At 40.6% G+C, this 138,828-nt stretch overlaps 3 protein-coding genes across 4 annotated transcripts; 2 read left to right on the plus strand and 1 right to left on the minus strand.

Annotated features, from left to right (window-relative positions):
* Nucleotides 1–24,259: 24,259 nt before the first annotated feature.
* On the minus strand, nucleotides 24,260–33,177 carry SPCS3 (signal peptidase complex subunit 3). The gene is made up of 5 exons (XM_061177182.1): nucleotides 32,882–33,177; nucleotides 31,399–31,474; nucleotides 29,307–29,381; nucleotides 26,014–26,129; nucleotides 24,260–25,040 (listed from the first exon to the last, which is right to left on the minus strand). Exons 1-5 carry the CDS (start codon nucleotides 33,022–33,024, stop codon nucleotides 24,908–24,910), a joined length of 543 nt encoding a protein of 180 aa, XP_061033165.1. The 5' UTR covers nucleotides 33,025–33,177; the 3' UTR covers nucleotides 24,260–24,907.
* Nucleotides 32,724–120,882, plus strand: ASB5 (ankyrin repeat and SOCS box containing 5). Of its 2 annotated transcripts, none has more exons than XM_061177181.1 (8): nucleotides 32,724–32,956; nucleotides 70,554–70,840; nucleotides 112,241–112,320; nucleotides 114,948–115,055; nucleotides 115,759–115,909; nucleotides 116,081–116,215; nucleotides 118,222–118,413; nucleotides 119,218–120,882. In XM_061177181.1, exons 2-8 carry the CDS (start codon nucleotides 70,645–70,647, stop codon nucleotides 119,343–119,345), a joined length of 990 nt encoding a protein of 329 aa, XP_061033164.1. In that variant the 5' UTR covers nucleotides 32,724–32,956; nucleotides 70,554–70,644; the 3' UTR covers nucleotides 119,346–120,882. The 2 variants fall into 2 exon arrangements, with proteins under 2 accessions (XP_061033164.1, XP_061033163.1); XM_061177180.1 differs by lacking the exon at nucleotides 32,724–32,956 and adding an exon at nucleotides 35,455–35,758.
* Nucleotides 120,883–130,394: 9,512 nt separating this feature from the next.
* SPATA4 (spermatogenesis associated 4) lies at nucleotides 130,395–135,622 on the plus strand. The gene is made up of 6 exons (XM_061177453.1): nucleotides 130,395–130,606; nucleotides 131,325–131,454; nucleotides 131,841–131,959; nucleotides 132,060–132,280; nucleotides 134,014–134,130; nucleotides 135,334–135,622. The coding sequence occupies exons 1-6, from the start codon at nucleotides 130,395–130,397 to the stop codon at nucleotides 135,447–135,449; spliced, it is 915 nt and encodes a 304-aa protein (XP_061033436.1). The 3' UTR covers nucleotides 135,450–135,622.
* Nucleotides 135,623–138,828: the final 3,206 nt, after the last annotated feature.

The raw sequence follows: 138,828 nt of genomic DNA on the forward strand, positions 1-138,828 counted from the left end.
ATGGCACCAATGGCTGGATATAATGATTATTTGTTATTGCAACAGGAATGATTAAAAAGCACATTATTTCACACATCTCCACAAATATACACCATAAACCGCATGGCATCTTTTTATTCAAAACTATAGAGTGAAATCACAACCTTACATCGGCATCAATGCGAGATTTGTCCTTTCTCATGAAACTACAAATTATTTTACCACAAATGCAAATTTAAATTCCCTGCATGTCTTCTCTGTTTTCTCATTTATTTCCCAGTTACACATTTTGGAAACTGAGATGGAGACTTTTTTTTATAATTAAATGAGAAAATAAAAATTCATCATTGCTTGAGTACAGTGAATCCTCGAGTCCCCGATAGGCTAATGGGGAGAATGATTATTGCTACAGTTCAACAAACATATCACTTTGACATACTAACTAAAGGTGATTTCTCTTCAGCTGGTCCCAGGCAGGTGAGAATAAACATGGACTAACTGAAGAGAATGAGTGACATCTGCTGGACGATAAGAGAAATGAAAAGAAAAAAGTTCAAGTATGTAAATGCTCACATTTCACCGTCCTAGAACCCACTGAGGTCTGCAATCTGTAACAACATAACAAAGTTGGTATAAATCCTCGGGAACAAAAGGGTAATGGGGTGTGATGTGAGGAATACAACGTGTAGGTTGTAGTATTGTGGGTCCAATCGAGGGAGCTTCAGCCCCAGAGCAGCCATACGACCTCTATAAATACTGTGTTTCTGTTGCCTGTGATTTTCTACATCTTATTGTTGATTTCTGTAATCTGTGGCTTTCCATCAGCTTGACTCTGGCTGGGTCTGTGCAAGCAATCACATGAGCTTTGCAAATCTAGGACCAAGAAATTCACCCAAACCAATCATTAGAAGGATCAAAACAAAACTCAGCCCCCAAATGGACAGACACATGGCATCAGACATTGCTCATTCATCCCTTAAGTTGGGCTTTCTTTTTTCAATTTTAAAAGCTATTTCTTAATGAGGTAAGAGGATAACTCTTAATTGAGAGCCTATCCTGTTATTTCATTTAGGCTCTGCTGCACCTCCATGATGTAGCTATTCTTAACTCCTTTTATAGAGAAGCTGAGTGTCAGAGGTTACACAGGCTGGAAGGGAAGGACCTGCCACTCACTCTTCAGTTCTACCTGACCCCTGGTCTGTGCTTTTCACTCTACAAGCTGATTCTGGGGACATGGTATTTTCGTATCTTCCAGTGCCAATGCCATTTCATGCCACTTTTTAACTGCACAGCCTTTATTAAAGACAACAGATAATTGTCCATACACACTGACCGAAGACCTTGATTCTTTACTCATAACTTGGTCCTGCTTTTGGACATTGTCTGTAAGCAGTTGCTTTGTAAAGACCTGCAGGCCAGTTAGGTTGCACTCAGCATCTTCCCTTTCTTTCTCAAGAGCATTTTTAAATATGGTCTGGATCCTCAGTTTCTTTATTTTTATAGTGATGGACATGGATTAGGTAATTCCTAAGAGCTCCTCCAGCTGTGTATACCCAGAAAATAAACCCAGACCGAGTGGCTGGCCTCCTCCTTGTTCTGTAATCAGCCACTCTCAGAGTCAGTACATAGACATCGCACTCCTCATTCCGTCCTTGAAAGAAGTGCTTTTTACCTTTTAGAATTTTTATTTTTGTTTACAGTATCTCATGACAACTCAGGTGAAACTGCGTACTCAAAGGTAGTCTATTTTTACTCACAAACAAGGCCGCTCAAGATATTTTCTTGGGCTTCCCTGGTGGCACAGTGGTTGAGAATCTGCCTGCCAATGCAGGGGACACGGGTTCGAGCCCTGGTCTGGGAGGATCCCACATGCCGCGGAGAGACTAGGCCTGTGAGCCACAACTACTGAGCCTGCGCGTCTGGAGCCTGTGCTCCGCAACAAGAGAGGCCGCGATAGTGAGAGACCCGCGCACCGCGATGAAGAGCGGCCCCCACTTGCCACAACTAGAGAAAGCCCTCGCACAGAAACGAAGACCCAACACAGCCATAAATAAATAAATAAAATTTTTTTTAAAAAAAGATATTTTCTTGCCCGATTAAAAAATTGAAAAAGTGTAGCCCCTACTCTTTCAGTCATCTGAAAATGAAAACTTTATTTCGCCCAAAAAGGAAAATAGCTATGATCAAAATTCACGACACATGTACAAATGACCCCAAAACTATATTTTTTAATAAAAAGATCCTTTCTGTGAATTACAGGAAAAACATCAGAGAATAGCATACCAGCTCCTTAAGTAGTTGACAGGGTTTTCAAATTTCCTGAGGTTACAACTGTTATTATTTTACTTCCAAAATGAATAAAAGTGATCTTAATATTGTTTTAAATATTAATGTAGAAGGGGAAAGTAACACAATATAAATGTCTTCTACAATTAGTCAAATTCTTGCGTTAAGATACAGCGGGTCGAATCTTGAACTCGATAGCACCATCTAGTGGAGATAAACCAGAAATGCTTGTTTTCTTTGGCTGTTCGTCCCAGTGCCCAGAAACAGCTAATCCAGCCTCGCCTTCAGGGTGGTGGGAGCCTCCCTGCAATAGGTACTTCTTAGCAACAAAAATGTTATTTGCTTGAGAATAACTTAAAGTCCCATTTATGAAATATACCAAACAATTTACCTTACTATTATAAAAACGTAAGTATCTAATTATGAGCTTATTCTTAACAACCTATCTCACATCATAAAAGATGCGGATAAATGATCTTATAAGGAGTTGAATGCTATGTGTGTGTGTGTGTGTGTGTGTCTAAATTACTCATTCACTCATTTATTAACAGTCATACTTAATTTGTAGTTTCTTTTATTTTCTACTTCTGCAATCTTGCATAACTCCCGTGCTCTGTTTACACTTCTGTGACAGACGTGAAACTGAACCCCATGTTACACCAACTTCCTCTTTCTTGCTCTTGTTACTACTGTTGCTTCCTGAATTACCCAGGCTACCTGGCTGACGCTGCAGTCACTTTGCACTGTTATCTGTGTATTGATTACAAGTAATTCTCCTACTCAGAGATCGTCTGAAAGACCGGCATTGCATGATTCACTATGTTCCTTTCTCCCCCTCTTATTTTCCAGCTCAGATATCCTAGAAGCCTGTGCTGACATTGAGACTCTAGCAGCCTAGGTCACAAAATCTGATTACAAAACCTAGAGCCCCTGCTACCTCCTTGGACCCTGTTGGATCACGAGCAAAAAATAAATATGCATTGTTATTAAGCCACTGAAATTCTGGGATTGTCTGTGCTTGCAGCATAACCCAGCCAATCTTGAGGGAAACAAATGATTAGCTCAATGTAAAACAGATAAGGCAGCTCATAAATCCACTCACCTGGATGAACAAAGATACATCTTTATAGGCTGAAAGCAAGTACAGAAGGTCTTGCCCATCTCTCTGTGTTGTGGAATTCCCACTTTCCCTGGGACACTGTAGATGTCGTATGTGACATGAGACTTGCTGGCACATCCATGGAACAAAGGCCTCCGAGTCAATGCATATTTACCTCTCTGACCTCAGATTCCTCCCTTGCTTCATCACATTTCTGCTTGACAATTAAGACAAATAATCTCTGTCAAAAGAGTAAACTTCCTCTTAGCTTGTGTGTCTAATGGCAGAGACTCTCAAACGAGTCAGGCTGCTGTTTCAACTTTCAGTTCAGTGGAGCCATTTTTGTTTCTCCTGGAAAGCAAGGTCTTTAGAGCAGCATAGGCCAAGTCACGAGAACAGAGGTGACAAGGACAAAAAGTGCCGGTTAGCCATAAGGTGTTAAAAAAATGCCACCTCTGGAGGGAGGGGCAAGATGGCGGAAGAGTAAGACGCGGAGATCACCTTCCTCCCCACAGGTACATGAGAAATACATCTACACGTGGAACTGCTCCTACAGAACACCCACTGAACGCTGGCAGAAGACGTCAGACCTCCCAAAAGGCAAGAAAATCCCCACGTACGTGGCCGTGTGGATGAAAGGCTCTTGGTGCTCCAGCCAGGCATCAGGGCTGTGCCTCTGAGGTGGGAGAGCCAACTTCAGGACACTGGTCCACAAGAGACCTCCCAGCTCCACGTAATACCAAACGGCGAAAATCTCTCACAGATCTCCATCTCAACATCAAGACCCAGCTTCACTCAACGACCAGCAAGCTACAGTGCTGGACACCCTATGCCAAACAACTAGCAAGACAGGAACACAGCCCCATCCATTAACAGAGAGGCTGCCTAAAATCATAATAAGGCCACAGACACCCCAAAACACACCACCAGACGTGGACGAACCCACCAGAAAGACAACATCCAGCCTCATCCACCAGAACACAGGCACTAGTTCCCTCCACCAGGAAACCTACACAACCCACTGAACCAACCTTAGCCACTGGGGACAGATACCAAAAACAACGGGAACTACGAACCTGCAGCCTGTGAAAAGGAGACCCCAAACACAGTAAGATAAGCAAAATGAGAAGACAGAAAAACACACAGCAGATGAAGGAGCAGGGTCAAAACACACCAGACCTAACAAATGAAGAGGAAATAGGTAGTCTACCTGAAAAAGAATTCAGAATAATGATAGTAAGGATGATCCAAAGTCTTGGAAATAGAATAGACAAAATGCAAGAAACATTGAACAAGGACGTAGAAGAACTAAAGAGGAACCAAGAAACGATGACAAGCACAATAAATGAAATTAAAAATACTCTAGATGGGATCAATAGCAGAATAACTGAGGCAGAAGAACGGATAAGTGACCTGGAAGATAAAATGGTGGAAATAACTACTGCAGACCAGAATAAAGAAAAAAGAATGAAAAGAACTGAGGACAGTCTCAGAGACCTCTGGGACAATATTAAACGCACCAACATTCGAATTATAGGGGTCCCAGAAGAAGAAGAGAAAAAGAAAGGGACTGAGAAAATATTTGAAGAGATTATAGTTGAAAACTTCCCTAATATGGGAAAGGAAATAGTTAATCAAGTCCTGGAAGCACAGAGAGTCCCATACAGGATAAATCCAAGGAGAAACACACCAAGACACATATTAATCAAACTATCAAAAATTAAATATAAAGAAAACATATTAAAAGCAGCAAGGGAAAAACAACAGATAACACACAAGGGCATCCCCATAAGGTTAACAGCTGATCTTTCAGCAGAAACGCTGCAAGCCAGAAGGGAGTGGCAGGATATACTTAAAGTGATGAAGGAGAAAAACCTACAACCAAGATTACTCTACCCAGCAAGGATCTCATTCAGATTTGATGGAGAAATTAAAACCTTTACAGACAAGCAAAAGCTGAGAGAGTTCAGCACCACCAAACCAGCTTTACAACAAATGCTAAAGGAACTTCTCTAGGCAAGAAACACAAGAGAAGGAAAACACCTACAACAACAAACCCAAAACATTTAAGAAAATGGGAATAGGAACATACATATCGATAATTACCTTAAATGTAAATGGATTAAATGCTCCCACCAAAAGACACAGACTGGCTGAATGGATACAAAAACAAGACCCATATATATGCTGTCTACAAGAGACCCACTTCAGACCTAGAGACACATACAGACTGAAAGTGAGGGGATGGAAAAAGATATTCCATGCAAATGGAAATCAAAAGAAAGCTGGAGTAGCAATTCTCATATCAGACAAAATAGACTTTAAAATAAAGACAATTACAAGAGACAAAGACGGACACTATATAATGATCAAGGGATCGATCCAAGAGGAAGGTATAACAATTGTAAATATTTATGCACCCAACATAGGAGCACCTCAATACATAAGGCAAATACTAACAGCCATAAAAGGGGAAATCGACAGTAACACAATCATAGTAGGGGACTTTAACACCCCACTTTCACCAATGGACAGATCATCCAAAATGAAAATAAATAAGGAAACACAAGCTTTAAATGATACATTAAACAAGATGGACTTAATTGATATTTATAGGACATTCCACCCAAAAACAACAGAATACACATTTTTCTCAAGTGCTCATGGAACATTCTCCAGGATAGATCATATCTTGGGTCACAAATCAAGCCTTGGTAAATTTAAAAAAATTGAAATCGTATCAAGTATCTTTTCCGACCACAACGCTATGAGACTAGATATCAATTACAGGAAAAGATCTGTAAAAAATACAAACACATGGAGGCTACACAATACACTACTTAATAACGAAGTGATCACTGAAGAAATCAAAGGGGAAATCAAAAAATACCTAGAAACAAATGACAATGGAGACACGACGATCCAAAACCTATGGGATGCAGCAAAAGCAGTTCTAAGAGGGAAGTTTATAGCAATACAAGCCTACATCAAGAAACAGGAAACATCTCGAATAAACAACCTAACCTTGCACCTAAAGCAATTAGAGAAAGAAGAACAAAAAAACCCCAAAGCTAGCAGAAGGAAAGAAATCATAAAGATCAGATCAGAAATAAATGAAAAAGAAATGAAGGAAACAATAGCAAAAATCAATGAAACTAAAAGCTGGTTCTTTGAGAAGATAAACAAAATTGATAAACCATTAGCCAGACTCATCAAGAGAAAAAAGGAGAAGACTCAAATTAATAGAATTAGAAATGAAAAAGGAGAAGTAACCACTGACACTGCAGAAATACAAACGATCATAAGAGATTACTACAAGCAACTCTATGCTAATAAAATGGACAACCTGGAAGAAATGGACAGATTCTTAGAAATGCACAACCTGCCGAGACTGAACCAGGAAGAAATAGAAAATATGAACAGACCAATCACAAGCACTGAAATTGAAACTGTGATTAAAAATCTTCCAACACACAAAAGCCCAGGACCAGATGGCTTCACAGGCGAATTCTATCAAACATTTAGAGAAGAGCTAACACCTATCCTTCTCAAACTCTTCCAAAATATTGCAGAGGGAGGAACACTCCCCAACTCATTCTACGAGGCCACCATCACCCTGATACCAAAACCAGGCAAAGATGTCACAAAGAAAGAAAACTACAGGCCAATATCACTGATGAACATAGATGCAAAAATCCTCAACAAAATACTAGCAAACAGAATCCAACAGCACATTAGAAGGATCATACACCATGATCAAGTGGGGTTTATTCCAGGAATGCAAGGATTCTTCAATATACGCAAATCAATCAACGTGATACATCATATTAACAAATTGAAGGAGAAAAACCATATGATCATCTCAATAGATGCAGAGAAAGCTTTCGACAAAATTCAACACCCATTTATGATAAAAGTCCTGCAGAAAGTAGGCATAGAGGGAACTTTCCTCAACATAATAAAGGCCGTATATGACAAACCCACAGCCAACATTGTCCTCAATGGTGAAAAACTGAAACCATTTCCACTAAGAGCAGGAACAAGACAAGGTTGCCCACTCTCACCACTATTATTCAACATAGTTTTGGAAGTGTTAGCCACAGCAATCAGAGACGAAAAAGAAATAAAAGGAATCCAAATCGGAAAAGAAGAAGTAAAGCTGTCACTGTTTGCAGATGACATGATACTATACATAGAGAATCCAAAAGATGCTACCAGAAAACTACTAGAGCTAATCAATGAATTTGGTAAAGTAGCAGGATACAAAATTAATGCACAGAAATCTCTTGCATTCCTGTATACTAATGATGAAAAATCTGAAAGTGAAATTAAGAAAACACTCCCGTTTACCATTGCAACAAAAAGAATAAAATACCTAGGAATAAACCTACCTAAGGAGACAAAAGACCTGTATGCAGAAAATTATAGGACACTGATGAAAGAAATTAAAGATGATACAAACAGATGGAGAGATATACCATGTTCTTGGATTGGAAGAATCAACATTGTGAAAATGACTCTGCTACCCAAAGCAATCTACAGATTCAATGCAATCCCTATCAAACTACCACTGGCATTTTTCACAGAACTAGAACAAAAAATTTCACAATTTGTATGGAAACACAAAAGACCCCGAATAGCCAAAGCAATCTTGAGAACGAAAAATGGAGCTGGAGGAATCAGGCTCCCTGACTTCAGACTATATTACAAAGCTACAGTAATCAAGACAGTTTGGTACTGGCACAAAAACAGAAATATAGATCAATGGAACAGGATAGAAAGCCCAGAGATAAGCCCACGCACATATGGTCACCTTATCTTTGATAAAGGAGGCAAGCATATACAGTGGAGAAAAGACAGCCTCTTCAATAAGTGGTGCTGGGAAAATTGGACAGGTACATGTAAAAGTATGAAATTAGAACACTCCCTAACACCATACACAAAAATAAACTCAAAATGGATTAAAGACCTAAGTGTAAGGCCAGACACTATCAAACTCTTAGAGGAAAACATAGGCAGAACACTGTATGACATAAGTCACAGCAAGATCCTTTTTGACCCAGGTCCTAGAGAAATGGAAATAAAAACACAAATAAACAAATGGGACCTAATGAAACTTAAAAGCTTTTGCACAGCAAAGGAAACCATAAACAAGACCAAAAGACAACCCTCAGAATGGGAGAAAATATTTGCAAATGAAGCAACGGACAAAGGATTAATCTCCAAGATTTACAAGCAGCTCATGCAGCTCAATAACAAAAAAACAAACAACCCAATCCAAAAATGGGCAGAAGACCTAAATAGACATTTCTCCAAAGAAGAGATACAGATTGCCAACAGACACATGAAAGAATGCTCAACATCATTAATCATTAGAGAAATGCAAATCAAAACTACAATGAGGTATCATCTCACACCGGTCAGAATGGCCATCATCAAAAACTCTAGAAACAATAAATGCTGGAGAGGGTGTGGAGAAAAGGGAACACTCTTGCACTGTTGGTGGGAATGTAAATTGATACAGCCACTATGGAGAACAGTATGGAGGTTCCTTAAAAAACTAAAAATAGAACTACCATATGACCCAGCAATCCCACTACTGGGCATATACCCTGAGAAAACCATAATTCAGAAAGAGTCATGTACCAAAATATTCATTGCAGCTCTGTTTACAATAGCCAGGACATGGAAGCAATCTAGGTGTCCATCATCGGATGAATGGATAAAGAAGATGTGGCACATATATACAATGGAATATTACTCAGCCATAAAAAGAAATGAAATGGAGGTGTTTGTAATGAGGTGGATGGAGTTAGAGTCTGTCATACAGAGTGAAGTAAGTCAGAAAGAGAAAAACAAATACAGTATGCTAACACATATATATGGAATCTAAGGGAAAAAAAAAAAAAAAAAGGTCATGAAGAACCTAGTGGCAAGATGGGAATAAAGACACAGACCTACTAGAGAATGGACTTGAGGATATGGGGAGGGGGAGGGGTGAGATGTGACAGGGTGAGAGAGTGTCATGGACATATATACACTACCAAATGTAAAATAGATAACTAGTGGGAAGCAGCCGCATAGCACAGGGAGATCAGCTCGGTGCTTTGTGACCACCTAGAGGGGTGGGATAGGGAGGGTGGGAGGGAGGGAGATGCAAGAGGGAAGAGATATGGCAACATATGTATATGTGTAACTGATTCACTTTGTTGTAAAGCAGAAGCTAGCACACCATTGTAAAGCAATTATACTTCAATAAAGATGTTTAAAAAAACAAACAAACAAACAGAAAAAACAAACAAACAAAAAAAAATGCCACCTCTGATTTGGCCAGTGGGGTGATCTTCACGGTTGAGCCCACGGAGAACTGCCATCCCTGCTAACACGGTCACTCTGTCCTGAACTCAGTGAACAAGAACGAGAGGAGGTAAAGACAGACGCTAACGTCTACAGGACAAGACATCTTCTCCACTTGGTTGTTAAGAGCTGCCTCTTCAGGGAGAGCCCTCTGGTGAGAACTTCCGTGAGTCCCTAATGTTCTCACATCCTGGGCCCATTCCTAGATATCCTGTCCTGTACTCTTCCCCAAGCTTACTTGTCTCCCAAGTTACTTCTTCCAAGTGCTGACCAATCACCCAAACTACAAGCAATTCCCAAGAACTGGTGTTGCTCCACACTTCTTGCAATCTCTCTTTCCAGGAAAAGTGAATCCTAAGACATACTACTTAGACACCCGGTCACTGAGATTTCCTTCTCCAGTATCCTGAAGGTCACCTCCAAGTACTATAGTTCTACAGTTCATCATCCCTGCCTAATGCAGGATGTCACGGGGAGCCATCTATAAGCCAAACTCAGTTTTTTTCTTCTTCACATAACTCCATGTCAGGCCGCAGATGTGGATTGAGAAACGGACAGATGGCAATGAGTTTACCAGTTCATTCAGGGCTTGTCTGATCCCATATAATCCCTTCAATTAAATGTTGGAGAGTTGTAATGACTTGAGGCTTAGAGGATCAGACAGAACTTATTTTTGATGTGCCTCTCAAGTTTCACGATTACTGGCATCTCAAAGCCCGAGAGTGAACCAAGAATTATTCTCAAAGCAATATTTACTTTCTGAAGAGAGCATGGCTTTGTTCCAAAACCCTAAGGGTATTTGCTCTGATTCACCCATCAGAGCGCATCACAGGCTCCACACAGCAGCCCCGTCAGGTGCAGACTCTGGAAGCACCACTGGACCCACCAGGACATTGTCAGAACTGCTTGCATAGCAAACGGGGCGAACAGAATGATCTTCTTTTATTCTGGGCCCCATTCAGGCTATCAGCCTTTGATTTACCAGGTTATTCAGCATCGGGTTTGGAGCAGACACCACACTGGGTTCATGCTGCCTCCTAAACCCAAGATGACAACATATGATATGTTTAAAAATAAAAGATGCACCTTAATAAATGAACGAGGACCAAGAGACTTAAAAAGGGGTCATGGAAATTATAAAAGAACAAAGTAGAACTTTTACAGTGGTAGGGGGCATGGGGGTCGCCATTTGCCTTTTACTTTAAAAGTGATATTCTATCCCAACCCAAATTTCTGATCCCCTAGGCACTTCACAGTAGTGGAAGATCCCTGAAATTTGTGGGACAGAGCTCCCACCCTCTGACGCACATGTATATTAATAGGTATCCTTCCCCAAAGTTCTAAATCAGTACTATATCTTGTGGGATGGGGATAGACTTAGGCTCCCTGCTCATTAAATTATAGCAGAAAACAAAATATTGATGCCCTGAGGCAAGATGGTAAAATCTACCTGAGTGTAAAAGCAAACTTCTGGCATTCTCTGCTTATTAGGAAAAAGAGAGACCAAAAAAATGTGTTTACCAAATCAGTAGCTCCATATTAAGCTGTGAAGGGCTGTTTTTTCTCGACCAAAGAGATGCCTGTGCTTCCGTGTTTGGCATCGTTTTGGACGTGCTGCTCTAAGATGCCTCCTGCCACAATACAACCAGCTCCCGGATGAAGGGAACACACGCAAGTTTCATGCACTCCTAGCTCTTAAGAACATATACAAAAGCTCCAAGGGAAGAGGGGGGAAAGATCAGTGAGTTAAAACCTAAATGTGAGCAGTAACCAAAACCAAAATTCAGAATTTTCTGGAAGGCAGAGGTCCATACAAAGTTAGAATCACGAGATTGAGCCCTGGGCCCACAGAAGGGGGATGGGGGCCCCCAGGTTAAGCCACAGCCCTTGAAAACACCTAAGAAGGTCACCGGTCAGAACAGTAAAGCTGGCCCTCCAGGCAGAAGCAAATGCAAATCCGGCTGGAGGTAAGTTGTTTCACCAATTTAGGTGCTCAGACTTTCTACAGATGTGGGCTCACAGTTTAAAAAGTAAATAAATAAAACAAAAACCAAAAACAACTAACCACCAAGACACAAGGAATAAACTGCCATGAGTAAGAGTCCGCAGAAAAAAAATTTTTTTAAAGGTCTTCAGATATTAGAATTTTCAGACTCAAAAATTTTTTAAATGACAATATATGAAATGTAAAAATAAAAGATGAACTTTAATAAATGAGCAGGAACCAAGAGACTTAAAAAGGGGTCGTGGAGTTTATTTTTGTGTACGGTGTGAGGGAGTGTTCTAATTTCATTCTTTTACATGTAGCTGTCCAGTTTTCCCAGCACCACTTATTGAAGAGGATGTCTTTTCTCCATTGTATATCCTTGCCTCCTTTGTCATAGATTAGTTGACCATAGGTGCATGGGTTTATCTCTGGGCTTTCTATCCTGTACCATTGACCTATATTTCTGTTTTTGTGCCAGTACCATACTGTCTTGATTACTGTAGCTTTGTAGTGTAGCTTTGTTGTATAGCTTGAAGTCAGGGAGCCTGCTTCCTCCGACTCTGTTTTTCTTTCTCAAGATTGCTTTGCCTATTCGGGGTCTTTTGTGTTTCCACATGAATTGTAAGATTTTTTGTTCTAATTCTGTGAAGAATGCCATTGGTAGTTTGATAGGGATTGCACTGAATCTGTCGATTGCTTTGGGTAGTATAGTCATTTTCACAATGTTGATTCTTCCAGTCCAAGAACATGGTACTTAAATGTAAGACCAGACACTATAAAACTTTTAGAGGAAAACATAGGAAAAACACCCTTTGACATAAATCACAGCAAGATCTTTTTTGACCCACGTCCTAGAGTAACAGAAATAAAAACAAAAATAAACAAATGGGACTTAGTTAAACTTAAAAGCTTTTGCACAGCAAAGGAAACCATAAACAAGACAAAAAGACAACCCTCAGAATGGGAGAAAATATGTGCAAATGAAACAACAGACAAAGGATTAATCTCCAAAATATACAAACAGCTCATGGAGCTCAATATCAAAAAAACGAACAATCCAGTTAAAAAATGGGCGGAAGACCTAAATAGACATTTTACCAAGGAAGACATACAGATGGCCAAGAGGCACATGAAACAATGCTCAACATCACTAATTATTAGAGAAATGCAAACCAAAACTACAACGAGGTACCACCTCACGCCGGTCAGAATGGCCATTATCAGAAAAGCTAGAAACAATAAATGCTGGAAAGGGTTTGGTGAAAAGGGAACCCTCCTACACTGTTGGTGGGAATGTAAACTGATACAACCACTATGGAAAACAGTATGGAGGTTCCTTAAAAAACTACAAATAGAACTACCATATGACCCAGCAATCCCACTACTGGGTATATATCCTGAGAAAACCATAATTAATTCAAAAAGAAACATGCGCCACAATGTTCATTGCAGCACTATTTACAATAGCCAGGACATGGAACCAACCTAAATGTCCATCAACAGATGAATGGATAAAGAAGATGTGGCACATATGTACAATGGAATATTACTCAGCCATAAAAAGAAACGAAATTGAGTTATTTGTAGTGAGGTGGATAGACCTAGAGACTGTCATACAGAGTGAAGTAAGTCAGAAAGAGAAAAACAAATACCATATGCTAACACATATATATGGAATCTAAAAAAAAAAAAAATGGTACTGATGAACCTAGTTGCAGGGCAGGAATAAAGAGGTAGGCATAGAGAATGGACTTGAGGACATGGGGTGGGAGGGTGAAGCTGGGGTGAAGCGAGAGTAGCATTGACATATATACACTACCGAATTTAAAATAGCTAGCGGGAATCAGCAGCATAGCACAGGGAGATCAGCTCGGTGCTTTGCGATGACCTAGACGGGTGGGATAGGGAGGGTGGGAGGGAGACGCAAGAGGGAGAGGATATGGGGACATGTGTATGCATATGGCTGATTCGCTTTGTTGTGCAACAGAAACTAACACAGTACTGTGAAGCAATTGTACTCCAATAAAGATCTATTTTTAAAAGGGGGGTGGTCATGGAAATTATAAAAGAACAAAGTAGAACTTTAAGAAATAAAAAAATAATAATGCTATAAATGGGTTAAATATCAGATTAGACACATCTTAAAAAAGAATTAGTGGCCTGGAAAATAGATCTGAAGAAAATATCCAGAATAATCTAAGAGGGAACAAAGAGAACAAAATTTGAAAGAAAAGTTAAAGAGCCTTGAAAGACAGAGTGAAGTATAACACACAGACTCCCACACAGAGAGAGAAGGGCAATATTTGAAGAATTACTGAGTTTTCCATTTCTATAAAAGAAATAAATCCACAGACACAGAAAATACAACTCCTATCAAACAGGAAAGAAAAGAATTTATCAGCAGCCAACAGAGAAAATACAGAATAAGATAAAATGATTAGACTGATACATATTCTCAGAAGATAGAGGAATAATATGCCTTAGTCCATTCAGGCAGCTACGACAAACTATCACAGACTGGGTAGCTAATAAAGATCAAAATTTTAACTTCTCTGAGTTCTGGAGGCTGGAAGTCTGAGATGCGGGTGCCAGCGTGGTCGGGTAGGGCCATCTTCCAGGTAGCAGACCTCTTCTTGTGCCCATACCCCTGCACAGGGGTGAGGGAGCTTTCACCGGGGCCTCGTTTATACGGGCATGGATCTCGTTCGCAGGACTCTGCTCTCAGGACCTGATCTCAGGACCAAAGGCCCTACCTCGTAAGGTAACCCCATCACACTGGGCACTCAGGTTTCATCATATGAATTGGGGGCTGGGGGCAGGAGTGCTGAAACATTCAGCCTATAGCAAATATCTTCAAAGAGTTGAGAGAAAATAACGGTCCATCCGGAATTAATCACTCGGCAAAACGTTTCAACCACATGGACAAAGCAACATGTTTTTTGATAAACAAAACCTAAGAGCATTACCACCATCATTTTTTCATCAAAGGAACATCTAAGAGATGGACTTCTGAAAGATGGGCAAGGCAGGAAGCAGTGGCAAGTCAGGAAGATGGTACACATATGAGTAAACCTAAACATAGACGTTTATAGTGATGATGATGAGGGTGGTGTCAGATTTGTCCTATTTAATTTGAAAAAAGCTAAAATAATGGACCACAGTAGCATGTAGGTCATGAGCAGGTGAATATGGCCCAGGTGTGCCGCCTGGAACTCTTCTAGATGCTGGGAATACAGCCCAGCTGTAGGCAAAGACAAAAAATCCCAGCTCTCATGAAACTTGCATTCTTAAGAATTAATTTAAGAATCATTAACTTAAAAATGTGTTACACGTGTATGGCAATATTTCAAGGTTTACATAAATTTTTAAGAAAAAATATCAGTGAATTAAAAATGAAATAAAAACAAACAAGGCTCAATCAATTCAAAATAAAACAAGAAAAGAAATGAGCATAGAAACAGAAGATTGTATATAAAGTACAAAAAGGAGAGAATAATTCCAAATAAATTGATATTCATGATAACCACCAATTAAAAGATAGAGATTATCAGATTGGCTTTTTTTTTTCTTTTTAACATCTTTATTGGAGTATAATTGCTTTACAATGGTGTGTTAGTTTCTGCTGTACAACAAAGTGAATCAGCTATACATATACATATATCCCCATATCTCCTCCCTCTTGCGTCTCCCTCCCACCCTCCTTATCCCACCCCTCTAGGTGGTCACAAAGCACCGAGCTGATCTCCCTGTGCTATGCAGCTGCTTCCCACTAGCTATCTATTTACATTTGGTAGTGTATATATGTCCATGCCACTCTCTCACTTCGTCCCACCTTACCCTTCCCCTCCCCGTGTCCTCAGGTCCATTCTCTATGTCTGTGTCTTTATTCCTGTCCTGCCCCTAGGTTCTTCAGAAACATTTTTTTTTAGATTCCATATATATGTGTTGGCATACGGTATTTGTTTTTCTGACTTCACTCTGTGTGACAGTCTCTAGGTCCATCCACCTCACTACAAATAACTCAGTTTCGTTCCTTTTTATGGCTGAGTAATATTCCAATGTATATATGTGTCACATCTTCTTTATCCATTCATCTGCCAGTGGACACTTAGGTTACTTCCATGTCTTGGCTATTGTAAATAGAGCTGCAATGGACTTTGTGGTACATGCCTCTTTCTGAATGATAGTTTTCTCAGGGTATATGCCCAGTAGTGGGATTTCTGGGTCGTATGGTAGTTCTATTTTTAGCTTTTTAAGGAACCTCCCTACTGTTCTCCATAGTGGCTGCATCAATTTACATTCCCACCAACAGTGCAAGAGGGTTCCCTTTTCTCCACACCCTCTCCAGTATTTATTGTCTGTAGATTTTGTGATGATGGCCATTCTGACTGGTGTGAGGTGGTACCCCATTGCAGTTTTGATTTGCATTTCTCTAATGATTAGTGATGTTGAGCATCAGATTGGATTTTTTAAATCCAGCTTTATGCTATTTAAAAGAGACATCCCTAAACACAAGGACATAATAAGGATGAAAGCAAAATAACTGGAAACTGTCTACTGTGGAGCCACACCATCTACTGTTGCCAAGCGGTTTGTAGTTCAGATTGCCCAGAAAATACCTTTTTTCCATCCTGTTAGTGGGTTTGTTTTTAATCTGGTTTTCCATAACTTTTAAAAATGTACTTGTCTTGTTTCAGCAGGAGTGGATTTATCGGCAGTATGCACACATTTGCGATAAGACTGATTTATTTCCCTTAGTCCCACTCTTAAGAGAGATTTTTTTCCACGCCACTGGTTTCGAGCCTCGTCTGTTCATGAGATTAGATATTGCTTTCTCTTACCTTAACCCTCTCACAGCTTTTGGCAAGTTCTATGTGACGCAAGACTAAAGGAACCCACAAGTGCACATTCCTGTGGGTAATTTTTCTTTATGCGTTTCCGTGTTGTAAATCGTACCCATCAGGCCGCAACACGAGGTAGCATGGAATGCGGGAGACCTAGTACTTGTTTTTCTCGGCTCTATCACCAGGGGGCACCAAAGCCCCAGTAATCAGCAAAAGAGGCTCATTTGAGAAAAACCAGGCACCAAGGTGTAGACTTTGCACAGAGCACAGTGCCCAGCTGAAGGCTGTCTGTGAAATGACTGGACACGAAAACTTCTTACTGTAAAAAATAAACTTTAAAACCAAGAAATTGGGAAAATTGTACCGATGAAAATTACCTCCCTCTCTAGTGATTTTATAGGTTACACTGAACTTAAACTATTTCATGTAGAAGATAAATAAATATATAGGAAATTATATGAATGAGTTATATTAAGTTCTTATATGAAAATATATGAATATATATAGAAAATATATAGAAAATTATTCTCTTATGCCATCTCACGAAATAATTAAAACAGTGATGCACTGGAGATATATTTGCTTCTTTCCCCTATTAATCTTCGTAAAGCTTGTTGGGCCTGAGTGTCTTCTATTAATAAGCTCCTTATTATGTGATTTCTAGCCAGGGGTACCTGACTCCTGTAGTTCACCAGAAAATGTGAGGCAACCATCACATCGTTAAAGCTTGAGTATGAGGATGGATGACACGTAGTCGATGCGCAGTAACTAGTGTTATATATGTCCTGGTGACGGACATTGTAATGGACTTTGGAGCCAGCTAGACCTGTGTTCGAAACCCCTCCTAGTCTGACCTTGAGCTAAGTTTCCTGAACCTGTTTTTCCACATCTGTATCCCACATCAGTCCTGTTCCTTGGATGAGCCAAGAAGTCTTGTCTCGGAGTCTGGCCCTTGCTACTCCCAGGGTCAGGATTTCACCTCTATTTGATACCCTGAAGTCCATTCTCTCGTCTCCTTCAGGTATCAGCTTGCACCCAAACACGCCTTATCCCCCTTCCCCAATTCTTCTTCTCCATAGTACTTGTTATGACACAAAATACATCTTACTTCCTCATGTGTTTGCTAGAGATTCTCCCCACTAGACGGTGAGCTCCAGGAGAGCGGAAATCATTTTTTCTGCTTTGATCACTGCTCCGTCTCTAGCGACTAGAACAGTGCCTGGCAAACAGGAGCACAGTAAACGTCTGTTGAATAATGAATGATTCCCAGGAATGTTATGGCTGATGATAATGTTTATAAATCACCTAGCATATTATAGTAGGTAAATTGTAGCTGTTATTATGAAATTCTGTTATATTGTAGACTCAATTTCTTGATTCCTATTACAATTTGAACTTTTTTTAAACAAGGAGTCTTGAAATTGATTAACTAGGTCACGACCATCTTTTTTTTCTTTTAATGACATGGAAGAAGGGTAAATGAGCATATGCCTATAGCCCAAAGTATTATTTTGTGAAATCTCACTTGCAATTTTGTGTGTGTGGCAGGAGCGTGTCATAAAAGCACAGGTACTAATATAGACCCACTGCCTTTCATAGGTTGCCCTGGAGATCTTTTCTCACAGAATGTGCCTTCCTGGAAGGGGACTGACCAACAGGAAGCCTTAGATTTGGAAGGCTTGGTCCCTCTGGCCTCCTGGAGTCATCCCAGCCAGATAATACAGCTCACGTTTTATCCCGGAAGCCCTTCAGCATCACCAGATCTAGCACTTAATGCGGGCTCCAAGACTATGTCACAGAAACAGGTAAGATCACCTGCTGGGTAAGACCATCTGTTTTTCCAGCAATTCTGTGGATGACTTTACGTTTTCCCTTGGAGTCCGAGCATCTCTCCGGTGGACGGGTCCCACCAGGGTCGGCCGCTGCACTGCAGCCAGCTGCGCTGAGCCTGGACACGGTTCCACAGGTGTCCACTCAGGGCAAGGAGTCTCAGCACCCAGCTTAGCCTTCCCGGCCCACGGCACCATCAGGAGGAGCATCTTGGCTGCGTGATTCAACGGGACGTGTGCAGTGGGCCCCCCCACGCCCCTCCCCCGCCTCCCACTTTAGTGTGTTTATTCTGTCATGAGTAATCACTGCGATTACCATATTTTACTTCCTGACTCTATAACCGGAAAAATCTTAAAGGCAGGGCTGAGAACTCCCGGCTTTACTCTAAAAACAAAAACAAACTTCCCAAGAACATTTAAAGTGTTGGAGGTGCTGTCTGTATTACCACCTCACTCCACCCCAGGGTGTAAGCAAGCACAGTGTCTGGCCCATTACAGATGCTGCCTAATGCACACAAATCAGTAAAGTAAAACTGGTGAAATCTGAATAAGGTCTATGGATTGTGCCAGTTCCCCAGGTTTTGATACTGAACTATAGTTATGTAAGATGTTACCACAAGGAGAAGCTGAGATTAAGGGTACATAGGACTTGTCTGTGCTATTTTTGAAACTTCCAGTGAACCGTAATAATTTTTTGAAGGATTAATAAAGGCCTTTAAACAATATATTTAGCCTCCTTCCTAACCAACAGCCTTTGCAAAACTGGAATTACTGTTAGGTTACTTGTCAGAAATGTATTTCTAATGAGCAGGGATGGGCAGGCACAGGACAGCTTCTGGAAGCTGCCAGCTGTCTGTACAATGAGAGGAGCATCTCATTACCAGAAGGGCCATCAGGGATCGTTACGTAGACAAACGACCAATGGAGACAAATAAGAATATATAATGCACTGATTTTAAATAAAAATAATACTTAGAACTTGGTAGAAAAGATGCTGAGTAAATACATGTTTAATTTCTTGATGGCTACGGTATGATCGAGTGTAAAGAGCTGGTGGGCAGTGAACTGCCAGCCTTTAAGTTGAAAGTTACAAATACTGGGAGACAGAACTGATTCAGGCTCCTCATCTCTTTGGGGCGCTTCCTCTCCTGACGAGGCCTCTGACACGTTACCTTGACTCCTGTAACTCCCTGGATACCGACCCACGGTGATGCTGTTCCACTACAGGATTCTGCAGTTTTCTTAGCTCTCCCAAAACCACTGAGCACGCGGAATCCTTCCTGCGCCCTGTGCCCCCAGAAGGAAGCAGTGGTTAAGGAACCCCCGACCCTGGACTTTCTGAGAGCAGAGCCATGCCCGCATCGTCTGAGAAAGAATGGCATCCACCCCACCTCCGCAGGACTCTCTTGTTTACCTGCCTCTAAGAAACCCAAGCCTCCTTCCTCGTCTGAGAACTCCTTCTGCAGAAATGGACGTTCTCCCCATTGCAAAGGCCAGAATAAAACCGCCTCCCCTTCATCGTCGGTGCATTTCGTCTCACACACCAACTCGCAGTCAGCTTTATTCCTTGTTTTTTCCCTGGCCTTTCTTATTCCAGATGGTTAAAATGAGGGTAAATTTTTCTATACTTTTCACAATCATTAATAAACTAATCTTCATGATCAAGCTAAGTGATTTTTTCCATTCTTAGGTGAAAAACATTGGCGCAAGACGCAGTGTTTTGCATCAAATGAAATAACTACCTAAGTTGTTCTACCATTATAGGTAAAAGAAAAAAACCCTGCATGTTTGCTAAGAGACTTTAAAGTCTGTGAACCATTCGGCCCTGTTCCCTCAACTCCCCTACATGCCCTACATTTCGTAGAAGTAATAAAAACCTGCTGTGTGCCAAGAATCCCAGGAGGTCCTTTTCCCACACGTATTTACTCCTCCCAGCACTTCTGGAAGAAAGTTATGATCATCCCCATGTTTCTGGCGAAACAGCACAGCCTGTACGGAGGGGCATTCAGCTCTGGTGCAGACGCCAGGGTCTAAATATGGGTTTTACCACTAACTACCTTTCAACTCCCAGATCCCTATTCCCAAGTGTACTCAACAGATACACCAGTGGGATATGCATCAACCACACATACTCCAAAAAGGAAATGCCTCTCTGCTCCACTCCAGTGGGAAAGAAAGGCCCGGCTGAAAGCTACTTGAGGTCTATTCAGATAGACTGAGGCTCACCTACTGACGGCCAATTTCCTTCTACGGGGATAACTCACTCATCAGGCAACAGGCTGCAGAATCCAGAATTCTCGCTTTAACAAATCAAGCCAAGAGAAAATGTCTAAGGACTAAAGTTCTCATATAGCATTGCCCAGGTTCAGAGAAAACAAAAACAAAACCCAGCTGACCTCTTGTATCATCCCAGATAAAATACACTTAGGTTAAAAATAACTAAGTTGCCCTCTAAATTCAACTTTGTTCTTTTGAGGGAGTATTTCTATCGTTTCAGTTATCTGAGTTCACTGGGAAACATTCTTTTGAGAAACAGAAAGAAAAAGCAGGGTCCCCACTACTCAGTGGGCTCACAGGGTCGTCCCAGGGGTCAGGAGTGCAAGGGCAGTGACCCAAACTGCCGACACACCTGGGAGGCTGGGAGGCCGGGAGGCCGGGAGGCCGGGAGGCCAGGAGGCTGGGCCCGCCACACTTGCAAATGGAGCCAGCTGTCTATTTTGACCCGGTTCTTCATGAGCTCCACAGGCATCTTGAGTTTTTAAACTCAGGTCTGTGTGGTGACTTTCAAGTGTTCCTCTGTCCATCTTCTCAACCAGTCACGACCCCTTGGCTCTCACCAGAAGCCTGGCACTGGGAGAACCCAGGTCTTGGCAACCAGAGCAGCACTAGCCCGGCCCAGGTTGTCCAAGGAGTGAACAGAAGGAAGAAGAATCAGACCTAACGTCACCAGGAGCTCAAGAATGACAAAGGCAGCCCTTACAGAGAGCATTCACTGCAAGGCAGCCCCCACAGTCTGGCCACATTACAGAGACAATGACTTCGTTCACCATCAGCGTTTATTGGGCGCCTATTATGTGCAAAGCACTCTGCTAGGCACTGGGCAAGATACAAAGATAAACCCACAAGACTGCCCTCAGAGAGCTTACAGTCTAGTATAGGAGCGCAGTCTCTGGAGAAGATCTTTTAGGTGTGATTGACCTCCCCTGACCCACCCACCAAAAAAAAAAAAGGGGGTTGGGAGGGGGGAAAAAAGAAAGGAAAAAAGAAAAAAACCTCAAGTTTACTAGACTTGGTTTCAGCCATTTTCTCTTAGTGCAGCAGCTTCACATAAAAAAAAGCATCAATCTGAAAGTCTTTTAAAATGCATACTTGTACTCATAAACAAAATTCACTTTCATTAGAAAAATGCTGAATATTTATTGCAATTAAGAAAATCCTCAAACATATCTTCAGTATTTTCATGAATTTTTTTCTTACGAATCTGTATTTGTAAAGTAAACATTTTCCCAAATTGCATCAAAACATGCAACCACTTTTTGAAACAGATCTCTTTAAACCACTGGCAGTCACATAAAAGATACACAGGCTGTCTGCTAAAAGCAAGGGAAGCGTCTGAAATGGACAGATGTTTACTACCAAAATTCACAGCTTATGGTTTTTTGCCCCCCATAAACTCATTTCAGGTCAATTCAAAGCATTATAAAATAACACCTCCATTAACCTATACCCCCAAAGACCCAAAGCTTTAGATCATTAAGCTTTTAGATAGAATAGTGAACAAACGTTCCTTGTGGCCTTCAAGCCTATCTCTTAGTTGCCAGACCCACCAAAGAGCTGTAAAATAATTCCAAAAACAGAAGCTCAAAATAACCCCCTTTTCCTATTACACCATAAGGAATTTCTGAAGTTTTCTGTTACCTTCCTTTAAGCATAAAGGAACCAAATGTAATCAACTGGGGGAACAGAATCACTGATACAGCTGCTTGTCTAGGCTAAACTGCTAGAGAAAAGGAGCATGTAAGCACAACATCTTAAAATTAACTCATTTCTAAACATAATTACTTTAGATGAGTGTCTTGCAATTATTCTCTTCCCAGGATCATCCCTGGGCTCAGAGGTTTCTAATTAAAAGTGTGAAGCCTTGGGTCTTTGCGGAGACTTTCTAAGACTTCTTGAAAACACTGACGCTGAGGTCGATGATATGCGTATCAACTGAACACAGGTCCATCTTCTTCGTGCAGAATTACAGTGAACTTACAAAGCTGTGCAGACCCAAAAGTGAGTTCCTGAGAGGGAGGTTTCTTATGCCCGTGTCGGAGCAGTCTCGTCCTGGGCAGCTTCCCTTAGCTAGTGAGTAAAAGCAAACGCATCCACTGTGCTAGGCGGCCTTTCTACTCCTCTTTCTCACTGAACTCCAAAAAGTGGGTGGGCTTGGACTGAACATTAACTGGACTAAATTTCCACATTCATCTCCAGCAAACACAGATCCACGCGTGCAGAGGCCCATGAACACCTAAACCAGCCCCGGGTCTGGCTAAGGCTGCAGGCTTCTTACGTGCACCCGCCTCAAGGAGAACACACCCAACTTTTAAGCTTTGATGCCGACAGATTTTAAGTTTGTACAAACTATACAAGAAGTTAAATCTTCTGGGTGTAAAATCTAACAGAAATAAAGTCAGATCAATATGAATTATGTGCTGACTTGTCTTTCAATCATCTTGCTGCCGTCACATTACTGAGGTGCTTTTCTGTTCAATCTCTCTGCCAAACGGATACAACAAATTTTACAGACGTGTGTGGTATAAAAGAACTACTATTTAAGTTAACTAGTCCAACTCTGTCATTTTACAGATAAAGAAACGGAGACCCTGAAAAGTTTAGTGAATAAGCTGGGAGCCAAACCCAGTCTAGCATTCCTGATACTGTACTTCTGACCTTCAACTGACCTTCACAGAACACACACCCTTACAGGCAAGAGCTGTTCCAACCAATGCAATTAAACGGAGATGTATTTCATACGAAATAAGTATAACAAATGTTAAGCCACTAATGTAAGCTGTTCTTAGAAAATATTAGCCCTTTTTGGTTACTGCTGATAGTATACCTACAGTGTTTGGTCTTGCTTTTAAGGGTGACTGATTTGTAGCTGCTTCCTTTGAGGATGCTTATTTGCCCACTGTAGAAAAAAATCATGTTAAATATGATCATATAATCAATCTCTAAATAATTTTTACATACATTTGGATTCTTATACTTTTAACATGAGTATAATTAATTTATGCAGAGAATGAGTGAGATATTACCTCTATATAAATTGTTGGCAACTTGAAAATTAGTCATTTCCATACAGGATAGGAAATCTCTTCTAGGTAATAGAAAGGGCATCCAGGGTAACAAAAAATATAATAAAAATTATATAAGTGAATTTTGACTAGTCTGTAATCGGAGGTATAGAAGAAAGGATATGCTTAAAGAATCAGATCTGAGTTCAAGGGTTAACACCCTTCCTTGCTAGCTATGTAATAACCTTGAAGCAATTCCACAAACTTCTGAGTCTGTTTCTTTATCTGCAAAGAGCTAACATTTGCACTACTTACCTCATTAGATTATTGAGGGTCACATACAGTAAAATATAGGAGAGTGCTTGTAAATGGAAACGCACACCAACAAATATTGATTATTATTACCCCAATAATTATTCAAATGTGGACCTAGAAAAAAACTTAAATAATTACCACTCAGTGGCACTAGGCATGCTCACTAGATAAACCATGCAAACATTTTCAACGTTCAATGGCAATGTTAAAAAAAAAAAAAAAAATCACACAAAGATATAGTACCAAGGAACTTTTTTAGAGAAAGCACTGAAAGACACACATTTGGTTGACTTAAGAGACTTTAAAATGATTTAGAATGATTTACAGCATATAAAGAGGTATTTAGTCTTTAGTGGAGAAAGTTGCTAGTCACCTGTCAGAAAAACAAGCATTGTGGGCATTCCTAAGACAAATGGAATAAAATTCATCACTTTTCGCTATTTTGTAAACCAGGCTTCTCACCAACAACTGTATTAATTTTTCCAGTATTCAGACATACCCTAAAAGAGATAATAGAGAATGTCTGCTTCTAAATCACATCCAATGTAAACTTGCATAAATGCAAGGCATAAATAGAGTTCTCATAACTCCACAGGCACCTGAAAGTTTTAACTACCCTTCATGCTCACTTCATATTCCATAAAGAATAATGGAAATACAGGGAATACTTCAAATATAAATATTTCACAAATCCTTCTCATGTGGCTGTCTTATTCTTATAATACTCCACTCTGATGGCCTTTGTTTGTTTTTGTTTGGAAAATTAGTAGTACATTACCCTTTCCCTTCAAATATGCCTTTTGATGTTCATTCTTAAACCAAAAAAAAAAAAAAGTTAACAACCCAAAACAAATAAAGATGCAAGGGAAAAGATAAACAAGATACAATTAATTAGGTATAAAAATATGCTGTTTCAAATTCAGAATAATTTAATAACTCTTCGTTATTTCATATGTATCTGGAAATGGGACAGATACATGTCCTGATCCTGTCACAAGAGGTAGAATTCCAGCATTTGGTACAACGTTCCAAGATAGGGTTAAAGTGACATTCCTGTTTCCCCTATAAAAAGATATAATAAACAGATGTCAGCAGAAACATTTGTAGTTCAATAAAAACGTTTTAATTCAAGCACTGAGGTATCAAATACTTTATTTTTAACCAGCTATTCCTAATTGGAATTCTAATCTACACACAAGTTTTTCCCAAGTCGTCTGAAATCCAAGACGATGCTGGAAGACACCAGCATTCTCACTGCAGGTCTCCCACAATGACCTACCTAAAGGCACTTACACTCGCAGTTATTCGAGCCATCAACCAAAATGCTTAAGTGAGTAAAACACAGAAAACAGAGAGATCTGAGCTAGAAATCAGGAGACAATGATTTGAAACCTAATTCTATCATTATCCAGATGGGCAAACCTGAATCAGTCAAACTCTCCCAGGGCTGGAAACTTTTCATCTGCAAAACCAGGTTTGGTTAAAATAGCTCTCCCCTAAAATCCTTTCCAAAGTTGACCCACAGAACTTAAGAGCTAAGACTGACCCAAAAGATCAATCGTTCTAATTCCTTCATTTTGTATAAAAGGAAACTGAGGTTCAGAGAGGTTAAGTGAACCAAAACTAGAAACTTCAGTATCAAGTCCTAGACCCACACGCGGCTTCCTCGTTCAGGTTGCCAGGCAGCCTCCTACTGACATCCCCGAAGGAGCCCTTTGAGGACAGTCCCACTACCGCGTCAGCAGCCCAGGCTCCCTGTGCCCTTAAGGGCAGACGCCCCAGGCCCTCCTCGTCTGACCATCACAGTTGCCATAACGCGAGAGAACTGGGCATGTTTTTAGACCTGGGTATGTTTTTAGACCTGGGTTTGCACGGTACTATTTCTACCCCATCTTCCAGTTCACATCTGTATAAATACTTTTCTTCTCTCTCAACTTTTCTTTTTAGCTGTTTTTCTTTAAAATAAAAACACATCACGTCTTTCTCTCCCCTTCATGTAACATCACACGTAAAAAATGACAAAAGAATTGCTCACTTGAGACCATTTCCATCGTCAAAGAAAAAATACTTTGTTTTCATATCTTTCAACAGCAGCTTTGGATTATCCCCTCTCAGAACAATCTTGTCCCACAGAACAACCTGGTTCAGAGCCTATGTTAAAATAAAAATTAATTAGATAATTCAACAGATACAGCATCTCTGTCGCTTCAAAAGTATGTTAAGCGAAGAGTTTAATTTATATGAATGAACCCAACTTTGAGGGAACTGCTAAAATCTTAAAGCAGACAAAATGGTAACAAGTGGATAGCTACAGGAGTGAAACTTCTCCTGGACAAAAGAAAGATACTTCCCTAAAGGAAATCACCCCTTTTGCCAAGGCAACTGTATTATTTAGAGCCCTCAAAGTTTAATGCAAGGTTTTAGACTTCTGTGCTCTCCAGAGTGAGGCCCTAGGAGAAACAGAAGGCACTAGAATCCCTAGAAGGGAAGCATTCTTTTAAATCACTTTTCCCTGGAAAATTTCTGAGACCCTCCAACTCTGTGGACGCTGCATGGTGCCAGGGAAACAGAGAGAACTAATCCCTGTAGATCACACTGCTAATACAGGTCACTGCTGCTAGATTATCTCATGAAAATTTATGTATCTCCAAGGTTTTTAAATTATCAAGGAATCACTAAAGAAATGAAGCCTTTTTAGGTTTTTTTTTTTTCCTTTAAATTAAGAAAACATAGGCACATTATTGTTTTACTATGGCAAAATCCTAGAAGTCAGACAATTCTTTTAAGCCACTGCTTTGACATATCATAAACAAGTTTCGTTTGGAAAATTAGAGTTACGAAATGGAGAAAAAGCACACTTGTAACCACTTCTAAACGCCAAGAAACGTGTTCTTATGAAGCGATCATCCATTAGCTTGTGAGGCCAACTGCTCTGCATTAACTAAGAAGAAACGTGGAGCAGTTAATTTCTAAAAAGGGGTGCAAATCTTCACCTTAAACCCTCCAACATTAAACAGAAACATCAAGACTAAAGAACACAGAATCAAAGATATGCCAAAGTAAAATGACTTTTTATGTAAATTTATTCATTCACCAAAGCAGTGATCTGTCCAATTCCAAACTGTATTAACTTACTCGCCATGCTGGAGTAAATCAGAGTTATGAATCTGACTCAGGTATATCCATCACCAAGAAGGTGACATATTTATTTGGATCATGTGCTGAGACTTGCAGAATACTTGTGCTTACAGCTGTCACTCTTATCTTCAGAGCAGCTTTTTCTGTTTAACGCTTTGTTGATTCTCAAGGGATTCTTTAGGGATCAAAACTTATTCAACCCAATATTCTTACTGCCCAACAAAGTATCCTCCATAAAAGATATGCTCAAAATAAATATACAAAGAATTGAAGGGCTAATGATTCCAGTCAACTAATCAAACCAATCAACAAATAAAGCTGATTAATTTGTCATCCCTGGAAAATGAATATACAGTTCAAATACAATACAGAAGTAGACTCACCTCTTAACTACGAATTACCTCAGGCTATGCTGATAACAAAACATAAGGGTAACTCAGCTAAAAACAACACAGAAGCACATTTTGATTCCACAGGTTTCACCTTTTGGAGTTAATGCACATATCAGAATCATTCACCTTACACTTTTAGGACCTAAGAAGATTTCTGTTTTATCAATATGCCATATAAATATTTTAACCCTTACTCCTATCTGCAACAAAAGCTCTAAATCAGACTGGACTAATAAATTTCAGTCACAAGCTAATAGTTTTAATAATGTTATAATAGATTTTAATCTAAGAGTTTAATAGCTTTTAATTATAAAACTTCTAATCAACTCTAATTTATGATTAAAAAGACTACTTTAAGTGTTCAAACTGATGAGTCCTGTACAACTCAAAACAAAGTATTTCTCAATATAAATTAATTGTAGATATATGGCTTAATAAAAGACTATCAAAACAGCTCACATCATGTATTAAAAGAGGAAAAATAGAAATATTTAGATGGATTTTAAAATAATCTAAGAGACGATTCACAAATTAGTTATCTTTACAGCTTTTCATTACATATCTGGGTAATAGAGTTGTAAGCACAAGTTACAAATTTCACTGATTCAAGTATCTTGCCGTCTATCTCTAATGGTAGCTGTGAAGAGAGAATATCTTAGCTTAAAGAGGACTTAGCTGAGGAGTAATTCGACCTCCTCATTTCCTCATATACCCATAGTTCAGCAACATCCTTTTGGAGCTTATCACTGGAAATAGTCTCCAAAGATTTTTGATAACGAATTATTTTGAAAACCAACCCCAAACTATGCATCTTTATTTACAAATTACGTACATGATACACATTAGTATTATCATTAGATATATTATTATTGATAGTGAATGTAAATGTGCATTTCAAATAGTCTTCTTGACTAATGCTAAATTGTTCTCAACCAACTATTTATTGGATCTCTTTGATTTTTTTTTTTAATCCTTTAACGTGGCTGAGCAGCTCAAGAAGAGCAGACATGTCAGCTCGGCCGTCTTCCGGACGCTCACACGTGTCTGACCGTTAGCATTCTCTTCAATCTGTGATTTCTTTGAAAGAATTTTTTTTAACCATTTTTCCATTTGTGAGGATTAGTTTATTTAAAACTAGACGATATAATCTACTCAACTGGGTACACATTGCACAACTTTGCAAAGTGCTGAAAGTGAATGAATAAATGTATGTAGCAGGTTGACCTCTTGCCCTACACAATTCCCCCCCTTCCTCCAGAGAAGGTGCATGTTTTAGGAGGCGTGTGACCATGTGACTTAAGGACCGAGTATGAGTATCCGTGTCAGTCCACAGAGTGAGTATCAGTAAAATTTCACATCGTTTCCCTCTTATTTTAAATTGAGAAATACGTAAATGGACTTCTGGTTTCCAGTATGGCACATGAGGAGCTTGGAAGTTGCCACTCCAGCCTAACACCAAGTAAAAAGCTGAATAAACTGAAAATCTGGCAACTCTTCTTAGATGCATAAGAAAAGAAATAGTAGCTCTTAATTGTTTTCTTATATATCTAGGCATTACCTTGCTTGCACCCCACTCTTGCGAACCACAATGCAGGGGGGCTGTAGAAGCAGACAGAAAAACAAAAAAGACAGAAGCTACCAAAGGAGATAAAGTTTTCTTAGTAGAGTCACCTTTCCATGGGCTTGTGATTTTTACTAAATTACTCAGGTCAGATATTTCGAATATATAAAATTTATATTCTTTTCTAAAGAATGAGGTTTTAAATATCTACGAAAATACTTCTATACATATACTTACATTATTTTTTGTTGAATATTCGGCTGATAAATAAAGAAACAACTGCTTAACATTCCAATCAAATATATTTTCTAGATGTATATAAATTAAGGAATGTATAAATCATAAAGCAGCATACAACTTTAAAACAGATTTTAGTTATTCTTAAATTAATTATTCATAGCAATACTGATACTAAAATTAAAAAAAAAAAAAAAAAAAAGGAGAGGTGGCCCAGAAACATACTGGGCCTCTAATTTAATAAAAATATATAGAAGATGATATATTGTAAAATCCAGCTCATTCCAAAGTCAAAAAATATCAGTGAGATTATCAGTATCCTGCCCTGTTCCTCTAAGCACTACTACCTGAGATACTTCGATTAATACAAACTTAACCGAGAAATACAAAATTTAGTTTTCTGTAAAATCAACCCACTAAGTCTAAGAGAAAGAGGACTTAGTATTTCAAGCACATATGATTCCACTGGAGTTCTGAGTATAACCAATCACCACAATATAACTTAATGTTAAGCAAAAGTGAACTAGGCTCAAGTAATTAAACCAAGTACGGTAAACTGTACAGATCATTTTTGCACATAGGCCAGGAGAGATCAAAATGTCTCAACCCATGAAGTGCTTTAGTAAGAGTACGCAGCTGAATACCAATTTGGTTTCATTAGTTTGTACCCGAGTGAAAAAAACTCACCAGGATTAATTACAAGACTGGTGTCACTGAGAAATGAACTGAGTTAATGTTTGGATTTTATTAAGCATCATATGTAAATGGTTAAGTCATTTTATTATACCCGTTTATATACTAACAGCTACATGTTCATGATGTTCCACTCTTAGATATGTGTATCCACTAAGAATCACTATTTTAGAATTCAGAAGTCTTAAATATCTCTTTATAAAAACAGGTACAATTTCAAGTTTTAGCAGCCATAATAAGAAAATCTAAACTACAAATGATGAAATTGAGAATACATAAATATAATAGTTGAGATATCAGGAAATTTCACTATAATTGCCCACATACACAAAGTTCCAACTTTCACACTAGCTCCAAACTCTCTCTCACTAGCTTAGATTTTTTTTTTTTTTTTTAACGACATGAAGACTTAAAAGCAAAAGTTTAACACGGGACTTTTCTGATGGTGTACTCTATTTCCTAGAAGAGTGCCTAGAGAACTAATTCCTAGTCTACTTCTAAACCTAGTAATTTATTTCTTAAAAAATCAAGTTAAAAGTAATTCCAGGCTAGTAAAGAGACATGTCAGGTAAACTCCCCACGTAGATAATCTGCTTCCACTGTTCAGATAGTTGCTTTACACAAGTTCAGACAGTTCAATCTCCATAACCAATTTTAATCCTGGGGTCTTAAAAAGGCAGATGACATCCCAGAAGTGGCAGGTAACAATGCTGCCAAGATAGTAATCTAAGACCCTAACAGAAGATTAAACTGGCCCAGTGATCAGAGGTGTCAAAAGGCGGAAATTCAAAATAAAGAGAAAATATTTAAATCACCTCCATTTTAAGTAACTCTTTTAATTGTTACGATTTCTCTGACTCTTATTATAAAAGTACTTATAAAAAGAGCGATAATGGCAAAATGCCAATATGGTTTACCAATAATCATTTGACAATGACCTTCTGAATCACAGCAGATGCAATTCACTTTTTCAACATATGTTTCCCTCTGCTATCACAAAACATGGACATATTCTTTGGGATTGTACATGAAACGTTACATCTAGCTAGGTAGGCTGAGTAGTGCTTACATTCTTCCCTCTTTAATCTAAATGATCTAATTTTATTTTCTTTCCTAAATACAGATTCAAACTCTCTTGTAGCTTTAGATCTATTTAATGTTTCTGTGAAGAATTTAAACTGTGTTCACACAATAATAACTCATCAATCTATAAATACAAGTTTTCTCAAGGTTGAACGAGGAGGTATTAACACGACTATACTGATGAAAACATAGGCATAGAAATTTCCAAGGTTTGACTGATTCAATGGATAAACATACTTATTGTCCCGCAAATCACTAAATATGTATATCATTGTAATACTAGAGAAAGAGCAATGAAATATTTTCTAAAAAGGATATCAGCAGTTATATCAAATGTAATGAATCCCAGATCACTTCTTTCTCTAGGTCCAGTGAAGTCTTCTACATTTTTTCTAGAAATAAAGATAATAGTTTCACCATCTTTCAAACATAACAGCATACAAAACTCACAAAATTCCTTACATAAGTGAAAGACAGGGTCTAGCTGTATCCCACAAAGAAACAAGTAAAAATCAGAGAAACTTGTAAGTGTGACAATAGAAACATTCTAATCCAGTATAAAAGTAGGTCTTCAGCTATTTTCATTTACCTTCAAAGAACCCCTAACAAAACCCAGGGGGAGAAAAAAAGTGCTCCAAGAATGTGGAAATACTCGATGTCAAGTGATTTGGTAGACTGGGTAGAAGAAAATTACATTTGACTGCAAGGTGGTATGGAAACCAAGATTAAATGAACAACTACTATTCACTGAGCACGTACTATGTATGTATGTGTCTGGGTCAGGGCCACTATGTGTTTTTGACAATTATCTCAATCCTCACAACACGCCTACGAGTTGGGTATTACTTCCACTTCAGAAAAAAGGAAATGAAGCCCCAGGAAGGTAGGACGCTTGCTCAAGATTCACAGCAGCTAACAGCTGTTCAGTGTGTACCATGAGCCAGCCTCTCCTAAGCCCTCCCAGGGCAGACAGCGCTCGTGATGTCCAGCCTGAGTCTATCGGAATCTAAAAAACAGCACCTAACAAACATCAACGCAGGGAGGAAAAGAAAAAAAAAAGTGGGGACTAGCCATTAGATGACCGGCTTGTTGGCGTTTGTGACTCAGAAATAAAACTAAGGTTGAAGACGAGGGAGCATCTGTTGGAAGATGGCACAGATAAGAAGGACACGAGAACCAGGGGGGGGAAAAAAAGCTACGAATCGAAGAAAGTGCCAGAGAATAAAAATTAGCATAAAAAAAAATAGGCATTAGCGAAAGGACAATGTCATTTCAAAATTCTACTTCGGGCATTTTCGCAGATTTATTCAAGCGGCTGGCCCTTCACAAATAAAATTAAAAGCACGCCGCCTGGGAGCGCCGAACCTCTCCTGCCAACTTCGCAGGCGCCGCGGGTACCTTCGGCGGCGGGACGAGGGGGACGGACCCTGCGGAGGGGCTGTCGGGGGGCGAGCCGGGCCGGGAGCGCCCGGGACCCCGAGCCCCGCGCCGGCGGGGGTGCGGCCGGGCGGGCCCGCTGGGCTGGTGTGGTGCTCCCTCATTGGCCGGGCGCGGGCGAGGGAAGTGAGGCACAGGAAGCAAGCGGAGGCAGCGACCCGAGCAACGCTCGAAACGAACATTTAAGAGCAAGCCCGGGAAGGTGCGGCGGAGGGTGGGAGCCGAGGGAGCGCCCCCAAGGGGTCCGCCCGGAGGCGAAGGCCGCTCGGGGAGGCGGCCCGCGCGGCAGCCCGGCCTCGGCGCCCCCCGCCCCGGCCCGGCCCGGACGCCCGGCCCCGCCGCCCGACCCCGGCCGTACTCACAGCATGATCCTCGAGACGTGCAGCCGCACCGGGACGCTCCGGTCTTTGAAGGCGGTGGTGATGAAGCAGCCGAAGGTGAGCGCCGCCATCACGCTCAGCGAGAAGGCGAACAGCGAGTTCGCCCGCGACAGCACCGTGTTCATCGCGGCCGACGCCCCGAAACCCGCTCCCCACGCACACCCGGGACCCCGTTCCGGCCGCGGTCCACCTCCCTGTGAGCCGCGCCGCCTGCGCCGCCTGCGCCGCGCGTTCCGGTGGGGGGGGCACACGCTGCCGCGGCCCCGCCTCCTTTCCGGTCCCCGGACGCGAGAGAGCGCGCGCGCTCCCGCCGCCTGGACACACCCACCAGCGGGCGGGACGCGCCGAACCGGAGAGCCGGAGCCGCGCGGGGGCCCGCCCCTCCGCGCGCGGCCTGGCGCCGCCACCAATCAGCGACCAGCAGGGTAGGGGCGGGGCTTCGCCACGGAAGGCCCGCCTCCTGGGCGCTGGTTTCCCCTCGTCCGGCCGGGGGCTCGCCCACCGTCCTTTCCCCGCCCTTATGGCAGGTGTTCTGGGGCTGCGGCTTCTTGGGTGCTTAGGTTCCGTCGATTTGCACTTTAAACCAGCAGCGGGACCAGGTAGTTTGGTTTGTGTCCTGACGTGTCGCGTTTGGAAGCAGCGCTTTAGAAAGCGCCGAGTCGTCCCCTTTGTCAAACCTGGTCAAAGTTAGAACTTCGGCTTTTTGGGAGGGCGTGGGAGTCTTTCCGCGCCCAACCTTAGACCAGTTCCTATTAATGCTTTGCCTTCCAGCGGCCGCTAACGCTGTGTTAGCCGATAAGGATGCTGCTACCCAGTTTAAATTGTCCATTTAACAAGGTGTATTGGGGAGCTGAAAGGATGACCTCACTAGGTCCTTAGGATCAAAGGCGGTGGTGGCTGTGGAATCGCTATGTCGCACGAAGTATAATTTAAGTTTTATTTACATAATATATTTAATACGTATGATATATAAAGAAGATATGTACTATAAAATACATAAACTTACAATTTAACATTAGCAAGCCATCCATACATAATGGCCCTGAGGGGCCGTAGGGTTCATAACGGTGCCGGTCCCTGAGCTTAAATATACTGTCTGCCAACACCTTTGTTCCTTTTGCAACGAGGCTGGCTTTTTTGTACTTATAAAAATGGGATTCAGAGGGCCCAGGAATCCGCTGAAATTAATTTTTTTAAAAAATTCTCTGTCCGTAAGCCAGAAGAGTTTACGAACACCTGAGATACCTGCAAACCAGAAAGTGATGATATGATCCTGATGCTGGCTTATGTTGTCTATCGTTGAGCCCTTGCTTCTTTGCATTATTCATTAATCACTCAGTTTTCATACAGCCATGCAGTTAGAATTATTACTAAGTGCCTACTGTTCCAGGTAGAGTTCTAGGCTTTTAGAGTACAGGACTAATAAGGCAAAGTCCCTGCTAAACTGGAGCAGAGCCAAGTAATGAAAAACGGATAAACTATGAACTAAGAAGAGATCCTTAGTTGAGTTAAAACCCTAAATTTTTATCTTCCAGGCAGCCAGAGGTTATTCAATAAAGCAACGATTTATTGAATACTTAGCACAGTGCATAAACAAAACAATTAGGTATTCTTATTACAGGATGACTTAGAGAAGGGATGCTTGTTGTTACAGGTGTTGATGTCCAAGGAGAGTATTCTAAAAGATACGGGACTGCAAGTATGGGTTTATGTAAGAGATACCCAGCAGTCTGGTCCAGCTGAACAATGTATGTATAAAGCATTAGGTGGAAAAGAGCCTGGAAAGGTATATTAAGGGCCTTTTGTAGAAAACCTGGCCAAGGAGTTAGGATCTTATATCACAAGAAATTACATGTTAAACAAGAGTGGCATCACTGAACAGACAGCCATTTATAAGTTACATGTAGAGAGTAAGTGCCTGAGGTCGACCACAAAGGGACAAAAAAAAGAAAGACTGAAAGGGACATTTCCGAGTCAAAAATCTATGATTTAGCAATTGCTTAGATAGGGGTGTGTGCAAAATATGGTGGAAAGTAGATTGTGAAAGCACAAGTGAAATTACTATTATTATTATTATGACATCATGGCTTGAACTTGAGTGACTGGGAGTTCCAAAACCACATGCAAGTCCACAATAGAAGCAGAATGGGGATGGGGTGGGGAATGCTCTTATTCTGTTGTAATTCTCCCATTGTTTCTTTGGATTGTCTAGATACTTAATCATACCATGTACATTAGAGAACACTTTACCTTTTCCTTTCCAGTTTTTTAATTTCTAATTGTATTCTCTTGTCCATCACAGTAGCTAATATTTCTAACAAAATCCTCAATAATGGAGATAATTAGCATCCTTTCATTTCTCCAGCAAGTAAGATAGTGGCTTTGTGATGTAAGTGGTGTGTGTGTGTGTGTGTGTGTGTGTGTATCATATTGATATCTAGGAAATATCCACTAATTCCTTTTTTATTGAGTAGTGTTCTTTAACATGAATGAGTGTTGAATTATTTTCACCTGTGTTTTCTGTATCTTTGGATGTGATTGCATAATTTTTCTCCCTAACTCTATGCCATAGACTGAATGTTTGTGACCCCATCCCCCCAAATTCATATGTTGAAATCCTAACTCCCAGTGTGATGGTATTAAGAGATGGAACCTCCAGGAGGTGATCAGGTCATGAGTGTGGAGCCCTCATGAGTAGGATGAGTGCCCTTCTAAAAGAGACCCCAGAGAGGTCCCTTACCCCTTCCTTCATGTGGGGACTCAATGAGAAGACTGCCAGTCTATGAACCAGGAAGCCGGCTCTCACCAGACACTGAATCCACCGGCACCACGATCTTGGACTTCTGAGCCTCCAGAACTGTAAGAAATGAACTTCTGTTATTTATAAGCCACCCAGTCTATGGTAATTTGTTATAGCTGCCAGAACAAACTAAGACACTCTATTAATATGATGGATTATATGAACAGATTTCCTAATATTGAACCATTGCACATTCCTGGAATAAACTCCACTTGGTCATGATGAATTAATTTTTAAGTTTTTGCCATAAATATCCATAAGTGAAATTGATCTGTGTTTTTCTTTTTTGGTCGTAATATTATACTCAGATTAGAAAATGAATTTGTAAGTTTTCCTTGTTTTTCTATGCACTAGGATTTTTTTTTTTAAATAAATTTTTGTTTATTTATTTATTTTTGGCTGCATTGGGTCTTCGTTGCTGCACGTGGGTTTTCTCTAGTTGTGGTGAGCGGGGGCTACTCTTCGTTGCGGTGCATGGGCTTCTCATCGCAGTGGCTTCTGTTGTTGTGGAGCACGGGCTCTAGGCACACGGGCTTCAGTAGTTGTGGCACGTGGGCTCAGTAGTTGTGGCTCGAGGGCTCTAGAGCGCAGGCTTAGTAGTTGTGGCGCACGGGCTTAGTTGCTCCGCAGCATGTGGGATCTTCCCGGACCAGGGCTTGAACCCGTGTCCCCTGCATTGGCAGGCGGATTCTTAACCACTGTGCCACCAGGGAAGCCCGTATGCACTAGGATATTTAAGTGGCACTTGGATTATCTGATCTTTAAAAATTGGGTAGAAATTACCATGAGATGCTACTCTTCTTTTTTGATGGTTATTGATTGTTCATTGTAATTACCTATATGCGTGCTTTCTCCCTTTTTTATTATTTTAATTAGTATTTTTTCTATGTTGAATTTTTTCAGAGAACTATCTTTTACATTTCCTAATTAATTCTACAGTTCTTTGTTTTCTTATTCATTAATTTTTGTTTTTAACATTATCAACTATTTCCATTCCATTTTTCCTTGGTTTTCTAGCTTTAAGGATTAGATATTTAATTGATATATTTTCATTTTTATTGTTATGATAACCACTTCAGCTGTATGCTAAAATTTTTGATCAGTTGTGTTTAAATTTTGTATTTCTCTTCTGAGGGGTAGCTTAATTGTGTGTGTGTGTGTGTGTGTGCGTGTGTGTACATGCGCGCACGAGCTACATTTCCAGGAGGAGGGACCTTTTTCCTTTTGATTGTTTTAAATTGATGTCTGATTTTATTTCATGTAGACAGAGAATGTTGTTTCTACTCTTTGGATTATTGAGGTCTTCTTTGTGGCCTAAAATGTCACTTTTGTGAATATTCAATGTGCACTTGAAAAGGTTATATATTTTCTGCTAATGGTATACAGAGCTTGATATATATCTATGAGATCTATCTTATTGATTATGTTATCTATGTCTTTTATATCCTTATTAACTTTTTGTTATCTTTGTTTTCTTGGATTGAGAGAGATGTGTTAAAGTCTCCAAATTATTGTGTTTCTGTCTGTTTCTCCTCTAATCTTTATACTTTCTGCTTTATAAAATTTGTTAAGTAATAGTATGTCTTCATTATGAATGGTAGTCTTTAGCATCATGAAGTATTCTTCTTTTACTCTTAATGCTTTTCGATCTGAGTTCTAGCTTGTCAAATGCCAAGATTGCATGGAAGGAAATTGAGGCTGTTATTCATCTAAAATAATACTGTAGACCTCAGTTAAGGTTTAGCACTTTTTGACTAAATGTCTTCTCCTCTTTGATAATTTCTACTGAGAACCTGATGGCAGTTATGAGAGGAACAGTTGGAGTGCTTTGTCAGCATTTGAATAAATAGGGAGTGGTCAACTGGGGAAGACATGCTTAGTTATATTTTCCAAGAGTAGGAAGAACCACAGGATAAAGGTAAAGCTTCCATCTGCTTATTTGCAAATAATTATTCTTGTGTAACACTGAGCCAAGAAGAAGGAAGAGGAATAACTTAGGGAATACTTTAAATAAAGCTGTGTGCACATGGGCAGTTAGGCTGTGGGAAAAGTAGATAAACCTAAAGAGACAACATTGTAATCACATGTGCTGTTGTTCAGGATGTGTACAGTGCCCCAGAAGCACCAGGCTACCCAAGGAGGTTGCTGCCGTGGAGTATGTTATAGGTCTGACCCACTGAGGACTCCCATTAGAACGATTTTTCATCAAGGGACTATAGATTATACTGTCCATCATGGAGAGTCATGCATTTTTCTATCCCTTTCAATGTCCAGGACAGAACCTTGTACCTAGTAGATGCTCAAAAAATTCTAGTTGAATTGAGGTGCCCTGAATCCATGAACTATATTTTTGAAGAATTTTCACAGAAAAAATATCCATGTCATACACAAATGACAAGTATTTAAAGTGTAAATGAGTGGGCTTCCCTGGTGGCGCAGTGGTTGAGAATCTGCCTGCTAATGCAGGGCACACGGGTTCGAGCCCTGGTCTGGGAAGATCCCACATGCCGCGGAGCGACTAGGCCCGTTTGCCACAACTACTGAGCCTGCGCGCCTGGAGCCTGTGCTCCGCAACAAGAGAGGCCGCGATAGTGAGAGGCCCGCCCACTGCGATGAAGAGTGGCCCCCACTTGCCGCAACTGGAGAAAGCCCTCGCATAGAAACGAAGACCCAACACAGCCAAAAGTAAAAATAATAAATAAATTAAAGTGTAAATGGGTAAAATGGTATCAAGTGAAAGCTAACTTGGATATAAAGGCTGAGGACAAATTGTAGAAGGCTTGAATGCCAGGGTGATAAGCTTGAGCATCATCCAGGAGACAGCTGGAACCTTTGGGAATTTTAGGTCATTTGAATATAAAGACCATGGGGTCTCTAGGTAGATAAGTAGTTTCTTAGGGGAGAATGAGACTGCCAGCGGGTAGACCGGGTGAGAGATTATCGCAGTAGTTCAGACGTGAGATGTTGAGCATGTGAATCAAGGCGATGGCAGTGCAGATGGAGGGAAGGAGCAGGTACATCTGTGAATTTCCCTATAATTTCATCCATAGCCTCTAGGTTTTTGCTACACTGAGAGTACTTCCAAGGACTCTGGGAAATATCCATATCAAGTCATTCAGCCCAAATTCCAACCCTGGCACCAGTTCACTGGCATTTCATGGCTGCAGTTTCATGGAGGACTATTTCATGGATGAAGTCAGGAGATGTGAGACTCGTGGGTCAGAGACTAAGGACTCTGTGACTTGTGACACAGCAGGCAACACGAGCATCATGTTTGAATTGGTTCTTCTTGGCCTCCGAGTCCCTCAGGGGTGGCACAGAGGGCCCGGATGTCAGCTGTGCCCACATCATTTGCATTTTTGCTGAGGAATGTTAAGCTTGAGGAACCTACCCTTTTTTAGCAAGCAGTAAGCAAGGAGACATCACCTCCTCCCTGAAGGTTGCCCACTGCAAATACAACTGGGGAAATGGCCTGAGTAAAGAGAAGTCAGGGCTTTGCATGGTTGGCATACCCAGCAAAACATGCGTGAACACAGAGGTTCAAAGACTTCTCTCCCAGTGCGTGGATCCAAAAGTTGTATGTGTTTCAAATTGTGATAAATGACAAATAGCCTTCAAAAGGTTGTGCCCATTTACACTCCCAGGCACAGTTAACAACCATGGAGTTTTTGTTTTTTATGCTGAGCTGATTGCCAGTTTGCATTTCTGAATGTAAGGTTACAGATGAAATATGTTTATCGCTCATTAGTATTTTCTGTGAATTGCCTCTCCAAAATTGTCAGCCCCCTTTCTGCTATGAAATGCTGTCTCTGCCACTTCCTTGATTTTTCTTACCTGATTTTCAAGACCTCAGAGCTCTAAGTCCAGCCCACGTTGCCAAATTTGTCTCTCCAACACTCACCTTCTCCCCTAGCTCCCAGTGCCTTGATCTGTCAGCCTCCTTAGGCCTTAACTCTTGTTCCTTCACTTAGAACGCTCGCCCCTTCTATTCTCCCCCTCCACTTTCTTCCCATCTTTTAGGTTCCAACTCAGGCTTCCCTGCCTCTTCCAAATATTCCTTGACAAGTTCTACTTACCTAGATTTCACTGCTTTGAGCTCTTTCAGAAACTTGTTTACATAAACCAGAATTGATAACTTAATTTTATGTTATAATGAATTTTTATGGTTACATCGTCTATGTCACCCTTACCTCCTAGGTTTGATTGCATGGATCTCTGACTTCTTTTATATCCTATGTAGAGCCTCTTGGAGTACATATTATCATACGTGTATTTAACCAAACAGATAGCTTCAAAACTATTTTTTTCAAGATATTTGTCTGGTTAATGACTGTTAAATAGACCATGCCAGTCTTATAATTCTAGCAGTTCTATTCCTATGCATTTCTTTAAAGAGAGAAAACCAGAAAAACAAAATGCTTAAGCAGAAGGAAAACCACTTTCTGGGCATTTGAGGGGACAAAGGACTATGTAATTTAAACAAAACAAAACAAAACTTGTTGCTTTCAGGTCATTTTGTGTCTGTTAAAGTTTTTCCAAGCATGACTCCTATGGCACTAAGGAAATTTAAGAATATGTTTCAATTTTTGTTACAGTATGTATGTTTATTTTCCTTGTTACTTACATGAAAATTACCTGTTCAGCCCAGGGCCCTTGGAATGAAGCAAAGAAGCAAATGTTTCCACTCAGGAGGCTGTGGGGCTTTTATAAAGTTCATCATCAGCCTCTAGAACATTCCTGCAAGCAGCCGCTCTTCCATACTTTTGTCCTTCCATTGTTGTCACTCTTTGCATCTCGGCTTTGCACTCTGGGTCTTCGTTCCTGTCTCGGGCCCTCCTTTGTCAGGCTTGCTTTTTGAACCTAGCCTTTCGGTCCACTGTCTTTGGCCCACCTGTGTGCGCTGACTGTTAGCCTGCATGACAGGTTAGCGCGTGGGTTCCCAGCTGCCTGCCCCTCGTGCACAGGCCAGAATAGTTTATGGAGCCTCCTTGGTCGGGGCAGGGCAGTTAATTGGAAATTATCCCAGAGACCCTTGGTTTCTGTGGATCTAAATGTCACACTCCCAAGGAAAATGAAAAACAATAAGTCCTTCCATATTCTCTAGACAATCAAAGACATCCAAAAGTTATTGGGATTCTTTGGATAGACTAGGCAATTAATATCCAACTTCTCTGCTCATAGCATCTAGACAACTGTCCTTTCAGGAAAGTGAGAAGCTGCTAGTGAAGCTGTGCCATTCTCTTAGTTGAAGAGCCTGGTCAGCTTTTCTCTCTTCCTGGCCTCCTCAGACCCACCCAGAAACCCACTGTTCCAACTGTATCTCTAACATGCTAGACATCTGGCCACTGGAAAATCCAGCTTCTAATTTGTATCCCTGCAATCACTGCACACACATGCCAAGGAAGCTCGTCCCAGCTGAGGTAAAGGGGCCTGAGAAAGGGCTGTCAACCTCAGGCCAGCTTTGGGGCATCAGGTCCTAGTATGGAGTTGGCCCAGTACCCTGCTATAATGAGTGCAGACCACCAAAGCTCTAAAGTAAGATCCAGAAATTCAGACCATGCCTGGTGAGGTTTATTACTTCTTGCTCCTTTGAGTTCTCTTTAGCATAGAAGAGTTTCTAGATACCCACTGGCAAACAAAGCCAGCTGCACCTGGGATGGATATAAACGGGGGAAATAGTTATGGGAACTGTGTAGAAGGGTTAACCCAATAGGCCTGAGACTGCTGCCCTTAGAAGTACCTGCTTGCAGGGTTGGCCCTTGGCTGGCATCTGGGGACTTGGCTGGTAAACGGTTCCCTGAACTGGTATAAAACTTCCCCTAAATGATAAAAGCGGCTCACTCTCCCTAAACTGTCGGTAGAACCTATGTGGTTCGTGCCACACCTGCTTTCCTTCTGAGAGTCTGGAATACTGGTACGTGCTAGGCAGAGGGTGCCTTCATGACGATTCGCCTGTAGAAACCCTGGGCACTGAGTCGAACGCTTCCCCGGTGGACCGCACTGCACGTGTGGTCGCGATCCCCAGCTGGAGGAATGGAGCACATCCTGTGTGACCCCACGGGGCGGGGGGGTCCTGGACGTCTGTGCCTGGTTCCCCCAGACGGCTTCCCATGCACAGTTGCCCTCGGCTGATTGTGTTTTGTAATCCTTTCAGTGTCGTAAACCTTGGCTGTGAGCATGACTGTATACTGAGTCCTGTGTGTCCTTGTAGAGAATCACCGAAACTGAGGGGACCCCGACACAAGGACTATCTCCCATGTCATAAATTTTCACATTTAGAAAGCCCTAAAGGATTTCTACCAAAACATATGGAAACAGCCCCACTCTGTTTTGTAAGGGGCGTTGCTGTCGTTGTTTGGTTTCTATCCTCAGTCCTGCACGTGCACTCGGTCTGCTGTGCCGGCCCGTGCTGTCCACACACTTTGACCTCCCGCACCTGGCACTTACCCCAGCTGGCCTTCAGGTTCCTTGCCTTTGCCACTCTGCTCCCAGTGCCTGCCTTGGGCCCTGCTTGTCGTGTCAACTCATGGGAGCACATTTGCCTGGGTTCTTGACGTTGAATTACCTGCTCAGTCCTGATTTTCACAGTCTTCTGCCTCCTCACGTGTCCGTGGCATTGGATGGAGATGCTTTCACTGCTCCTTCTTCATCACCGGGCGATGCAGCGGCCTCACCAGCCCGTCTGGTCGCCCTGCAAGAGGAGTGAATTAGGCAAAAGCCGTAATTCCAGCCAAGCTCATCGTTCTCTGTGTGAACCCATAGCGCCTTCATGCTCCTTACTTATGTACATAAAGCTGAAAAGAATTTAAAATCAATATATATATGTAACAGAGAAGGTTAGAAAACTCAGGGTAATACCTAAAACTGCTATTTTTTTCTGAGATTTTTTCTTTAGCTACTGAGAATACCTTAAAAAGTTAAAAATCCATGTAGAACTCTATTATTCTATCTTAGTAACTTACAAAAAAGGAATAAGGAAATATTTGAATTCCTTACATCCTTACTTTGAAAGGTCCATTTTGAAGAAACAAAATTGTTTCAAGAGAACTTATTAGATTTTGGCTTCTGGGTTCTGGAGTTTGTTCAGATTTTTTGCACTGTTACATTTCTGTGAATCCTTATATTGGAAGGAAGTAAAAAGTACCATTCAAGGGATGTGAATATACTACTAAAACTGGAATTCGTGAAGCACAGATTCTGCTTCTGTGGTTTAATCATGAGTCATATTGCGTGAATCAGTTCATAAGTGTATGATATTGTAGGAGCAGGTGGGGAAGCAAAGAACTTGTGACCTGGAATAAGATCTGTTAACAGACGCTGAGAAAATGATCGTGCCACGTGCACTGACTTAACCATATCAGCAGGCAAGACCCAGCGCCCCAAAGACAGCTGTGGTTCGGGTGACAATCAGCATATGGGATTTGAGTGGTACATGAACCCTTTGCGTGTCTTTCTGCCCTTATGCTGCTGATTTGTATAAGACACATTTCACAATAAGTTATCATATTTAGCAGCTGGTAGTTTTTGTGACAACCTTCCTGGGAAAGATCCCAAGTGATTGCTGACACCAAGTGATTCTTGACACCAAGATCCCTAGAAGAAAGTGGTGAAAGGTGTCTTCCTTCTTTCCTCAAACAAATATAAAGAAAAAGCAAAACTTCAGTCACTCTCTAAACTACATTTCTTCACTTTCTATCTTCATTGAGGCTTTGAACGTAGATGTGGGTACAGAGAGGGACCCACATGACACTTGTACTTCTCTTTGGTTCATAGGCTTACGGTGAACTTATAATTCTTCTACCAAGCCTAGAATTAATGTTTTTAAGGTAAGAATTATTTCTTATGTGTGTAACACCTTTGAAAATTTATTTAAAGGTTTAGGGAGAGAGTTGCTGGAATAAAACATGTAGATGATGGATATCTGAGAATATACCTTGATCATTTACATTAATTCTTAGTGAAATAACTCCTGGTAAATCTTCTTTCTAAAGTTGGGTTTTCTAGCCACATAGCCTTGATGTATTACATGTACTCCTTGGGCTTGATTTTCTGATTATAAGGGAAGCTTTGCAAAGCTGTACCCACGTTTGCCCATAACTGTTCTGGTTTAACCATGTTGTACTTGAAAATTTGTGATAGTATTTCATTTTCAAAAATGTCTTGGTTCATAATAAGTTCTAAGATTATGCTACAAATACAGCCGATGGTAAAGAATTTGGACTTTATTCTAAATACAATGGGATGCAGTCTTTTTGCTCATTTTGTGTTAGTACAGCTATGAGGATTTTACAGTTGTCTCACACTTTATCTTCTACCTACTCCCTTGTTTGTTCTTCTGCGTCAAGCTAGAAAAATTTTCCTGAATTGCTCCCAAGGTCATCTAGCCTCAAAGAACAGATAAAAGCCCATTTCTGCCTTTTCTGGGCCACTTGACATTTCTACGAGATTACTTCTCTCTGCCTGGATTTCTAATCCTGCAATTCAATTACTGTGTAAGCAATCTTGCTATGTTGTTATAAACCATATCTCTCTGTTTTAAATATTCTTGCTTATGGCACTTCTTTTCACATATTTTCTAATTTATTTTGACTGATCTTATAGCCATCCAGTCTGCTGAAAATTATTCTGCTGTCCGCTTTCTGACCATGGGCAGGTTATTGTACCTTTTCTTTGTAAAATGGAGCTATTAACACTACTACCTCATAGGGTTTATATTAGTCTAGGGCTGCCATAACAAAATACTACAGACTAGGTGGCTTCAACAACAGAAATTTATTTTCTCACAGTTTTGGAGGCTTTAAGTCCAAGATCAGCGTATGGTCAGTCAGGGTTGGTTTCTGGGGAGGCCTCTCTTCCTGGCTTGTAGACAGCCACCTTCTTGCTGTGTCCTCACATGGCCTTTTCCCTATGTACCTGCAGAGAGAGAGGTCTCATGTCTCTTCCTCTTCTTAGAAGGACACCAGTCCTACTGGATTAAGGCCCTACCTTTATGACCTCACATAACCTTTATTACTTCCTTATAAGCCGTATCTCCAAATACAGTTAGTTGCATTAGGGGTTAGAGCTTCAACATATGATTTTGGGAGGAGACTCAATTCAGTTCATAACAGGAGTATCATGAGCAATAAATGAGATATTACATGAAAAGATACTTGGAGTAGAGTTTCATATTCTATATTTTGATAATTTTAGGATATACTGAAATACATAAGATATTTCTATATATTCTAAATTGATATAATAGTGCTCAACAAATGTTATCTGCTACTTTTATGTTTATTATTTGTTTTTGTTCTTGTCTGTCCCTAAGACTTAGCTTTTTTATTTCATCCCTGCCCTCCTCTCTAAGTCAATCTATAGATCCAGGCTCTCAGCCACTGGGTTGATCATGTACCAAACAGACTTTAATGAGTCATTCTTCACCAAAATCAGTGATTCTCATATGTAAAATTTGAAACTGCTGTTTACACTATCTACAGGAAAACAAAAACTTGGAATATGAGGTAGTTGCTTCAGTTGACCAGGGTGGAGTGGGGCAGTATTATATACAAAATTAATTGGGAAGAAAACGGTATCTTTGACACAAGTCATACTAAGTATTATCTGAGAGAATAATTCAATACAAACAATGATAACACTCATGATTCTTGTCATGATCTGTTGACTCAGAAAAGAAAAAGGGTTTAATTTTTAGTGACTTCAGTACAGCTGATGCAATTATGATATATGCAATCTTGCTATTTTATTATCAACTGTATTCATCTCATTCATCACCTCTGGGTTTTAAATAGTAACTGCACTCATAATGTAGTTAAATGCTGTATTAATTCTCCATCAAATGTATTACAGATCCACTCCAAGTGCTAGACCAGATATTCTTATGCCTTACAATGTGAAGTATCAGAGCCAAGGTAGTCAGGAACAATGGTTCCCAAATGTTGCCTCATCAATTGGCTGCAAAAGAATTATCTGAGATATTTGTTTAGATAAAGCTTTCTGGACCCCACTGATTCAAATCTCTGAGGATGTGTCCTGCAGACTTCTCTCCCAATCAGACTCATTGCAAGGGCCCTCGCTTTCTAAGCACTAAAGCTCATGAACACCACCAGCATGTGTGGTCAGGTGGCACCCCACCGTTTTTCCTCCTGATATTCTTGAAACCTAAGAGTTTCATGGAAAATGATTTGAATCCTGCCCATATTTGTGGTTATAGATAGTAAGAAGGAGAGAACAGAAGGGGTCTATGAACGTCACAGTATAGCAACGGAGAACAAGGAAGCTAGCTGATCAGGGAGATCACTGAAGCTTTATTCCCACTGGGGGAATAAAGCTTCCCTGGTTTTCTCAGGCTAAATTGGCATTTTTATATGAAGTATATATTCGACCCACACAATGCTTTTGTTCAGTCAATGCATTATGAGAATTAATAAGGTAATGTATTTCAAAGTTATTTGAAACGATAACATTATATATATATATAATATATATATAAAATCTCCAAATCCAATATTTTTATATATATATATGTTAGTAGTGTTTTTATTCTTAAATATAAGAATATAATATAATATATTTATAATATAAATATAAATAGTAGTATATTAGACTGTTTAAAACAAAATATAATTCTTTGGTTAAGTCAACCATGGTAAGGAGTAGGAGTCTTTTATGCATCATGAAACACTGGCTTAATGTTCCCATTGTGTTTTTTTTTAATATCTGATTGTTGTTATGCCAGGGAGATTTTGTCTCTTTAGAAGACTTGCTTTAATGAAAACGTGTTCATTATCTGTTTTATTGCTGCCTAAAACAACAATGTTTGGTAACAAAGAAGAGAATCTGTTAAAAAAAAAAAAAGTTGAACAATAGCAGGCAAATTCGCTGTTACTATTAAAAGGATTCCAATAGAGCCTCCTACCAGAAACTGTAATAAATAGTTTCCAAAAATCTGCTTTGGAAGATACTAGCAAACAACCAATGGCAGTCCGCCTACTTCTGAAAATTCCTATGCAGCGCGATGAACTCTAGAAGCAAAGAAAACAGAAAACCCTAACGCCAGCATTGTGAGCTTGCCTACTGCGGGTGGTGCCCCACGCATGTCCTCACTGACTCCGATTCATCTAGGAGTACATTATCTGAAGACCCTGTGGAATTATAAAAGAAGCATTTCATTAGCCTCTCAGTCCAATGTTTAAATCTGAGACACTATAAATAAATCTCTCAAGCAGCAATCCTCTCCAGTGAACTCAAATAATCAATTATAGTTCCACTGAGAGAAAGGCTTTTTCTGACTTTGCCAAAAAGCAGGCTAACAGCTGATCCATTCCTGAAGATATTAGTGCAGATTCTCAAATAATCGCTATTCATCAGGAACATTCTAAGTCAGGCATCTGCAATTCTTTGGTAATTTTTTTGATGACTCCTAGATGAATCGGAGGCAATGAGGACTGACATCCATGTTTGCAGACACGGGTGTCTGACTTTGGGGGTGAGTGAAGCAGCCTGTAGAATCACAGCAGAGGCAGTGTAGTTTGGGTGGTCATTGGTGGCAGCAGTTCCTTCTAGATCATGGTAGAAGGTCGGAGGTCAGATAAGGCAGCTGCTCCCAGGACCCTTCTGTGCCGTTTAATTCCTACTTTCTTTTACTCCAGTCATTACATAAAGGCTGACCTTGTGCAATGCCATTTTGATATGATTTCACATCTACTTGTTAATGACAAAATGAAGTTGTTTTTACGAGTGAAGCGGTTTTCAAGAATGAAGTTAGTGTTTTGATGTAAAAGTGAAATCGCCTGTCAGGACGCCATCACCCACGTAGTGGTTGCCAGTGAGCACGCAGTAGTTCAGCAGCTGAGGGACAGCGCTGCGGGCTTGTGGATGGGCCTCGAGATTGTCGTATTGAGTGAAGTCAGGCAGAGAAAAACAAATAGCGTACGATGTCGCTTAGACGTGGACTCTAAAAAATGGTACAAAGGAACTTATTTACAAAACAGAAGTAGAATCACAGATGTAGAAAACAAACGTATGGTTATGGGGGGGAGGGGTACATTGGGAGTTTGGGATTGACATAGGCACGCTACTATATATAAAATAGATAACCAATAAGAACGTACTGTATAGCACAGGGAACTGTACTCAATACTCTGTAATGACCTATATGGGGAAAGAATCTAAGAAAGAGTGGATATATATGTATGTATAACTGATTCACTTTGCTGGACAGCAGAAAGTAACACAACATTGTAAATCAACTATATCCCAAAAAAATTTAATTAAAAAAATAAGAATGGGTGAAGAAGCAGCTGTGACAAGGGGACATCTAGGTTATAAATACTCAAGAGTGCGTGAGGGCTGCCCGACAGTGTTCAGTCTGGGCAAGGCTGCCGTTTGCTCATCTAAACAGCTCTCCAAAGACCTTGGGGCATTAGCCTCTGCCAAGGTGAAGGCAACTCTTCTACCAGGAGTGGCCCCGGCAGGGGAGGTCTCCTTGCCCGCTAACACCGCTACGGTCATTTGGAGCTACAAGCTCTAGCAACAGGGGACTTTTCACTTCTGTGCTGGCTGCTGGCCATCAGCTCTGGTTGGTCAACCTGTCTCCCCTGAGAACCAACTCATAGACAGGTACAAGTCCCCTTGTCTGGAACGATAGCATAATTTATCTACTATTGGTTTGGAGTATGTTATTTCTTTATTGGTTTATGAAGAGACATTATCCTGTATGCTATTGGCTTGTGAAATTATTATAATCCCCGCAGTGAACCTGTGTTAAATAAATTCTTGGCAAAGACAATCTCCGTCTCCGAATGAGCATAAATTGCCATGAAACTAAACAAATACCTATTTAAAAATGACATTTAGTGGCATTTGACTTATTACAAGCTTATCTTCTGGAATTTCAAGTCATTATTGACTTCTGAGCCTATGCTGTTACCTCCTAATGAACCACGTTTTCTTGCTTTTTTGTCATTCAGTTTACAGTGTTTATCCTCAGCTTAGTTACAAAGTGCCAGGTAGCAACTAATTGCCAATAATTTATTAGGCAAACACCATGTAATACGTAGTACTAGAATATGGAAATCATAATCATCTGTGGCCATGTTTTAAAGTTTATACTGATTACATATTTCTTTGGGGGCAGTTTTCTAAAATGAGGCCCAAATATTATCTCACAAGATGTTTAGCACTGGAGTCTTTTCTCAGGACTTTCTTTTGTGCAGTTGTATCCAAGCTTCACAAAGCAGTGTCGAATTCTGGTGCCCTGAATCTTCTGCCGCTGCACATCCAAAATTGTGTTGTGCGGTCACTTTGATGTTATTCTTTGATGCCTGCCTTTCTTGCACTATCCAATTAACCACCAAGTTCTGTCAAAAGGTATCTCACGTTTATCCACTTTTCTCAGTTTTTACTTCATTACCGTAGTTCCAGCCATCACCTCACCTGGACTGCTGTAAAAGCTTCCTCACCCACCCTCTGATTCCATTCCTGCTCTCTCGAATTCAGTACACACCAGCTAAAACCATCCTTCCTTGCTTTTAGTAAAGCCTTTCAATCACCTTCCATTTAATTTAGAATAAAGTCCCATGGACCTGTTGCCATGTTGCAGTTTGCTTCTTCAAGAGGAAGTCCCCAAGACAGAGCCCAGCACGCAGGCGGGTTTGTAGAGAGCATCGTGGGCAATTCCCCAGAGGACTGAGAGCCAAGGGCAGTCAGCGGGCGGCACCGCCAGCAGCTGGGAGAAGAAATGCTTCCGTCCTGAAGGGGAATCTGGGTGGCACATGACATCGGCCGCTATCCGTGGCCCTAAAGCAGCGGTCACGCCCCCTCTGTCAGCACCATCTCATGCCCGGCCTCAGGCACAGCGGCCCTCCGTCAGGTCCTGGGAAACCAAGATCCTGGACTGCCACAGGCCACTGAGCCTCCTCTTCGGTGCCTGGCACCTCCTCACATGGCCGGCTCTCTCATTTTTCTGGGCTCTGCTTAATCTTCTCTAAAAGGCGTCCCCTGGCTTCCCTGGTTGTAGGTCACCGCCGTTACTCTTTGTCACAGCACTGCCCTTGTTTCCTTCATTGCACCCATCAGTCTATTTATCTTTTAAGTCATTAGTTTTCAGGTTCTCCACAAGAATATAAGCTCCATGACAAAAGGGAAAACTGTTTTGCTCACACTTGTTTCCCCAAAATCTAACATGGTGCTGGCACATAGTAGGCACTTGATAAGTTTTACTGAATGAATGGATATAAATCCTCAGCCCATGTTTTCTGCTGTGGAAGCTTCGCGATTGCCTAGCTGAGACGATCAGTCAGACGGGCTCCATCGTGCTGCAGTGACATGTTAACCTCGGTGACCCAAAGCCCGGAGGGCCGCCTGCCCCCTCTCTGTGCCCTGCTGGGGACACATGCTGCCCTCACTCAGGTTCCCAGGCCAAGTGAGGCTTGGTCTCCTGGCTTCGTATTTGCTGAGGCAAGAAGGAGGGCAAGGGGCGGACTGTGCGCCTCCTCCCGGAATGACATGTATCCGCTCCCACGTCGCCTGTCAGAGCGAGTCACGTGGCCCTGCCCCGGTCCAGAGGCCGCGTGGATTCCAAATCAGCCCTTGCCTTGCAGACATTGGCCAGAAGCCTCTGTCTGTGGAATCTCATCTGTTCACAGCAGTTAACACAGTTTTGACTTCAGTGATGAAACCGTAATTTTATTTCTGGTCAGGTCTTAATATCTATGGCACATCTGGGCACATCACATGACGGTATTCACGAGAAGCCATTGTGAGACACAAGTGATGCTACCGGGCATTACCCAGCACTGACACCAAAACCCCCATGGAAATAAAGAACTTAAGAAAACCCATTAGCGTTTGAGAATCACTCCGACCGAGGAAAAATAAAACCTGCTTTAGCAATCCATTTACAAAGTTACTCCAAGAATTCCTAATTTTATCTCAAATCTGTAACAAATATTTTTATCATTTGGATTGTCAGAAAATATAATTTGTGGCATTATTTCTTTAGATGCGTTGAGTTTAAGGAATTTGTGGCATCTTTTCCAAGTTATCAACCAACTGTGTTTATGTGTGTGTGTGTGTGTGTGTGAACACGTGTGTGTTCACATGTGTACTGAGAGTTGTATGTATTTCAGGGACATTGTAGCAGTGATTAGCACTAATAGTGTATCAAAGCAACTTTAAAGTGATTATTGAACGTATAAGAATTATTACAGTAACTTACTAGAAAAGCACAATATTGTTGCCATTAATTATAATATCAATAGCAATAAGCAAATTAGTGATTGAGCTTTCCCAACTAATGAGTTATTCAGGTACAAGATTGAGAAAGAAGAAAGAAATGGGTTAAAAGCAGAGCTTGAGATATAGGTGTGTGGTTACTGGAAAGCATACCTGGCTGAAGAAAATTTAAATGATAATTGCCTTACAAGGTCACCTCACGCAATTATACAAGGAGTAAAACATAAATCTGATTAGGAAACTTCGCCAGGAGTTTATTGATGAAACAAAGCTACACTCCGCTAAGACTGAATGCATTTTGACCTAGCCAGACATAATTGATAAAGTGGATTATCGTGAGATAAAACTGAGGAAGCAAAAAGCCTCAAGACTCCATATATAAAAAAGTTTCTATAAGGGGATATTGTAGGATATTTATTCCAATTAAACTGCTGTTGAATAAAGCTGCCTCCTGTTGACTGTGACCTGATTATAGTAATTCTGTGCTGGTGATTTATGATGATGTATTTTTATATCTACATGCAGAAGTGAAAGAGAAAAATGGATCAGCAATTGATAATTATATTTATGACTCATAACTGACCAACAAGGATCATTTTTACCAGTCACAGTAGTCCCAAGAATTCAAAGGCTACTCTTTATCTTCCCAACTTCCTTCAAATAATATTTATTGGATTTTTTGTCCTTGGGAAACCTATGGATGAAAATTTGGGTGTAATTTCTCTTTAATGTTCAAGACCAGGAACCTCTTTTGTTTTAAGAGAAGAATGCAGGCTCCGTGTGGACAAAGACTGTCTTGTTTACCACCATATGCCCAGTTAACATGTAGAGGCCCTCAGTGAATATATTTTTATTGAACAATGAATATCACAGAGATTTGATGGAGTTAGACCAGGATCTTTCTATAATAATAAAAGGGTAATTTTATCAAAGACTTTTCTTTTCTCTGCCGTGTTTGTTTGTTTACTTTTAGTGCTACTCAATCTAGCAACAGAAACTCAAGTGCAAGGAATCACTTTCCTACTTTTTATGGATATTGCGATTGTTTGTTAAACTCCAAGAATCAACGCCTATTCCTCTATTACGTGTATTGAAAAAAAAAATGCTTCAGGTATTTGGAACGGCCTTTATTTCAAAGGACTTAGGCGTAACCATTTTAATAAATATTATTGATTTATTGAGTGAGTGACATAGAGCTTTACCTTCATTCCCTCGTTCTTCTGCCTGCGGATTATGCTTAAAAAGTCAAAATAACTTTGAGTGTAATTCCTCTCGTATTCTTGAATCCTTTGAGAGATTCTAAACATGCTTAAGGTTTAACAGGGACTCTTTGGAGGGGAATACTTCTTTTGAACTCCTGATGCCTTTTCCTCGGTATAGACACTCAGGTGACCTCTCTCCCCCCTTTCCCTCCCCTGCACTGAGTGACTACTCTGATTGCTAAGTGTAGGGAGAAAAATCTGGGCATGCTCCCCAGCATTCCATGTTCTACCTCTGGGGAGCTAGCTTCTTACCAGGAGGAGGCATCTCTGCTGCCCCGTCAGGGGCACACTCTTTCCTGCCTTGCAGAGCGGTCTAATTCCATCCAGGATTGCCAGCAGTTGGGTGGATAAATGTTCCTAATTCCTAGAGTAAATGGATGGTATCTTTCAACCTAGCCTCTCTTGGTAATAAAGGTGATACATTGCCCCCCATCTTCCTATTTGTCTTGTTCCTTGGGGAGGGATAAAAGGTGTTATTTACTGGATGCCCTCAAGCCTTCATCATTTTGTTACATTGGCCGGGATCCCTGAGAAATAAGTTATAAGGAAGAAAACCTAACACGGAGTTGTCAGAGCCTGGGCTTGGGGCTTGTACTTCCTGTGGGCCAGGGCATGTTGGCCTGATGTCAGGGGCAACTTCACCCTGTAGACACAGTAAGCATGGCGCCTAAAGCCACGATACTTTCAGGGGCGCCTGAAAGTGTTTTCATTTCTTTTAAAATCCAAAGAAAAGAAAGAGATATAATCCAGTTTGGATTTGTCTTTATACCAATGCAGTCATAACACATAATTTTTGATAAATTTGTAATAATTTTTTTTAATTTCAGAGAAGTGGTCCCTGAAGGCACAGTGCCTAGGGTCCACAGAAGCCATAAAGCAGCCACGCTGGGTGGTCTGCAGGAGCTTCTCTTAGACTGGTCGGCCGCCCACAGTGGTGCACTCAGCTTCTCACTGCTCCGACCTAAGTAACTCTGGCCGTGTGGATGTTGCCCCGTCTGGGTGTGTGCAGCTGTGACCTCTCTACTCTGCCCACGGGTGAGGGGCTTCTCCTAATAAAGGTAGAGCTGCAAGTAGGGGAGGCTCTGAGCAAACAACACCCGCTCAGCGTCTTTCTGAAACAAAGGCACAAGGACATCAGCACAGGTGCAGTCTCGGGGTACAGCTCACTACAGCTTGCCCCCGAGGTACACCCGGCAAACATTTGCAGAGTGTGGGACCTCAGCGATGATAGTGCGACATGAGCCGGAAGGAGCATTCATTATAGAGAAACAGGTCTTTCTGCAAAGAGACCTTTTAGGTACTAGAAGACAGAATGTATCTGCTGCTTCCAGAAGGTAGGATAGCTGATTGCTGTGCTCCCACAAAACACTAGAAACGTTTTAGAATTAAAATTGAGATGCCCCGATCTACATTTAGGTGCAGGCTGGTCCAAGGAACAATAACCTTGAATTCATGTGGCTTATCCGTGGGATTAAATATAAAAATACTCAAAGATTCAATAGATAAACTTCAAAGGGACAGAGTAGCATGAAGACTAGAACCAAGCCGCTGATCAAACCTGTGCCCCCAGACTGAAGAAACATGCTTGGGATTCTAGAATTCACAGTGGAGCAAAGAAAGAACCTGGAGAAATTCATAAAGGCCTCCCCAGGCCTCTCAGGAAACAGGCATTAAAAATCCCCAAAGTAGCTTTCAGTTCAGCAGTCTGTTGAGGGTGATTTTCCAGTTGGAACAAATGTGGAGAACTTGCTGGACACTCTCTCTGAGATACAAGTCTCTTAAACCTAAGCAATTCCTCAAGAAAAGACAGTGGCAGCAGCCTCTGTGGCACAAGACTAAAAGTGTCTGCTCACAAGAAACTGTTGGGACCAGCCCCCCTGGAGGGCTCACACACAGAGCCCAGAGTGCCCACGTGTGAGGCTCAAGGAGGAATGGAAAGGACGATGCTTCACTGGGTGGACAGAAAAGTACCCCAAACAAGATCCCGCAACTGGAACCGTCTCTGCTGCAAACTCTGAATCTCTGCCAAAAGATTTCAGTGTCACAAATGTCACTCTGAGAAAGAAGAGTGTATATGGGTGGGCTTTTCCTTCCAGACATCATAATTCCATAGTACACGAATTCAGCTCTTGCTGAGAAATTTCTTCTCTTTAAGTTCACAGCATAGATGTTGTACAGTTCGCATCCTTTGATAGGCAATCTGGTGAAGATAAAACCCAGATTTTTCTTTTTTTTTTTTCTTCTCTACTCTCGTACGCTCAGATACTATTGAGTTCCTGCCATGGTTTTGGCAATATTAATACTGGGTTCTAGGAACGTATTTTTTCCTGGGATAAGTGCCAGGAGCTGGGAATTGGTTTATTTTCTGCATTTGGTATGGGGCTAGGGCTGTTGACAATCCTTTATGACCTGGTATCTCTTTGAACTTTCTGATAAGTGAGGAACATCCAGGACCTGGCATTGAGCTGGTAGGACTTCTGATGCCCTGACAGTCATTCTAGTGAGAACCTAGGCTGCAGAAGTGGCAGGAACTCCACCTCTGCCCAGTTCCTGAGAACTCCTTGCGCTGAGCATAATAAGAAATTACTAGAATCATGTTTGGGTCTGATTTTAGCTTGAGATTTTTTTTTTTTTACTTTGAACTGGTAACCCACAAGAGCAAATGATTTTGATTTTGGATTCCAACTCCTTTACCCATTAACATGCTAAGGGACTTACTCCCTTTTTAACATTTGTGAAATTCAACAATATTGAAAAATGCACAAAACAAACATATATCGTAACCAATTATAAAGTGGTAACTCAGGTTCAAGAAATAGGATGTTGCCCCCTGCCGTGTGCACCTCCCTTGTCACACCTCCTGCCCCTCAAAGATAACTACTAACCTGGTAAAACACTGCCTAGCTCTTCTTCATTGTTCTTTTACCACCTAAGTATGTGTCCCTAAAAACAATGGTTCAAATCTGCCTTTGTGTGAACTTCATCTAAATGAAAGTGTACAGTAGTTTTTGGGGGTGTAGGGAATCATCTTCTCAGCACTGTGTCTGTGTGAGCCATGCATGTGCACAGCTGCTGTTTGTTTTCGTGATGAACTGAAACCCTGGGTCTGGTTCACTGCCGGTTTGGTCAAGCTGAAACCAGATGGTGTCCTTGGGCTGCAGGAGCTGTCCAGCCTCAGTGCCCGCAATGCAGACCTGCAAATGGATGTGGTCTCTCCACTTGGTGGGTGGAATTCGATTCCATTCTCACAGTTCCAGCCAACACTCCCCTTGACGAGCCTCATTCGTTAGATTTTTATTGATTCTTGGGCTGTTGCCAATGGGCTAGCTGTTTGGTCTCAACTTGGAAAACCGCAAGCTCACAAATTGAAGACACTCCTCTCGGAGGCCACAGATGATGGTAGCAAACGGTGCTACAGCATGAACCATTTGGCTCACTCGTGTCGGTGCCTGTGGTAAGGGCTCATCCTGATGAGACCAAGCCAAGCTGCTGACTGAGTCTGCACCACCCAGTTTGCAAACATTGCTGCCTGGATCCATCATGGCACTGAACATGGCGACACATCCATCATAACGGACTGGGCCAAAGGGAAAGAGTCTGGTTTTGGTGCAGAGGCCAACACCGCATCAGACGTGACCCCTGTCATTTGTCTCCAAGTGAAGGGGCTGCATGGCCTGGGGCACGCCCCCCGCACCCCACTCCTGGCAGAGTGACTGCATTGGAACTTGACCCTCTCCTGGACCTATTGGTGGTGCCTCACCACTGTTAACTTTTTTCTGTTTGTGATATTTTCTGTGTTTCCAGTCCTATCAGCTAACCATGGGGCTCTTGAAAGTAATCTGTGTCAAGTACTCAGCTTTCTGGACCATTTTCAGTCCCTCACTGTTGTGTCTTTATCACAAAAACTACTCAGCATCAGATGGACAGTCAAGGTATCGGATGAACCTTCCATGCTCCCTGCCATCCACAGGCATCGGACACTTGATCACTGGAACAGCTTCCTTAAAATAAACTAAACTAAACTTAAAATAAACTAAAAAAGAATTTCTGACTTTACCCTCCTCATTTCCTCCTGGGTCCACACACTTTGAGAAGGCAGATCAGTCTCTGACTGTGGCTCTCTCCAGAAAAGGAGCATCCCCCCTCATCTGCTTCCTGGTCATGCCAGAATGAAAGAAGTGGGGAGTTATATAGATTCATTTTGAAAGTTCAGGATTCTGCCCTGCCCATTCCTAGGCATAATGCATCTTTCTTTCCCCCAGTAGTGACCCAGCCTGGTTAGTACACCCTCCCGGTGACAGCCCCGCCAAAAGGGACCCATGGGGATTCAAACTGATTTCTAGTCGAGCCACCTGGATATATTCCTTTGGAGTTGCATGGTCCTAGATCATCAGGACAAGGATGGCTATTTGTGGACACTGCTTGCCATCTCCCACTACAACGGCCCACATAGGCTATGCTCAGATGCAGGGGTCTCTGTGCTTTACAAAAATCCCCTTGTCCTTATTGCATCTGACCCTTCTGGACAAAAGTTCTGAGGGTCAGTAAAGGGTAATCAGGAAAAAGGTGAAGTTACAGCTCTTGGAATGGAGGAAGACCATCTTGTGTCAGTGGGGGGGGCCTATACCCTGGGCACATGAAGAGGGGACACCTTAGACCTGGGAGGTGCAGGAAGGGAGGGACATCAATGATCTTTGCCCTTCAGATTTGCCCCGAGAGCCTTCCTCACAAAGAAAAATGGCCTGTTGCAGTTTTCCCAAACATTTAGGGCTCCTTCAGCTTAATGAATAACAACCTGGCATCTCCAGACAAATGGTTCTAACCACATCACTCCCTTTAACCATGTTGAGAAGTCTCTTAGAAAGAGCAGGGGTGGCCTCGGCTCCCGCGTCTCCCTCTCAGTATCTCCGAGTGTTTTCTGCACTTCTGCGCCCGTAGCCATCACTCAGATTTTCCTGAGGGTGGGTGAATGCTAGCAGCTGTAGTGTGGACCAGCCTGGACCAGCTTTACCAACTGCTCTCGGTCTCTTTAAAAATAAAGCTAGATTCAATTATCAAACTAAACTGGGAACCCTAAGATTGACCAGCCATTGGGAGGCTATGTTAGAGATACCACCAACCCAAGTCCCTCTCCCCCTAAATAATGGAGGCATCGCTCAGGGTGGCCCAACAATTGTAAATGATACTTTCTGTACAGGGGCACCCTGAGCATCCTTGGGATTGTCCATCTGTGTGGAAACCAGGCATTAACTTGCCTCCATCCTGAAACCAAAGTGCCTTGCACCTAAGAAGTGATTTAGAAAACACCACCAGTAGCTCATGTAGCTCTCAGATGACTGCATAGATCTCTCCAAAATGAGGCTACCCTTGATTACCTGGAGTCGCTCCCCAGAGAGACAAGTGACTCATGATTTATGCATACTCTGAGGATACTTATCCTTACGGTGGGAGTCTTACATTTAGAAAAGATGGTTCGAAATTTGTTCCTAACTTTAGCTAAATTGATCAGTTAAACTACCTCGGTGCTGGAAAGCAGGCATTGATGGTTTATGGGACTAGTTCAGCTGGTAGGGTCCAGGACTCTGCGGGGGAATGGTTGACATCAATACTGCAAGGTTTTCCTCATCCCGCCGTTTGGAGTCTTATGTACAGTAGCCTTAATTACATGCTGTATGAGACACGTTGGAGGGGTTTGGTCCCAGCCTCTGTTGATCAGATTAGTCACAGTGGCTGACACTGTGACAGACTCATGGGAAAATTAGCCAGAAACCAGAAATGATGGGAAAATTTGCTGGCACACAATTCTCCATGGGTCTCTGTGTCTGTGCTCTTCTGTAAGCAGAGGCACTTGCTGCCTTTTTCCTAGACTATCTTTCCGAGGATGTTTGTATAACATTCTTTGGGAGATAGAGATCAGTGTCTTTCTCTGGAGCAGAGGGCAGGTTTGTGTATTACACAGTATAATAAAGATAATGGTCTCCCTCCAGGGCAAAGTTGAGGCAAGCTTACTGCCCATTAAGAAAGATGTGGGTTCCTAAAGCTTGGAGTTCCTCAGCTGTGACACAAACCACATGTGCAGGATATACCTGGGACCCTGAGGGACGTGAGAGGCTGGAGGAATTGATGCAAACACTATCCTCTTGCTACTTTCTGTACCTTGAATAATGGAGTCCTTTGACTTGAAATAGCCTTTGACCCAGGAGGCTGGTGTGTTCTGTTAGCAGCCATGAATCTATGGCAGGTAACTTATTACATTTTAAGTAGGATAAAATCTCAGATCCTTCACGTTCTTGACAGGGGGGATTTTTTTTTTTTTAATTAGCCTGCTTGGGAGTCATTGGGTTCTTGAATTTGTGGACCGATACCTTCCATTTGTATTGGAAAATTCTCAGCCATTATCTTTCCAAATTTTGCTTTGGACCATTCTCTTTTTCCAAGACCTTGATTAAACATATGTTAGATTTTCTACTTGCATCTTCTCTCCCTCTTGTTCTTTCTTCTGTCTCTTTCATCTTGGCTAGTTTCTTCTGACTCATCTTCAGATGCACTAACTTTCTTTTAGTTAAAGCTGACCTGCTGGTGTACACGTCCATTGCCGATAGCGAGTTTTACAGTTCGAAGATACCTGTTTTTTTAATTTTTTGCTTTCAAATCTGCGATGTCCTTTTTAAAGACCCCATTCCTGCTGAGATGTTAGTTTGGCATCTATCTCTATAAGCTTAGTAAAATACTTGATACATGTTAGATTTCTGGAAACTTCACTAACCCGAATATTTATGGGTCTCTTTCTGTTGTTCTTTGTGCTGGTTCTGATTCATATCGATACATCTTTTTGTGTGTTTCCTTATTTTTCAATGAGTGCTAGATATGTTTTTAAAAAGATGTATAGAAATAGTTTAAGGCCTGTGATATTGTCTTCTTCCAGAGGGCATGCTTTTTGTTGTTTCTTTCTGACAGGTGCCTATGAGTCCTAGCAATCTTGAGTCACCTTAATCCAATCTCCAGGACAGAAATTTTCTAGACCATGTAGATTGTAGTCATTGAAAGCAGCTGGCTTACTTCTGGTTCATTCTTACTTCTATATTTTACGGCTTTTGGATATCAGCTCTAAGTGTGAGCCCTGTACCATGGTCCTCGATTTTGGCAGGCCTTGTACTTCAACTTTTATTTGTCCTTTCCTCCAGAGACTGTTAGGAGGATTGGTTAACCTCTCTGCCATCTCTTCCTGTTCCTAGGGCAAATGTGGCCCCAAATCCCTTGCTCCCCTCTCTGGATTTTCCTCTTGTCCTAAATTCTTGGTCCAATTACTTCTCACTTTCTTCATAGTTTGTTGATATTACTAGGAACATGGTCTTAATATTTCATCCAGAAATGTTTGTTGTCTCCACTGGGAGGTCTGTTCCGAATTAACTAGCCTGCCATTACCAGAAGCCAGCATTTATTTATTTTGTCAGTTTTTATTTTATTGCATGTAATTCACTTAGAGTAAAATGCACAGATCTGAAATATACACTTGAGAAGATTTTTTAAAATATATATTCCATGTTACCAGCACCCAAATAAAGATAGATAATACTCCCATCTTCCTGGAAAGATACCTCATTCCCCTTTCCAATCAATCCTCAACTCCAACCCCAGAAATCATTCTTTTAATCCATATCACCATATATTTATATTGTTGATCTTGAACTTCATATAAAAGAAATCATATAATATGTACTCTTTTGCTCAACATAAGTTTTTGAGACTCTTCTATGTTTTGCACACATCAGTAGCTTAATCGGTTTATTGTTCAACTGTATTATGTTTTATAAATATACCACAATTTGATTATCCATTTCCTATTGATGGACATTTGGACTATTTCCAGTTTTGATTCATATGAATATATCCATTAGGAACATTTTTTTAGGATTCATCTTTTCTCATGGAAAATGAAAGGGCATTCATATTAATATTTAGGGCATCTCTGTTACTGGAGATTCTTACACCAAGTTACACACCAAGCTACATCTTCCAACCTCATCTTCATCAATTTGTTTCAGTTGCCATAATCTTTGTTATTTTAAAATTTATTTATTCAACAGATTCTTGTAAAGCACTTAGTATGTGTTAGACATTGTTCCAAATACTTTTAAATAGTACCTTATTTAATAGTCCTGACAACCAGTTGATGTAGTTATTTTTACTATTCACATTCTATGAATGAAAAAACAGAGGCACAGAAAGCTTAACTGACTTACTGGCGGTCCCAGAAATGGCAAGTCAGAGGGTCAGGATTCAACGGCCCCAGAGGCGTTGCTGCCTCTCCGGAAGTGTTCATATATGAGCAGGGAATACCTACAACACACCCTCAGATAACCCGAAAATAACTAGGCCCGTTAAATATGCTGCAGATGTTCTTTATAATAAACCATTGTACAAAAGAAAGTGGGTCAATATTAAATGTGCTTGTTTGAATAGCCAGATTGTGAAACGGAAGGGACTTATCCCAAATGAGAGAGAGAGGAAAGATACACTTTAAAAACCTATTTGACCCCAATTAGCTCCTCACTTAATGTTCCCTCACTTACTCAGACACTGATCTTTCGCTTTCTCCACATATGAGTTGCCAAATCCCCATGACAAATATGTGAAGGGGTGAAGGGCACCACTGTCTTGCCAGGACCCTCAGTTGTCTCCTGGAGTCTGCCTTCCCCACCCATCCTCAAGAGTAATCTTATCTTGGTTTCGTGGACCTCAGCGTCATACATATTCATCTTTGTTTGTTTCTGCAAAATATTTAAAAAGCCCACTCCTGCCTTTGGTGATATTACAGACTAAGGCCAGTTTGGGGAGCTCCCCAAGAAAGCTAGACCAGGCCAAACTCGGAGGCAGTTACCTTGAAAAAATCAAGCCACAATGTAACTGTAAGGAAAAACTGAGGGTTGAGAGTGCTTCCTGCATCAAGTGAGAAAGACGGGCGAGAATATAAAACACTGAACCAACGTAGAGGTTGGTGATCAAACGAAGGCTTCTCTTGACTTTTTGCCCCTTTTACATTCTGGGCCATCAGATAAAAGAGCACAGAAAGTTGCATAATCTCAAGAAAATCTACTGTAAAAAACTGGATATTTTATTTGTTCCGCGTCCAGGCTGAGTCAGCTGATGTTGATTTAACACTGGGAGAGCAAGGACCTTGTCTGCCTGTTGTGCGTCTCTCCCAGCTCACAGGACCTGCCCCAGCAGGATGTGGTGAACCGGGAGCCCTATCTTGACCTGCCCAGCAGAGGCGTAGGTTGTGGTTACTTAGTAGTCAGAAACTGCAGTTTATTACTGGAGGGTGAACTTGGTTATGATTTTAAAAACAGTGATAAAATCAGGGGCTCTCAAATTCAGGGGTTGCCTTTAAAAGGAAATTGAACAAAATGCAGGCCAAATTCTCATACACTCTTACAAGTCTGTGATAGCACTATCATCCTGTCTCATAGGTAAGAAAACAGGCCCAGAGGTTTAGGGAACTTGCCCAGGTTCATGGAGCTCACAGCTAGAGCTGGGTCTCTGAAAGACCTCACCCTAGCACTTTCTGCCGCCTTACCCAGTTTATCCTGGGACATGTGTAATGCCAGCTGACAGATGCTCCTCAGAGTAAATGCCCAGGCTTTCAGATGGCCATACAGCTTCCACTGTCTGCATTCTCCTACTTGTACAACTTTATTTAATTCATGGGCTGGTTTAGGGCTGCTGTAATACATAACAAAATATATTGCACTGTTACCATTGCCTTATTACCGTTGCAATGATCACATCTTCAGATAAGGTTTTGCAGTTCCAGAACCTTGGTTTCTTTCTTTCTTTCTATTTATTTATTTATTTGTTTATTTATTTTTGGCTGCGTTGGGTCTTTGTTGCTGCGCACGGGCCCCCTCCAGTTGCGGCGAGCGGGGGCTACTCTTTGTCGCGGAACGCAGGCTTCTCACTGCGGTGGCCTCTCCTGCGCGGAGCACGGGCTCTAGGCACGCGGGCTTCAGTAGTTGTGGCACACGGGCTCTAGAGCGCAGGCTCAGTAGTTGTGGCTCGCGGGCTCTAGAGCGCAGGCTCAGTAGTTGTGGCGCACAGGCGTAGTTGCTCCGCAGCTTGTGGGATCTTCCCGGACCAGGGCTCGAACCTGTGTCCCCTGCATTGGCAGGCGGATTCTTAACCACTGTACCACCAGGGAAGCCCCGGAACCTTAATTTCTTAAACGAGGAACCATGGATTCTAATGTGAGATCAGGTTTATTTCTAAGACCTGGAGTGTCTGCTCTCTTCCCTGTATCCAAGACTGTTGACCATCTTTGTCCTGGGCCTGGGAAAATGAATAAAATATTCTAAAATATTTGTGATGAACAAATTTCTTAGGAAGTTATAGCTATCCTTCATATCTTGAAGCAAAATATATCATTTAAGAAGATGTATATATATATACACACATACAAAGGAATATTACTCAGCCATAAAAAAGAAGGAAATAATGCCATTTACAGGTACATGTATGGACCTAGAGATTATCATACTAAGCGAAGTAAGTCAGAAAGAGAAAGACAAGTACCAGATGATATCACTTATACGTGGAATCTAAAATATGACACAAATGAACTTATTTGTGCAACAAAAACAGACTGACAGATATAGAGAACAGACTTGTGTTTGCCAAGGGGGAGGGGGCGTGGGGGAGGGATGGATGGGGAGTTTGGGGTTAGCAGATGCAAACTAGTAGCTATAGAATGGATAAGGAACAAGGTCCTATTGTACAGCACAGGGAACTATATTCAATATCCTGTAATGAACCATAATGGAAAAGAGTATGAAAAAAGAGTATATATATCTCTGAATCGCTTTGCTGTACACCAGAAAGTAACACAACACTGTAAATCAACTATACTTCAATAAAAAAATTAAATATATCACTTATTTTATATGGAACATTGGTTATGAATCCCAGTTCCAGAAATGGGCCTATTTTCTAACACCAGAGGGAGTTCGATAGATTTCTTTCATGTGAGTCCATGTCTGTAGTTGGCAGAGAGTAAAGTACTGTTGGAATTTGGACATTTAATTAGACAAACACACAGCAAAATTGTAGTGTTTATTATGCAATGGATTCTAATTTAAATAATTTAAATAACAAAATAATAGGAATCATTATAATAAAACTAATAGTTGCTGAGCTTCTATCATGCACCATGAATGCTATGCATTACTGCATTTAAACCTGACAACATGTGAGGTAGATTCTTTCATAATGACGCTTATAATTGGAGATTAAAAAAAATAGATTTAAAAGGAGAGCACACAGGCAGTACACGTGCTGTCAAAGACACTGAAATCTTAGCATCCTAGACAGGGGCACTTGTAGATCCCAGTTTTCTTAGCCAGTTGGCAACATCCCAGGGCAGTTGACATGTTTTACCTCTTTGAAGAAATGATAACTATTAATTGTAAAAGTATACCTATAAAAAGGCAGATGAGATCGCCACGCTGTACTTGAAAGATCATTGTAACATCATTTAACTGCTCAGATGGCTTCACGCTTTGGATCTTCGAAACGATGCCATAGTGAAAGTCTTCCCTTTAAATCGTCTTGAAAATAGATGGTTTGTTAAAATGAGAAGGTTACAACAAATTCTTAATCACCAACGATTTGGGCAGGGCCTATCAGCTTCAGCCCAACGATATACTTGAGTATTCAGTTAAATACTATTTATAACCCAAATATGGCACAAATGTACACTGTAACTCAGGCCGAGATAGAGTGCGAAGACAGTGAGTACCCTAGACAATACGAATGTTTCAGCTCTAACCTGTGAATGATAACATGAGAAGAGCTGCAGTGACAGAAGCTCAGGCATGAGTCCCAGCACTTCCACTTGAAGAGGTAGAATCTCAGCAGATTGCTTGGTCATTAAGTCTCTGCTTCCTCACCTTGTACAGAAGGGATGAATGATGCCTACGGTGTATTTTCTTTATAAGGACTCAAGAAAATATAAATATATCAGGACTTTTCCTGTAAATGTGAGAGAAATCCCAATCCACATGGGTTTAATTAACAACTAAAAGGAATGTATTATTTCATTTTACGGTCAAATCTGTATTACCATCAGATCCGGCTGCTTCAGGTGCAGCTAGATCCAGGTATTCAGATGAAGGTGCCATGACACTACCTCCCCAGATCCTGACTATGCTTTCCTTCGCATTGGCTTCCTTCCTAGGTAGGCTGTTCCCTTATTGACGAGGAGAGCTCTAGCATCTTTAGGGTTAGATCTTGCTGTCTTAACTTTCCCTGCTGAATAAGAGCATCTTTCCCAAAACTCTAGCAGCAGTTCCAGAAATATCTTCATTGGCCTAATTTGGTCAACTGTCCTTTTCTGGAGCCAGGAGGTCAGGAACATGGACTGAGGTTGGGTGAGATATGATCCTCTACACAAAAGATGGGTTTGCAAAAAACAAACAAACAAAAAACTCCATTATAACAGATGAAATATCTAGAACAATGAGTGCTTGGCATGTAGTAGGTGTTAATAAGTATATATTAATTTAAAATTAGAATCTATTTTTTAAACCCTCAAATATGTAGAGCTACCAGCTCTCAGCCAAGTTTTTCTGGACCCCATATATGACTAGAATCTTCTTAACCTAAAGGAACCTCTACTCAGGGCTGACCACATAGGTGGATTTAACGTGACTCAATTTTTAGGATAGAGGCTGTTCTGAGTTTTGGAGAAAGCCTGCGATTTTTCCCCACAGAGCCTGGATGAAATCTAAGTAAATCACAACTTTGCGGGTAGTATTTTATTCTTCTTACGGATTCTTCTAATGCTAGCAGGAATTACTCTTTTGTTCCATTATACTGGAAGTATGGCTAGAGGCCAGAAGCAAGAATTTACCCCCAAAAGTACAGTCAAACAGAATAGAACACCTCTCATCCCAACTTTCCCCAACTAACAACATAAATAATTAATATGATGATTATAATCTTTATGAGCGTTTATCCTTCATCAATAATTAGAGATATCTAATAGGAACCCGAGGCATCAGTATCTATAGTTCTGTTGTGAGTACGTTACCTTTTTAGGACAGAGGCATTACATCACAGTGCCTAAGTCCATGCCAGGAGTTTTGACAACGTGCTTTGTGAAGTATCTATTTCCATGATTACAGCTTTTGGGTACGTGTAGATAAACTAATTAAACAGAATCTACAGAACCTACAGAATGGAGATAAGGCTAAATTCAGTTATTAATTCCCTTTAAGGATTTCAACTTCAAGTGTAAACATTTCTGTTTTTCTTCAAATTCCTATGTATACAAACATGTAAAGCTCCAGTGTATTCTAACCATCTAAGACCTTTATTTGCCTTTATTTTTTTCCTCATGAGATTTCATAAAATTAAAAAACAAGGGCTATGATTTAATGGTGTCTTAAGCACAGCAGTGAGCTATTATCCCACCAGTAGCAACTTGCATAATTTTTTCTCTTTCATTTTATCAGCCCAGCCACCACTGAACTTCAGATTTATGAGCAAATGACTTTTCTCAGTTTGTATTCACTGTGCGCAAATCCTCCTCAAAATCCCTGTTCCGGAGCTGGGAAGATGACTGCCGTTGTACTGAACATTAGCAACTTTGCTATTTGAAATGTATCCCTGTAATTTCATTTTTTGGAAATTAGCAATAAAAAGTCAATTAGAGCCTTTAGATTTCTACCAGAGAATATGGGATCACATTTTTTTTTTAAAGGAAATGGTTATTTCAATGGGCTCACTCTATTTCCTCTACCTAAAAATCTTTACGCTAAGATTTATCAACTGGAAAGCACTAGAAACAGGCAATTTTTATTATGTCCCCTTGACATTTTTAGTATAACAGCTTGGGTCAAAACTGCAGTTAAGTCAAAACAATTTAGCGCCATAATCTCTGGAAATGAAATTCTCTCTTCTATGAGAATTTGAAGACTCATCTGGCCACATTTGAAAGTCATTATGATATTCAGCATCTGAATGACATGAAATTAAGTCTCTGAAGCGCGCGCGCACACACACACACACACACACACACACACACACAATGCCAATTCACATAGTACCTGGGATGCTAAAGGAAGCTGAGCAAGAACCTTGAAAGGGGAAAGATTAGGGGATGCAGGGGGCAGCTTACAGAGGAACTGTCCTCTGACAACTGTACCGTGGGGAGGAGCAGAGACAATACCCAGAAAGGTGACAAAAGGAGGAACCCCAGGGGCCCTTTTTCTTTGGACGTTGCTCTGAGGATCACCCCTGATCACCGAAGTCCTAATTCCCACTCCATTATCCTATTGAGATACTGAGTTGAAGGTCACCAGCGAACGCCTCCTGTCCTTTCCTTGAGCCTCATTCTTTTTGTTTTTACTCAGTTATTTGACCCTCTTTTGAACATTCAGCGTTGTTTTCAATGAACTAACTCTCGACTGCCCTATTCTTTGGCCCTTCTATATCGGCTTCCTCTCTGCTGTTTTAATGGGAGCTGCTCACCGACTCTTAACCTTGAATAATCGAGAAGTATTAGCTCTTATGGAGAACAATATGGAGGTTCCTTAAAAAACTAAAAATAGAATTACCATATGATCCAGCAATCCCACTACTGGGCATATACCCAGAGAAAACCGTAATTCAAAAAGACACATGCACCCCAATGTTCTTTGCAGCACTATTTACAATAGCCAGGTCATGGAAGCAACCTAAATGCCCATTGACAGACGAATGGATAAAGATGTTGTGGTACATATATACAATGGAATATTACTCAGCCATAAAAAGGAACGAAATTGAGTCATTTGTTGAGACATGGATGGATCTAGAGACTGTCATACAGAGTGAAGTAAGTCAGAAAGAGAAAAACAAGTATCGTATATTAATGCATGTATGTGGAACCTAGAAAAATGGTACAGATGAACCGGTTTGCAGGGCAGAAGTTGAGACACAGATGTAGAGAACAAACGTATGGATGCCAAGGGGGGAAAACCGCGGTGGGGTGGGGATGGTGGTGTGCTGAATTGGGCGATTGGGATTGACATGTATACACTGATGTGTATAAAATTGATGACTAAAAAAAAAAATTGTTAAAAAAAAAAAAAAAGTATTAGCCCAGTCACCAAACATTCCCCTTTTCCTTGGTTCCCAGGTATCAAGCACACACAAGATTCCATCTCATGTAATCATCAGAGCATGGATAGCTGCCCCACTCATTTAGGTGCTAATTTAGGTACCTGATTAAATGCAGTCTTAGACCGACCTCTCCACTGTGTGTAAGTCTCTGTGACTCTGTCTCACTCTGTATGTACAAATTGTACTTGCTTGTTCAGATGGTAAGTGCTTAAAAATAGAAAATATGGGCAGTAACTTGAGCACGTATTTTAGAGTCACAACTGTGTTCAAATACTCTTATAGGTCACTAACTCCCTGAATTCCACTTTCTTCATCTTTAAAATGTAAATGACAATAATACTCACCCCTCCAGGATAGAATAAGATAGTAAATGAGAAGATTTATGTAAAACATGTGGCTTATAGTGAACTCTCAATAAATGATTTCTGGGCTTCCCTGGTGGCACAGTGGTTGAGAATCCACCTGCCAATGCAGGGGACACCGGTTGAGCCCTGGTCCGGGAAGATCCCACATGCCGCGGAGCAATGAAGCCCGTGCACCGCAACTACTGGGCCTGAGCTCTAGAGCCCGCGAGCCACAACTACTGAGCCCATGCGCCGCAACTACTGAAGCCGGCACGCCTAGAGCCCATGCTCTGCAACAAGAGAAGCCACCGTAATGAGAAGCCTGCGCACGGCAAAGAAGAGTAGCCCCTGCTCGCTGCAACTAGAGAAAGCCCGCATGCAGCAACAAAGACCCAATGCAGCCAAAAATAAATAAATAAATTTATATAAAAAAATGATTTCTTCCTGTGTTTTTATCTCCTCACATCACCCATTCTAGTAACAAAACTGTTAAGCTCAACTTTGGTTTGATTGATTGATTGATCAAAACTAACAAGATCAGTTGGGATATACTGGCTAATCACCAAATCACTCTACTACATCCTCTCAACATGGTAAATGATAAAAGTATTTATCTCAATAAATCCCTTAAATTACTAATCAATATTTTATTTTTTAAGAAAACACAAATGCCAGGAAAATAGGCGCACAATATTTTTCATGTGTCTTTTAAATATTAATAAAATAACTTATGATGTTTCTTGGAAGGGTCTATAATGTGAAAAATACAGCATCTGGTTTATATTTGATGAGTTCACTTACTATGAGTTATTTTATTTAGCCTTAATTTTTATTTAGTGATACTAGATCTAGAGATGGTAAAAGTTGCCAAGGGAGAGTTTATGCTAACGAAAGAAATAGAGGTGGGAAATCAAGGAAGTCATTAAAATAAAGCGTGACATCTTGACATAAAATCCTAACTATTGGAGAGCAGTATTTTTCTGCTAGTAAAAGTATAAGGAGTTAAACTTACTGCTCCAATGATAGCAGCCTTATTGAAATAAAAGTGTTCCTCAACCCAAAAGAATCCAGTCCCCTGGTGAGCTGATGTGGAGGTAATTATTTATAATTGCACTTACCGGTAGAGAGGAAGGAGTGAAACCTTAGAAGACACTGAGGCATGACTTAGGTGGGTTTTATTTCTGATTCTAAAGCACTGAACTGGATGTGGGTGCAGTGACTCAGAGTATTGTGATGGTCCAGCTGTCCACGGGGCATGCCTCTCTGGTGCGTACTCATGCATCGCCACGCCAGGGGAAAGACTAACTGGAGGGTCATCTCCTCCAGTCACTTAACTAACACAATCTCACATTTAGTTACTTCGTCTTCTATACTCTGCAGTGCATTTTCATTGATTCCCAAAGCACATGTGAAATGGCACACTGGGGCCAGTGAATAGCCGCTTAGTCTAGTTCTCTGCCTGTGAGAACAAGACCAAGGGGCATTTCCAGAAAGAGGGCAGTGACTGCTTTCTAATATTTTATTTTATCTAATTTATTTTTCTGGGAACCATGCAGTCACTGGGGAAAGAAGAAGCCTGCTTTTTCTGACACATTTATTTCACAGCAGTACCTCCTTTGTCTTAGGGATGTTTCATATAAATCAGTGCAAGATACACGGCATGAAAAGCATGCAACACTGACCACTATGACCAATCACTGATATGCTCCTTTATTCCCAGAAAAGCCACTTCTGTTTTCTTATGTTTTTGTTATTATTTGTGATTCTGGAACTTCTCGGAAGAATCGGGAAGCAATACAACAATTAACAGGCCCCGAGCCTGGTCATACAAATGTATAAACAAGCTCCCTGTATAATATGTCATTTTGTATCTTGGCGTATTCTTGTTGGCTTAAATGCCAGAATACTGTCACTCTACATTATTGTTCTTAAATAACTTACTCGATTTCTCTTCTAAAAATATAGCTTGCCTAAGGATGCCCTTATAAACAGTTGCATTTCATTTCTAAACTACATCAGATCGGGTTTAACAAAGATTATGGAGCTAAAAAATATATTGTTTTGCTTGGTTTGGGAGAGTCAAGATGAAATGCTTACGTTTACTTGAAATTCTCTGGATATTATATGTCCTCCAGGAAGCCCTGCTGGACTCTTCGCTACCAGGATTAGGCCCTTCCTCTTTGTGCTACCCTGTCCTCACTTGTATTTATTTTACGGCTGTTTCCTCCTCTAGACTCTGAGATCCTTGTGGCAGGGATTGGTCTGCCAGCATCCAGCAAAATACCTGACATATAGTAGGTGCTTAAAAAAGTGTTCAGTGGATGAATAAACACTCTAAAGTTATGAGCCTGTGACTTTCCAGTCTATCCACTTACACATTTTTTTTTTTTCCTGACAACGGTGAAAGCCACAATTTGGCGAATTTGATGAGTGATCATTAAATCATCAAGTCATGGACTATTTGATAATTTAGCTCATGGCCTACAAATACGACTATTTTCAAGGTTTGAATTGATGGGCTTAAATTTTCCTTGATATTATGAATACCACTTACATGAACACCAGACACCCCTTACGCAAAGTCTTCAGAGCGCTCGTGACAGTTAGATCTCCCCCAAAGGGAAACAATCTGTATATAAATTTCAGTACCTGGATTTTGAAGTTCAGAGCAGGGAGGCGGGATGTCATTTTGCAGCCAGCACGGAAAGTCAGGAGTGTCGGAAACCGGCACGTGTTGCCATGGCCCCCACGGAACACTGTCAGACCAATAGGCGTGTGCGAAGCACTTTTACGGACAGTATAAATATTTTGAGCTGGAGGCATCGTTACCAGCTGATATTTTCCTTCCTCAGGACCAGCTGTTCAGGAGCATCCCGGACCGGAGCCAGGCACATTCGGGACTTGGATCTGACCAAGGGCGGCAGCAGCAGGGCTTGGGCAGCGATGTCGGTGGTAGAAGAAAGCCGGCCCTTCGCTCAGCAGCTCTCTAACGTCTACTTCACCATCCTCTCACTATTCTGTTTCAAGCTCTTTGTGAAAATCAGCCTCGCCATCCTCAGTCACTTCTACATAGTGAAAGGCAACCGCAAGGAGGCGGCCCGGATAGCGGCTGAGTTTTACGGAGTAACCCAAGGACAAGGTATGTTTACGGCCTGTGCTCCTGTTTCACGTTGACTTTATCTTGCATGCACGATCCAAGAAAACATCCCATGTTTCCCTTAGGGACTGCTTCAAAGCGAATGTTTTAGCCAACTCCTCATTGCGGAAAATATTTAACTCCCTTCGTGGCCTCATAAAAAAGAAACTTACTTTTTCTGGGTTAATGAAGTCAAGGTATCATTGCAGAATAGCCTAACGGAAGCATAGTTTTAAATAGATATCAATATTTTCCTATTAATAAATATTTTCTAACTTTTAACATTTCATGTGCCAAGCCATGCTTTCACAGGTTTCAGTTACTGATTGCGCTTCAACTGTCCTTTAATATACCTGAGATTTTATGATTTTTTTAAACCAAGTCTTTAGTTATATGGAAAAATAATTGTTATAAGAGAAGATTTGAAGGTTTTATTGGTTTCTCACAATTTTTATTTGACCAAGGTTAACCGCTTCATTGTAAAGTAAAGCACAATGTGGTGAATATTAAGATTTATGGTGTATGTTTTCCTGATGGAATTGTTCTTGCTTTTGCTCAATTTGTAAAAAATTGATTATATGAGGATAGGAACATGAATTAACAAATGTAACACGTATGCAACCAAGTACATCCATCATGCTTCCTACAAGAAATGGAAGTGTGAGACTAAACGAGAAATGATCATTTTGACCCTCAACTTGAAAGGCTGTAAAACCATTTCCATTCTATTGGACTGATATTCTGCATAATAAAAGCAATTCTTAGGATGGGCTTCAAGGTGACATTTTAATTTCTTACAGCCTTTTGATTAATTTCTGGTTTGAAAATCATCAGGCAAGCATGCACATTTTACAGCCCTACATACCTCTAAAGTAACTTTAATTTTCAGAATCAAAATACACTATCACATAATTAGAGAGTGTAATTTTTTTTTTAAAAAAAAGAAGAATGCTTAGAGTAGAAAGCTTGTCTTAAAATCTGTTTTTCTACATTTTTCAATTTGTGGAATAACTTATTTTAAAATCTAGGTGACTCTGTAGATACATGGAAAGTTGAATAAAGGTAGAAAATCTTTTTTGGTGTATGAGGTAGATAAGGAGTACATTTTTCCTGAGGAAGATTGTTCTTATGCAAAGTGAGGAATTTATGTGCTCCTTCAAAGTGGGGGAAATCTAAATGCCAGGATGAAACTCTCACAAGGAAGATGGGATCTAGAGAAATAGACAATATTTAATCCTTCCCCACCAGCTCTGCTTCAGACCAGCTATAACTATTTAAATGCGGCATACACCATGTTGGTAAATGGAATATTTTGTTTAAAAACCAGCAAACATAGGAGACTAGATTTTAAAACAAAATCCATACTTTAATTTTATTTTTTTTAAACCCGTATTTTTAGATATAAGACTAAATAGGCTATGCGATCATAAGGTGAGAAAGTTTACTGTCACGGGCAGCCCATAGCTCATTACGTTATACTCAAATCTTGTCTACGTATTATGAGAATTGCCGTGCATAAAAACTGAAGTAGTGGCTAAAAATCCACCATTTTTGGTGGATTGACAAGGGTTTTAGAGGAAGCTTTGGAATCTCCTTTTGTACTTATTTACAAATATAAAGAAATACTTGTCCCCTCTTTAGCCTGATCTCAGTGTGCTCATGCCGGGAGGTCATGGGAATATGTGAAATGGCTTCCATGTTCCCGCCTACTTTTATGAGTCTGTGTTAAGATATATTAGAACTCTAGGATTATATCCCAAAAAGGAGAGAAAGAAATCCATACTCACTAATAGAAAATACTTTTCCTGGGAATAAAAATGGGGAACATAGAGTTTTCAAATGTTTGTTTTCTGTTATTTTTAATTTTGTATCTGTTTAACAAAATTCTCCCTTCCTATAGCTTGCATTAATCTATATACTGAACAATGCAATATATTATTATAATTTTTATTCAGTGTAAGCATAATTAGTCTCCAATATTATTTTAATATTAGGAGGACAGTCAGGAACCTTACAAGCTCTTTCTTGGTCTACCTCTAAGAATTAATTCTTCCTTGCCTAGGAAATTATTACTTTCTCTATTTTAACATAGCTTTTTCTTTTATTTACTACTACTAAACTTATTTTTATGTTGTTTATGTTTTTATGATTAATCAGGCTTAATTATCTTTGTTTAATCTAGCAATTTCCTCCTTCCTAGCAGAGATTATCACCTTCATTCCATTCTGAATTAGGTTTCTCATTCCTACTTTCAAGAGTTATCACCTTCATTCCATTCTAAATTAGGTTTCTCATTCCTACTTTCAAGACTTAGCCAGATCGTTCCCCAACATTTCTGATGTGGAGTTGCCAAAATCCATGAAATATGAGATGATGTGTGCATTTTCATGTCTTTCATAATCATGGAAGACCCTGTTGACAACATTCTGGATGTCCTTCCCATGAGCTGTAGTGCTTTGGTATGAAATAAAAGAAACTCTGTCTTCCCAGATAAGGTTGCAAATCAGCTCATTGTATTAGACAAATATGGGATGAGCTTTCTTAATGCACTTTCCAATCAGGCTTGAGACCAAGGTATGATTACACAACAAGAATACGGAAAAGCAACATGGTAACTAAAATCGCTTAAGATTGTTTCCTTCTTGATCCCTTTGCTATGCCTATAAACCTTAGAAATCTGCCTTTTCATCCTTTCATTAACTCTGCCATCGTATTGAAGGGACTCGTTAGGATTTTCTGTGTAACTATCTCCCTGTATGGTTCTTGCTGTTAAGTGTCCTGGTGATAGTCTCCACATATCAGAGGGCTAGTCTGTTTTTAAAGCTAACACTTTACTTGGAGACTGAGTGAGACTAACAGGAGTTGAACGGTGTCTCCAGCTGTAACATCAAACAGTACGGAGAGCAGGGGAAGATGCAGGGGAGAACACTGATTTTCTGATATCACTCCAAGGGCTTGGAAGAAGCCATGTGCCACTAATAACCCACGGACACTTGGAGAGACAGCTCCCCTCCTCTGCTAAGGGTCATACCTTTCAAGTTCTATCTTAGGCTCTGAGGAGAGTTCAGTAGTTTTACCTACACGTGGACAAGGTCAGTTCTAACTACCTGTTTATTGAGCATCCCTGGTATGGACGCATTGAAGAAACAGGATATAAAAAAGGCAAAATGTATTGTTCCCAACTGTAAGTAGGTTATTCTAGTTGAGGAGATGGTATATCTACATGTAATACTTACTTTCCAGATACACTAAATACCAAATGGGCCTAAAGACTGGAAAGATCAATTTCAGATTTGGACCTTCAGAGACATTTTTATGGAGGAGGAAGATCTTGAGTTGACTCCAGGAACCCAGGAACGAGCAGGGACATGAGTTGGAATGCACATAGGATATTAAGAGACAGTAGATCTGACTGGAGTCGAAGTTTCATGCAGTAGAAAAATGATAATAAATTGGGCACAGATATGAAAGAATTTGAACAGCAGGCCAAGCAATTCAAACTCAACTTTGAAGGCAGTAGGAGTCACTGAGAGTGTTTGGTATGAGTGAAGGTAGGAAAATGGGAAGAGACACGTACAAAACGCTAATTTAAGGCTGATTTATATAGTAGTGATCTTTGGAGTTGGGCAGTGGGACAGGTTTGAAGTAGGTAGACCAGTTAGGCCCCTGCCCCTCTTAAAGAGATGAGGACCTGGACTTGTTTGGTGGTGGTGGTGTGGATAGAAAAGAAAGGATGACAACAAAAAATAAATAAAAAGAAGAAAAGGAAAAAGAATGAATCTGATGATACCTTAAATAGCATTGGCAGAGAGAGTCAATGTTACCTTAGGGTCTCCCAGAATTAGTTATAACAAAGGAAAAGCCTGTCATTCAGAAAGATTAATTACCCACCCAGGCGAGCCTGCAGTTCCCACCCTGTGCCACCCCAGAGAGCTGGGTCTTCAGCTGCTTGGTGAGTCTGGTGGGTCACCTATCTCTAGTGTGAAATGTCAGTGTGAATCAGGAAGTCATAGAACTAGAATCTGAATTCCAGCCTTGCCTTTGATTTGTTTACTGTTTATTCCCTTTGTTCCACTTTTTTATCACCAAGCGACATTCTGGATGTGACTTGGCTCTCCATCTGCGTCTGTCCACAGAAAGAGAATGTGCTGGCTTGCCCCAGGAGTGTTTTAGTCCCTCTGACATTCATGATTCTCGCTGTAAATTACTATGTTTGCATCTTGACATCACTCTTTAGTGCTCTGTGCTCTTTGAGTTGTAAGTCCACCTCTGAGATGTGACTTTGCTCCAGCTTTGCTGACAGATCAGGTTTCCAAGCCTGCAAGGCCATGGGCCAAATGTTAGAGGGTGGAAAATTCATCGAGGTAATGTCTCTGTGAGCCTTCTTGAAAAACAATCTAGTGACACCCAGCCTCTTTGGGTGCTCCTTTCAGGGTTGAGGCTTTATATAGACTACAGAATGTATGTAGAATCATCTGGTAGAATATTTGTGCTTGTGATTTCATAAATTTGATTGCAGGGTTGCCATTAAGCATGCTTATGTTTGTTTGTTTGTTTGTTTTTTGGTGAATCTGTTGTTGACACTTGGAAATAGGATATGGGGTAAACGTGCACCACTAGTCAAATGGCAAAAGGACTTGTCATTCCAGAGAAGAGTGTAGCCTGGGTAGGAAAAGCAGCTAGAATTTTGTATGATGTAATATTCTTTCTCCATCAGTAAAGTCCATCCCAGGTTTAAAAACAGCTTTAAGAATTTAACTTTACAGCAGACGCCAGCAAGTGCAGCAGTCATATCCATTATACCTGTTCCCAAGGAACAACTTGTTTCATATGATTTTTGGTGCTACCATGTTGATTGTCTATGAGGTTAGTTATGTTGGGAACATTTCTCAGAATCTCAGCAATGAAAAATTTCAAGCCAACCTGTAGAATGACTTCTTTCATGCTGTTCGTTGTATAAAGGTATAAAAATACCTTGAAGATGTGAGAGTTTGGGGACACATTTTCTATACTTAGGTGGAAGAACACCACCTAAGAATAACTGGAATCAGTGGAACTGCTCTTCTGTCACAACAGACATGACATTATAATCAAAAGTGCTACCAAAAAAAATTTTAAGAGACTTTAATTTTGCCCACGTTCTGCTATTTTTTGGAAATGCCAGAGCACTTTTTTTGGAAGGAGCCATTATAATACTGTGAAGTAGAACAGGAATCTGGGAACAAACTTTCCAAGTTTACAAAAGACTTTGTCATAGTTTAATGTATTAATATTGTTCCTCTTCCTCTATATTTGGAGAAATGCATGGAGTTTTGGAATTAAAGAACTCGGCATAGCTCATGATAGCTTAGGAGGGATCAGTTTTCCTAGGGATATTCTTCCCATACCTTTTACTTGTGTGTCTTCTGTGTCAAAGGCCTGTGCTGGGCATGAAGGATAAAATATACAAACAAACCACAGTCCCTCTCCTAAAGGTGTGTATAGTCTAGTGGGAGAGACAGAGAGAGATAATCAAGTAATTTAAAGCATGGTGAGTGCTATTTTACAAAGTTGAAGAGGTGCTCGGGGAGCATAGAAGAGCAAGTATGGAGATAAGAAGAGCTCTGCCTGGGGTTCACCAGTTAAATAAAAGCTGTGCTAAGCCCATGCATCTTCTCTCCCACAATCATGCATGTGTCCTTATTCATAAAGCTTGAAAGCTCCCCCGTTCCCCATTGTTACTCTCTGTTCTTTTCATCTCTCAATCTACTATTATTATTATTTCTAAGAATTTGTTTTTTTAGGAGAGAGCAAGTGTGCTCATTGCTTATCCACTAAGCCTTTTGAAGAATGACAAGTATTTTGGTGAACAATTTCAAAATGAAGTTTATATATAGGTGACATTGTTATAGTCAACTCTAAAATTTTTATATAATGAGGACAGTTAAAGGATGAAAACTAGGTCTCAACCCTCTGCTTTCCAATTTGCTATCTTTTTCAGAAGGTGGTAAATTATTAAAATAAGATGCTTTTCTTATTAATTGACATAACTGATACAATTTGAATTTAATTCAGTTCAATAAATACTTGGATACCTACTCTGTTCCTGGCACAATATTATGTGCTACATGTACATGGACGGATACGTATATGTGTATACATGTGGGTGTACATGCAAATAGTTACCACATATAGTATATGAGTTGCTTTTTGAGTAACAGGAGACTTGGGTCAGTGGAGCCAAACTTTGCACGTGTAAAACAAGCAAACAGCAAGCAAGTAGAAATTCATAAGGTGCTAAATTGAACACAGTTAAGTTCTGCAATGAATGTTCTCTAAGAAGGTCCGTTGGGAGTATCAGGCCCTTCCTGAGAGAGGGTGGAGCTCAAGGTAAAACTTCAAAGGCAGAACATATCTGGTTATGAACAAGTGTGGATGAAACCAAGCTGACTCTAAAGAAAAAGAGAACTTTTAGATGTGGAACTGAACAAGCGTGGTTCATGGGGGCAAAAGTTAAAGGATAAATGTTAGGCGAGGAGACAGAGGCAGGTGGTCGGTGCCAAAGTGAAAAATAAATACACGTGTTCTCAAATCACACATCCAAAGTAAAGAGTTCTATTAAGGGTTTTCTAATGCCTTTACTGGATTCGGCCTACAAGAAAGAGTCACTGGGTAATGATGGAAATCAGTGCCACCATGCGTATTTTACAAAATCCTGGGTGTAATGAGTCAACATGTCATTACATGTGTTCCGTGAACTACATCTCAGAGAAGGTCGAATACCTCCTGGGCGCTGAGTCGGCTGTGCACATCCTCAGGGTGGCTCCATGGCAGCTCCGTGGATTCCTGCTTCAATCTCAGCACGTTAAGCTCATTTTCTAACCTGGGGAAGAGAGAGGAAAGTTTATCCCCAGTGACACATGGACCATGTCAATGAAAGCAGGGAGTGTTATTTGGAACGCCTCTTCCTCCAATAGATTTTTTTAAAAAAAGAAAGTGTTTGGTTACAGGCTATGTAGAACTTTTGGCATTTCTTCTTTACCAGCTGCATAAAGAACAAATCATTCATTCTTTCCAGCCCTCTCACAGCAACGCTACAAAGCAGACCACTGGCTTTTGAGACTGGAAGTGCCCCAAGAATATCAGCTCAGGGAAGGAGAGGCTTACAGAGTCTCATAAACTGTTAAATTGTTAGCACTTCCAGGTGGCCTGTAATTAAACCAGTCCATTCTGTGAAATTTAGGTTGAAGAGGACATATACTAGAAGGGTCTCTTCTCTCAATCCTGTAATTCTTCATTGGCTACTGTGGGATGAGATTTTAGAAATCTGTCCACTAAGTAGATTTAGGAGTTTTCTAGAAGAGCCTCAGGGACTGAGAGACTAGGGCGGTGCTAGGGGACAAGTTCCCATGGGCCCCCTCTCCCTTCCTGAACAGAACAACTCTACTTTCATGAATCTTCAGACGCTGGACTTCAAGAGGCATTTTTCCTTAAAGAAAAGAAGAAAATAATGTTTAAAACTAAACTGTCCCAGTTTATTTAAAATATTATGTGAGTTACATGCATCTTTACAGACCCTAACCACCCTGTAAAATGAGTCATAACTAAATATCCGTCCCACATTCTTTCCTAGGGATTAGAACAACAGCAAACATTTGGGGCCCGTCAGGAATGGGCATAACTATGTCAAATGGCACAAAGGCAATCTCTCTGCATGACAGTAGCTAAAATTTCCATGTCACCATTACTTACTGAGCAAAATAGAAGCATTCAGAAATACGTAAACTCTTTCCAGAAGGCTTATGGTCTTAAACTATGGGCAGAGTACAAACAAACTGAAATTCAATACGGAAATGCCATTGATGTTCTTAAATAGAAACACCAGGTCATCTCCGTCCTCAAGTGTGCAGCTTGATTTAAATGAAAACTGACAACGATGCAGTTAAAGTTAAGGCCTGTGCATTGAAAATCTTCTCCTCGCCATCACAATGCCGCCACGTTCCTTGTTAGTTGATTGAGGCAGGTCGTCTGCTGCCAAAGTGCTAAAGGATGCTGTTCTTCCTCTAAAGAGTTCTCAACACACTGTGATAGCAGTTAAATAATGAGCATGTAAGTCATGATGACGCTGTGAGTGAATTCCTCAGGAACAACCCAACACATGTTTGATTAACCGCTGGAAGATTTTTTTTTTAATTTATTTATTTTATTTATTTATTTTGGCTGCGTTGGGTCTTCGTTGCTGCGCGCGGGCTTTCTCTAATTGCGGCAAGCGGGGGCTACTCTTCATTGCAGTGCGTGGGCTTCTCATTGCGGTGGCTTCTCTTGCTGCAGAGCACAGGCTCTAGGTGCGTGGGCTTCAGTAGTTGCAGCATGTGGGCTCAGTAGTTGTGGCTCACGGGCTTAGTTGCTCCGCGGCATGTGGGATCTTCCCGGACCAGGGCTCGAACCCGTGTGCCCTGCATTGGCAGGCGGATTCTCAACCACTGCGCCACCAGGGAAGCCCCCGCTGGAAGATGGAGGAGCCACTTCTGTTTTCCAAACTCGACCTCCTTCACTAGAGAAATGATGATTCCCCTCATCCATCAAGAGAAAGTAGTAATTTATAGAATGAAATGCTGCACCAAAGGAATTTCTGAATTTCAGAAAGCTTGGTGTCTTATTTCCCTCTTGAGCCATGATCCAGGATGGGGAATTAGGACAAGGAAAAGAGCCAGTTCCTTTAGAGTTCAAATACATAAAATCACAGATCTGTTGAGTCTGGGAAGGGAATGAATGCTTCTTCATAGTGACTCTCCAAGAACTAAAAGAAAAGGAGCTAAATGAAAATTTGAGCATTTATCTCTCTGTCTTTTCCCTGTAGTTACGATGAATTGCTCACCCAGTAAAATCTAGTAGAGGAGTGAAGTTTTAGGGCTACTTACCATTTTTCAAAGAAATCAACAAAATAAGACTGGTTTGCATTGGAGAGACTATCTCCTGTGTAGTGAATATTAAGTCCTAAAACGATGCTTGTGTATCTAATTGGTGTGACATTCCAGGAATGTGAAAGAAAGGGAAATCTGTTTAAGTAAGCTCATATTTAGGGTCCATTGGAAGTAACGAAAATATTTTTTAAATGATTTTTGTTTATGAAAGTTAATTGGATTCAATGATTGAGATTTTTGTAATCATCTAAAGTTTAATTTTTAAAAACACACACGTGAGCAAAAACCTGATTCTATAGCATTATAATGAATATTTTGATTTTTTTTTTTAATTTTATTTATTTATTTATTTATTTATTTTTGGCTGTGTTGGTACTTCGTTTCTATGGGAGGGCTTTCTCTAGTTGTGGCAAGTGGGGGCCACTCTTCATCGCGGTGCGCGGGCCTCTCACTATCGCGGCCTCTCTTGTTGCGGAGCACAGGCTCCAGACGCGCAGGCTCAGTAATTGTGGCTCACGGGCCCAGCTGCTCCGCGGCATGTGGGATCTTCCCAGACCAGGGCTCGAACCCGTGTCCCCTGCATTGGCAGGCAGATTCTCAACCACTGCGCCACCAGGGAAGCCCCTGATTATTTTCAAAAAATAAGATTTTCGAAAGACAAAGTATTTAACTAGAAGGAGAAAAAAAGAAGTTTGTAATTATCTAAAGCTCACGAGGCAAACTTGATTCCTGACAAAAACTTGGATACTGAATTGTAACAGGACCACAGGGGAAAACTGCTGTCATTCTAGAGAAGGAAATTATAATTTACTAAGCGAAAAGTCACTTGGTCCTTGAAATAACTGACAATGGCAAATAGGAAAAACAATGCCTTGGATATTAAAGAAACTCAGCAAATATTTGTGGAATGAATAAAAGACCCCTGCATAAATCACATTGCTGGTAACATAGCGATTTAGTCACACATAAATTTTTCTATCATGACACTTTTGAGATGTGTGGTCTTAGGAAAGTTGTTTAAAGTCTGTAGCCTCAGTTTCTTCATCACTAAAATGGACATAATGATATTTATTTCAGAGGGTTACCGTAAATTTCATATGGGATATAGTGTATTACCTAAACCACATGCCACAGTGTCTGGCTCCATGAATGTTAATTCTTTATATTGTACTTTAAAAAATTTTTAAAAACAGTACAAAAGTTCCCACAATTTAGTAGCACAGAGAAGCATCAATAAGAAAAGATGGTGAAATTATCATGTTATATTTGCTAAACAGTCGCCGTAAGCAGGTAATCACACTAGGACAAGCAAGTGTTCTGTCCCAGCATCATGCTAGCTCTTCAGGTATATGATTTCAGAACTTACGTGGTTGGTTTTATTTATATGTCAATTTAAGAGTAACAAGCCAGAGCGCTGTGAAAGTTTAAGTAAGTTGTCAACTTTTTTAAGTTAGTAACTAAAAGCATAGAATTTCAAGCCAGATCCAACTGGCTCCTGAGATTTTTCTGTCAACCACTTGGTTCTCCCACCACTGGTCTTTCACATGGTGTGAACGGCGGCCTCAGCAAAATCAAGCCTCAATCTCCTCAGGTCTCTGTGCCATCCACGGGATTTGTCTACTGGCCCCTTCCAAACAGAATTTTAAGTATTTAATATGCAAAATTTCCCCTAAATACAAGCAAAAAATGAGAAGTTGGTTCTGTGCCTTTAAGACTCAAGATATTCTTGTGATTCAGACATTTTTCTCTGACAGGCTTCACAAAAAACAAGATTTTCTGAGCCATCACCTGGGATCGGAGCAAAGGGAGATAGCAGGCTTGGTTAGGATGTCGAGGACCTGGAGGGGTTGCTACGTGGGCGGGCCAGTTCACAACAGGGGTTTTAAATGACTTGCAGACATTTTTTCTACCATCGTATTACTCTGTCCAAGAAACTCCTCTTGCCAGAAATTCTTTGGACAGAAATGTTTTCCTGGGCAAACTGGTCAGGTACCTGGTTATGAGTACACTGTAGAAAGCCTGGGGTTTTCTGGAAGGGCTTTATGATGAGTGTCATGGCGTGTGACAGTGCCATAGAACAGCACACTTCCGGCTGCTCTGTTATCGTGGCCACCAGAGAAAGGGCTGAAGCTTCTTAACCTCCAACATCGCAAAGCCCGGGATGTTAACTTCCTCCGCCAAACTGCCCTTCTCACCCTTTTATTTTTTCTCTTAATCCCGGGCAGCGTTTTGAAAAGGGAAGACAAAAACCAGTACTGACAGCACTAACAGTGAAGCACTGAGGCAGCCTGTTCAGGGATTTGGCTTTTTTCCTTTATTTTCTCTGCTTTTTTTCTGCCAGCTGGTCTCTCCAGGAAGCAAGCAAAACATAGTTTTTCACTGGACATATCTTACAGAAAAGTGTTTTTTTTTTTCTTGTGAAGAAAGAGGGGAAAAAAAGCTTTTTCTTAAAAAAAATAAGCAGACTATATCTGGGAAGAGGATGCAGAATTATATCATAGAATCATTGAATAACCTCAAAGTCTATCAGTGTTTTAAATTATCTGGGAACCTAGGTTTGCAGAATAGCCCTCCAAGAACTTTTAAGGAACCCTTGCTTCTTTATTGGGCCACTGCAAGGATTATCTGAAGGTGACTAAGCCTCTACTAAGAGAATAATCAATCACAAATAATGATTGTGTCTTCTTTCTTCAGTATGAGACCATTAAACTGTATATAGTACCACGGGGGAACAGGAATATTAAGGCTGTTCGTTGGCAGGTCTCTGGGGCTGGCGTCCCTCCTGCAGTGTCCATGACCAAGGGTGAAGCTCAAGCGCAAGTCAGAAACCAGCTTTACTACTGAAAGCTTGGCAGGAATATGGTGATGGACAAGGAACTTTCTCAAATCAGAATGTCTTACGGTGACTTCACAAACTGGAGAGTAGCATTTCTGAGATCACAGCAGTAAGTAATGATTCCCCCAGATTTTCGGAAGGTAGCTCAGACTAGCGTAGTCTTCGGTAGACTCTTAAGGAATAATGCTGCAGATGTAATACTGGCCATTCGTTTTATGAGATGATAGAAATCCAGCTCCGTGTTGTAATATCAGAAATTGAAATATTCTATAAGATATGCTATTTTTCAAAATAGCCAAATCTTAGGAGCTTTTAAAGCTATGCTTACAACTTGCTAAAACACCAATCAAATGTATATACACCAGAATATGTGCACAGTTTTGCTTCATACGTTGTGTATAAAACAGCTTTTGGTAAATTACGGAATTTTTATATGATCGTGTAAACTTGTTACTTAAAGGAGTTCATTTGGAAATAATCAATTCATTTTGTAAATATACATTTTCATCTACTACATTTTCTTATATTGAGGTACATCTGTGTTGCTTTTCTGGTAAATATTCTGTGGTTAATAATTGTAGAATGAGGAGAAAATGAGAAACGGAAAAAAGTAAACACCCTCTTTACCATAAAGTGAACCCTTAGTTTCTCAAATTCTCGGCAATGGAACTTAATAGGGGTGGTCAGCAAGTGTCTTTCTATTTCTAGCTTTGACTCGACCTACCCCACACTTTCTAGTGATAATGTCATATTTTTATTGTAATCCACGAAGTCTTTCCACACACACGATCCCTTTTCATCTCATCACTGACCTCTACAAACTACTAGATGGTACTATGCTTCTTTTACAGAGATGGTAACAGAGGCTTAAATATATAGACTTGCTCAAGGTTATTGATTAAGTTAGAGGAAAGTCAGATGTGAGCCCTGGTCTTCTGGCGTTGCCTCTGACATCGCTCATCTTGACCATTTGCAGCATTTTGTTCGTTTCATTTAGACTATGAAACAAGCAATGTTCTTTTTCCAGAGCTATCTCTGTGGCGGGTTGCAGTCTTTGTAATAATCCTTCCTAGACCCAGAATTACTTAATACTTTCTGTGCTGCTTTTTCCCCATCTGCGTGGTATCCCAAACAGATTCAACATTGACTGTCCCACCAAGTCAGATCATCACCAGCTTGTGTGTCTCGTGAAGACAGAAGTTCATTTCACTCTCAGAGCTTGGAAAGATGCCTAGCACATGGCGGGTACTAAGTAAATATCCAAGGAAGGAAGGGAGAAAGGAAGAAGGGGAAAAGGAAGGGAGAGGGTGAGGGGATTCAAATTTAAGAATGTGGATCTTATTACCACTTCCCGCGGGGCATCGCCAATTCTAATCTTGCCTTGGCCAGTGGTGTGGCCCCTGTACACGCTGAATAAATGTTAATGGAGGGACTCTCAGAGTTAATTCTCAAAGAACAAATGAAGACAGAAAGTCAATACTGCCCAGAAATTAAATCTATAACGAATGCCCCAACTCCTTCTTCTTAATCAGACCTACTGTCCCTTTTCTCTGATTCCTTTCATCTTTATGCCTTGGCATTAGCCCTCCTCCCCAAATAAAACAGACCCTCAATGTACATTTTTTAACAGGAATAGTTAATGGCTGTGAATATCTTCAAGCATCTTCTTCATTTCATATTAACTCAAAGATCTCTTGCCTTGTGGTGAGGAATGCTACTTGTTTACCTTTTGATTTCTCATTTTAACTGAGTGCATTTTTATTCTTAATATTTTAAACTTTCTGAGCCAAACTTCAACTATTATTAAACGTTTTCTCTCTGTTCATTTAAAATTGAATGCTCAACATGGGACTTCAAAGTGTGTATCGTGAACTGAAAACACACCAAACACCAGATTTCAGAACTATAACTGACAGGGCATCGCTCTTTTTCTGTCTCTACAGCAAACCAGGAAATTGTCAAGTCTTAGAAGGTGTTACAGGAGGGGTTTGGCTGATGTAAAACTTGTTCTCAATACCTGCTGAGAACAATTCCTCTGGACTTCAGTTCTTCATCCTTTAAGCCACTCTGTATGTTACTCCTGGACCCCAGATTCTTTCTCTCTTTCTTTATTTGGCTGCACTGGGTCTTAGTTGCGGCATGCGGGCTCTTAGTTGTGGCATGCGGGCTCTTAGTTGCGGCATGCGGGCTCTTAGCTGCGGCATGCGGGATCTAGTTCCCTGACCAGGGATCAAACCCAGGCCCCCTGCACTGGGAGCGTGGAGTCTTAACCACTGGACCGCCAGGGAAGTCCCTGGACCCCAAATTCTTTAGTATCTGTTTAAGTTAGCAGAGTGGTAGGAATAATAAAAATAAGTAAAATTTTTTAAAATCTTGCTTTTGCCTCTACACACAACTGGCTCCTCAGACACAGGCAGCCAGAGGATTACAATAGGAGGAATGGTCTGTTTCAGTGTCAGGAGCTCTCTTCTCTGTGGTTAAGATACCAACAGGGAGAGAGACAGCCGTAGCCCCCCAGCGTGGGGTGGGCCTCCTATTGGGACGTAGTTGGGTGAGGACAGACTGCCCGCAGGACACTGGGCTGCTCTGCCCGAGTGTACGGGACGTCGCCTTGCCAGGCCAATTTGGGGCTGAGGCCAGTACCCCTGGGACTCCTGACTTTCTATGCTTTCTGCTCTAAGACCTACTTCTGCAAACATGTTCACATGTCAGAAACACACGTCAGTGTGCCCCCTCTTCACTTTTCACGACAAATGTCAAGATAAAACAAACTAGCTGCTGCCAGCGCCTAAACCTACCCTGAGCATGTGGTTAGTGGTGATAAAACTATTTGTGGCTAGAACTGCAGGGAGGAGATGCATTACGTGTAAAATTGTTTGGCCATTAAGCCCTTGTCCGTGGCGCATATCAGATTTTCCTCCCCGCAGCTGTCATCCTCTGACTGGAGAACACGGGTTGCTAGTTTCATTCCTTGTATGGGTTTGTGTCCTTTTTAAAACTTCACGCTGGCATTTGGTAGAGCTAGAACAGTGTGGTAACTAAGTGGGTAAAGCGAAGGAAAGGACAAGAAAAGTGTCATTTATGAGAAGAGTAAACACTACCCCAGTTCTTGGTTACACACCAGGGGCTGTTCTAAACGTGTACAATTATAAACTCATTTAATCCTGACAAAAGTCTGATGACGTAGGTGCCATTGGTTATTAGGTCTGTTTTCGCCTTCCTTATTTTATGTTCACTGGTTTCGATTTGTCTGCCTGTGGTTAAGGAGCAAATGTCACACGTTGGAAAAGCACATGCAGGAAGCAGTCTCCGTTCCAGTCTTGCTTTGCTGGTAACGCTCTGGGTTACTCTGAGGACACCCCCTACACTCTCTCAGCTTCAGTTTGTTTGTTTGTTTTTTTCTTTAACTTCAGCTTCTCTATCTGCAAAATGGAGGAGTTGGGCAAGATCGGTGGGTTTGGGACCTTTTATTTTTAAGCCATTGACTGTGTGTGTGTGTGTGTGAATCTGGAAGCTCAAATCGTAAAGCTGCTGGAGTGGAAGCTGCACCGTTGGAAGAGAGAGCCCACGTTTTACAGATGCACTCGAGGCAGCTCTGTTGAACTCACAGGGCTCTTTGAAGCCATCTGTAAATCACAGAAGTTGATGGTATCTGAAGTCCACTCTTTGCTCTGAAACACATAGCGTTTCTTTCACGTTATGTTAACTACTGGTGAATCCTTTTTGTACCAGAGAAGCTTTTAGCACTCAGAACCCAAGCTACTCTTTGTGAATTTATCACCCCCATGACGTCACCTGCCTTATTCCAGAGCACGTAGAATGTTCTCACCTGAGCTGCTCAGAACTGTTGTGGGTCACCGAATACGTGTAACTGCAGTGATTTGAGAACTGTCCCTGCACTCTTGCAGACACGTTTTCGCTTTTTTACTTTGAGGATCACCCTGGGTCACTTGATGCATGCTGTTGGCAGTTTTGCCCTCCAGCCACGCTTGGGCACTGTTCCATCCTCCCCACTGTGCACACTTTCGGTGCTAAGAGGAAGCCCCTGGGTCATCTTGGGCGCTCTGTGTGTCCCGTGGAGGCGAACAGTAAACCCCTCTGCACATCTGGGAAAAGGTCTGAAGTCCCTCACTGCCCTCAGTCATAGAGCAGGTGTTCAGCAGATTTAGGCTGTCAGGGTGAGCAGGGAGGCCCCAAGAGTAAAGGACCTCAGGGTAAGAAGAGCCAAGTGCTTCCTCGTCTCTTACTGGGGTGTTATGTTTTCTGCTAACCTCATCCTCTATTTTAAAATCTTTTTGGCTGCCCTCTCTTTATTAATTAGCATCTTCTTAATCAAAAAATAAACTACATCAGGAAAAAAAAATGAACAGAACTCATTTATAGAATTTAATAAAAGACTGTAAAGCAGAAACTTGTTTAACCACGACCCAAGTCAAGAAGTAGAGCATCCTTGGAACCCCAGAAGCCCTCCAGGTAAACCTTTATAACCACAACACCCACCCTTTCCCCAAACAGAGGGCGACTAACTTTTATTGTAATCATTTTCTTGCCTTTCTTTCTGGTTTTCACTCCTCTGAATACATCCCAAATTGATAAGGTTTCATTTGGTCTGTTTTTAAATTTTATATAAGTTGAATCATCCTCTAAACACTCTCTCCTGACTTGCTTTTTTTCACTAAATGATATGATAGGAAGACTTATCTATGTGTATATGAAGTTCACTCACGTTCAATGCTATAAGTTCCATTCCCAATTTAGAGTAATTACGAATGATATTGCTCTAAATGTCCAGTACAAATAAGTTGGTATAGCTCTAGGACTGGAATTGCCAGGTCAAACAGCATGAATATCTTTCGTTTTTTTACCTAGTGTTACACTGTTTTCCAACATGGTTGTATCTATAGTGAAACCAGCAGCATATAAGAATTTGTGGTGCTTCCCATTGTTCCTAATATTTGGTATTGCCAATATTCTTAATTTTTGCCGATCTAGCGAGCGTGTAGGGATATCTTATGGTTTAATTTTCATTTCTCTAATAATGCCATTTTCATGTTTATTAGCCGTCTGTACTTCTCTTTTGCCATCTGTTCAATTGCATCATCTGCTCCTTTTTCGTGGATTTTTAGAAGTTATTTTTATATTCTAACAATTAGATAGAAAATGAAAAAAAAACTTTGAAAGAGCTCCTTATAAATATCTTTTGTGGCTTGGCTTTTCACTTTTTATGGTTTTTCTTTTGGTGAACAAAAGTTCTTAATTTAAAAATAGTCAAATTTATAAATCTTTTCCATTTTGGTTAATATTTTGTGTGTAATTTATTTGTTACAACCCTGCTGTATTTCAAGATAATGAAAGTATTTTCCTGAATTCTCTTCTTAAAGCTTTCCTTTCCAGTTATCCACTTGGAATTGATTTTTGGAATGGTATGATTTACAATTGCTGCAGACCCACTCTGAATAAGTATAGGGCCTATCATGCCCGTCTGTTTATGGGCTTTCTTACTGGTTACGTTTCCCCAGGCCTAAACCACATTATATTGGTTTCTACAGCTTTACACTATGTCTTGATACCTGGTAGAGCTATATCTATTTTAGAAGCAACTTCTGTGATTCCCAAAACACTTGTTGAGTTTATTGTTTGAATTCATTTAACCTATCAGTCATTGATTTGAGAGAGAATTCACATCTCGGCAACACTTGACCTTCCAATGAATAAACATGATATGTTTTCCCATTTATATAGGTTTTCTTTAATGTCTCTCAGTATTGTTTTATTATTATCCCCTGAGAAGGTCTTACATATTTTTTGTTTAATTTATTCCTAGGTACTGAATTGTTTTATGCTACTATAAATAGTATCTTGTTAGTTTTTTTCATTTTCCACCTGTACGTTGTAGGCATAGAAATACAATTAATTTTTGTATATTAATTTTATACCCAGAAACTTTGTTAAACTCTCTTATTAATTCTAATAAGAATCTGTAGGTTCTGTGGGGTGTTTTTAGGTAGAAAATTGTATTATTTGTGAATAATGCCAGGTTTCTTTCTTGCCATACTACCATTGCCATACTACTATTTTTTAATTTCTTCTTCCTCCTTCAGTCTATGGATTAAAACCTTCAGCACAAAAATTAATTGACTATGATTCTGTTCTAGGTCTCCTTGAAGTTTGAGTCTGAATAAAATTTAACGCACAGATAATGGTAAAAAATAAATACAATACATAACTTTCAGAGAAGAGCAGGAAACAGAATTATAAAATGAATCAAATCAAAAGAACTAAAGAAAGAGAACAAAGATACAGAAAATGTGGAGAAAATACAAAATACAAACTAATACAGGAAAAATAAATCTAAATCTATTAGTAATTTAAATAACTATAGATTGAGTTCTCTAAAGATAATTTTCAGATTGAATTTTTTAAATGGCCCTTCTAAAACATAAGGATTCAGAAAAGTTGAAAATAAAAGGATCGTGAGAGATGTGCCTCAGGAAATAAAAGTGCTGTCACTATATTAACGTGAGATAAGTAAGATTTTTAGGCAAAAAAAAAAAAATTACTGGATGCCACTATATAATGATAAAAGGTTGAATCTCCTAAGAAGCTGTAACAAGTCTGTGTATTCACCCAGTAAAATGGCTTCAAAATAGAAAATTGAAATATTGGCATAACTACAAGGAGAAAGAGAAAAAATTTTAGTAGAATTATCTTAGTAATTGATAGATTAAGGAGACAAACACTGCTCACTATATAAACATATAGAAGAAATTTAAGAGGTAGCTCTCATTGGTAAATGGAACTCTAAATTCACATTCTTTTCATGTAGATTTTGAACATTTACAAAAACTGAGCATACACAGGGCCATAAAGCATGTCTTAAGGAATTTCAGATGTCTGGTATTATATACAGACCAGAGGTTGGCACACTTTTTCTGTAGAGGATCAGAGAGTAGATATTTTAGTTTCTGTGTGCCATGTAGTCTCAGCTCTGCAGTTATCGTCTCAAAGCAAACATAGATGATGTACAATAGAATGAGTTTTGCTCTGTTCCGATAACACTTTATTTACCAAAACAGATGGTAGGCCAGATGTGGCCCAGGAGCCATAGTTTGCTGACCTCTGATATAGAACACATCCATTCCTCTCAGTTAAATTAATGTAGAAATCATTAACAAAATGCAATTAGAAAAAATCTCATTATGTTTGGAAACTGAGAACATATCTTGAAGTAACTCATCGGTCAAGCAATCAAAATTATGAAAAGAGCAAAATCAACTTCCACAGACTGAAGGAAGAAAATAATAAAGCTGCAAGTAGAAATTAATAAAGTAACTTTTTATCAACAAATTATAAACAAAGCTAAAAGATAACCTGTTGAAAAACTAGTAATTAGTATACCTCTGTCAGAACAGAGCTACAGATAAACAACAGATGGAATCAAAGAGAACATAATAGCAGACGTTGCTGAAATTTTTATAGTAAGTGGTTGTTACATAACAACTTAATGCCAATAATTTTGACTCTTTGGATGAAATAGACAATTTCCTAAAACATATAACTTATCAAAGCTGAGTTTTTTAAGAAATAAAGAACCTAAGTAGTCTGAAAATCACTAATATAATCATTAGTTTTTAAACTTCCTCCGAAAAATCTCCAAGAGTAGATGATTTTACCAGTGGCTTCTACCAAGCATCATAGGTAGAAATATTTCTAATAGGTGAACCATGACAGTAGAGAAAACAAGAGACTAGCCTCTCTCATCTCATGGAGTCAGTGCCCTGTTACCTGTGGCGTCTTTGTACGGTGTCACCTTAGTTATCCTGAACTGCTTCCCAGAATCCCCTCTCCTCTGTTGTTCTGGGTTGGGAGCAACCAGAAGAAAAATATGTACAGAGTGAAGAGCCGCCATCTTTACACTCTGAAGTCTGCTGTGGACACTGGGCACCATGGCTGCTGGCACAGGCCACTGCTCATCCAGCAACACCCAGACCCGCAGCTGGTTCAGCTCCCTCCCAACTGCCTCTCAAGTGGTGAAGGGTACCAGCTTCTCCTCAGGTCACCTGCATCTTGGAAGTTGGAGGTGGTGAGAGACAAACACCAACCAGGTTTTCTTCTGGGTTCCAGTACATCCTTGCTCTCCCCTCCTTCACATTCAGCTCTCACTGCAGACCTCCAGCCAGACAGTCTACGGTAAAGTCAAGCCTAACATACGTGCAAAGACAACAGCCTTGCAGAGACTTCTTAACCCACAACTGTGGAAGGACTCATTGGTATAAGAAATCCCTCGTTCTATATATTATATTCAGAGGAATCGAAATTTAACTGATACATTACCAAAACTTGAGAAGGTCAGTATAAGGAAAATCAGAGGCTAATCTCACTCAGGAGTGTAGCTGCAAAAATCTTAAGTGAAATATCAGCAGACCGAAACTAGCATGAGAAATCATCTTTCTAAGAAATCTCTTCTGGTAAGGTTTCCTATTTTAAATAACATCCTGGCCCATAAATTGAGCAGAAAGATAACATCCTATTAGGAGATACAACCTTGCTTTTGCAGAAGCACACTATCAAAGCTGCTAAAGTTACCTTGGAACTATTTGGAAGCAGATCCCAAACATATCACTTAATCGACAAAGAGAAAATGGGTTGAACGATAGCCAGCATGAATGTAAGCAGAACGGTGAGGGACTATTACAGTACGTAACGTGCAGTAGCTCAGGCTAGGCCTTTAACTACAGGGTGGCGGTATTGGAAATGAATGTATACGGACATAACTAAGGGAATTTTTGCGGGGGGGATTGGCATGATGAACTAACAGGTTGGTTTATGCACAGTTCCACATCAACATCTGAAAGCCCTGGGGTAATGGCAAAGTTATTAAGGCACTTCCGGTGTAAGACGTCATAGCGCATTATTGCACATTTAAGAACTGCCATCAGTTCTTTGTCTGTTCAGGAAAAAACTTAGGTAAGATTCAACTTGATCTGAATTCAATTCAACTCGGCAAACTTGGGGACTGTCCAGATCATCTTGGCTTCATCACCACTGGCAAAACCTTCCAGAACCAAGGGGCTGTTGATATGGATATTTGAGAGGCTTCCGTGCTTCCAGAATATTATTACCTCAAAATGTGTGGCTTCTTCCTTTTTAAAAAAATTTCCTCATTTCTAATATGTTTAGTGTTTCCTAAATTTTTGACTTTTACATGAAAATGGCTCGTCTGTTATATATCAATGAGCGTTTCTTTCTTTGCAACCAGTAGACTCACCTGTGACATAGGATGGATGTATTTTTGAGCCTGCAACTTTTCTACTGCGGTGTTTTCTGTTGCTTCATTTTCATGGGCTGTCTTTGTTTGGTTGTTTGTTTTGTTTTGTTTTGCTTATGAGGTAGCAAAGTCACATCTAGTATACCAAAAACTGTTTTATATACACCATAGTCACTAAACAACTAATGAACCATGAATATCTGTAGGGTTTACCAGTAACTGAAGTACTTGAGGGTTTTGAATTTGCTTTTCAACTTTGGCACTAGACAGAAAGACAAGATTTGAGGAACAAAGCATGAATGATGCATTTATATCTACATTATAAACTAGTAAGAATAATGCCATAAAAACTAACATTAATAGGGGGCTCACTGGGTACCAGGCATTGTTCTGATTTATGTATTAATTCATTTAATTCTCAGAGAAATCCTGCAAGGTAGGCTTGTTATCCCATTTTCCATGTAAGGAAATTGAGGCACAAAGAAAGTAAGTAGCTTTCCCAAGGTAACAATTTTAGTATTTGGCTGAACTGGGAGACGAACCAGCTTTGGCAGTTGGATTGCAGAGCTGAGGCTCCTAATTAAGACACTAATACTGGAACAAGTAGTGTTGCTGAAATCCGGCCTCTGTGCACCGGTGCCGGGTTAAATCTCGGAGACAGAGTTTGGGGTGAAGTGGAAAGAAATAGCTTTATTGCTTTGCCAGGGGAAGGGGGGGCCACAGCGGGCTACTGCCCTCGAGACTGTGTGTCCCCCCTGGAGGGGGTAGTGAGGAGTCTTACAGTGTCCAAGGAGCAGGGCGTGGTCAGCTCGTGGACCTTCTTCTGATTGGTTGGTGGTGAGGTAATGGGGAATCAGCATCATCGGCCTTCTGGTTCCACCCAGTCTGGGATCTACGTGCTGGTGGGCAGCATGCGGTTAACTTCTTCCATCTGGTGGGATTTTCAGTATCTGCAAAACAGCTCAAAGGACGTGGCGCAGAGTGTTATCTACAGTCCTTGAGGAAGAGCTAAACGTCCTTGACTTTGTTCAGTGGCTAAAGTATTATTATTTGCTCTTGCTTGATTGTTTTCCTTTCTGCCTTTTCTCACTTCTCTGATTAGATTGATTCTTTGACTGAAGGTTTTCTACAGACAAAAGGCAGGTGGAGGACACCGGTGGAGGTCTGTTCTGGGAAGACCTCGTAGGGTCCTGCTCCGTTACAGTAGCTCCATTAGAAAGTGGCTCTCCTGACATCTATCAAATCAAATGTAGATAAATTGCTGATGTAAGTAAAATTGGTAAAAAAAAAAAAAAAAAAAAAGTCACATCAATGAGAGTTTAAAATCTTTTTTTCCTATGTATTGTAATTTTAAAAATTAGGAATTTTTTAATGCAATATGTACTTTATTTTAAATATATGTTTAGCAGAGGTCTGAAAAATGTGGAGTCCTGCTTTCAAAAACAGAATCACTCTCTTTGGTTAGATCTTCCTTGTTTATTTTTTCTTTTACAATAGTATCTTTCATTTTGCTGTTTTTCCAGTGATTTCATAGCTTACAGTCTAGGCAAGTGCTTTCAAAGATACCACGTTAAGAATAACAGCAACAGCAAAAATTGGTTTTTCCTTACTCTTCCACAGAGATCTGGGCTTCACAGAAGTCTTCGTGATGGAAATGTACCATCTGTGATAACGTTGTGTCCTCTTTATTGAGAATCACTGTTTACCACTTACGATTTATTAAACGTCGGTGAATGTTATCTGCGTAAATCAGATAATTTATGGATATCTGTAGCAGTTAAGGGGCACTGCTGCAACCTTGCCGTGGGAATTTCTGAGTTTGGCATGACTTGAAGAGCCTTTGATTCCCAGACATACAAAGGCTGCTTAGGTAGTGATCGAGGTTCACGCAATTCTAAGATGCCTCTGTAGAGTTTAAGGTTCAAGTGGGCAGTGACCACCTTTTCACTTTGTGTCCCCAGGAAGTAGCACCTGGTAGGCACCTAATAAATATTGAATGAAGGGGTGAAAGAACGAATGAATGAATGACGTCTCACTACCTTTATTCATTCATTACACAGCTAGGAATTAATATACTTAGTAGTTAGAGTTTATGCTAGTCTCTCATGGCTTAAGCATTCAGGTATTTTGAATTAAAATTGTATTTTATTACTTTCTTTCTACATATAGGGATTATTTGTGTCTCTTAAAAAATTGTTTGCGTCATTTGGTATAGTTTGAAATATTCCAAATTCAAGGGCATGTTTTATAACGTTATACAAGATGTTTTAAACATTTTGAGATTTTAGCTCTCAAAATTAACAAATATTTGAGTTTGGTGGAAATCACCTGTAAGAACAGCTAAAGGAGAATGACTCCTCATAATTTAGTTTCCTGGACAATGGATACAGATATATTTTCCTCAATAGAAGCCCCTTACCATCTTGTTTCAGGATCTACCATGAAAACGTGTTTTGTGTGGACATATATATTATTATTTCAAACTATATTGAACCGGAATTTTTTATTATGCCTATAGTTTTTTTCATCATACCCCCCCCAAAGTTGGTAACATTGGAAAGACCTTCTTATATGACATTTATTCTCAAAGGCTTGTGCACACAAGCTAATAAAATATCCTTCATCACATGGTTTAGGCACCACCATTACATGTGTGGTTTTGTAATGATACCAACCGTATTTTCGTTAATTGGGATTTTTCAGGCCTCTGTGGCCTCTCCTAACCACTCAATTCCAACTAACACAGGAGCTGTCATGGACCACAAGATGTCACTATAGGTTTCCCAGCAACCTTTATACAAGAGGTAGATAACCTTTGAAACAAGGGTTAATTAAGTTAGGTAACAATCCCTCTATTTTTCCCAAGAGACCTCGGTCAGGTTTGCCCTCAGACCCCATCTACCCTCATTTCCCATCACTAGGCCAATAGATGTAGGTACTCATGTTTAGACAAAACAATAAAAAGTAAAATGGAGCAAGAACGGGGCTCAGAGATGATGCTTAAGAGTTATATGTACATGTGGCTTTGTAATGAAGCGCACAGCAAGGCAGCCACCAAGAACTGAATAATGGCCTTTTCCAGATGGGACTTTGCAAGGGTGGAAATGTGGCACTTACAGGTAAAGGGGCTCTACCGTATCTTCGTGATGATTTAAGACGATGATTGTGTCTTGTACTTAGTGAACCCTTGGTAACAGAGAAAACAAGCAGTCTTTTTTGGGGGGGACTCTTACGTTTTTTAAACAGACATTTAGAAGAGGGAGAGATCACTGATTTTTACCCCAAGATAAAGGAGTTAAAGGTTATATCAATTTAGGTATCATTATAGAAGGCAGTTTATGAATTGAGTGGCTCTTTAGAAAATAAAAACTACTGACCTGTAGATGCTGATATATTGGAAGTACTGTTTTTGTGGGATTATGATATAGTAGTTATGATTGCAAAGAGTCTGCATCTTTTTTTTTTAACTGGGGTATAGCTGTTTTACCATGTTGTGTTAGTTTCTACTGTACAGCGAAGTGGAGTTCCCTGTGCCCTACAGCAGGTTCTCATTAGTTACCTATTTTATACATATTAGTGTATACATGTTAGTCCCAATCTCCCACTTCATCCCACCCACCCACCCCCGCCCCTTGGTGTCCATACGTTTGTTCTCTACATCTGTGTCTCTATTTCTGCCCTGCAAACCGGTTCATCTGTACCATTTTTCTAGATTCCACATATATGCGTTAATATACGATATTTGTTTTTCTCTTTCTGACTTACTTCACTCTGTATGACAGTCTCTAGGTCCATCCAGGTCTCTACAAATGACCCATTTTCGTTCCTTTTTATGGCTGAGTAATATTCCATTGTATATACATACCACATCTTCTTTATCCATTCGTCTGTCGATGGACATTTAGGTTGCTTGCATGACCTGGCTATTGTAAATAGTGCTGCAGTGAACATTGGGGTGCATGTGTCTTTTTGAATTATGGTTTTCTCTGGGTATATGACCAGTAGTGGGATTGCTGGGTCATATGGTAATACTATTTTCAGTCTTTTCCTCCATACTGTTCTCCATAGTGGCTGTATCAATTTACATTCCCACCAGCAGTGCAAGAGGGTTCCCTTTTCTCCACACCCTCTCCAGCATTTGTTGTTTGTAGATTTCCAGATGATGGCCATTCTGACTGGTGTGAGGTGATACCTCATTGTAGTTTTGATTTGCATTTCTCTAATAATTAGTGATGTTGAGCAGCTTTTCATGCGCCTCTTGGCCATCTGTATGTCTTCTTTGGAGAAATGTCTATTTAAGAGTTTACATTTGTGTCCCAAATTTAGCTTTTAAAACTGTCAGAACATGATCTAACTTCCTAGTATTTCAGAATGTCTTGAAAAGTTTATTCACACCTGTGACTTGTATTATTGATTATGTAGATTTCTATCATATTCCCTCTTAGATGTCAACTTTCCATTTTGAAGTATCTGAAAGTAATAAGGTTTCTCTCCCGTAGAAGTGCTCTGTCTCTTTGATGATTTCCAGTGTCCTTCTTTGAAGCTTTTGCAACCTTAGTGTCACTTTATCACTGAGGATTGGCAACCAGACTAAACACAGGTCCCCATGTTTTCAGATACACTAGCGTTGTGAAAACAGGAATAGAATGGCTCCTGGGAATAAAATTACCCTGTTTCATTTCCCATGTCCTTCTTACAAGGGTTCAAATTACATTTTAGCCTTTGTGGGTAGTAATAGCATGCCATCTCCAATCTGTAGTCTATCTCAGATACTTTTTCTGAGACATGTTCAGAGTTCATTATTTTCTATGAAATAATTTTTCTTATTTTCCTTATTGTTTTATCAATACCGCTTTCTTTAAAACTTCTGCCTACTCACAGAGCCTGATGATATCCTGCAGTTGACCTAATCCACTTTTTTATTTACACTAGGCAAGATGCTAGATGCTTCTATATGTCTGGAGATTTCACCATGAGTTCTTATTTATACAATCATAGATACCCAGCATTTAAATGATTCTGTGCCAAACATATTCACTTCACTGTGCATATTTTAATGAAATCATACAGCTGTGCATAATTGATGCAATCTTTCGTCCCTTATTTTCTCCAGTAAATAAACTGAAACATTTTCTTTCAATTCCATAGAGTCACTTTAGAAAACTACTTATACTTTTGATGTATTTAAAATTTTTTGGAAGAAGTAACTGTGATCTCCTTGATCCACCTGATAATTTATGTGAATTATTATATGTGTTCTGCAGGCCACACACACCTCAGTTAACTAAGTATGTGGTTATGGTCAAATGCAATGGCTCCTTTTCCCCCCGCTGCACTGGAAATTTGCTTATTACCCCCCATGGACTATAGAAAGCCTTCTTAAAGTATTCTTGGGAATTCCATATGCAAATTACATTTTAAACTAATAAGTTTTTGACTGCCCATTGTAAGAGGTGCAGTGGTGGACCTGTTGAATAACAGGTGTATGTACTCAGAGTACACAACATAGTGTAGGAGACAGACATAGGAAGAGGCCATTAGAAGACCAGAGGTCCAAGATTGTTAAGACCAAAAATGTCCCAATTCTTATAAGAAAGCATCCCATGTTTATTTTATAATAACAAAAGAAAAGTGTAAAGCCAAAAAGTCAAAAGTTTAAAATTGAAGTTTCTTTTAGAAACAAAAATTAGTATTTACTTTCACTGTGTGGCTTGTGTAGGTCCTTGCACTCCCCTTATGGGTACCAGTCGGGGCAGAGAGCCAGTGGTTCATGACAACTGGCTCCTGTAAATATGCTGGACTCCATAAGCCCCTTCCTGGACTACCTTTAAGGTTTTCTCACCACCTAGGAATGTTTCCCCCGTACAAATAGCCTCGGCTGAGCTGACCCCAAGTTCCAGGTTTACTGGGAGTGTCTGGCCTCCTTTGTGGTAATATAATATGCCCAAAGCTCGCATACCACCCTGCCCTTTTATGTTAGTCCTAGACTCTGAATCAAAGAATGCTAGAGCCAGAAAACAACCATCTTCTCCAAGCTCCTCATTTTATAGAAAAGGAACCTGAGTTATCATTGTGCTATTTTCCCCAGGTCACATAGTTCCGAGGATTAGAAATCAATCCAAGATAAGGAAAGATATTCCTGGTATTCATTCGTGATAACTTTGAAGTAAATATTGGCAATGAAATGCAACAGCAGATATGAACAGGGGGAAATTATCTTACTCATGAGATGTTTTTTTCTCTTACCCAGCTTGTTATAAGAAGGCAGTACCCCCAATAATTTTTTTTCTGTGTATACCAATAGAAGGTAGACCCTGGTAATAGTGATTGAAAAATATAGATAATAGAATCTGTGACCATTTTTCATCTAGACCAATCTCAGTAGGTTAATACCATGTAACAGGATCACCAGCTCAGCTAATCCTTGGTGCCCTGTCATGTTTCAGCCACTGCTCTTGGCTCAGTCATGGACCACGTTCCTTGTTCAGTCTTACGCGCCAGCAAAAAATACCAGGCACATGTTCGGTTTTTCCTCTCTTCTCTCCAGCTACCCTTTCCTCTGCCTTTTAGGGTGAAAAATCTCAGCTGTACTTAAATTGACTGCTGACGTCTTTTGTTCTAGAAACGACCTCCAGAAAAAATCACAATAGAGAGCTATGCCTATATAAATAGGAAGACTGTGATTTTGTACGGAAGCCAATTCTAAACTTAGATCCTTACAAGTCGAAAACATGAGCTAGCTACCAGCTGACCCTAAGGCACATACACTATTTATTTCTGAGGATGGAGGAGACAGACTCTGTGGTCACCGGCCACGATTGAGCTTTCTGGCTGCAACGTTGTTTATTGCTATCATCAACAGGCGATTCTACATTGGATTGATTTGTATCAATAGACATTTCAAATAGGCTCTCGTGTTTTAAAGACAGGGCTCAGTTTCTATTCTGTTTCTGACTAGGAAAGGCAATTTTACACGTTTTTACTTTCTGTGCCACTCAGATAGTTAAATACTCAGCTGGCAGCAGCCGAGTTTCCACTTTAAAAATAGAAAAGCTACTGCCTTTCTGACCCAGTCCCACCCCTACCAGCCCTGCTCTGCGTGTTTCTGAACAGAGTTCAGTGTGGAGGCCATCCTCCGGTCAGCACACAGGAATCTCCGTGAAAGCCCGAAGGGAAGGGAAAAAGTAGTTAGAAATCCAGCCGCTGACCTTTTTGTTCTGTCTGGAGCCCTTGCACTGTGCCATCGGGTTGTCTGGGCAGAAACGTCGTCCCCACTATGCCCACAGGCAGTGCTGTTGAAGGGAACTGCGTTAAGCAGACCCTCCCGAAAAGAAGGCTAGCGAGCGTAGAAGGATGCTCTTCTAAGCGAGGAGCTAGCTGGGGTATTCTGACCAGTCAAGGTTAGTAGAGCAGCCACTGCAAGCCTGTTGGTGTCCTGAAATAAACGATATTGACCTGTTTTTGCAAATACTAACTTGAAGCTGTGGATGCTTTCCAGAATGCAGATTCTGACATGTAAACGTATGGCATGGCAAAGGGCTGCACTGTATCTTCACCTTTTAGCGTGTGGAAAATGCACCCGTGGACTCTTCCTTCTGACTGTGCAGTAAACACTCTGGGTTGTTTACCTTTCCGGTTCAGCAGGTGTTTCTAAGTTGATGTGGGAACACGGAAAGCTGCTATTAAGCAGGAAAAGACTGTTGCCAAGCAACGAAATCTGGAAATTTTGAATCATTTAAATTGAACCATAAAGTAGGAGGGTGATGTAGGCAAGAAAATGAATAGAACCACTTCCTTAAAGCGCCCTGGCGCGAAGCTCTTAATTTTAATACTAGAAAAATAGGAAAGCTATCGAGGAGAATGAGCACAGTACCGAAAAGCAGCCGTGTAAGGAGATTCTTTTTTGAAAGAATTAAGTGTCAACTTTTGTAGAACATCAACATGGTCGACGATAGACTTAAAGGTTGGAAATACAGGTTTAGACATAAAAGTGACCCCCTACTCCCCACAGTGTAAGAGCTGTATTTACTATATAATGGTTGGGGCCTGATGAATATTATTTAGAAATTGTTATAAATTTAGAAAACATGCAAAACAAATTTTTAAGTAGGATAAAACACTATCATTTCTTTAAAAGACCGAGAAAGCAACCTGATTCTTCCCCCTCACCCCTGACCCCAAAGTACATTTCCTTTTAATTTCTCTTTAACATTAAGATTGTCAATAAAGATTAAGAACAAATTAGCATAGATAAAAAGCGGGTGACTACAAAGACAAGTTAATGGCTCAACAAGTGTTTATTCAGTACTTAGTATGTTCTGGGCACTGTGCGGGCTGCAGGGAAGCAGTAATAAATAGTCTCATCATTCTCAGACTCTTTAAAGATCCAGGAGAAATGCAGGCAATTATCGTAGAACAAAGATTATTCTGCCATTTCCTACATGAAGAGTCAGTTATCTAAATACGTGCTTGACCAGAGTTATGAGCAACAGAGTTGGATACGGTGGTAAACAATTTAAAATTAAGTAAACTCATTCACCTGGATGAGCCTCACACATCTTCACTGAAGATAGACTCCAGAAGAAGTTGAAAATAAGCTTTAAAATTATGTTAAAAATCTAATTTTGTGTAAAGGAGATGTAGTTTTACACAGTCCTCTTTGACACAGCTTAAATATATTGAAAATAGAACAAAAAAAGAAATGGTCCATGGTTCAATTAAAAAAAAAGGAAAATGTCTTGGCAAACATTCATTAGATTTAATTCAAATTTTTCCAGCCTGTTAATGAGAATGTAAATAGGTCCAGTCTCGCTGGGGGTAATTTGATGACATGTGTAGAAATTTTAAGAATTTACCCTAAGAAGATAATTAGACACATTCACAAAGATAAGAAATAATGTTTATTCCTCCAAACTAAAAGCCACCTAAACATCATTTAGTAGGGGATTAACTAAGTAAATAATAGTGTACCTATACAATGACATACAATTCTACAATATTTTAAATGACTAATTTATAATATCATTTAAAATATTATAAAATTATATTTTGTGCAGTGGAACAATGACCATGTGATATCTATAAATGAAAACAAAAGGTTAAAAGCAATATGAGTAGTATGGTTGCATCTTGATTAAAAATTGTATATTTAGAAAAAAAGTTGGGAAGGATGTACAACAAATGTTTGTAAGAGTTATATTTGGAAAATGGCATTATGATTTTTTGTGTGTTTTACAATATATTTATTGTTCTATTTAACGTACCACTTTTATAATTAGATAAGAATACAGCTATTGTTGCTGTATTGCTATATTGTTGCTACTACTTCAAATATACATTATTATTATTATATGTATGAAAATGTAGAAAACAGAATTCCACAGTTGTTTTCACTTTCAGGAGGTAACTCTTCGCTTGTTGAATTAGTTAGTTAGTTATAATATTTCTTATGGGCCCATTATGGATTAACAGCCCACACAGTACACTGTGAGTTCTGGGGTTGAAGAGAAACTGTTGTATCATAAAATTTCATTGAACATTCCAAAGAACCCAGTGTGTTTCCTGCTTTGTCAGTTACTGATTATACCTTGAGGCAAATCATTTAATCTCTGTCTTAGTCTGCCCAGGCTGCCATAACAAAATACCTTAGACTGGGTGGCTTAAAGAACAGAAATTTATTTTCTCACAGTCTAGGGGCTGGAAAGTCCAAACTCAAGATGCCAACGTGGTCAGACTTTGGTGAGCACTCTTTTCCTGGCTTTAGAGAGCCACCTTCTCACTGTGTGCTCATATGGCTTTTCCTTGGTGCCTGATCATGGGAGAGAGACAGAGACAGAGACAGAGAGATCTTTCTTTTTTTATAAGGCCACCAACCCTATCGGATTAGGGCCCCATCCTCATGACCTGATTTAACCCAATTACCTCCTAAAGCCGTATCTCCAAACACACATTGAATGTGAAGGCTTCAACATAGAAATTTGGAGCACACAATTCAGTCCTGTTTTAATCCATTCAGGCTGTCATAACAAAATACCACAGATAGGGTAGTTTATCAACAATAGAAATTTATTTCTGTCAGTTCTGGAGGCTGGAAGTCCCAGACCGAGTGCCTGTACGGTCATGTTCTCATGAAGACCCTCTTCCTGGCCCATTGCTGGCACCTTCTCACTGTGTCCCCACGTGGTGAGGGGGCTAAGGATCTCTCTGGAGCCCCTTCTGTAAGGCACTGATCCCATACGTGAGGGCTCCACCCTCATGGCTTAAGCACCTCCCAAAGTCTCCATCTCCTAACACCATCACGTTGGGCATTAGGGTTTCAACATGGTAACTTTGGGGTGACACATTCAGTCCATAGCACTTTGAATCTCCATACAATGAAAATAATAATTTTACTAAGTTTTAGCAAGTTTTATTAAGGGCATACTTTGTGTCAAACACTTCTCACGTGGGGCCCATTAACCCTTACAACAACTAGAAAATGTAGATATTATCGCCCCCATTTTATAGGTGAGCAAACTGAAATTTAAAGAAATTTACTGAGTTGCATTAGCAAATTTGTGATAGTCAGAGGTCCAGTCTAGACATTCCTTCCTGCACAGCCCATTCTTTAACCCCACTACACAGCTCCCCATGGCCTCTCAGACAGGGTTCTTGTGAGGATCAATGTGATTATGTCTGAGAAAGCAGAAAAAGCCCGAAGTAGAACAGCGGTGAGTGAGACTCTGATTTAAGAAAATCTGAGTTTGCAGACTCTGTACTAGCCGTGCTGGAAGGAGCTGAGGCTTACAGGAGGAGAAGGGGCACTCTTGTTGGGGCTATCCGCGGGATTTTGGGAGGAGGAAGCTTTTGAGCTGGGTTTTGCAAGAGAGGCGGGATGGAGCTTAGGGAGAAGCCCATTCTAGTCTGGTGAGAAAGAATCTGACTCCAGGAACTGACATGGTCAAAAATGGCAGCCTTCTGTAGCTTCCGGATTAAATCTGGCCTCAAACTCCATCCCCCAAGCTTCCTGGGGATGCCGTCTTTTCAGTCACATCTCCTGCCATCCTCTCCCTTAGACCTGGCGCAGAGGCTGGAGCTGAATCCAGCCCCATGAGGGAGGCACAACTGGCCTTCAGCCCACAAGCTTCCCCCGATGAACCCATTGTTCAAGCCCCTTGTATCCCTTGAAAAAGGTCCAGCAAATCAACTGCCTCCACGCCAAACTAAAGCGTGTAACTCTGTCCTGAAGGTGGGGACAACAGGAGCTTAGGGCCCATCCGGTTCCTATGTCTTATCAGCACTCGGGCGCAGCCAGAGCGTGGACTTGGGTTCCTGCTCTTACTCAGGGCCGGCACGAGTAAACTCTCTCTCTTGCTCTCTGACTCTCCCTCTGTCTATTCCTTTCGCTCCTCCTCCTTCACAAGTCCCCTCCCCCCTCTTTATTCTTCTTCCTCTTCTTTTCTCTCTCCTTCTCACCCTAATGTACCTCCCCCCTCCCACCCACCCAGCCAGGAGCCTAACTCTTCACTTAAGAGAAGCTGTCTTCAAGCCACTTCTCCTATTTGGACTTAATCAGCCCCTGGAAGCTGGGCAGGAAAAACAAGCACCAAAGCACAGATATACCTCAACAAGTTACTCTGCGATATGAAAAAGAGAATTGAGTTGGGGGGAAGATGATAGAAAAAGGAAGGAGAAGAAATTGTTCCGGGGAACATGCACAACCGTCCAGTTTAGCTTAAATGAGGGTATGTGGAGGTCAGCGGTAGAACATAAAACAAAGGGGAAGATCTAATCCATATTGTAGGGAACCTTTAATTCCAGGATCAGAATGTTAGACTATATTCAGTGGGGGACAGGGGGCGGTAACGTTTTTGAGCCTGAGAACGACAAGATTCCAGAGGGGTTTTCAGGGCAGCCACGTGCTGCTGTGAAGACGGAGCATGTGTGCCCAGAGCGGGGGGGCTTAGCTGCCCCAGGAGAGGGGCGCCTTTTCCAATTTCCCAAAAGGCACTCTATGAGCTAGCTAGCCAGAACTCTAGGTGCTTGTGGAAGTTTAATTCTGTGGCAGCATTCAGGCAAGATTGGTGAGATAGAGACTGGTGTCAGGAAAACCACCTGGGACGGTAGAGTCCAAATTGAATTCAGGAGGACGCAAACCATACTTCATTCATCTCTGTGTATCTCCAGCATCCAGAAGGGTCAAAACTGCCTGGTAGATAGATCATCACTTAATGAATGAATAAATGGTGGATGAATGTGAGGCACAAGATTATTGCTTAAGGAAGTAGTCTCAGGGCCCATTGATGGGGACAGCAAGAGGCCTGGCACAGTTTAAGAACCAATGAATTTAGGAGTCAGAGCACCCCAGCTCTAAAGAGCCTCTACAACTCACATGACTTTGCACATTCATCCATCAACAGATGTCATTAACGTGGTAGGTACTGGGGATACGGCAGTGAGCAAAGTGCAACAAGTCCCGATTACTAAGATCTGGTAATAAGTGCTATGAAGAAAGACACAGCAGGGAATCGAGACAGAAAGAGTGCTGGAGAGGGGGCGGGGAGGACATTCTCATAGTCAAGGAAGGGCTGTCCCATGAGGCACTTCTAGTGGAGAACAGAAGTCAGCGATAAGCCATGTGTGTATCTCAGAAAGAAGCCCCGCAGGCAGAGTCCACAGAAGCACAGATGGTCTGTTTGTTCAGCGTGGCTGAACTAGGACCACGGACACAGAGGAGGGGTAGAGCTGAGCTCAGAGAGGAGCCTGGAGACCCTCGTAGGTCATAAGTTCCTTGGAGTTTACTCTGGGTGAGAAAGGAAGCCATCGGAGTCTTTCTGACTTTACAAAGATCCTTGTGTTTAGGACAGACTGTTGGAAGCGCATGGGTGGAAACACACAGACCAGTCAGGAGGCTTTTGCAGTAAGTCAGGCGAGGGTTATGGTGGCTTGGACTAGGGTAGTAGCAGTGGAGGTTATGAGATAATAGTCGAAGCTGGGTTATATTTGAATGGTCAAGGTAAAGGGACTTATTGGTGTTTGCCTGTGGGGTGTGAGAAATAGAGACAAATTCAGGATTACACAAAGGCTTTTGGTCTCGAAGTACCTGGATGATGGAGTTGCCATTTACTGATAGGGAGGAGATTTGGGAGGATCACAGCCAGACTTCAGTCTGGGGCATGTTAAGTTGCATTGTCTATTTAGATATCTAAGCGGAGAAGTTGAAGAGCCAGCTGGAAATACACGTCTTGAATTTAGAGGAGAGAGCTGGTCTGGAGATATAAATTTGGGATGATCACCATGTAGATAATATTTTTATCAGTGGGACCAGAAGAGATCCCCCAAGAGTGAGTGTAGATTGATGCAAGGACTGAGCTGGGGATGAGGATCTGTGAAAAATAAAAGACTACAAAGAAGTACCTCGTTTAATAATAACTGCCTCCCTGCGAAAAAGCACAGGAAATAGTCAATACATATGAAGTTCCCCTGAAAACTGTTGTACTTAAATTGAAGACCATATTATTAGTGCCAGGTGACAGGAGGAAAGCTAACACTGTTTAAAGCAATCGAGAAGCAAAAAGGAATAGCTGGTTTTGAGAGAAAGGTGATGAATTTGCTTTTAGAAATGTCTTGAGATGCCAGCAAAATATCTACGTGAATGTCCAGAAGTCAATTTTGTAATGTGTCGCTAAAATTTGTAAGGGAGTCCAGGTAAGAGCTATAGTTTGGAGAGCTATCCCTATGCATGTGATAATTGTCTCTGAATTTTGACCATTTCCTATCCATTTATATCTCCTATGGATATATGTAAGGGGAATAAGATGAGCTAAAGCTTTGTTATCTTAATTAAGGTAAATTACTCTATCTCCTGTTGAGAAGATGTAGTAAAAAGCTCATGGGACAGATATACGGAGGTACCTGTTTAATATAGAATTAGGTTTGTCATATTTCAAATGTGTTTAGTACCAATGTGCTAAGTACTTTCACGTTCATTACAACCCTGCGATGGAGATAGAATTATCCTTCCCTTTATGGTTGAGAAAACTGAGGTTCAAAAGGTTAAATAACTACCAAAGCTCGCATAACTAGTGTCTGTGCTGGACCCTGACCTCAGGTCTCTGGGATGAAGCCCAGCAGGCTCTGTCCGCAGCACCAGTGGTCACTAAGGGTTAATTGGGATGACGGAGTCATCCCTCCCAAGAGCAGTGCTTTTAAAAAGCGTCTTCAATAGCCTTTCTCTCTTGATTTTGGATATTCATGGGGGAAACCACTCTCTTCACTCTGTTGAAAATGTAGTCTTTTTTCTTGAGATAAAGCACAGCGATCTTTTCACTTATCTGTGGTTTTTTCCTGTTTGGGCCCATACCCTGTCTTCTTATAAGATAAGGAGGGCTCCTAGACCGTGAACAGGAAATCAGTCAGAGGAAGTGGCCCATCCGTGCAAGTCAGTACATATACCTGGAGTTCCCAAGGCACAGCTCGCTCTGGTGGTTTCAGATCCGGACGAGCACTGTTCTTAGGAAATGAAAGACAAGCACATGTTCTGAGAAGGGAAAGACAGGACGGTCTCAATCTTTGACGAGACTGGTTTTGGCAACACGTTACTTCCCCACTAATCGACCACGTCCGCCAGGATTTATGTGGCTCTATTAATCTGCTAAACAGAAAAGTACACGGTAAGGGTCAGTAAATCCCTGGTGATTTTAAAAGTATTTTATAAACTTGTGAATAGGGATGGGTCAGATGTTGTTGAACCTGAAGCTTAGCCACATCTTTGGATCTTCTTTAAGACAAATAACGTGAAACTGCATACAGAGTCTTAGAAAGTGGCCGTGAAAGTGAGGGGTTCTGAACTTCACGGTAAATCCAAGTCCGTCATGAGGAGGACTGTTGATTTAAGATCGACAGTCTGTCAAGTGTATTAGCGGGTTGCACTCTGATTCATATATGAAGATGTCATTACTCTTCACCTCTCCTTGTAATCCCCTATTTGAGATAACCGTCCTGACTTTCCTGTTTGGGACCACTGAGGAAAACTGGGTGTGACCCAATCCCAGAGTGCCATCTGACCACTGCTAAGTCTGCTTTCCTATGAGTCTTGCTTCCACTTCTGCGGATGGGACCAGGATGGGGAGAAGGCAAAGACTTTCTGAAAACTAAAATGGTTTCATCAGAGCCCTGGGCAGAGATCTAAGTGTAATGTTTTTATTTCATTGCACAGCACATACCGTAAGGAGAAAACAAAATGAGTTAGGAACAGCTAGTTTCTCCAAGAGCAGTGAGCAATAAGAAAAGGCAATTTTGAAAAGAAATCAGATTTCTCAAAAGCTATTTTTCTTTTTGGAGGTGAAAGGTCATGTTACAAGGAGCTTAGAGCTCCATAAAATGGCCGAACAGAGCTAGCACATGGCAAGTGATTTTTTGTTGTTGTTGTTAATGCTGATCAAAAAAAGACATGAGTTGGATTTACCTCAACAGTGGCTGGCTTGAAGCGCCATGGGGAGATGGTGATTTAGGTATGGTACAGACCCCCAGCAATCTGTAAATACCTAAGAACGTAAATGTTTTGCTCTGGTAAGGTGATGTTTACAGAACAGGGCAGGCCCTCTCCCTGTAAATGATATACCAGCTGCCTGGGAGCCGGTGTTGTTTCTAAATATAGGCGGTCACCTCCACTGTTGCTGCAGTGAGACCGTAACCGTAGACATTAGATTAGCTGGTGAAAGTTACAGATATTTTGTAAAACAATTTTCACACTGAATGATTTATCCTAAGGAGTTAAACTGAACATTTTTTTAAAATCTTAGATACCCAATTTAAAGTCTAACAAGATTGTAAAGTTAAAAAGTTGCTGCAAATGAAGATGATTATCTTCTGTTTGGTCTTGAGAAAGCTTATAAATCTTTCTACTATAAAGCATATCCGCGTTGAAAGGTAAGATATTTAATATTGAACACATTTGAATGGAAATTTGCAGTTGCTAAATTTCAGACATTGAAAGGGAGAAACAGGGAGGGGTGAAGATTTGGTTCAAAGCGGAAACTGGAGCATGCTGTATCCTTTGATTCTCACATGTTACCAGATTAATTATAGAAATTCATCTAAGGAATTATAAGGAAGAAAATGAGAGGGGGGTGCTTGGGAGTTAAGCAAGCAGAATTCAAAACAAAAACTTTTTTTCATTGACCTCAAGCATGTACTATAAATTACTCCTTTAATGGACTGACATGACTTTATTTCTTATAGCTTACTTAGGAAAGAAGAATACAGCAGCAGTGTTGACTGTTGGCTTAAAAACATTTATACATCATTCAATCGCTTTATATGGTTTATTTAATTAAGCTGATAGCACTGAAAATCATTTTGGTCAATAGATGCTGTTATCTATGGCTTGAGTCTCCCTAATTTTGGAGAAAAAAGGATTGTTCCTTAAAATTCGTATTAAAATGTCCCCTGTTAATCAGTTCGTATTTAACGAGGAATGCCAGGTGTTACTTGTGCATTTACATGGCAGGCACGCAGCATGCTCATTGCTAACCTGCCCTCAATCCTGTCTCATAGGTAGTGTTTCTCCTATTTTATGAGCAAAGTGACTCGCAGAGAGGTTAGGTGCTTCCCGAAGACCACCGCCCCAAGCTGGGGGGCAAAGCCAGGCCTTCCCGGCCCCTCAGTCTTTTTCCTCCGTGAACTTCTGGGCTCCAAGCCGCACCTGGTTTCTCACTTCCTTCTGGTTTCCATTTCCTTCTCCCCCTCCTCCTGCTCCTGCCCACCTCCTTCTTTAAGGCACAGCAGGCAACAGGGGTCCTGTTTAAGGCAGGTGAGCAGAGCTGAGTTCATCCCAGGAAGTAACAGGGCGGTGGCTCTTAGAAGCCTGGTCCCTGCCTGATGGGCCAAGGGAGCCCTCATCCAACACTATATATTCTCGGTGCTTCTCTCACTGACCACCACCCCATCTCTCCTGGAGATTGTGTGACACTTAACTCCTTGTTCATGCCAGTGAGGTCATATGAAGAGAGAGAATAGCAAATGCACCTACAAAAGTCTGGCTTCAGTTTTTTTTTTTCTTCCACTATAAGGGACTTGATGATCAAGAAGATGACAGCGGGGACAGAAAGCTAGGTGACAGTCTTGGGGGAGAGCCCGGGTTGTGACGGGATGGTAAATTCAACGAATCCTTGCATTTCTTTATTTTGGCCCTGGAGTGGCCTGGTTTCTAAATGGCCCTTTTCCTGCTTTTCTCTCTCTTTTGAACATCTGCAAGCAATGCTGAAATGGTTCAGAAGACTAACGCAATCGTTTCGGTGGATAAATTGTATGCAAAACAGGAATATCTAGTACCCTCAGCTGCAAATATTGTTAGTTTTGCTGCCCCTTAAATGTCTTCATAATGTACTAGAAAGAAATGAGTCCAAAATGAATCCAAATGGCCATTTCTATAGGCTTTTCCCAGTCCCAGCATCTGGTTAATTGCTACATTAGCCAGTGACAACGGAAGAATAGGCGGTGATAACCGATCGGCATCGTACAATTCAGCATACAGCTTTCAGAGGTACATTAAGGATAATGAAATTTATTAACCCATTATACAGGAGGGAGCGCATGATCATTATAAATATTATAAATGAATATTTAACTTCAAACATATATTTAAGCGTTGATTACTTAAAACCTTATTAGTTTACTACTGCTCTGCTGGCTAAACTGAATATAGAGGTTTCATACATGCAATCTGTTTGGAAAGTTAATATTATAATTTTCTTACTTAAATAGTCGCAATGAAAACTGATATATGTTCTGAAGTCCTCTAGAGTTTCACACTGCAATCAAGTTGTTTAATGATAAAACAAACAGATGTGTATGATTTTTAGAGCATTGAATATTATCTTCGTAGGTGGAACTTGAAACACAGTTGTTCCCCAAAAGAATATTATTTATGATGGTGACTTTTGCATTTTATTTAGTGAGAACATAATGTTTCAATTTCTTATAAATTATTATTTTGCCGCCAAATTTTGTCCCATCAACAAATATTTACTGGGGTGCATTAATTCAATTCTGCTTTTAATAAAGTACAGGAGTGTTGCCTACTGGAAAGAAATAATACACAGAAACTAGTAACAGTAACTCTTTGTTCAGCTGAGAATTCTAAGATCTGGATGTTGGCTTTAGTAATCTTCTGGATAAGCAGGAAATACTGCTTGATGGAAAGGCAAAACAACGGCAGTGCAGTTGTAACTAAGAGTATCAGCTCTGGAGTTAGACTATGTGACTCTTTTTAAATGTTTTCATTTCTTCTACAGCTCTCATGTCCTCAACTTTAAAACAGAAATAGTAATTATTTATTAATACATTATTATTAATTAATGTACCTCAAAGAGCTGTGAGAACTAAATGAGATTCATACACACTGCTTAGACCAGTATCATGCAGGTAGTAAACACTGTTCAACATCAGCTGTGATTTCCGTCACTCGAAAATCAGCCGTAAGGAAAAGAAAGATTCGTATTTTCAATAATACCCCATAATATCATTGGATATAAAAAGACTGATGATTGTCAGTTGACTTCTGCCCTCTATACTGGGTTCACTGGGTCATTTCATTAACCTTGTGATATCTGTCCCACATTTTAGCCTGTGGAATTGTTTAGACCTCACTTGTGGCAAAGTTCTACTGTAAGACCATCATACAGAAGTATAGGTATATGTCTGGGCATTTTCAAAGGTACGAAGTGTAGGAATAATGAAGTGGTTTCTAAACGTACAACACCCTACTATGTTTCCAATAATTTTCCTGACCTATATAAGCAAGCTTTACACATGCTTTTCATGAAATTTATGTTTCTGACCAACAGCTAAGTGACTTTATTTAAATTGCACTAGGACTGATCAGTAGTTTTTTTTTTAAATTATTTATATTTATTGCATCCTATGGATCCACAAAAAATGTAGTAGACAAGGAGACAGGTATTCGCAAACCATCACATTTCATCGGGAAGATTTTCTGTCTTGTCAGCATTGCTTTACTTTATCAGCCAATGATACCCTGTAAGTGAGTATTTTTCTGATTTGCGTAGTCTGTGTGTTTAATCACTCTAAGGTGATCTCTCATGTCCATTAAATAAAACTGACAATGCTGGTCTTGCCTACAAGGAAATCACTGTGCACCAACCCAGTATCTTATAAAGTCACCTGGGTGGACCACAGCGGGGGAGGGATGGGAGGGGCAGGTGATGGATGGGTGGGTGCTGGCTGGGTGCTGAGAGGGGCCTGGGAGAGAAGGAAAAGGGGGCTTCTACATGGGAGGGCACTGATTTTCCTAATGGGGAGGTGCCAAAGGCCTGTCAGAAGAGGGGTCACGGGGTGCATGACAGGTCAGGGCTTTATCCACCAGGGCAGAGGGTTGGAGACTTTGGTACCTCCATCTATCCACTGCTGGCACAAGGAGAATCAGTGACCCCGAGCAAGCCCTTGGTGCTCTCAGCACCATTTCAGACACCAATGAGAAATATCGTTTGATATCACTTATATGCGGAATCTCAAAAAAATGATACAAATGAACTTATTTACAAAACAGACTCACAGACTTAGAGAATGAACTTATGGTTACCAGGGGGAAGGGTGGCAGAGAGGGATCGTTGGGGAGTTTGGGACTGACATGTCCACACCGCTGTATTTAACATGGGGAACCAACAAGGACCCATTGTATAGCGCAGGGAACTCAGCTCACTATTACATAACAGCCTAAATGGGAAAAGAATTCGAAAAAGAATAGATACATGTATACGTGTAACTGAGTCACTTTGCTGCACACCTGAAACTACACTCCAATATAAAATAAAAAGTTACACCAAAAAACCACAAGCCCAGTGACAGTCTGCCCCTCCCAGCGTGTGGCACCGCCTTTCTGGGACCCGCCCGGCGTATTGCAGTTTCAGGACTTGGAGCTCAGCTTCTTGACACAGTTGCAGCCCCTCCCACCGAGGGCAGGCCACCGTCGGGGTGCGGAGAGCAGGGGCACAGCAGGGTGGGCAGGGGTGGGGAGAGGTCGGTACGCCCGCTGCCGCGTTTCTGCTGATGGTGCAAAAACTTGTTTTTCTGGGGTCTGCCTGAAAAACCACGAAACGGGGGCTTCTGGGGCAGATCTAGTGACTTTAGTCCTTCTCTTCTTTGGAGAGTAATCCAAAAGGTGCAGTAGGTCTGGGATAGGCCTGTTCCAGCGCATGCATCACAGCCCTCTGGGTTTGGAAACTGCCCATCGATCAGGGTCCCTTAGATCAGCATGGAATTTCTGGGACGTGGTGAATCATCCTGGTCACTTCGCGGAACACGGAGCCTCAATAATGTCTATTCCACATGAATTAACTGTATCTCTCAGGGTTTACTCTGACTCACAGATTTTTGTTTTCTTTCTTTTCTGTCAGGTTCCTGGGCAGATCGGTCACCACTTCATGAAGCAGCAAGTCAAGGTCGTCTTCTTGCTCTGAGAACATTATTATCACAGGTAAAATACAACGTGTAGTTTAAAATATGCCCTTGTCCCATGAGCGTATGAACATTTGTTGCCAATAGTAATCAACTCAAAAATAATAAAATTGCTTAATAAATTTTACTAGTCTTTTTAACTCATATTATTAGCCAAGTTCACAGTTTCTCACTCATCTCCGAAACTTCTTTTTAAATATTTCGGTGTAGTCTTATGTCTTACTATTTCAAATTTCTCATACAGTATATTTGTTCATTGATAGTCATATTTAAGCAGGAAGTAATTGGAGGTATGTATTATTCATTACACATTTTTAATATGCTTAACTCAGTACAACGTGTACAGCTAATTGCAGCCTTAGTTCAGTCATAAAATACCCAAGAGGGGGTGATCAGACCAGATGCCTAAACAATCTTTTTTACATTATGGTGGTCTGTAGTATGTTACAGGGATTTGCCTACGAAAGCTACAAAACCATCATTTTTACACCTGTCTGCTCATCAGACTCACCTGAGGAAAAAATGAAAAGCACAGATTCCTTATTGAAGTAGAAAGGACTGTGGCTTGGCCAGCGTGATTTAAATGCACACCCGGATCTGGAAGTCCTTGCCCTGGTGCTTCCCAGTGTCAGGGAGACAGGAATTTTCTCGGATGACTCCGAGGGAAGGAAGGGCTGTCGCCCACTTGAAGCAGCATTGCCGGGGGCTTGGGGCACCTGGATTCCAGGCTGGCACCCGAGGTGAATCACAGGCTGTCTGAGCCTTCTTTTTCTCACCTGTAAAGTGAGGATGCAGGCACTCCCTGCGGCCTTGCAGTTCTGGGATAACCCTGTGACTATGCTGTTTGCCCATCACTTGATGAAAAATACAATGAAAACTGCAAAAATGTCACTAACTTCTAAAGGGTAACCGCCCTGAAAGGGTCATGCAGTTCTCGGAGAGGAGGGTAATCTTAGGATATTTCTCAACACGTAGCTCATGTCCATGGATAGGCCAGCCGAGAGGAGTCAGAGGATCCCCCCGGCCAGGCTTCGTGAGGCGGAATCTTGACCTTCACAGAGGCTTCTGTCACGGGTCACCTTAGTGGGCAGCAGTTGGAAATTAGCTCTCCAAGTCTGGCTGCGGGCTAGCCAATTCAACACCTCCCAAAGGATGATTTAAGGGATCTTAAAAATTGCCACTTGCTAGTGACAAAGATTTGGGGTGATATTTATTTTCTTGCCTTCATTTTAAGATTCGTCGTGTCCATTCTGGTATTATTACAGAACATGGTAATCTGTAAGATGTTATGGGGATTTGGCCATGAAAATCTTCCTGTTATATTGCTTAGAATGATTGTCAATAGACAATGAATTACCAAAAACAGCAAGAAGGTGAGGAATCTCATATCCTAGCAATATTTAATTATTTTAGTCTGATATCATTAGTTTAATTGGAATAAAAATATTTTAAGTTGTACTTAGTTTTCATTGAATAATAAAATAAAATCAAACATTTCCTATATGCTGGGCATTGTAATCGTTATTGCTTTGCATGTATCATCTCATTTAATCCTCATGATAACCCTAAAATTTAGCAGTTAGAGTAGTCGTCCAAATTAAAATAATTACTGCATTATGGAGCTTCAAAGCCACATCTAACGGACTCTGTATTCAGACCTCTTAACCACTAACACACAATCTAGTTGATGGGGTTCAGAACAGGCTGCCCCAAAATATGCCCAGGTAGCATATTGATTATTTTGAATTAAAGCTATTTGAGAAACAGCCAGTATAAAGAAGGACACTCTGCCTCTCCTTTGTCCCCCTGAAAGCAGGAAACAAAGCTCCCAGGGAAGGTATCCTCCCCATGCTGGGAGGATGGTGAGTATCCTTATCACCAGAGAAGGCGAATTTGGGGTGGAGGAAGCTGTATAAACAAACTTTACTTACTTTTAAGTTGCTACTCCAAGCCCAAATCCTTTTGTCTCGTCAAATCTTTACAAATAATTGATTCTTTGTTTATAAAATTACATAAACAGCCTACATCAGACAACTTCTTAGGTCCTATACCTATGGGGCCTCCATACATATGAAATTAAACTTGTTTTTCTTCTGTTCATCGGTCTTATGTCAGTTTGATTATTAGACCAGCCAAAAGAAACTAGAAGAGTAGAAAAAAGGTTTTTCTCCCCTACATAGTCATACCTATTTAGTGACAAAAATTCATGGAGCAACTTAAGACAATTTATTTTTACCCCCGTCTAGGCTGACCTGAAATTTTATACCCCCCATCAAAACAGGTGATCCAGCCTATAAACAGTCTTTAGTTCTACAAAACAAAAGACAAAATAACAATAGCAACCAAAACAATTCGTAAAGACAAAAAAAGAAAAGTTAAGAAAGCAAAACTTAGAGAAAACATTCAGAATCCTTTGGGCAAACTACTTAAGGCAGGATGGGGTGTAGATGAGAGGGTTACAACAATTTGGTTCCGGGGATCTGACAACTGGTCGTCTCTGGGCATTTGAACTGGCCATTCCTGCTAAGCTAAAACCTGATTTGCCTGAAATTCTCCGATCTTTGATATCGCCCTCTAATGACAATTATGGAGAGGATTTTTTCTGACGTTTTGCTCCCATTTCAAAATTATTGATGTCATATTTAGGGTTATAACGTCAATGCAGTAACCATAGACCACGTCACCCCGTTACACGAGGCCTGCCTTGGAGATCACGTGGCCTGTGCCAGGACACTTCTGCAAGCTGGAGCTAACGTAAGTGCCTCTGAGAAGCGTCAACCGTTTCCGCATCAACCGGCTAAGAGAATCAAGCAAAGGGCTCATTTTGCTTCTCTTTCCTTCTTCGTAGTTTTCAAAAATAGGAGAACAAAAATAAAGCTCTCCAATCGCCCCCTTGCACTCTAAGCAGGATTTCCAGTCATTGCAAAAGAATGGGTAGCGTGCTGCATGATACGGAGTATCCTTTCGGCTATTTGCTGCTTTCGTGATTCTAAATAGCCACGGATGAACATCTTTATGCCTATAATGTTTGCTCATCTTTTGAATGATTGTTTTAAGATAAATTCTCAGAAATGGAACTTCCAATTTCAACTGCCACGAGCAAAATGGCTTCACCACAACTGTCATCACTATTACATTTGTACCTTTTTTTCTTATTACAGAGTAACTAATCATTGAATCCGTTTTTGTGTATTTGATTCTCGGGTATTTTCTTTTTCATGATTCCCCTAGTTGCACGCCCACTCCTGTGGATTATCTACCACATCGTATTTCTATTTATCCTTGTAGTTTTTAAGCTTTGCTTATGGATATGTGTGAGCTAAATAGCCTTTGTCATCTTCACTGGCCACATGTTCTCAATTATCTGTTCCCAGGTCACGTACCTGTTTTTAAATGCCTGACGGCGAATGCTGTATGATTCTGTGACTCTCATTCTCAGAGCTCTGGTTTGGTTTAGGTAAATGCGATCACCATAGACGGTGTGACCCCGTTATTCAATGCGTGCTCACAAGGCAGCCCCAGCTGCACAGAACTGCTTCTGGAATATGGTGCCAAACCCCAGCTGGAGTCCTGTCTTCCTTCCCCTACACACGAGGCCGCCAGCAAAGGTACCCGTGACCCCAGCTTAAGTGACAAGGGGAGAAAGCTCCTTCAGCAACATGCAGTGCCCTGTTTATAGTGAATAACTGCAGGGAGAAGCCTAGGTGGAGGTATACGTTTTGCGGGGGGGGGGACAGGTATTCGGGAAACACAAACTCACCTGTACTTTGTGTTGGCAGGTCACCATGAATGTCTGGAAATCCTGATATCCTGGGGCATAGATGTTGATCAAGACATTCCTCATCTGGGAACCCCTCTGTATGTAGCTTCTATGTCTCAGCAGTTCCACTGTGTCCGGAAGCTTCTTTACACTGGTAATTTTCTGTACAACATCTTCCATTCTGTTCGTACACACAAGCAATTATTCAGCTCCATATTGATTTCTGTAAATAAGCATCTTTAAGAATTACATCTCATGGCTAAAAATGTTCTTATTCTAAGCATTCTCACATATAACTATAAAACCCATAAAAAGAACCTCATTTATGGTAACTCCACTTCAACTCAAAACTCCAAAAGCCATATAAAAGGTCATAAAATTAAAATCCTCAAGGGTGAATATAATGGTGCCAAGTATGTATATCTCTGTGAACAAACCTATCAAAAGAAATGTTAGGGATTATAATTGATTAGATATCTTTTCTTCCAAGACTTTCCCGGACTTTGTAATCTACCTGAAAAGACTTAATCCCTCTTTACTGACTTGAAACAAACCAGTTCCTCAAGGTTCAGCTTTAGCCCCTGAGAAACTATTCCTAATCTTTTGAGACCACAGTGATCTGTCCCACTATAGGACTAGGAGCCCTTTTAGGGTATGAATTATGCCTTTCTTCCGCATCATCTCTTTTCCCTAGCACAATGCCTCTCATGTGACAGGTGCTTAAAATAATACATGAAATTAGTAAGCAGATTTCTATGGTTTTTATTGTCTATGACACTCATTTGGCCCCTGATATATACTGACATATATTTTCAGTAATCCCTTTATGTGTTACTCACATCATCTTGGCTAAATTATAAACTTCTTCAAGCAGTGTCTGCATCTGCTATTTCTTTCCCTTTACATCTAGTAAGAGTCTTAAACGTGAGTTCTGCTAATAACGGCTGACAGATTGTTATTTTCGGGTTATATTCTCCCATAAATTTGTATAACCAGAAAAGTTTATTCTCTATCACCTTTTTACTTTGCTAGCAATATTATTCTTTTCCAAATATTTTATATGGGGTTAAAAAAAAACTGGAAAAGTATTGTTAGTAACTGTGGATTGATTGTTATTCTCAGGCTCTGTTCTCCCATAAAACTGATATAACCAACAGAGTTTATGCTTTCTCTATGGACATTTTGTTATGGAATATAATTTTTCCACTAAATGTTTTATATTTGATTTGAAAATATTGAAAACAATTACATTTATTGAAACTTGAGAGTAGCAAGAGGGCCATAAAGGGAGTATTAAAATGTACTGCTTCTTATAAGCATCCTTAGTTTTACTTGATGGTATCAGACAACAGAACTGAGAAGGGCTTAATGTTTTTAATAGACATGTCTTGGTGTTGTAACTATTTATGTCCTGGAAAATGGGATTATTATTGTTGAAAATATTAAACAGTATGTATTCATTGCACACGATGACCACCGTGTACCAGGGGCTTGCACTAAGATAAAATAACTATGTAATAGATAATTTAACATGTAAGGGTATTTTAATATAAGCATTTTAAAAACTTACTTTGCATGCAGAAATATAGTGTGCCTTCCTGTTTAAGAGGCTCAGTGCCTTTATATATTTATTGAATTAAACTACATGAGTGAGAAGTAAGAGGAAAATCTATATACATTTTACCCAAAGAGCTCACATATCTAGATTCATGAGTTTTCCAAGAAACCAAAGTGCTCTATTGCCTTAAAATAAATGAAAAGAATAAGAGCAGTAAGCTCTTGAATAATCCTAAAAACTATCTATTATGATGAAAAGGGATATGAGTCAACCTAATTGTGCACTCTTTGTAATACTAATTACTATGACTCCTTTGGGAACTGTTTAAAATCTAAAAAAAAAATTTTTTTTTATTATGTGATCTTTCAAGCACAGAGAAAAATGTTAGAGAATCTAACAAAAGCATGCATTCTCCAACCAGCTGTATCACGTTTTAAGATGAAATATGCATGTTTATGTATATTATACATAAAGAAATAACTCCTTGCAGAAAGAGTTGAGGTCCTCTTTGTGGCTGACACACCTGCCTCGCCTTGGTGAGGTTAAGTGACTCATCTAACTAATTCTGTTTGTATCTACCATCATTCCTCATTTCCATGTAGGCGCTGACGTACAAAAAGGCAAATATTGGGACACCCCATTACACGCTGCTGCTCAACAGTCCTGTATAGAAATTGTAAACTTACTGCTAGAATTTGGAGCGGACATCAATGCCAAAAACACAGAGCTTCTGAGACCTGTCGACGTAGCGACCTCTAGCAGTTTGGTGGAAAGATTACTGCTTCAGCATGAAGGTAAGAAGAATCCATGTGAGCATTAAAAAAGTTTTGTTTGCCTGAAGTAGATGAAATTTAAAGACTTTTTGTTGGCATGTAAAATAACAATGGCATAACATTTGGAATATTTTTTGAAAGGAGATAATTTTTTAACTTGGGTTCCACCTGTAAAGAAGGGATCATGATGATCTTGGTTTCCTTTGTGCTCATCGTACCTAAATTCTATGTTCGTTTGGTTAAGTTAAATATATTGTTTCTTTTGGCAATAAGCAATATGTAATTCTGTTTCATATTTTAATAAATATTTGGAAACATGCCCCATTTTGTAAGGGCATGCATTATCTATAACGTGTTATAGAAACATAATCATGAAGTATTTTTGTTCTAAAACAGAAATTCTGAAGCCTGGTCCAGACACTGTAGTAAAACTTGCTTTGGCTTAAATAGTAAACCTAATTTGAGAAAAAAATAATTTTAAAAATTCCCCTTTTAGTGCATAACACTTCTTGGGGCTTTTGATTTATATCTCCTTCTAAAAGCAGAAATTTTTTGGAAGGTTTACATGCAACAATAATTTCATAAGCCTGAAGATTATAATGTTTTAAAGAACATGCATGGGCATAGACTATACCTCAATTATAATAAAGTCTTATAAATAAAAGCATTACAAGTGCTTATATAAATTTTCCTGGGATAATGGTCATACTCCCCTAGTTTACTGCAAAGCACTGTAGTTTTTTTTGTGGTTTGATTTCATGTATCTTACAACATAGAAAACTCCATTTTGATTTTAAAGAACAAATACTTTCATGTCTTTTGCAGCTACCCCAAGCTCTCTGTGCCAACTTTGCAGACTCTGTATCAGAAACTACATTGGAAGACCAAGATTACACCTTATCCCACAGCTCCAGCTGCCAACATTATTGCAGAATTTCTTACAGTATCGATAAGGCAGTAAAATAATTCTAAATGTTTGAAAATCAAAAATTTCTATTTCATCTGCATAGTGTATATTTCATATTAAAATATGCTAAAGATAGGGTAAAGAGATATGAGAACACCCCGGAGAAGAAGTGAAATAGCAATTTTAGTTAACGTGTACTAGTACGTACTATTGTTTTAGGCATTTTTACTGTTTTTGAACTATAGTATGTTTAAAATATCTATATATTACTAGCTATTCCCATATATCCCTTTGTTGATTTAGAAAAAAATGAGAAATTCACCGTTTCATTTTTAGAATGAAACAGAAAATGTGAACCCTTACTAAAAGTATTTGTATATTATATTTTTAAAGGTCTATATTTTTCAAATAACGTGTTAGCTTTTAAATTTTGGCCTCTGTAATTGATTATCTCTGTATTTTTTATATTAATACAAAATATGAGTATGGTTTAGAAAAGAGCAAGTCATATCCTTTTTGAAATAAAGTTGACTCTCATTCAGGAAGCCCACCCTGTTAGAGGTACACTTGTCATTATAATGATTAATTCAGTAAAGAAAGGATGAATTGCCCCTTCCCTGCAAAGATCCCACTGGCCACTTCACCGCTTTAAATGGACCTATTTCAGAAACTGGTAGGACTAAAGTGGTCACTACTGCCCTCTCACCCTGAGGACTTTGGAACATTACACACCTGCGCAGACTATCTGAAGACCCTCTCCTTCTCAAGGGTGGCCTCTCAAGGTTTCCCTTCTGTGCTTTTACACGTATCACTCCAGCCTTTCCCCCAGTTCAGAGACTGCTGATAGCTGGTGATACCTGGACCCAGGAAAATGAACTTCATATCTAGTTGATAAAGAGACCCTGGGTCACACTTCAGGGATCAGGGCAGTCCAAGGCTATAGAAAATGGAAGAAGAAAAATGCCTTAAATTGTGGGGTTTTCAAAGAAAGGGACAAGGGGGTATCACTTAGCAAATGTAGAAAACTTAGAAAATGTACGCTATCTGTAGACCTTCATTGTGGTGTTTCTAACCCTTCTTACACAAAGCAAGGGTTCTGCGTAGACTGTACTGCAAGGGAATGCTGTAAACCAGAAGGTATTAGTGTAGCGGTGTCCCCTGCAGGGGTTTATTCTCTTCTGCTTAACTGTACTTGAGTGCGATGTAAAACATAATTTAAAAAATTAAATAAAAATTTTAAAAAAGCCTTTGTGCCTTCTTTGTAATTTAGACTATATTTGAGTTTATTATGGATTTCGAAATAAGATAATCAAGATACTTATAACACTGTGTAAAGTAGAAGAAAATATTTTGATGAGTTTTATATTATAAATTTATCAAATTTTGATAAAATATTTTGACCACTATTTTGATGACCCAGGGGCCTAGTAACTTAGTTCTTGGCTGACTTTCAGAGACCCATGGGAAATAAACTATTATTGTATGTAATCCCAAAGTTACTAAGATTGCATTTTTAAAAAATCATTTTAGATTTTCGAAAGTAGAAATAAGGCTGTAGCATGTTTGTTTAAAAAATATCTTCTATGTGGGTAGAGACTTTTAACTTAGTCTGTTTTACAAAATATCTCAGTTTAATAAATTTGTAATATCCTCAGAAGAATATGCATTTAACTGTTGTTTTATTATAGAGTAACCCTATTAAGTATAATTATGTATTAAAACTGCTTTTGTAAAACAGTTTTCTACTAGCATTTTCCCTGAGCTAGAGGTCATCTTGGAGTATAAGAGTAATGCAAGGCATCCTTCTTAATTGATCTTGTGCCAATAAGAGAAGTAAATATCAAATATTAAAATAAAAATTGACACTTGAAAATTTTAGTATGCTGGTACCTTGTATCTTAGCTTGAGTACAATTGTCTTATCAAAAATGTGTTCTAATTTAAATATATCATATATTTGTTAATATATTAAAGTGGGATGTTTATCCCTGGAATAAAGCACTTTTTTTTCTCTTCTAATTAGTATTTGATTTTATAATGGAAGGCAATGGGAGAATATGATTCAATTGCCCTAGTTTTGTTTACCACTGGTTTTCAAATCACTGTATCACGGGCAGTGAGAGTAGGATAGTGCAGATTGAAAATTATACCTTGAAGGTCCTCTAATCCAAATCTTATAATATATATGTCTGTAAAGGTCCAAGGATAACATTCCACAAAGACAAAGACAAAAAAAAAAATACTACAGATCTTCCTATACTTAGTATGAGGTTACCTCCTGATCAACCCACCATAATTTGAAAATATCGTATGTTGAAAATGCATTTAATACACCTTCCCCACGGAACATCAGAGCTCGGCCTGGCCCACTTTAAACGTGCTCAGATCATATATATGAGCCTACAGTTGAGCAAAATCATCTAACACAAAGCCTTTTGACAACACAGCATGGAATATCTCATGCAATTTATCGAATACTGAAAGTGAAAAGCACAGTGGTTGTCTGGGTCCAGAACGGTTGTAAGCATACACCAGTTGTTTCCCTCCGTGATCAGGGGGCTGGCTGCCTGGCAGCTGAAGCTGGCCAGCATCAAGAGAAGATCAGACAGCACCTCCAAATTCAAAATTCGAATGCACATCGTTTTCACACGATGGTAACGTCAAAAAATTGTTAGGTCGAGGACCGCCTGTATTTGATACGAGATTAAAGAAATATAGTGAAATAAATACTGGAGTAAAGCACTGTTGAACACACTTATTTTGTAGGAAAACGTATTTAATTTCTATTATTGTTGTAACCACAGAGTATATTCGATGTTTCTGAGTCAGTAAATAGAAACACAGTGTAAAACGATGGCCTCTTCTGAAAAGGTCTAAATGTATCCATCGTGTTTCCCTGGATGGCCCTGAACCCAGATGACTGGTCCTCCATTTACAAACAACTTAAATCAGTATCCTCTCCCTTGGGTTATTCCCACTTTTTCACTCTAATTTCTCTACTTTCCTATTCTTTATAATTGGTTTATTTTAAGGTTTGCCCTCTCTCTTAAAAACCTTAATAATCATTCTCAGTCTTTTTCAGGAGGAAAATTCATTCAGAAAATTCAGGCCTTGCTACCTTTCCATCTGCTCTAGGATTTCAACAAAAAGGGGTGCACTCCAGGGAATATAAACGACCTAAATACATAAACCAAAACATCTCCTGGAATTGCTATGCTAAATGGAAACATTCACTCTGTGTCATACAAGCACAACTGATTAGGTCCGGTTGCTAGAAATAGGAGATTTTAGTGTTTCTGAGCCCAAACATGAACAGGTCATGCTGGTGAATCATCCGCCAGACAATGAAGGCTCCCAAAGGCTCAAGGAAGGAAAGGCTGGGGTTCTGGGGGGCATAGGACTTGATATCAACCAGGAGAGGATCCGCTGGATGCAGGGGAGGAGAAGTGGTGAGTCAGGATGCTCACTGTCAGGACAGCTCCCGTCACGGGAAGAATGTTTCCCTTCCGCAGGGCTCTGCAAAACCCTCCCACGTGAGGAGTGTAGGCAGAGAATTTATGAAACGTGAGGAAGGAAGAACAGGGTTACTTCCCTGCAGGAACAGCTGGGCTGGAGTGCAGGATAGGCCCTCGAACCTCCTTTATCCTGGTGCCAGCCTCCTGCATTAGACCAAAGGGATATGGGGGGGGCTTCCCTGGTGGCGCAGTGGTTGACAGTCTGCCTGCCAATGCAGGGGACACGGGTTCGAGCCCTGGTCTGGGAAGATCCCACATGCCGTGGAGCAACTGGGCCCGTGAGCCACAACTACTGAGCCTGCGCGTCTGGAGCCTGTGCTCCGCAACAAGAGAGGCCGCGATAGTGAGAGGCCCGCGCACCGCGATGAAGAGTGGCCCCCACTTGCCGGAACTAGAGAAAGCCCTCGCACAGAAACGAGGACCCAACACAGCCAAAAATAATTAATTAATTAATTAATTAATTTTTAAAAAAAGGGATATGGGGATATATGTATACGTATAGCTGATTCACTTTGTGATACAGCAGAAACTAACACACCATTGTAAAGCAATTATACTCCAATAAAGATGTTAAAAAGAAAACAACAACATCAACAAAGGGATAAAGATGTAGAGAAAACCCTGTTTCCGATCTTCCCTTACCATAGACAAGATGGAATTAACACCCTACACCAGACTTTTAAAAAAGAAAAGTTTGGCGTTTGGTGGGTTTTTTTTTGCAGAGTAGAAGCATGTCGTGGACATGGAAGGAACCATGATTCCATCTCTCCGTGTATTATTCTTATGCCCAAGGCAGGATCCTTAGCTTGCCCCTTCCTCAAAATGGACAAGCTAGCATTTTGGACCTGACGTCATCTCGCAGGCCCTGAACTTCGGGGGACCCAGGGGTATTGAGAGTGAAGGCTGGCACCTCAGCAGTTGCGTCTGGGGCCAGGACTCAGTCTTTCTACAGCTGGCCCTCTTGTTCCCTCCTCCCACCCTTGTCGTTACAAGGAGGAGGGGCTGGATCGCCGCTGGTCCCCTTTCCCAGAGGGCAGTGACTGAGCCACACAGAGCATGGGGACGGGGCTCGGCCCTGGATGTGCCCTGCCAGGCCCAGCACTGCCCGGGACTGAGCGGATGCTTCATTCTAGCCCCCGGGGCTCAGTATTAGGAAGACCCTGACCACAGACAGAAGCCACGTTCTCCCATAACAACTTGGTCAGTAATGGGCTTGATTTTTCCCAACTGCCTCAGTCTTTTGTCTGATTTCAGAATCGCTTGAGACTTCAGGAGGAAGGGTGTTTTGGATCCCTTGATAGATCAACGCAGTAGCTCACTCCTATGCCCTAGGCCCACACACCAGCCGCGGAGCTGACACACCTTACTGTCTACTTTCTCCTGCTGCAGCAGCGTTTAGAACAGCGCCTAGCAAATCTGCAAAAACACGTGCACGACCTAACTTCTGTCGCTTCTCGCAGTTCCCACCTTCATGAATACATATGCTGTCCTCCTCTTCCATCTCTCTGGGCACACGTGTGTACAGAGCCAAGTTCAACGCCGCTCGCCCCCAGCCTCTGTCCTCAGGCCCGGGAGGCTACTCCCTTTCACTCATTGTGTTATCTTCACAGGCTTTCAAGAGCCCTCACTCTCTATACCCACAGCAGCGGACTTGCGTGAGCATCTGTGCCTCTGCCTCCGCACTACATTTTGGCAGGTTTGAAATCAGCCAGAACAGGGTCTGACAGCCGCTACCGCCGGGACGTTTGGGATCAGGTAATCCTTGTCTTGACGGGCCGCCTCATGCCTCGTAGGATGCTTCCCAGCATCTCTGGCCTCGACCCACTCGACCCCTGCCTGCGTGGGCCCCAAATGTGTCCAGACGTTACCAAGTGTCCCTCTGAGAACCAGTGACGTAGAGTAATCCCTCAGGGACCTCACTGAGCAGATGTAGTTCCTCTTGCGGACAAACGCCTGAACACATGTGAGGAGGGTGTGGGGTGTTGAGTGTTTGGATTTGCAGCACCAACATCACAGCAGAACAGGGAAAACTCTATAGGCCCAGGACCCAAGGACAGAGCCCTCTAAGTGGGTGGCCTCAGGCCGCTGCAGAGTCCGCAGGCCTCTGAAGCCAGCAGCCCTGCCCTGGAGTCTGGGAGGACTTAACATTCAAAACTGCCCTGGTGTGGGGGCACCCCGTCAATGTGAGGGGAGACGTCCTTCTAAGTTCTCTCCACTGCCCAGAGGGTAAGTTAAACGCACACACACACTTCTACACTTCCCAAGGACAAATGTTAATTCTCAGGGACAGGACAATTCAAACACATAAGGGGGAAAATGAAGTATTTTCCTAACTATCTCACGTTTTTGAGGCATCCCTCTCAAAGCAAAGTCAGCATTTTACATTGTTATGTTTCAAATTATTAGGAAGATCCATATCTATTATGGACATGAAGGCATAAGGCCTGAGGTACAAAATGACTCTTTGAAAGGAAGGACTCAATTTAATTCTCAGCCAAATGGTCTCAGTCTGGGGGAATGGAAGGCAGTAATTTTGGACTTTGTTCTGTTCTCCTTAGGAAAAAAAATGGAAGGTGTTAAAAGGAACCTCACAAGCTTTCTTCTTGATTTGTGTATGCAGAGGAAAGTTACATGGTCACCACAGCCATATATGCTAGTTATAGTAACAGAGTTGAGCTCTGCTCAGAGCCCTACACTCAGAGGGCCCCATGCTTGGTTTAATGGTGGTCTTGAAATGCTTAATTTTTGAACAATGGGCCCATTTTTATTTTGCACTGTGCCCTGAAAATCATGTACCTGTTCCGATTCTGCTGTGACACTCTAAATGCACGAGTGAGTAACATCCACCTGGAGGGGATTCTCCCTCTTTCGGTGAGTCACATGGAGCTTTCTCAGCTAATTCCTTTGCCCCATTCAAAGAACTAGAGGGAGAACTTGAGGTCTCTTTTCAAATATCGCCTCAATATGGACACAGTCTAAGTAGAAGGACATGGCTCAGTAGGGGGACTGAGTGAACCTTCTGTGTGATTCCAGAAGCAGGGAGACCTCCCCACCTCCCCGTGGGCAGAAGCAGGCGGGGGCAGGTCACGTCCAGAGCAGCACGGATGTCCCTGGCTGAGCAGAGCGCAGTAGGTGCTCACCGCCTGCGCACCCCCAACTCCAACGCAGAAGAGAGGTGTGGTGTTGAGAAATCAAAACCGAGGCCACAGTTTGAAAATGCCCCTAGACCAAGTACCCTTCGCCACTTAACTAAAACTTGAACTCTCCAGACTTGCCCAAATGCTGATGCTGACCTTAAATAAACTTTAAGCTTTCTCCCTGTCGGTGTGACCTTACAGCATCCTAGCTAGTTGGCTACCGGTGAGTGAGCTTATACAATGAAAAGGAGTGTAAGTGTCCAGTAACCCATCCCAATAGAAAAGAGTGCACAGTCGCCCCTTAGTATCTGTGGCGGATCTGGTTCCAGTCTCCCTGGAATGCCTGAGGATGCCAAAATCCCGGGATGCTCGAGTTCCTTATAAAAAATGGCGTGGTATTTGCTTATAACCTATGGACACCCTACTGTATACTTTAACTCATCTCTAGATTACTTATAATTCCTAATACCACGTAAATGCTATGGAAACAGGTGCTGGCAGGAGGTAAATTCAAGTTTTGCCTTTTGGAACTTTCTGGACTTATCTTTTCTAATATTTTCTATCTGAGATAGGCTAAATCCACAGATGTGGAACCCACGGGTCCAGAGGGCTGAATGTACTCACACATTTACACTTTATAAACTGTGCTGTAATTGCCGAAAGCCAGCTTCTAGACACTTTCTGTTGGAAGTCTCCCCGTCTGACATTTGCTTCTCAATCAACAAAATACTTATATCAAGTAAAGCTCTTCTGAATTTTCTTCTGTTGACATAGGTCAACAACAGTTACTGACTGCAAGGGCTGTTTGGCTTGCACAAAGGTTGGCTGGGTCTTAGAGGATGACTGTGGATTAGTGAACTTCATCAGGAGGTAACTTCAGTTATAGCTGCTTTTCCATTTGAGGTATTGTAACTGAAAGCGGGGTCCGGCTTCTCGCTGCTCCAAAGCCAGTTAAGAGGCCAGGATGGTGGAAAGGAAAGTTTGCTTTATTTTGGATGCCGGTAACCAGGGCGGGGAGGGGAGGGCGGACTCGTGTCCAAAGGCCAGCTCACCCCAGTGGCAACCAGTGGGCAAGAGCTTTTATGGGCAGAGAGAGGGGGCCACATGCAGAAACAGCACAGGCAGCTCTGACGGTCATCTTGAAATCGGTCATCTTGATTGTTTTAAGTACAGTTAATCTTCAGTTCCAGGGTCGGTTTGTTTCCATTTCTTGAAGCCAGTTCTTGGAATTGCGGCAGCTTATGTCATGGCTACAGCCTGGTCATACGTAGTTAACTTCCCCACCTGGTGTGGGTTTCGGTATCTGTAAGACAGCTCACAGGACACGGCTCAGAATATGATCTGTAGCCCTTGGGAAGGAACTAAAGGTCCTTCATTACGCTTAATGACTAAACTAGTATTATTTGGTCTCCTTTGACAGTTTGCCTTTGTTTCTGCATTTCCTCACTTCTCTGATTAAACTTACTCTTTGGCTATAGTTTTTCCACAGACAAAGGGCAGGCAGAGGACCTGGGGGACAAGGCCCACAGGGTCCTGCTCTGTTTCAGTATCTTTACTGGAATAAATCGCCACAGTCCTTAGCAACTGTTATGCTGCTATTGGTCTGCAAAGTACTTTTTCTCCTCTCTAACAGCCTGCAAGAACCACAAAAAGCCGCTTGCTTTGTTTGAGCAGGACGAGTAGTGCGCGTTCACCATCCTGCCGCAGGTCAAATCAATTTTCTGGCTCTCTGCCACAAGATCAGCAGAGGCTTTTGAGTGTCGTATCATCCCACAGAATATCCGGCTGGTCCACTCTATTCGTGATACCGTGGATCCAGTGAACGGGAGTAGCAGGTCCTTTAGCTGCCCTGGTAACATGTAGATAAGCTACTCCGAGTATGAAGCAATGTATGATTCAGCAGGAAAACAGAGTAACTCCACGAATTCAGCAAGAATTTAATATAAGGAAATGGTCAAACGGAACCAAAATGAGACCATCAAACGAACAGAGATAGACCCCCAGTGCTGGAGAGCAAAGGCAAGGAACAGGGGTTCTGAGAGTCTAGAACTTGAAGGGAAAGCCCTACAGACTGACCTTTGAAGGGGCGGCGTATACAGCAGGTGCTGATGCTTGAGCTCAGAGGAGCGGTCCTAGAGTAAAATCTGGGGCTCGGAGTTCTGAGCGCTTCTCAGTGGTCGCTGAAACCTCTGAGGGAGTACGATGAAACCTGCTCCGGGAATGCAAAACAAACACACACACAAACAAAAGCAAACAACCCCAACCTGGACGCTAGCACCAACTGCCCCTGCCCCGTGGAGCTTTGTTGCCATGGTGACCTTCATCCAAACAGCCCTTCTCCTTTCCTCTGGCCTCCTGGTCGCTCTCTAGTTCCCCCTAGTGGCAGGATTTAATACAACTCAGCAAAGGAGAAACCACAGTGCCGAGTTCCAACTCCATGGGGCAGAACCTAGAAGGGTGTATTTGAAACAGAGACCTATTTGCTTCACAATTGGCACATCTGCTACAGGAAAAAATTCTAACTCCTTAGCAAGACTGTTCTCAGTCAAGCCCCAATCTATAGCCTTAACTTACCTCTCTAGCCATCACCACCGAAATCTTGGGGTAGCCCACATGCCAAAGCCTAAACACTTTCTCTGACCTTAATGGGTTATTTGTTATTCCTTAAAACTCATAAAAAAACTCTCATATCATAGATCATGTCTGCCTCTGCTCACACTAGTCACTCTGTGTGGAACTGTCCCCTCCCCTCTTCATTCCACAGATTTCCACGATCGTCTTAGAAATATCATTTAAACTTACTGAGCCCTATGTGTGTACACTGTTCCAGGCTCTTCACTCATTTAACTTGTTAATTTAATCCTTCAACACAACCCTGTGAGGTATATCCTATTTATTTCCATCTTTTACAAATAAAAGTGGTTAAATAACTTGCCCAAAGTCACATAACTAATAAAAAATAGACCTGGTGCTCCACAGCCTCTGTCTTAACCAGTTCAAAATACTGCCTTATAAGATTCACATCAAAGGTCACCTCCTCTGAGAGGACTCCTACACTCCCTCAGGCCAAATTATTTGCTTCCTCCCTGATACTAATATATTTTTACCATGGCAGAGCTTTTCAGGGTGCATGATCTTTTTTCAGGTATTTATATCTCTGTACCTTCTATAAATAATCTAGTGCACAGCTGCCCAATAGATCTTCCTGCAGTGAAAATGTGGTGGCCACAAGCCCCACGTGGCTACTGAGCAGTTGAAATGTAGCGAGTGTTACTCACTTTATTTTATTGAAATTTATTTAAATTTAAATCGGAACAGCCACGTGGGACTAGTGGCTACCATATTGAATAGTGAAGACCTAGTGCATAGCAAAGCACCGAATAATAATTCCTCAAAAAAAAAGTTCACCAAGTGAATGAATCATCCGTGAAAAACACACTGGGCAAAGAAAAAACACTTGTATAGCTCTGTTTTTGTTTTTCTTTTTCACCACATACAGACTCACGTTGGTTTACTTGATTAATAAACATGTCTACGAATACACATTCAACAAAATATTATATAGCTCCACTCTCAAGATCTATCCCATATTTTATCTTGTGCAATAATATGTATTACGATCCACATTTTTTTTTTACTGTAAGACTTTTTAAAGGATGTTAACAACTCTGCTGTGTAAATATTTAATTTGTAATTGTCTGTCCCTGCTCTGCAATCCTTTTTTTTCCCCCTCTGTACTGTTCACTGATAAATCCCAGGTGATTACCTCAGGGCCTAGTAGGGACTCAATAAATATTTTTCGAATGAATGAATGAATCATTCCTACTGGGGCATCTTGGTGAAGTGTGAAAATCGAATTTACAAATCGCTTTCAAATATGTAATTTTTATGAACACAGTGTAATAATTAAGGAAATAGGTACGTTAAATTTTGTAGCCATTAAGCATCTATTCATTTTAATTTCGAAGATTTTTTTCATTGGCATTTTGGAACAAAACCCTATCGTTTCTAATTTCCAAACAAAAACTGTCTTTGTCCTCTGAAAGGTCCTCACAACCCCCTCCAGATGCTTGACTGAAACTAGGCCTTCGACGGGGCAGAAACCACGATATTCAAAATGTCAGTTTCTAAGGGTGGGCTCTAAATCGGTTATTCTTCACGCCAATTAAAACGGAGATTGAAAGCTCCGCCCAAGGCTTAAGCTCCCGGAACCGAGACCTCAGTGAGGCCAGGGAAGCGCGTCCGCCAGCCCGGAGCCGCAGGACCCCAAACTGGAGGACCCGCGAGGCCCAGGGCGCCCGCGCCGAGGCCCCGCCCCGCCGAGGCCCCGCCCCGCCGAGGCCCCGCCCCGCCGAGGCCCCGCCCCGCCGAGGCCCCGCCCCGCCGAGGCCCCGCCCCGCCGAGGCCCCGCCCCCGGTGCTGCCATAGAAACCCAGAAAGCGCCATGGCTGCCGCCGGTCTGGGAGGAGAGCTTTTGACACTGCCGACGGTACCCAAGTCACCGTCACTTGCGCCACGTCCAGCCGCTCCCATGCGAGGGAGGCCTAAGAAGTGTCTGGTCTATCCGCATCCCCCGAAGAGCTCCCGCGTGTCTCCGTCGGTTCTGCGCTGGCTCCAGGGCCTGGATCTCAGCTTCTTCCCCAGAAACATCAGCAGGTGCTGGAGCAGGGCCGGCCCCCGCCGCCTGGCGGGAGCCTCGGTCGGAGCAGAACAGCCCCGGGGTCCGCGCAGGGGCTTTCTCCTGGGATTGCCCCCGCCCACTCACCACACACACACACACACACACACACACACACACACACACACACACACACACTCCTTGCCTTCTTAGGGAGCTGACCTAAAAAAATAGGATGGAGCATTTCACTCAATCGGTCAGTCAATCTTTACATAGACTTAAGCTACTACAGACTGCTTTGGTGACTACAAAAAAAGTAAAAGAGTCCAGGCTCTTTCTTCAGAGACATTGGACATTAATACTAGTGGCAGTTAATATTTGCTCTGGGAGTGCAAACTAAATTCCATAAAAATAATGACTTTGTTGCAGGCAAGGAGTCTGGTTTACTAATTTCGGTATTCCTCGAGAAAGACACGCCTGAAATTTTCAGTGTGCGTAGGTATCACATGGGCATCTTGTTAAAATGCAGGTTCGATACAAATTAATAGTTTGGGGTTCATAAAAAGAGCACCATGGCCTTTGGTGTGTGTCATCTTACCAAAGGCTATTCCATAGCAGGTCCTCCTTGGAGCAATGGTCCAACAAAATTCTGTAAGTTGCTGTCAGTATGGGATATTAAATTGGTGTTAATGAACCGTAATCACAAACTGTGTAAGTAACTGCATTTTATTTCATTTCCTTATTGTTATGGATCAGGGATTTTTCAAATGGCTTCCTGATAGCAGAAATATTCACTGTACACTACCCACGGGACCTTAAATTGTCATCCTTTAAAAATGGAACTTCTTTAAAAGTCAAGTTGGATAACTGGGCACAGTTGGAAAAGGTAAATTAGCAATCAATGACACTTTTAACTGTTGAAAAGTTTATGTTTGAAGAGGTATATTCTTGAGGTCGTGGATTTCTCTGTATATGCGTGTGTGGCCGTGGTTTAGGACGCAATGCAGCTGGGTAGGCAGCTTGTTTCCGTGTATTGAAAAGGTTATTAAAGTTTATGTCATGAGTCACCTGTGAAACTGAGCATACTCATTTCAAATTGGAGTGGGATATAATGGTTGATTTTCTTGCTGAGTAATTATAACTTTTAATAATTAACATGTTAAACCTCAAAATATTAGTTGAGGATTAAAGGGGGATTAAAGTGAATTCACAGTAATTGGGGATTTTTATAGAACTTCTTATGGTGAAAGTATTCTCTTTATACTATTACAGTTCCTGGCGAGAAAAAAACTTAGATTACCTAAAGAACTAATCCACGGAACAATTCATTGTAAAGCCGGAGTACCTGAAATACTGATACAGGAGGTGTACACCTTGTTAACACATCGAGAGTGAGTTATTTGGAATTTTCTAGTAATATGAAACTTTTGATAATATAAATCTTATTACTAAAATGGGGCTTGTCAACAATATTTATTTTTTTATTTCCAGAATTAAAAGTATCCAGGATGACCTTGTGAATTTCACAGACTACAGTTACCAGATGCAGTTGCCCCTGGTCCCCAGATCGACAGCTTCAAAGTCTATTAAAGATAACATTAGGTTATCAGAATTAATAGGCAATCCAAACAAGCTCAACAATGAACGTAAAGTAGAGTTCCTCTTCCTTTTACAAATGTTGCAAAGAAAATTGAGCAGAAAACTGAATCCAAGTAAGTTTTCTTGGAAATAGTCAACTGGGTTCTTCCAAGCTTAACAAGGCTCTTCTTGAACACAGATGAAAGAAAAGCCTGCCACTGTGCCCTGATTCATAGACTGTTGTAATTTCATCTACTGCGACTTTGTTATTAGTTCAGTCATACCTATTACCATATATGTCTTCATATCTATCATATTATTTTGTGCTTTTAACTTGTTCTCTGTTTCTTGTTTTTGCCTTACCTATTTTTCTTCTTCTTTTGGACTGAACTTTTATCCAAAGACTTTTTTCCTCCCTACTAATTTGGAAAATTATAAAATTTCTAGGGTAGCACTCTCTTTAGTGCTACCCTAGAAATTTTAACATGCATATTTATCTTAGTCTAAGAGTAATATCTTTATTCTCTTCCTCAAACTGTAAGGACCTTACAACACTAGTACAACTGACCACTCCCTACCAGCCCCCTCCCCACTTCAGTTCTTTTGTTGTTCAGCATTTTCGTTTTGTCAAGTTATTTTTTTAACACCGCAAAATCGGGTATCATTATTTTTGATACCGAATATTTGCTTACATTTACTCTATCTCACTATTACTTCCACTCGCTGGGTCTTGTCAGAATTCCTGGAACGAAACACAACCATTCCATTTAGTCATCATTTTAAATGTCCATCTTAGTGCAAAGCTAACCTGTATCTCTGCTGTCTTCTTTGGAACACATTTCCTCTTTAGCCATGGATACCTCAACACTTTCGATTCTTGAACAGAATTCTGTTATCACCAGTGTTGATTTTTGAGACTGCTGATTTTAAGCAGCCAAAGTAATTAATTGTGATAATCACAGTTCTGGGAATGTTACTGACCAGGGTGGTGTTTTAAGCATAAACAGGGCATGGCTGATGAGCAGAAATGACCTCAGACACGTCTTCCAGCCTCAGTGAGGGTGAGCTGCTGAGTAGGTGATCTTTAGAAGGACAGTGAAACTGATGCCCAAGTGCTGCAGTTGATAGAATTAGTTAATAAGAAATACGGGAAGCATGGAAAATAATTTTGTCACTATTTTTATAGTATAAAAATGTTTGCAAAATGAAATAGATACTGTATGGTTTCATTTATATGAAATATAAAAACATGTAAAGCTAACCTATGATGATAGAAGTCAAGGCAGAGTTTTAGTTTTAGGGTACTGTATGGAAGAGACAGGAAGGGATTTTGGGGTGCTAGCACTATACTATTTCTGGATCTGGGTGATGGCATCCCAGGTATGTCTTCACTCCAAAAATTCATCAAACTGTAAACATATGATTTGTTCATTTTTCTGTACATATATTACTATTGAATGAAAGCTTATTGGGACATCCAGTGGTTAAGACTCCATGCTTCCAATGCAGGGGGCGTGGGTTCGATCCCTGGTGAGGGAACTAAGATCCCACATGCTGTGTGGCCAAAAAAATTTTTTTAAATAAAATAAAAAATAAATTGGCTGAATTAAAATTTAAAAAAGCTTAACAAAAGACTAATAGGAACATAGGGATACTGTCTTTAAAGTAACTTTTTTAAAGCAACTATTTTGTGCATCAGAGATGTGAACCATGGTGGAGAGGGTTATTAACCTATGTAACCACACTGCTCTCAGGAATATGATACAACAGATGCCTAAATAATTTGCTTAATTTAAAATTGTGGTGTGGTATTTTGACCATGGCCATAGTGAATTTTTAAGAAAGAATTTTTGTTTACATTTTATAGAATGGTTTGAGGTCAAACCAACAGTGGGAGAATCGACTTTCAGTCATGGTCCTGCCCAAGCCTCTGGGTGCAAATGTAATTCAGTCATTTCGAAGGAAAGAGTTGCTCCTGTGTGTTGTAAGTTTTTTAAAAAGTTTTTTCACTTGTTAAAAATGATGTTTTTGTTTTATTTTGTTTGTTTAAAATTTCAAAATAGTTAAAATGTTGGTCTAGGCATTCAGTCTAGAACGGTGCAGTAGGTTGATGTGTGTGCTTTTGGATAGGTGGCGGGAGCACGCTGTCCGCTAAGAACCAGTCACAACAGGGGAACATCCCAGGCCAGCGTTTCCCCGCCTGCTGCTATAGGAGCCATTTCAATTCCCATTTCAGCTTGAAAAAGTGCATCTGAAACAGGGGAAGCTCGTTGGCAGAGCTCAAAACTCAATCCTCTAGCAGCTGGATGATGAATCAGTCCTAAGGCAGATACGGACAACCTGCACACCTAGACTTCCCCATCACTTGTTTTACAAGAAGCCATGAGTTTAAATCCTGTTAATTCAGAAAGCACTTAACACCATAGCAAACTGTAGCCAAACATGGGCCAAAGGCAGCCTCTGCCTGACTTTTTGGTATAGCCTGCAAGTTAAGAATGGTTTTTATATGTTTAAATGGTTGACAACATATACCAAAATTGCACATAATGGTACTGAAATCACAGGCTGTTCATCTGAAAAGCTTCTAATTATCAAATAGAGTGGCAAAAATTAATTGTAAGAAAGGTTGTTACCTTTTTTTTTTTAACACTTAAGTTCCTCTCTTTGTTTACCTAAATCTAGCATCTAGCAAAATAATGCGCCAAGGGAATGTAGATTTCTTAGTTGTTACTGGCCCCTCATATTAGAACTGAGTCACCTAAAGAGTCTGAGTGGCCAGCTTGGATGCCTCAGTGCAGAATTCTAGAAACCGAATTATGAATTCCGTATATTTGCCAAATCTAAGCACTATTAAAATCACGGCACTGTTGCCTCACCTGCTTTCTGAAGCAACATCTAAAAATAGTTGAGTCATATTCAGTATCAGATGCACCAAAATAAGCCCTGGGTATTTTTAGGCTCCACCGATGACTTTTGGAGATGGTGGCACTCAGGTTTTGTATTTCCGACTACTATAATGCATGCTTTAAATATTCTGTTTACCAGGCATTTAGACTAACCTGTGGTCAGCCTGTTGCCAATCGTTCTGCATATGTCTGGTATGTTAGAAACACAGATGGTCGTGTACATATTTAATAACCACAAATGGATTTTAATTTTGTTTATTTAAATATTACACCAAATACAGGTAATGGTGGCAATCTACTTAAAGAAACTCACGTGAAGCAAGCTGGAAAACATTCTTTTGACTCTATGAAACCTATCAGAAACATGGAAAAGGAACCCAGAAGAGCACCTGTCTAATGGGCTTTGAAGAAGCGATGCCACCACCTCTTGCAACTCTAAAGGGATACAATCACCTAGTCTTGGATATATTTCAATAATAAGTAAATTAAAGGGGTGTCTTATCTATAGTTGGGCTGAAGAAGGTATTTTTTAATTCAATTCAACAACCATTTATTCAACACCTGCACCTAGTAGTGTTGAAAATACAAAATCAGTTTAATTAGTATAGAATGAACAAAAATAATTTTAAAGGTACAGTTAAACATAATTCACCATGACGAGTAAGAATTCTTTCTCATAAATTTTGTAGGAATGGCGAATCTACTTTGTAATATGTTTTCCTCACTAGAAAGAAAAGAGCCATGCTACTAATATGCCTGATATTATTTATTTACACGTCATGTTCATCAACAAAATTTATTCTGAATGATTATTACTATTATACATAGGCCCATAGAAAATCTTGCCCACTTCCATAAATAACTTTACTTAAGCCATCAAAAAAATATAGTCATCTTTCCTGTTGATACTGAGTTGTGGGGAAGGAAAATTATGTTTTACTTGGTGTTTAGCAAACAATTTAGTTTGATTAAAAAAAATGCCTCCTGCTTGCTGCCATGCCCCATATTTTTACTGAAGGGAAACAAAAAGCAGTGATATCCTGAAAGACTGATGATATTTCATACATTCTTGGTAATTTAAAATTCATATTTGGAAAATTTTCTTCAAGTGGAATTATTCATGTTTTTATGCTATCTCATTAATAGTGTCATTTGACTTCCAAGATGAGTATTACTAATGCTGAATCCCATGATATGCTTGTCAATTTCCAACAAAGCTCTATTTGTTTTTCTGCATTTTTGAAGGCTTAGAGAGTTTAATTAGAATTCCTACCTCCAGAGACTTCCTTGTTTAATCTTACCTTTCTGGATAGGTAATATTTAGTAAAAGAAATTAACGAGAGCCCTGATGAAATCGATGACTTCTTGGGAAAGGTTTAGAAAATTATGAGAATAATTTTTAAACCATAAAATATAGTTCCTTAGGAAAGGATTTTAGAAACAAGTCTGAAGCTCAGCTAGAGAAACGTCCAGAGAAAAGGATTAGATTTGGATAAACAGTCAAATAATAAGTTTCTTTATTCTCTTGACTCTGTGCTCAATCTCCTGAAAAAGCTAATCACTCATGGCCTGACCTTGGTTAAGTTCCCAAGACCCCTGTGGGACCTACGGAGAGTTTTGAAAATACAGGAGAGTCTGGAAGCTTCATTTCATAGTGACTAAGGAAATGAAGGAAGCGGGGATATGGTGAAAGCAGGTAACGTCAAGAGCTTCTTAAGATGAGTTGTGTCAACAGAAGCCAACACTTCAGGCAAATCTAAGGAAGGTCATTTTCTTCACAAAGATCTTTGACAGAAGGAAGCAGTGAACTATTCTAGGAGCTACAGCAGCCCCTATAGGAACAGAACCTTTCAATCAATTGGCAGAATGCTTATCACGGGAATGGAAGCCTCTGTGCTATGCTGTTTGTATTAATTAGTAAGCCTCTTTTTTCTCTCTTTTATACTAATTCTGGGGTTTATTGTAGTCAGTGTTTCTTACAAGTGGCGAATCATCCTCCTGAACAGTCCAATCACAAGATTTTTTCTAGGTTTCTAAGCAGGGTAATAACCCAGATGGACAGCGCAGCCCTTCATACCTCTGACGACTTTAACCCAGAATTTAGCGAGAGACGGTGTCCTCTCAATGGTGGTTCTAGGGACAAGACTAATGTTCACCTTAGCAGTTAACTGTGTCATATCTGGCTTTAACTGCAGTATTTATTAAAATCATTGTCTAATGAGACTTCTTTCATAAAAGCATACTTAAACTTGCAAACTAATTTGTCCACATTATCAGTAATATGGACACCTTCAAATAAAAACAAGTTCATGTTCTTTGTTTGGGTTTTCATGCATACTAAATATAACAATGAAGTTTAACTTTATAAATTTTTAAAACTTTTGTTTTTCATATTAAGACACATACAGATCAACATAGTCAAATGACATTTTATGAAGAATTAATAGTCATAATATTAAGGTGTAGAACATTGTTGAAGTCAAGGAATAATAGAATTGCATTTGAATCAATCAAATTCAGGTTTTAGACAAATATTGGGTTATACCTCAATGGTCTTCATGTGATAAAGAGTTGTAAGATCTTTTTCATACTTTATACATTAAAATATTATTTCCTGCATTCACTAAAAATACAGAAGAATGTAACAATTGTTTATATATGTATAACTTAATATCTTTGAAGTATTTAAAGCACAAAGTAGGGTTTTTAATCTATTTTAAAACAAAACAGAGAATGATAGTAGGATTTAGACTGCCACTTTTTAAGTGAGGAGATTTCAGTACATATATGCCAATTAATAATACCCCTCACCTAAAAAAAAAAATCTGAATTACACGTATCACTAAGGGTTAAAAAGTACTTCTCAGATATGATTTACGTTACCCATTGCACCTCTGAGTTGTATACATTCTCTTCTATAATATTAACTATTTTCTTTATAAAATGGAATTTAAGGCTAAAATGCTTTTTTTGTGGAGTTAGAAGTAGGTCAGTGTGATAGACAGGTACATAATATATATTGTTTTCTGTTTTAAGAAGCTTAAGAAAAATTTTAAAGTATTTAAATGCAACAAGTTTAAAGATAATAAAAACCACCATTATTCTAGTTATATGAGCTCACTCCCTAATTAGACAAAACATCTGTATTATAAATCTTGTAAAACAGCTTGAGTATCAAAGTACTATTCTTCCTAGTGTGCATTCATTTCATAAATTTCGAAGTCAGAATTCTAGTACAACTGAAATACTTGTCGTCACGCCTCAGGCTTTTTAAAAATATCAACAGATGTACTATTTTAATAAATATTTTTAAAACTTGAATTTACATAATATATCCCAAATTTCGACTAATATCCTATTTACTTACAGAAATTTATTTGAAACTAATTTTCATCAAATAAATTGATTATAACTATATTATAATGTAACTTGATTAGAGATTATGTGAATATTAAATACATTAATCAAAATTAATATTCATAAATACCAAATATCTTTTAAAATAGTGAATTATCATCAAATGCAAATTTTCACATAGATTTCACTGCATTTTGTGTTTTTCACCTCCAATTTTTTTCATGCTTTTCTAGCCTATTCCTTTATAATTAGACATTTGAGTTTCAGCTACAGAACTTGGGAATGTTTTCTCTTTAAAAAAATAAAACTCAAAAGTCCTTTGCGTACCCATTTATTGATATATATTAAACTTATAACTGAAAACTTCGATTAAATATGAGCTAAAACTAGTGGTTTACTATACATTTTATAGAGGACAA

Source organism: Eubalaena glacialis, chromosome 20 (assembly GCF_028564815.1).
Source record: "Eubalaena glacialis isolate mEubGla1 chromosome 20, mEubGla1.1.hap2.+ XY, whole genome shotgun sequence".
NCBI lineage: Eukaryota > Metazoa > Chordata > Mammalia > Artiodactyla > Balaenidae > Eubalaena > Eubalaena glacialis.

Excerpts from the sequence above, each read along its gene's own strand:
- SPCS3 (XM_061177182.1), bottom strand. The coding sequence starts at position 33,024 with ATGAACACGGTGCTGTCGCGGGCGAACTCGCTGTTCGCCTTCTCGCTG. Across the intron at positions 29,382-31,398 it reads CATTTGATATAACTGCTGAT|CTAGAAAATATATTTGATTG; the intron begins ATCCTTTTTAGA and ends ATTTATATACAT. Across the intron at positions 25,041-26,013 it reads GACGATGGAAATGGTCTCAA|GGGAAACAGGAATGTCACTT; the intron begins GTGAGCAATTCT and ends ATCTTTTTATAG.
- ASB5 (XM_061177180.1), top strand. The coding sequence starts at position 35,682 with ATGAACCAGGAAGCCGGCTCTCACCAGACACTGAATCCACCGGCACCA. Across the intron at positions 115,056-115,758 it reads TTCTGCAAGCTGGAGCTAAC|GTAAATGCGATCACCATAGA; the intron begins GTAAGTGCCTCT and ends GGTTTGGTTTAG. Across the intron at positions 118,414-119,217 it reads ATTACTGCTTCAGCATGAAG|CTACCCCAAGCTCTCTGTGC; the intron begins GTAAGAAGAATC and ends TGTCTTTTGCAG.
- SPATA4 (XM_061177453.1), top strand. The coding sequence starts at position 130,395 with ATGGCTGCCGCCGGTCTGGGAGGAGAGCTTTTGACACTGCCGACGGTA. Across the intron at positions 130,607-131,324 it reads TTCCCCAGAAACATCAGCAG|GGATTTTTCAAATGGCTTCC; the intron begins GTGCTGGAGCAG and ends GTTATGGATCAG. Across the intron at positions 131,960-132,059 it reads ACCTTGTTAACACATCGAGA|AATTAAAAGTATCCAGGATG; the intron begins GTGAGTTATTTG and ends TTTTATTTCCAG.